The sequence below is a fragment of the Astatotilapia calliptera genome, chromosome 10, assembly GCF_900246225.1.
Source record: "Astatotilapia calliptera chromosome 10, fAstCal1.2, whole genome shotgun sequence".
Taxonomy (NCBI): Eukaryota; Metazoa; Chordata; class Actinopteri; order Cichliformes; family Cichlidae; genus Astatotilapia; species Astatotilapia calliptera.
In genome coordinates this window covers 17,517,499-17,660,851 of record NC_039311.1, presented here as the reverse complement: position 1 = coordinate 17,660,851, position 143,353 = coordinate 17,517,499, and the positions used below count along the sequence as shown (strand labels likewise).

The 143,353-nt window shown below is 40.2% G+C and overlaps 7 protein-coding genes and 1 non-coding gene across 13 annotated transcripts; 3 read left to right on the top strand and 5 right to left on the bottom strand.

The window, feature by feature from the left end:
* Window positions 1-12,416: 12,416 nt before the first annotated feature.
* ubl3a (ubiquitin-like 3a) lies at window positions 12,417-47,930 on the bottom strand. Its single transcript, XM_026181370.1, has 5 exons — window positions 47,187-47,930; window positions 21,225-21,333; window positions 18,313-18,399; window positions 15,923-16,000; window positions 12,417-14,251 (listed from the first exon to the last, which is right to left on the bottom strand). The coding sequence occupies exons 1-5, from the start codon at window positions 47,211-47,213 to the stop codon at window positions 14,199-14,201; spliced, it is 354 nt and encodes a 117-aa protein (XP_026037155.1). The 5' UTR covers window positions 47,214-47,930; the 3' UTR covers window positions 12,417-14,198.
* Window positions 47,931-66,591: 18,661 nt separating this feature from the next.
* hmgb1a (high mobility group box 1a) lies at window positions 66,592-70,599 on the bottom strand. Its single transcript, XM_026182405.1, has 5 exons — window positions 70,515-70,599; window positions 68,098-68,258; window positions 67,673-67,821; window positions 67,414-67,588; window positions 66,592-67,314 (listed from the first exon to the last, which is right to left on the bottom strand). Exons 2-5 carry the CDS (start codon window positions 68,242-68,244, stop codon window positions 67,165-67,167), a joined length of 621 nt encoding a protein of 206 aa, XP_026038190.1. The 5' UTR covers window positions 68,245-68,258; window positions 70,515-70,599; the 3' UTR covers window positions 66,592-67,164.
* A 3,412-nt stretch (window positions 70,600-74,011) lies between these two features.
* uspl1 (ubiquitin specific peptidase like 1) lies at window positions 74,012-92,952 on the top strand. Of its 3 annotated transcripts, none has more exons than XM_026182042.1 (10): window positions 74,012-74,332; window positions 75,301-75,372; window positions 75,749-75,908; window positions 76,524-76,646; window positions 76,731-77,586; window positions 77,976-78,086; window positions 87,586-87,715; window positions 88,175-88,300; window positions 89,626-89,786; window positions 90,885-92,952. In XM_026182042.1, the coding sequence occupies exons 3-10, from the start codon at window positions 75,780-75,782 to the stop codon at window positions 92,645-92,647; spliced, it is 3,399 nt and encodes a 1,132-aa protein (XP_026037827.1). In that variant the 5' UTR covers window positions 74,012-74,332; window positions 75,301-75,372; window positions 75,749-75,779; the 3' UTR covers window positions 92,648-92,952. The 3 variants fall into 3 exon arrangements, with proteins under 3 accessions (XP_026037827.1, XP_026037826.1, XP_026037828.1); XM_026182041.1 differs by having other exon boundaries at window positions 75,298-75,372; XM_026182043.1 differs by lacking the exon at window positions 75,301-75,372.
* A 602-nt stretch (window positions 92,953-93,554) lies between these two features.
* trnae-uuc (transfer RNA glutamic acid (anticodon UUC)) lies at window positions 93,555-93,626 on the bottom strand. The gene has a single exon. It is a non-coding gene; the product is annotated as a tRNA-Glu (tRNA).
* Window positions 93,627-94,401: 775 nt separating this feature from the next.
* Window positions 94,402-98,524, top strand: alox5ap (arachidonate 5-lipoxygenase-activating protein). Of its 2 annotated transcripts, none has more exons than XM_026183083.1 (6): window positions 94,402-94,574; window positions 95,307-95,417; window positions 95,495-95,576; window positions 96,381-96,451; window positions 98,120-98,201; window positions 98,280-98,524. In XM_026183083.1, the coding sequence occupies exons 1-6, from the start codon at window positions 94,532-94,534 to the stop codon at window positions 98,440-98,442; spliced, it is 552 nt and encodes a 183-aa protein (XP_026038868.1). In that variant the 5' UTR covers window positions 94,402-94,531; the 3' UTR covers window positions 98,443-98,524. The 2 variants fall into 2 exon arrangements, with proteins under 2 accessions (XP_026038868.1, XP_026038869.1); XM_026183084.1 differs by lacking the exon at window positions 94,402-94,574 and adding an exon at window positions 95,216-95,238.
* Window positions 98,525-98,574: 50 nt separating this feature from the next.
* Window positions 98,575-100,245, bottom strand: LOC113031150 (mesenteric estrogen-dependent adipogenesis protein-like). Its single transcript, XM_026183082.1, has 5 exons — window positions 99,900-100,245; window positions 99,657-99,793; window positions 99,298-99,413; window positions 99,048-99,215; window positions 98,575-98,942 (listed from the first exon to the last, which is right to left on the bottom strand). The coding sequence occupies exons 1-5, from the start codon at window positions 100,097-100,099 to the stop codon at window positions 98,928-98,930; spliced, it is 636 nt and encodes a 211-aa protein (XP_026038867.1). The 5' UTR covers window positions 100,100-100,245; the 3' UTR covers window positions 98,575-98,927.
* A 5,665-nt stretch (window positions 100,246-105,910) lies between these two features.
* Window positions 105,911-107,625, bottom strand: LOC113031149 (mesenteric estrogen-dependent adipogenesis protein-like). Its single transcript, XM_026183081.1, has 5 exons — window positions 107,288-107,625; window positions 107,045-107,181; window positions 106,686-106,801; window positions 106,436-106,603; window positions 105,911-106,330 (listed from the first exon to the last, which is right to left on the bottom strand). Exons 1-5 carry the CDS (start codon window positions 107,485-107,487, stop codon window positions 106,316-106,318), a joined length of 636 nt encoding a protein of 211 aa, XP_026038866.1. The 5' UTR covers window positions 107,488-107,625; the 3' UTR covers window positions 105,911-106,315.
* Window positions 107,626-113,296: 5,671 nt separating this feature from the next.
* Window positions 113,297-139,260, top strand: b3glctb (beta 3-glucosyltransferase b). Of its 3 annotated transcripts, XM_026182975.1 has the most exons (16): window positions 113,297-113,487; window positions 114,389-114,426; window positions 114,519-114,546; window positions 114,757-114,866; window positions 121,934-122,010; window positions 122,119-122,230; window positions 122,425-122,561; window positions 124,175-124,238; window positions 124,906-125,022; window positions 125,764-125,833; window positions 128,352-128,465; window positions 133,303-133,402; window positions 136,332-136,451; window positions 137,176-137,320; window positions 138,364-138,514; window positions 138,798-139,260. In XM_026182975.1, exons 1-15 carry the CDS (start codon window positions 113,427-113,429, stop codon window positions 138,496-138,498), a joined length of 1,428 nt encoding a protein of 475 aa, XP_026038760.1. In that variant the 5' UTR covers window positions 113,297-113,426; the 3' UTR covers window positions 138,499-138,514; window positions 138,798-139,260. The 3 variants fall into 3 exon arrangements, with proteins under 3 accessions (XP_026038760.1, XP_026038761.1, XP_026038762.1); XM_026182976.1 differs by lacking the exons at window positions 113,297-113,487; window positions 114,389-114,426 and having other exon boundaries at window positions 121,906-122,010; XM_026182977.1 differs by lacking the exons at window positions 113,297-113,487; window positions 114,389-114,426; window positions 114,519-114,546; window positions 114,757-114,866 and having other exon boundaries at window positions 121,951-122,010; window positions 122,103-122,230.
* The last annotated feature ends 4,093 nt before the right edge of the window (window positions 139,261-143,353 follow it).

The window sequence follows — 143,353 nt, the reverse complement described above, 5'->3', positions numbered from 1 at the left end:
TAGTTTAACATTTAAACCTATTTTCTACACATTCCAGCACATAAAATAAAATATTTTTTGTGTTTTCACTCACTCTTTCAAACAGATGCAAGTAAAACACAGCAGAAAATAAATAAAGTCAAAGACTCAGCGGTCCTTTTGCTCTATTTTCACCTGTAAAGCAGGAGCAGGGTAGGCGGAGGGTTACCCTGGTGCAGGTGTGCTGCGGTCAGTTGAAGAATCCGCGCGAGTGTCTCTGTGAGTTTCCCATCACGTCGTAGCTACTCGGTGCTTGCTCGGAAGTTTAGGGGTTTTTTTCGCTGTAAAAAGAAGTTTTCTTCCCACGCACGATGGACGCTAATGTTTTTGTCACTTTTTATGGAATCAAACTCAAAGTAAGGTCAGTACTTCCACACTTTAAACGCTGCACGCTCATACTCTCTCCCGCACTCGATATATTATCCATTGTTGATCTGCACACAGCTGCTGTCACCAACGTCGCACTTGCTTACGTCACTGTCATGAGACATTCTCGCAAAAAAAATCACGGTTTTAGTAACGCAGTAACGCAGCGTTCCTACGGGAAAGTAACGGTAATCTAATTACCGATTTTGCAATAGTAATCCCTTACTTTACTCGTTACTTGAAAAAAGTAATCAGATTACAGTAACGCGTTACAAGTAACGCGTTACTGCCCATCTCTGCTCAGGATATGTCAGCCCATTTCTACTGGAAATGCCTTTTGGTTAAACTTTCAGCAAGAAATTGCATTTGCACTTTTAATATTTTATATAGCTTTAATGCACATGAAAAACAGCTGCTTGTTTAAGTGAAAATAAATGGATGGGTTTTTTGCGCTAGTAAAGTTGTGGAGTTGTATTTTGTCTGGCATTAGTTATATCGTCAGCTATAATGTTATCGCAAATTTTCAAATATATATTGTGAGAAATATTTTTGGCCATATCACCCTGCTCTAATGACCACTGCAGATTGTTGAGCTTAATTATTTATTTAAAAAATGAACAGGGCCCACATTGACTTCTTGTGTACAGTACAGTGTGCATGCAAAATTCAAAACTGGAACAAAGTCGCGGGCTAACGTTAATATTTATTGAAATATATTTATTCCTCCAGATATAAGAATGAATCTTTTCTTATGGACTCAAACACGTTTTGCTGAAAAACTGAATATGGAACAAGCAAAGCTTAGTACTAAACAATATATATATTAGCTGTATAATATAGGGATGGCACGATTCCACTTTTTTATGTCCGATACCGATACCGATATCATAAATTTGGATATCTGCCGATACCGATATAAATCCAATATATCTATTTTTTAAACTGTTTTTGTATAAGTTCAAAGTCAAATTTTAAAAGACAAAACACTAAAGCTATTCTCTTATACTTGCATGCAAGAAAAAGACTGCACCCAAAATATTGCTCACTTCAACAATGCATATCTCTTTATTTAAACTTTAGCACTGTTTAGCTGTCACCACTATCAAAATATCCATCCTGAAAGTGCGCAACATAATGCAGAACTTTAAATGTCGAAGTATTTAAAGTAAAATTCATCAAAATAAAACTGCAACATAATGCAGAACTTTAAATGTCGAAGTATTTAAAGTAAAATTCAAGTAAATAAAAGTGCAACATAATGCAGAACTTTAAATGTCGAAGTATTTAAAGTAACATTCATCAAAATAAAAGTGCAACATTATGCAGAACTTTAAATCTTGAAGTATTTGAAGTAAAATTCAAGTAAATAAAAGTGCAACATTATGCAGAACTTTAAATCTTGAAGTATTTGAAGTAAAATTCAAGTAAATAAAAGTGCAACTTTATGCAAATTTCAAAACCCCTTTGGTACTGAAAAAAGGTGCAATTTTAGCAGAGCAAACAACATTCTTGTAATAATGCAGTTGTAACTTTTTTTTTCACTTTAACATGAGAGGTAGGTTCTTCTTCAGAAAGATCAACATTTCAACCTTCTCAGCTGTCAGCCTGCTTCTCCTTTCATTAATGATAATGGAGGCTGTACTGAAGAGTCTCTCACTCTCAATACTTGTGGTAGGTGCACAGAGAAATTTAGCTGCTGTAGAAACCAGAGTGGGAAATCTAAGTTTGTTGATTTGCCAGTACAGCAGTGGATTATCTGAGCATTGAATGGTCGGCTCACTAAGGTAAGTTTGCACTTCAATGCGTGCACTTGTCGTGGCTAACTGAGGAACAGGATCTTGAGTGTTTTCCTTCAGGATTTCATCAAAAACACTTTCAAGTCTTCTTTGCTGGCTCCAAGACTGCTGATGTCCCCTCTGCTGGCTCTGAGGAGTTTAATGTAGTTCTCAAAAACTCCATCTTCCTCACCTCTGCCATCAAAGCATCTTTAGCTTGTTTTGAGGTTTCTACACTCGTGAAGTACCTGAAATGAAAAAAGTCCAAACTTGAATATTAAACAATCATTAAATTTATCATTAGTATCATTCAGCAGTGTGATTAAACTATCATTCCTCATTCTTGCTATTTATTCCATGCCCATTATAAAGACCTCAACATACTTTGCTGTACTACTCTGAATCAGACAATACATGTTATAATGCGCAATGGTGGTGTCCTGACTGAATGACAAGTCTATCACAAGTAATCTAGAATGTCCTCACCATTTTCTGACACACTCTCTCTAATGCACTGGATCGGATAAAAATTTTAAATTTCTCTCCGATATCCGATCCAGTAATTTACGTCAATATCGGACCGATACCGATACTGAATATCGGATCGGTCCATCTCTAGTATAATACCAGTAGGCCAGCTCTGATAGTAATTTGGTATGGCTTCGCGGGCCAAATGTACACTCAACAAAAATATAAACGCAACACCTTTGTTACTGCTCCCATTCCCCATGGGATGGACGTAGAGACCTAAAATTCATTCCAGATACACAATATAACCATCCCTCCCAAACAGTTGTCACAAATCAGTCCAAATGTGTGGTAGTGGGCACATCTGCCATATTGAGATAATCCATCCCACCTCACAGGTGTGCCACATCAGGATGCAGATCTGACATCATGAGTAGTGCACAGGTGTACCTCAGACTGCCCACAACAAAAGGCCACCCTGGAATGTGCAGTTTTTTGCGCTATTGGGGGTCTGGGGACCCAGAACCGGTCAGTATCTGGTGTGACCACCATTTGCCTCATGCAGTGCAACACATCGTCGCATGGAGTCTATCAGATTGTCAATTGTGGCCTGTGGAATGTTGGTCCACTCCACTTCAATGGCTGTGCGAGGTTGTTGGATATTCGTGGGAACTGGTACACGCTGTCGTATACGCCGGTCAAGCACATCCCGAACATGCTCAATGGGTGACATGTCCGGTGAGTATGCTGGCCATGCAAGAACTGGAACATTCTCAGCTGCCATCTGCCCTGAACAATGTGAACCATGATTCATCCGTGAAGCGCACACCTCTCCAACGTGCCAGACGCCATCGAATGTGAGCATTTGCCCACACAAGTCTGTTACGGCGACGAGCTGGAGTCAGGTCAAGACCCCGATGAGGACGACGGGCATGCAGTTGAGCGTCCCTGAGACGGTTTCTGACAGTTTGTGCAGAAATTGTTTGGTTGTGCAAACCAATTGTTCCAGCAGCTGTCTGGGTGGCTGGTCTCAGACGATCTTGGAGGTGAACCTGCTGGATGTGGAGGTCCTGGGCTGGTGTGGTTACACGAGGTCTGCGGTTGTGAGGCCGGTTGGATGTGCTGCCATATTCCCTGAAACGCCTGTGGAGACGGCTTATGGTTGAGAAATGAACATTCAATGCACGGGCGACAGATCTGGTTGACATTCCTGCTGTCAGCATGCCAATTGCACGCTCCCTCATTGCTTGTGGCATCTGTGGCATTTTGCTGTGAGACAAAACTGCACATTCCAGGGTGGCCTTTTGTTGTGGGCAGTCTGAGGTACACCTGTGCACTACTCATGATGTCAGATCAGCATCCTGATGTGGCACACCTGTGAGGTGGGATGGATTATCTCAATATGGCAGATGTGCCCACTACCACACATTTGGACTGATTTGTGACCACTGTTTGGGAGGGATGGTTATATTGTGTATCTGGAATGAATTTTAGGTCTCTACGTCCATCCCATGGGGAATGGGAGCAGTAACAAAGGTGTTGCGTTTATATTTTTGTTGAGTGTAAGTAGGCTGCGGGCCAAATTTGGCCCGCGGGCCACAGTTTGACACCTATGCTCTAGATGCATTTTGGAGATTGATTGTCAGGACACTGACAAGACGACAGAGGATGGTGGAGACAGGGAAATAGAAACAACTGGCAACAAACCTCAGAGCCACAATAGTGGATTTATTTGATCTAGAAATGTGATCTAATTATCTCTGGCTGTTAAAATATTGGGGGAAAAAATGCCAGGATATGTTTTAAACATTTGTTTTGTTTTCCAGTTTTTTATTTCGTTGATTTTCTCTTAATACAGATACTTTGATATATGAAAAACATGTTTAACTCGAAGATTTACATCAACACAGTGTCCATCATAATAACATCTATAGTATAATATCAACTGTGTCCATAATCTTAAGGTATTATATGTGTTAGTATGTGTCTTAACAAGCCCAGTGCTAACCCAAACTCTATTTTTATGCAGAAGGATAATTCACGTATTCGGATTAATACCTATGATAACCTAAATCTCAGAAGGTCAGGGCCCACATATGAATTGTCTAACTCCATCTTCTCTAGTTACTTTTCTTATTCCATCTCCATTTTCCTCTAGGCCTCATCACATGTTAAAAGTAACGTGTTACTGTAATCCAATTACTTTTTCTAAGTAACAAGTAAAGTAAGGGATTACTATTGCAAAAAAGCAATTACATTACTGTTACTCTCCTGTAAGAAGGCTGCGTTACTGCGTTACTAAACCGTGATTTCGTTTGTGAAAGTGTCTGATGACAATGATGTGTGAGCAGTAACAGATGTTTGTGGATCAACAATGGGTAATATGGAGTGTGCGAGAGTATGACCGTGCAGCGTTTAAATGCGCACAAGACCGCTAAACAAACAAAACTGAACAAAAAATTCTTCAAACTTCATGTAATCGGCTAAAAAGGCTGGTTATCTTCCAGAGCTATTACTGACTCCAAACACCAAGTTTCACCACGCTCTGATCAAAATTCACTGAATGAGCCGCCCTACTTTGGCAAAACGTCTTACCGTAAATAGTTTATGCACATTTCTGCTGTCACAGAGTAATTCTAGCACAAATTTAAGTAGGTATGACGGTTTGCCATTTAATGTTGCCCATCAGAGTATGCTTGTAGCTAGGACTGGGCAATATGACCCAAAATTCTTATCTCGATATTCTTTAGCTGGGTGGCGATATACGATATATATATCTTGATATTTGTTAAAGCCATAAAGTAAGAACAAAAAGAGAGCTGTGTCCCAAGAGCTAATGAGACACAGAAAGCAATGCAGACTAAACTCAAGACACGTAAACTTAACACAGAGACATCAGACATGGCAACAGGGAGGGAACATAGACACAGAACAGAAGGCGGTCAGAACACAAAACAGAAACCAAACCCTAAGAACAAGACAATCTTAAGAATTAATCTGAAACATAAAATAATAGTATTCAGAATCAAAATCACTAAGTCAACAGACTCAGGACCGTGACAAAAGTCGTCAGATATCCAGTTAGAATCATGCCAGAAGCTACCAAAGTGTCTGGTTGTGTCAGGGCTCTGTGTGCGGGCAGGTGGAGATGTGGATCCAAGTGCAGGACTCTCAGACGGAAATATAACTGAAAACCACAGCTTTATTGCTGGCACCAACAAAACAGAAACCAAAACATGAAAACACTAACTGGAACACACAGGCAGGATCTGAGGGTACGACGCAACACCGAGCATGGGAAAACACAGGGCTTAAATACACAGGGTAGTAATGAGGGAATGGGCAACAGAAGGGAGACACAGCTGGGGGAGATCAGGGCTAACGAGACGGGGGAGCTAAGCTGCACACACTAACATAAGACAAAGACTTCCACAATAAAACAGGAAACAAGAATTACTAAACCAGATGCAGACATGACACTGAGAGACAGACTAGACACTGAACAGAAACTGTAATACACATGAGAACCCAAAACCTAAGAACTGATCCCTCACCAAGAATAACAGAAACAGATCTATAATGATAATAATAAACAAAGCACCAGAACATCAGAAAACAATCCATAATGCAAAAATAAACCAAAACATAATAAACTCAAAATACTGGGTCCAACGGACCCAGAACCGTGGCAGGTTGTGTGAGAGGGGGGCAGAGGCCTGTACAAGAACTGGACTCAAGTGCAGGATTGAGGTGCGGAAGCATAACAATTTAACTAAAAAGAAGCTTTTATTTACAATGACATTGGATTGAAAAGGCAAAACAAAACCTAGAACCTTGGCTTTATACCTAATATGATACTAGTAAGGGAATACTAGCATGGTGGCTTGAGGTATGTTACATAATGGGTGACTGGTGGAGTGGTGCTCAGGGGGCACACTGAAGAGTAAGAGAAAGAGTTAGTGGGTGCATGGATTGGGCCAGAGGTACAGTGGATACTGAGATGGAGTGGCTCACTTTAGCAGGTGAAGGCTAAGGCTTGGAGGGGGAGGTCTGAGTGACTGGCAGAGGAGCGTTAGATGTTCTGACCTGAGTTTTTAAGGATCTGCGTGAGTGGTGGTGGCAGGAGGGCAGGCAGGTTAGTGTGATTGGTAATTACTTCCTGGAGTGTGGCTGAAATACTATGAGGGTTGTGATGAGAATCCAAGAGGTGAGTTTTAGTGGTGTTGTCGTGACGTAGCGAGCCAATGGAGCTAGGAGCAAAGGAGATAAGGTAAGCAAATAAGAACTTGGCTCTCGAGCTAAGAGTGTGAGCCTGTTACCAACCTAGGTGGGTTGATGAACTTGCAGTGAAATAATGGTGAAACTGGCCATAAATACCCTCTGCTGATTGCCACAAATTAAGTCCAGGTGAGCTGCCCAGGTGAGAGAATGGCAGGCTCGACCCGAGACAAGTAGAGGAGGCAGGGATCCACACAGGACACTCCCAGCTGCTCATATTGACCAAGACAGGACGATGCAAAAGTTGTTGAAGGACATCAAATATTAGTGAGGGTGCATGTATAATTTTCAGTCTGTTTGTGTACTTTTAGGCCTGCGTAGATTAGCGGAAATCCAAAATCATTTTTAATCATTCCACCCTGGAAAAATAACTGTTCAAAGAAATAATAAAACACCACAAATCAAATCAAATCAAATCACTTTTATTGTCACATCACATGTGCAGGTACATTGGTACAGCACATGTGAGTGAAATTCTTGTGTGCGAGCTTCACAAGCAACAGAGTTGTTCAAAATACAATAATGTAAACAAGCAAAATACAAGAATGGCTACATCTGAAACTAATAAATATATGTACAATATATAATAGTATATGCATTTCTGGATGTGTATACTAAATATTTTCCTACGTGTGTGTGTGTGTGTGTGTGTGTGTGTGTGTGTGTGTGTGTGTACACATATTTTACAAATTAAATAGAGTAAACAATAAATAAAATATATAAATATACAAAATATAAAAAATATACAATTACCATGACATTCAGCTCCATGGTGAGTGGATGTAAACTTTTGACCACAATCGTAACCATGACCTTTGGAGAGCTGAGTTTCACCTAACCTAAGGTGGTCTTTGATATTTACAGCTTGTATATTAGAATATTACAGGCTCTTTGCATTCACGCCTTTTATATTATTCATGAACTTTTAACTATAAAAGTCTTTTCCCCTCTGGGCAGAAAGAAGATCTTTAGCTGCCACAGAAGTGCCATCTGTCGTCGACAACTTTCCTTTCTGCTTTACATTATTCTTCCAAATTTCTTCTTACCTGATAATAACCCTAAATATTGTATAGCCACCAATCTCTTTTCCAGTGTTTCCAAATGAGTCAGATAAATGGATTAATATTTGAGCTAAAAGAGCAACATGTCTATGAAGTATGTCCAGCAATAACCAAATCAAACATCAAAAGCAACATTATTATTGATTGTTCACTTCCATTGAAACACATTGAAACATTAACATGAAAAATGCATGACATGAATGTTACTGTGGCGACCTCTTGTGAGGGAAGGGAGTAACTGAAAATAGCTTTCTCTTTATTGCATGAATTTTACCTTTGTGATATATGGGTATGGAGGGCTTTGAATACCAAAATGAATGAATAAAATAAATAATTATGTCATGGTCCTTAGTCTGACGACTCAGTGTTTTGTGTTTCTTTATATCATCCTTTGTTCTTGTTTATTCTGTTATGTCTTTTGTTTAGGTTTGCTATGTGTTTGGGTTTTGTTTTATGCCTGCCTGTGTCTGTCCACGGTGTCTGCTTGTAAGTCTGTTAAGTTCAGGGTCTTGTCAGGTCCTCTGTGTCTGTTAGTTTCCTGTTTTATTCTGAAGGTCCTTGTCTCATGTGGGTGTGTTCAGTTTACGTTTCCCCTGTCTCGTCAGCTGTGGTTTGTTCCAGGTGTGTTCCCCTCCTGTCTCCCATCCTCTGATCACTGCTGTGTGCATTTAAGCCCTGTGTGTTCTCCTGCCTGTTGCCGGTTCGTCTGCGTCCATGTCCTCCGTCACCCTGAGTGGTTTCCCTGCGTCTCTCTGTCCGGTTATCATTTCAGGTTTGCTTTTTAGTTTTCCCAGTTTAGGTTACTCTGTTCTGTTTCTTGCCTCCCTGGCCTTGTGCATTAGTTCCACCTCCTTCAATAAAGCCTCCTCACTTCTGAAGTGCCTGCGTTTTGGGTCCTTAAATAATTCCACACGACTGCTGCCCCAGCCGTGACAAATTATCTATTAATTAAATGTGTCAATAATTAATGCATTCATTATATAAATAATGAATCAAATATGTCATTATTTCTTGCAATTGTAAATAAATAAATAATTTCTTAAATGTTTTAAATGATTTGACATTTAATTAATTATTTCTATATTTAATTCATGAATTAATTCAATTTTACTTAATTCGTGACCCACTTAATTAATTATTTAATTATGTATTAAATTCATTCATTCTGGCACTCGAGGCCCTCCAAAGACGGTATAGATGCAGTTGAGTTTTATTGTTAAACAACATAAGGTGAGTGTATAAATTTAAAGCAAATGGTAGTGAGAAAAAAAAGAAGTTACCAAAGTGTACCGTACAGCATGTTCATCAGAGCTGATCTTAAAACTCATCCACCAACCTATAGTTATTTATATATATAAACACACACACACACACACACACACATACACACACACACACACACACACACACACACAATAAATAAATACTCAAAACTATCAGACGACATGTGCATTTATAGTGTGGAACGATGAGCTGTCATAGAAGTATTCTGCCAGAAGATGGCATCATCCTCAATCTTTACTGCAAACAGAATTCACCCGCTGAATTCAGGCAACTCCTGCCTTGCAACTCTGTTTGAAAGATCTTTTTCCATAATTTTATTTTTTCCCTTATAATCGATGTAAGCACAATAAAGGAATGCTGAGAGAAGCTTCATGAGAAGATATCACTGCACCAGGGTTTTAACCCTGTTGTTGTGGTCTGAAGTAAGCATGAGAGATATGTTTTATTAATGTTTACAGCCAAGCTCAACACTTAAATGTGGATTTGTATAGATCACAGATATTTAGCTCATACTGCAAATTATAAGGAGTTCTTACGGAGACTCAGATTTCCTTGGGAACACTGATTTGTATAAATACTGTTGGTGTATTGTTTGGAAGCAAAGCAGAAGTGATGCTGGCATGGTTAATGCCTCACACGCACACACAAACACACAGAGAGTGGTGCTTTTCACTACTGTAACCACAGCCCGCTCTGTCTGTACGCAGTCTCTTCGAGAAAGAATAGCTGTATTCATGTTAAATGTGGCCTGCGTTACTGTGACACAGCATGGCTGCAGGGAGGAGAGGAGGGACAAAAACTACACAGGACTCCACTGGTAACACAGAAACAGTCAGCATCTTCAGTTTGAATAGCTCTTTATGCTTCTCTTACACTGCACTGCTTTACACCTAGTGATATTCTCAGACACATATCTTTTATTTCTTTAACCACTGAGCAAATAACACATGTAACATATTTTGTTTGCTCAGTGTGTCGTTAGTAGACGAGTACATGACGTTTAACACGTTTGCAAAACTCTCCCAGGGCAGCAGGCTGGGTTGTTCTCTGTGCTGCTCCTCCTGCTGCACTTTGGTCTACTCGATGTTGAGCAAACTCAACAAGTGACTCAATGCCATCACGTTTTTGTTTTTTTTTTTGTTTTACAAATCAGAGTTTATTCTTTCTCGCTGTGTACGACTGTATCGGTAACTTTGAGTAAACATTCTGACTTACTTGACGTGTTGAACACGAGAAACAACACAAACATTAATCAGGGGTTTTTATCCAGTGAGAAACTGTTGACTGTCACCTCACAGGAAGCATACTCCTGCACACAGACATGCTTAGTTGTTGCATCTGTAGTGTTTTTCTTTCAGTGTACCCATACTCATTTTTGAAGTGTCATAAGATGTACTGCAATACTTAATAATACTTAATATTTTGTACACAAAAAACTGCAGTACCCCTCACATTTTTAAACACCTGAGATTTTTAAACGCAGCAATAATTGCGCATCATTACTGCGTGTATCAACTATAAATATGTTATTATTCATATTTATAGCTGATACTTCATTTAAGCATTTAAGTTCATTTAACTAAAACAAGTAAAGGAGGAAACAACATTTCGATCCTGTGCGTGCGTCCTGAACAAATTGCAGACTTGACAATAATGTTGAATTTGAAAATATTGCTTTATAGAGTGCATCAATAACTTATGCAGCAATCTTACACATCAGTTGAAAAAGTCTTTGGATCATTTACTGAAACAACAACTTTCAGTAAAACAATAAAATTCTAGTGTCAGCGGCACTGCTATTATATTATTAGACTTTTTGCATCATTTTGAATAATCAGCTTTGTTATTACAAGAGTGTTTTTACAAATTTAAGTAAAATCTATTGAGTTTTTTTCTTATTTGTGTAGCACAGCCTTAAACACTTAAAACATCTCTACCACTGCTAAAATTGGTGGATTAACCTCCCACCTGATGTGTTTTTGTATATTTAATGAAGCCGTGCAAATTCTGTGCATCACAGCATACCGCAAGATGTTTCCCACATACTCACTTACTTTTTTTCCCCCAATGTGTACTGTGATAGTGTTGCTTCCTTGTTAGTTTGTACCGCCTGTCTGATTCCACCACCAGATTGTGATGATGTGTAATCTTGGTACACATTCATCTTTTCTACAGAGACATGAAAATAAGGAGCTTTCAGCTTCAGGAGGTCTAAAGTGATATCTTGATATGACTCAGAAAACAGATAAAATCATTCAGGCTCCCGCTACTGGTTTCTACTATTCTACATCATACAGTCATGTGAAAAAGTTTTCATAGCGCTCTATGGAGTCATCTGAAGTACACTCCTACTGCTTCCATAAGGATAAGTAGCAGCCAGCTGCTTCTAATTAAATGGACTTGTTTAATTGATCATCAGCAAGTGTGAGCACACCTATAAAAACAGAGGTTTGGACAGTTTGCAGATCTGGAGCATTCAGCTGTGTCTAAAGGATTCAGTTAGCACGTTAAACACTAAATTTCATGGCAGTACAATTAGAAAAATACTACGGGGCTTGTTTTTTTTGGCCAGTAGAAATGCTTTTCTCTCAAAAAACAAAAAACACAGCAAGATGGTTTAGGTTTGCATAGCTGCATCTGGACAAACCAAAAGACTTTTGGAGCAATGTTCTTCAATGAAAATCAAACAGCATATCAGCACAAACACCTCGTACGAACTTTCAGCATGGTGGTGGAGCAGTCATGATTTGGGCTTGTGCTTATAGCCACAGGACCTGGATACTCTGCAGCTTCTCTGTTAACAGCACCATCATCCCAAATTTTACAGTTTTGTTAAATTATTGTGATATTGATGCTCAAAAGAGACTAAATGTGTTTTACTTGTTCCAAGAAGTTGAAGAATCTAAATTTAAGCCCACCTCTATTTACAACACTAACCTGTGAGTGATAGTTTCAAGGTGAAATTCAACATACCAGAGTCACTGTAACAAGAAAAACTCTTTTTAGAATAATTTGCTGAAGTTGTTAAGATGAAGATTGGAGTCCGGTGTCTTGTTCAGCCCTCTGGTTAAAGTCCCACAGACTGTGAGCTAAGATGCTGTTAGAATGATTAGTCAGTGGCGCTTAAAACATTACAGTTCACGTGCAATAAATCATGACAACGAGGTAGCGCACTTCAATAACTTTTATTTAGTTTACAGATGTATTCCATTTTGAAGTTTGCAGGGGGGGAGGGGAGAGCATTAGTGCTATTTACAATTGGTTTGAAAACGTGTATCTCTGTACAGATTTGAACCCTGATCAATATAAACAATATTTTTTTAAGACCTAGTGCTGTTACAAAGCGATTCTTTAAAGCAAAAACAACAAAACCCCACAAAGAAACAGGATTATATTACTTTATAAACAAATGAAAAAGAAATGAATAATAAAAGAGAAAGAACAAAAGAAAGAAAACAAAAATCCATCAGTCCATAAATGATTAGGGAGGATTTGCTGCTGTTAAGCACAAGACATTGTCAGAGAGTGACTGTGAACTGGCTAGAAGCTAACCGTATACACAATCATAGACTAAACACCAATATAATGTATATCACCAAGATCTAAAGTCGTCATTTTCTATATAAGATTCATATTAAATATATTCTACACATGTTACCTTAGTTTGGAACATTACTTCCACTGGAAAAATATAAAATAAAACAAAGCTTTTTATACATTTGTTTTAATCTAATGAAGGAGCACATGCTTTAGTTGTGCAAACTGGACTTATTAATGCAGATTTAAGAGGCAAATTAAGACAAATAAGGACCCTTTTCCTTCTGAGTTAATGTCCGTGCTTACAAAGCAACTGTCTGAGAGATCCTTCACAATACTGCTATAAAAATAAAGGGAGGGGGGGCACAGTGAGACAGCGACGGCGTGTCACGGAAAGAAAATTGGCATGATGTTTCATTAATCACAACACTAGTCGGTCGATAATATGAGTGGACTGTCAAAACACAGTCACCAAAAAAAAAAAAAAATCATGAACAAACAAATATCGAAAAACAAGACCTTAAAAAAATGGTTGTTTTCTATTTGTTTGCTTGTTAGGCTTCGTTTGGCTAAAATACAGCGGGCTCAAAGGAGTGGGATGTGTCGCTCTCGACATAAAAAAAGGGAATCGTTTCTCTCTTGCGACCTTTAAGGGCACATGCAGAGGAGGGCAGTAAAGAGGGCACAAACGTGTGTGTTATTATGTGTGTGTGTGCGTGTCATGTTTTGAGTTCTCTGATCAGGCACGTCTGCGCTTTGTCTGCCGCACTAAGGGGTATCACGCAAGCACGCGCGGCTCGATGTGAGGACAGGAAGTCGGAGCGTGCGCGTTTGTTGGTATGCTGATGAGCTGTTAGTGGTTAAAATTCTCAGCGGTCTGTATGAGAAAACAAGGCCACACGCACAAATTTGGGCACTGCATTACAATGACAACCGGCCAGAGTAAAGAGCCAGTTAGAAAGGTGACTTGTAAGAGACCGCCTGAGGATGGCTCGACAAGGTGTGTGTGTGTGTTTACTGCAAATGTGTGTGTGCATGCATGTGTATGGCAGAAGGCTTCAAAAGGATTTCATTAAGAAAGAAAGAAAAAAAACATGCAAATCCAGTTCCTTCTCATTTTCAGTTATGACAGCAAATCAAGTACAACAAAGGAATCAACTCTATCTTTAATCAATTTACTGCTCTCCAAGTCTGTCCTGGATCAGCCTGAGCCTGCTGTCCTTCTATGCATGTGTATGAGGGAGAAGGGGAAAAACAGAGAAAGTGCGAGTTTGTTTGTTTCGTTAAATGTCTCTATGAGTATTCGCAGTGTAGACAGGCTACAGGACAAGGTACAAGCTCATTAGGTCCAGGACATGGAGGGCGAGAACGGATGCAAAGGATGAAAGGGGGTGGCGGTGGAGGTGTGTATTTACAGAATGACACAGCAGTTACTCTCCCCGGTCTTCTCTCTGTTCCTCTGACCTGGACACACAGCACACAAACGTCATGATTAAGCAAACACCCACACAGCACTGTCACAGAGTTACTCAGCTCAATAGTCAGACATCACCTCAAAAGGACAGATTTAGAAACATACTGGTAGGCCAAGTTCAGATACAGCAACACTGCATGGAAATACTTTTGATATACTACAACCATATAACATATGTAGCTCATAAATGTTCAAAAGAAGGTCTAAATCTCCATCTCCTACAGCTGAGCAGCATTTTGGGATTTCATGAGACTGGATCTGTTGCTCAAACTCTTTGAGTTTGTTACATTTCCTAGTGGTACCTGAAGCAACATTGCCTCGTTTTTTGTTTTTTGTTTTTTTAAATGTAGACTCTTGAAATCTACACTTACAGTGTTGTGTAAAAGTCTTAACCCATCTCTCATTTCTTTACATTTTGTTAAAATGGGAAATTGGTGCTGCAATTTACTGAAATGTGGAAATGCAGCATAAAAATCTTGAAAATCGAGATTTGGTATGACCACAGGCTTAACTTTCTTAGGCAGGATGATCCAACACTGCTTTAATAAGGTTGGGGAGGCCAATTCATGAGTGATAGTGCTCCTGACTTTGTGTTTTAATGCTTTTCCTGCTTTGGCAGTGTGTTTGGGATCATTGCCATGCTGAAAATGTATTAAATGTAGTAAGTCAGATGCTTTCCAGTTGGTACTTCATAGTGGATCAAAATCTGATGGCACTTTTCTAAGATCTCCAACACCACTGTCTGAAATATAGCCCCAAACCATGACACAGCCTCCACAGTCATCTAATTCTACAGATGCTTGGAGATAGTCACTGTTGTACCTCTCTCCTGACCTCCAACGTACATATTAATACCAATTTGAACTATAAAATGTCACATTTGTATTCATTACTCCATTGCCATTGGTTTTCAGTCAAGATCTTGTGCAGTTTGGCATATTTCAGCCTTTTCTCCCTGTTTCACTTCCTTAAAAACATCTGCCTAACAGCTCTTTGGGAATCAACTTGTTGGTGCAAACATGCTATTTTATGTCTCTCAGACTGTGTTGTCTTTGAGATTTTTCATAGATTCAACTAAAGAAACGCTGGCTCATTCTTTAAGGCTTGATAAACATAAAAAAACATTTCTCTGAAAATGGTCAGGTACAAGGACTGGACTGAAAAAGCAACCAAACTTTAAAAAGCCTAGAGAACTCCTGCTCAAGAGCACTATAAAAAAACATACAAGACCAGAAATTAAAAAAAGAGGGGCGACTCAGGTCTTTTGTACAATTCACATAAAGAGTACTTCAAATCTAACTTTGTAACTGTTTCTCCACATAACAAAAGTTCATTCAGATTCATTCTTCCTCACATGGGCTCACAGATACCCAGTATGAGAACTTGATGTCCATTTGAACTCTATTCGCTTGTCATAGTCATAAAAAAATGAAGCAAATCTTCTGGCATGATTTATATTAGCTATAATATATAATTATACTCTACACAGTGTGTTGTAGCTTGGGGATACACTTCAAGGAGCCAATTATTTGCACTAGTGGCTGCTCCTAAAACAGAAGCCATGTGCAGAAATAAATAATGGCTGGGAGCGGAACATTTAACGTTGTTCAGCGTGTGAAAAGCCTCCTGAAAGGAAAAAGGGGAGACGGGGAGCTGGTTACCTTGGGAATTTGGCTCAGGCAAAGTCTCTCTGGCAACTAAATGCATCACTGTGGTCTTCCCCAAGGGCAGTTTGAGAGCTGAGAGAGGGAGAGAAGGAGGGAGAGGATGAAAAGGTTATTCAGTGCGCTACATTATATTTGCCTGCACAGTGTCACTCAGCAGAAGTATAACATGACTTTTTAACAGCTTTCTGAAACTGAGTGTAAATTATAGATTGGATAATGCTGAGCTACACATAGAGAAAATTAAATTGTCAAATTATGCGATTAAAGTGGGATTGCAGAATAATAATCACTTGAAATTGTTGGCAATCTGAATCCATATGTAACTGAATCATTTAAAACACTGTTCACAAGCGGCTCAAGGAGCGGCTAGTTTCTTGCTCTTGAATAAGACGACCCGGTTCCAAGTTTTATTGTTATTTGCAGATAATATTGCAACATAATTACCAGTAATAAAGGTGCAAATTAAACGATACTTAACACTAAAAAGGATTAATTAAAAAAGAAATGCACAAAATATCTGACACACGTGTAGAGTGTAGTATGTACATGCACATGTATACAGTGGATTCAAGTTCAACGGGATTAGTTAGCAGACAAAAGTGAGAAAACACAAATGTGGAGGTTGCAGAGCACCCTCTGGTAGACATGCTATGTAACATGTTTGAAGGGTGTTTTTCCCCATTTCTTCTTTAGTTTTTAAATTTTAATTTACCAATACTGATATATTAGCTACTATAAGCCAATATATCTGCCCTGCCAACATATCAGTTGAGCTTTATTGTTTTTTGTTTTTTTTTTGTTTTTTTTGTTTTTTGCCTGTCCCTTTATTGGTAGGCATTCATGTTAGTATGAAAAATAATGGAAAGCAATGGCTATGAGGAAGGCAGGTGAAATATCAATAAAAAAAACAACAACTTTGTAATACCGAATAGACCAAAACCAATAGATGAGCTGCTGGATACCCCTTAAAGAGATAATATAATCCAACTTGGCGCCTGCAGCCTGGGTCAAGAAGCCAAAAGGAGTAAAATCAGAGGTCGATCAGTGCGCTTGAAAGTAAATCAGCAACATCAGCAAGGAAAAAGCAGCCAATAAGATTGTAAAATATTATTTTATTATTGTCTCACAGCACTCTAACGAACCTAAAAAACAAAAAAAAACACAACCCACCCACACCCCTTGGAACAACCCTGCAGGAAGGTGAGGCACCACCGGATTTTGTATGAATGCAGCATAAATGCACGCTTCATCCTGTCTACTGACGCCACTCGGCCCTGCATGCGTGTGTGTGTAGCACAGCCTCGCCCTTGGCCACACAAACACACAGACCTGCTGCTCTTTTTAAAATCCATGACACAGACACCAGAGGAGAGAGATGGAAAAGGAGCACATTCAGTCTGAAATGGTGCCTCCAGGTTCATCTAAATGTTTCCATGAGACGCTGTGGTATGCCCTCGCCTTTGGTAGGTGTGTCAGAAGTGCTCGTCAGCAGTAGCAAGTTGAAAAGGTAGCGCTCACAACAGACTGCCATAGGTGCATAACATAACAGGTTGTTCAGTGCAACCCTGCTTCTGTTTAAATAAGAGTTTTGCTACCTCGTTGTTGGAGCTGGGCACAGTCTATTTCAATAGGTTTTTACAAAGTCCTCAGACTACACACACAGCTGTAATTGGCATGGGGTTAAACAACCACTGCCTAAAGGCTGGAGCCCAGAAATGTCGTGAATACACAAAATAAGAAGGAAAATTTGCAGGATCTCTCACCGCTTCGCATAAGTTCATATATAGTTATAACTTTTAAAACTACACACTGCTGTTAACATGTAATAGTTGGCAACTTGTGTGTGTGCTTTAAAATGTGTGTGTCTGTACTCAACAAGGATTCTGTGTTAATGTGCAAACATGCTAAAAGATAAGGGAATTATCAGATGGATGGCAGATAGAAGACTGCAAAAGGGTTAGGGTGCGCTGTAACACCGTTAACCACAAAGCACCAGTCAAGTCTAAATTGGGTTAGGCAGATAAAAAGCCTAAAAGCCAGAGAGAGTGAACTGGCCTTCCACAACAGAAGACGTCCTTTTCTGCCTTTCACTCTCGCTTCCTTTCTCTCTCTCCTTTGTACCACTTGAGGTCTCCTTTAAACGCCAGTCTTCCCTCTTTCCTGACCAGCCTCTTTCCCCTCTTTTTCCTCTATTTCCTCTCTCCTCCCTCTTTCCCTGTCAAAGCAAGCTTGTCCAGAGCACTGAGGTACCTCTGTTCTGTGACTCAGGAAAAGGATGAGAACAGCAAAGAACTTTCCAGCAGCGCACGGCTGTGATTTTGTGTGCATGTCTATGAGCGAATGAGCCATTTTCTCTGGGTGGTGTAGCTTCAGTGTTTTCTCACCTCCTAGTGTTACGTTGCCGTGTAGAAAACGTCCCTGGTAGATGAGCCTCAGGATGTTAGGACTGCTGACCTGCTCTTCCTCCCAGTCTGTAGGAAAGCAGAGAGAAAGGAGGAGACAGTTAAAGAGAAAGGAGCCCTGCTGGTTCATTTTTACCTCTTATTTTACTCGTTTTCCATGAAGTATTAATTTGACATTTCACAAGTACAATTTAATGTACTTCAAAAGCCACAATATACAAGAATCCTAAAGCTGTGTATAAAAAGCTGTCGTGTCGGCGTGATGAAAATGCTGAACACAGTGTAGTGAAAAGAAATCAGTTGCTGCCTGGTAAAGAAAAAAAAAAAAAGAAGAACCACAGACAACCACACTGAAGATATTTTAAGACATTTAGGGCCTTTATTTTAAATCCTTAAAGGCAGAATGTATAATATTTGGGCTTTGCGGGATGCCCTACAGAACGTGAGAAAGAGCCGAGGCAAAAGAAGAAGACGAGGTGTGGCTCGGGAAGAGCTAAGGACAAAAGTGAACGCATTAAATGAGAGAGAAACGAGAGTGCGGAGTTGCGCAGCAACAGAGTCTGGCCACCAGATGTTTGTCTCTAGCTAAGCGCAGGGTGTTGTTGCTGACTGAGAGCCTGCTCCGGGTCTCTCAGGGTTCAGATGGGTTGTCTGGGAGGAACACAGGGTGCTCCCAACACTGACGGGATTGAACGGAAAACTTCTGTTGTCGAGGAGAATTCGAGTCCAACTGTGTAATTTGTAGTTTTTCATGCATCGTGGAGTTCTCTTAAACTGGAGTACATTAGCGGCACCGTGGGAAAAAGCTAGAGTTTTGAAGGTGACGTAAGGTGGGCAGTATCAAATGAATTCTAACCCTGGTGCACAGCAGCAGCGAGGCAAGTGGGTGTATTACAGAAAGGAAGTGGCTGCACTGTGATCCCACATTCCTGTATGCAATGATAATCAGGCTGAAAGGAGTTCATTCTAATTACCCTACACCAAAGATATGCACATTCCCCACACTGCTATATAGACCTGCATGTAAGCAATTAGCAGTTGGTCTGACAGCAATAAGTCTGATCAAGTAGTTTCTAAGCAAATTAACAAATATTTGTTTACAGTTAAATTGTTTAATTAGAGTTTTTACAGAGATTCGGTAGCTGTGCCTGCATAATGATAATATTTATTAAACACCACATATTAAATGCAAAAATGTTAAAGAATATAGAACTGTAAGTAAAACCAAAGCTGATGCTAAAATCTGACATGTATAAAGCAGATGTGAAAACCCAGATCTTTCTCATGTAAATCAAATAAATAATACAACTGTGTTATAAGCACCTTTGTAATGAGGTAAGAAAGAAAGTCAACTCTAATGCTAATTTTGCTGTTAACCTAAACCTTGAACTGTCCGTTAATCTTGTTTGCACATTACAAGCTAGAGCAGCTCCACAATCATCCACCGTCTTCGCTAGCTCGTTGTTGACTGTTTGGTGTCGAGCAGGTATATTTTCCACGTGTTATTTTTTAGTTTTTAAATGTCAAACATGAAAAAAAAAACTTCCAATACTGAAAAAAGTGAACTGAAAAAGTACAACTGCAGGCTGGACAGGTAAACAATGATATTTTTCTTTTGCTACAGATTACTATTATAAGAATATATATTTAACCTGCTTTTTCACTTTTAAAAAAAGTCAATCAGCTTTGAAAATGTGGTTACTATAAAAATAAGTTTGTAGATGTCTGTAAGAATTAATCAAATATATGAAAAGCTATAGCTTAAAGAGGAAAGAGAGAAAAAACAAGTGTGCCCTGACTGCTTCCAGGAGTACCCTTGTACTGCTGTATGGATCATGAGTGCATTGCCACGTCCATAAAAACAAAAGTCTTGGCAGTTTGTTGGTGAGGTGTGTATTAACACAAAGCCACAATCTTCCCAGGAGGAGATGTCCCAGAAGGTTCACCCCAACGTCAGACCATGCAAAAAAAAAAAAAACTGTACAGAACCCGAGAGCTAAATCTCATACTCTACAGGCCTCAGATAGCATTTTAAATGTCAAAGTTCACAATAGTACAGTTTAAAAAGGCCGAACAAGTATGGTTTTGTTTGAAAGGGTAAACAGGAAAAAGCCTCTTCTCACTAAAAAGAACAGGGCAGCACAGACTAGCTTTGCAAAGCTGCCTCTAAATGAGTGGAGATGTTTGTCTACAATAGAATGCTCCGTGTTTGGTGAAAACCAAAAACACTATATCAGCACAACTACCCCATACCCTCTATCAAGCACAGTGGTGGAGGGCTTAAGAGGTAGGCTTATTCTGTAGCCACAGAACCCAGGTATCAGGTCATTGAGTCACTGAGTCAACCATGCACTCGTCTCTATACAAAAGTATTCTAGAGTCAAATGTTAGATCTGTCTGAAAGCTGCACCTTAGCTGAAATTGGGCCATGCAACAGGACGATGATTCCAAGCACAGCAGCCAATCTGTAACAGAATGGCTGAAAAAGGAAATAATCGAGGTGCTGCAATGGCCTAGTCAAAGTCCAGACCTCAAACTAATTAAAATGTTGACAACCTTAAAGAGAGATGTGCACGAATACCTTTAAAGCTCAACGTACTGAAGCAATGCTGTAAAGAAGAATGGGACTACAGTCAAGCAGAAAAATGATTTGTGTTATTGCTGCTAAACGTGGCTCTACAAGCTACTGAATCTTGGGGTGTGCTTAGTACAGTGAAAACCTTTTCACTGTACTGTAAGCGACTGCCTTAGACCACAATGATTTTATTCATAACGTAGGAACTTGTTATTGCTTTCATATTAATATTGCACATACATTTATAGCAGACTCATACCTCTGCATATCGATGCACATGTATCTGATGTGAATAGCAATACATAATTGAGCTACTCACCCATTGGCCAGTTGTCATAAACGTGTTTGGCGATATCTGCTGCAGAGTCGTTGGGAGAGAAGAGGAATTCTTTCGTCTTTCCACTGACCAAAATCAGCCGCAGGTTTATCTGCAACACAGGTAAAAGCAAAAAACAAAAAACAAAAAAAACAGCATTAGTGAATGTGAGAAACAAAAAATGAAGACAGAGAAAAATGCACATTCAAACAAACAGCTGTCCCATATGTCAGATTATAGAGCTGGGTCAGGAAGCACACGGTTTCAAGTTAGTAATTTAATAGGAAACAGAAGAAGGATATGAAGACCCTGAGGAACATCCTTCCGTTGGATGAACTCCCATCAGTCTCTCCAACTTCCTCTTCAGCTTTCTCAATTCCCTCAAACTGTATTTCTTTGTCTTTGGTTCCCAAGTCTGAAATTGAATGGAAGTTTGTCTCTCGCTTACCATTCCTCATTTTTTTGTCCCTGTAGGTGTTTGAGCGAGACATTTTTCAGGCAACTAAAATTAAAGATTTTCTTAAACCTTTACCTGAAATTAGAAATGCTGTATCCATGTTTGTTTTGTACTGTAGTTTATGTAGTTAGTCACCTGTGTTTTTAATTACGTTTCCACAGTCATGTCATGTATGTATTTTTTAGGTTAATTTCCTGGATTTGTGTGTAGAATTTAACCCCTCCAATGTGCAATCACTGAGTAACTTTAGATTGATACTATTTATAAATCAGATTGTGAAGCACCTTAGTAACTTAAACACTACCACAGCACATGTTGACCTAAACATTTTGGTTTTAACAGTCTTAGTTATTGTTGTTGTTGTTTTAGTTGTTTTAATTGACTTATTTTATTTATTTATTTGTTTTTTCTCTATATTTTACTGCATCATTGCGGTGCATTTTATTTATTTTAGTGGCATTTTACATTGTTAAGCACTGCAAGCAGCATGGACTGTTTGGAAATGCACTATCTGAATAAACTTGACCTTGACTACCTAACTTCACTATTACTGAATACAAACTCTCATTATGTGTACTGGATAATTCGGCTGACACATTACAAAAATACATCCACTGAATTCTTCTGTACTGAAAAAAGTACATACTTGCAGTTTAACAGAGAGAGAAAAAAAAAAACCCTCAGTGGTGATCTCTGCCCCGCGTAGAGACAAGGTCATTATTCACCAATGTGATTGTGCATCTAAAAAAAACCACATAAATGAGAGGGACACACGTGTTTTGCTTCCAGCCACATGATTTTGTTTCTCTCACCTTAGATCACCAGCTCCCAGCGAGAAAATATACACAAGTGAACTGAACACACGTGGGGGTGTACATTTAGAACCGTTAATTTGCAGAGCAATTAAACTGCCGAGCACTAGGATGCAGATGAGAGGCCTGATATGTGTTTAGCAGTGGTACAGTGTGCCTTTAAGAGCAGAACTCAGTGGTGTGTGCTTGCCTTTGCTTACTGTATTTGTGTGGCTGGGCCCCTGTGTGCGCATGGCACGAGCACGTGTGTCATTGTTGTCAGTGTGTTTCCATGTGCCAAGTATCTGTTAGCCTTCTACACCACACCCCGTGTCCTACCAAACCCACTCTGCTGAGTGCCACACACACACACACACACACACGGAGCCGGGTGGAGTGATGTAACAGAGCTAACACCAAAGGATTGAAACTGAGATCTCTTTAAGTACGTAACCAAATCAGCTTATAGGTTTAAGCATGGACGAGCCATACAGAAGCATGTGTATATATATATGACATACACAAAACATCACGTACAATAAACATAATGAGCACAAACACAGGTAAATGTGCCTCTAAGAGATTAAATCAACTTAATAATGAGATAAGATAATTTCAAGCTTCAGTTGTGTGTGTGTGTGTTTTTTTTCATCTATTTGCAGGTGCACTGTGTACAAACACATGCATCCAGGCAAACAGACTCACACAAACACACCTTTAACGACTGGGAAACGCTAGAAATAATTCACTGCTGCTTCCGGCTGTGATTCACAAAATATACCTTTAACAACTTTGATGACACAGATCATAAAAGCATGAATTTGCATCAGCTTTTGAGCAGATGCCTGAAGGTAAACATGCACACTGTTCCATCTGTTTGATTGTTATAAACACAAACACCTGAACGTTACAGGCAAATGCAGAAAAGAAGCAGAAATGAGCACAAAGTGAGATTCAAAGGAATCCCCTTTGCATACGAGAGGTTTTGCTTCTTCCTAGTAGAACACCTGGTAGTTACCATGGTGTCACCATGGCGACAGCCAGTGGTGAGCGGCTTAACCTGATAACACCTACAGGATAGCTTCACTTCAACCTCCCACCCCCAACCCCTGCCCATTTTCCATTGCTGTGTCACATCAAACCATCTTCCCATGCTTGCTGCAGTCTCTGCATCACCTCACTCACTCTGTCTCTTTCACTGACTCCATCAATCTCTGGCTCTGTACAGCGTACAGTGGAGAAATGTACAAGGCAGGAATAACAAGAAGAATTGAGCTAGCCTGGGTTAAACAAGGCAAACTAAGCCTTTCTTCTTATATATGTCAGCACAAGGGTGAATTTCTGCCTTTGCCTCTCTTCTCTGTCTCTTTTTCTTTGCTTTCTCTATTCTTACAAGTCTCTTTCTCTCAGTGTACTTCCTGGAAAATGCAAATTATTAGAAAAAATAAATGCATGACAGATGCAGATGTTTCCACTCCAACTGAGAATGTTTGAAATGGTTTGCGTATCAAAATTATGCAAAAATCTCATGCTATGGCCAGTGCAGCCGCCAGATTTCCACAGAACTGAAATTCCTGCAGGACTTGTGAACAATGTGCAAGCCACCTGGAACATCAGAGCATAAAATTAGAAGAAAAAATCTTTACAAAAGACTCGTGTGCACTTCAGGGACATCAATGAAAAGTACCAGTCCTTGTGTTCTGGTGGCTCATGGTGGTGTAAGACCTTACATTGAGCTATGCTGCTACAGATGAATTTCTCCCCTTTTCCCTCTCTGTTCTAATTCTGATTTCACCTGAGTCGAGATCTCAGCTCTCCCTTGCCATTTTTCCCTTCCCTGCCCCCTTTTCCCAGAGGCTCACTTCGCCTTTCTCTCTTCCGTAAAAGGGCAAGGTAATGAGGTTGCACAGCCAGCTCAGGGAAGTATATTCAATTACAGTCTATTCTCTCTAACAAATACAATTGCTCCAGGTAAGGGGAGGAAAACAATTCATGCGTAATCACAGTACAAACACATATCTCCAGGCAGACTGCTAGTTACTCATGCATACAAATACTACATCCTAACCCACTGCCAGACGCACTCTGAAATGCCAGAAATTAGCACTGTGAACATTTCACTAGCTTGCAGAGCTTGTAGAGCTGCGAGAAGAAGAAGAAGTCATTTAGCAAGTGTTTGCAGAGCTTGCAAACACTTTCATGCCCTCCCGTTGGAGACGCGAAAGTGTGCAAGCTCCAGTAACAGAATGCGGAAGCATCCTTGCTCCTATTCCTGGCTGCTTCTGAAAATAACACAATAAAGAAACAGGTTACTTATGTGGAAAATTGGTGACACAGCTTTTTGCCTGTCGAGCCTCTCTGCTCCACTGCAGACCAGACATTCACAAAGTCTAACACTAATGTGACCCGGCTGCCAACAAATGCCATGCCGTAAACATGTGAGCAAGCAAGCCCTCTTAGCTAAACACCGTTTGCACACGGAGGAGAGCAGGAAACTCAATGCCATCTATAATTATTCCTCCCTGAGCGCCGCTCTCAACTCTTTCTCAAGGCACTGTTGTGTGTGCATATGCACGCATGTGTCTGTGTGTATGTTTACAAGTGCATTAAAGAGTATTGCTGCTCTTTAGACCCTCTGCAGCAGTCAACAAATTACAGAGTGGGAAGCCATCCTGTGGGAATATATTAGAGCAGCTTTATATGTAGTCTGCGCAATAAGGTTAGCTGCTGCTGTCAGAGCGGATTCATAACTGCATGAATGAATTTAAGAGAGGACATGGGTGATTAACCCGGCTGTGGTCTGTTTAAAGCGAGGCAGCTGGATCCAGCAGCCAGCTCGCTTTGACTTGCCCGTTAAATCTGGAGAAAATTCGGCTGTAAACCTGAGAAATGTAGCTGCACAGCACTTTAAATACTAATGAATTCTACGTCAGTGATTTCACAGACAATTGCGGAGAGGTCACTTTTCTTTCTGTCACTGCTCTCTGGCTGTAAATATTAAATGCTACAGAATAGGCCATGTTCTGGTAACCTGTAACACATTTGTTGCATTTTTTAAAATGACTTAAAGATGTGTGAAAAAGAAACAGCGTTGCAAGCTCTCAGTAATTTTCCAAAGACACAAAAAAGAACCACAATGTTAGTCTCCATTATCGTATAAATTATGCGCAGGAGCCTTTATTTTCTTTAATTAAAAACACGCTGAAAAGGGATAGCGCTTTTAGAAAATCACTGTGCATATTGGAAGTGCTGGTTAAATGCGTGTATTAAAAGCCGCGAGCTTCATCTGCGCGCATGTGCAAACTGTAAGCGAGCGCATGGGAAAGCAAACTCTTTCGATTTGTCAGAGAGCCTGATTTTGAGTTTGACATAATTCAATATTCTACACAGAGGTATTTTATCGCTTGCACGAGTTCCCTCTGTTACGTTCACACATACACACAAACGCAGTCGTTACGTAACAGTGGCTGACTTATAAATGTGTGATACAAAAAAGCAAAGATTTGTAATCTTTGAGTCTCTGTGAGCATGTGTGCGTCTAGCAGCGTTCGGGGGGGGTAATGCTCTAATCACATTAAACGTTAGCTTTTGCAAGCTTATCTTTCTTTCCTCCCTAAAATGTGCTACCTCTAATCTTTGTTTTCAGACCTGAAACGTTGCAAACTGAAGTTTAGCAGTTTCAAGCAGGATCCTTGAAATTATGCTGAATTTCAAGGATCCTGCCCTCGGTTGTGGGCAAAAGACCTGCAACTGACAAATAAAGGCTATCTCATCTCTCATCAAAGGGTGTGCCAGGCAACAGATTGGTGAACCAGCTTGTTAGGTGCACCAATAGCCAGGCCAACTTTACTTCTTTATCTTTTAATGAATGGGTGACATGCAATGACTTCTCCCCACTAAGGGAGGTGGATAAATTGCGATAAACAAATGTGGCTTTATTAAAAATAAAAACAATATGTGAAACAACAGGAGATGTGGGCGTCTTTTGTGTTTTGCATTAACCAGTGTCAATGAACTTCTTTGCTAGTGATGCGATAAAAACAATAAAAACTGTGGCGTAATCGTGACTGGATATTTAATAGACTAACTGACTGCATTTTAACAAAATGTTTCCCTGGCAAAGCAATGATGATGTGTTTAAGTGAAAAGGTGAAATAATTAGGCTCAGGGACAGAGAAGAAATATGGATTAACATAATTTTTAAGAAATATTTTTAAGAAACAGTGCAACACTCATGCACATTCATACAGACATGACTGTGCAGATGATAAATTTGGATATCAGCATGTTCACTGTAGGAAAAGAGAGCAGAAGGACCTTTACCCAGTTGAAATGTTTATTATTAACTTTGCTATCTTTATAGACCACATATCTACAATTGCTGGTGTGTCATGCTTTGTTTTGACATGGCTTTCCAACAAACACTAGATAGGTATTGTTTCCATGAAACAGAGAGAGGTCAGATGAAAGACAGTGGTGCTAAGGTTAAAGAAAGATAATTTGACAAGAATATACACTTTGAAAATAAATTAAGCCAAGAAGAAGTCATTATCGTTACATGTTTACATCATGCCAACAAGATGCAAACAAACTGGCAGAAAGGGGCCGAGGGAGAATCTTTCAAGCAGTTGCCAGACTGAGAGGAAACCTAATCTTCCTCCAAACTTTTAATGTTAAGAGAAATTGTCGTCTTTGCTCTTGCAACAAGAAAGCTCCAGCAAAGCAGTCTGGCTGGTCAAAATTTATTCCAACACTGCTGATTGTGCCTACAGCCATGCTATGATGGCTGCTATGTCAACACTTGTGGTAAACAGGGGCCTTGTTAGTCATCTGTGCTATTTTGTTCTGTTTTTCTGGATATATGTGAGCTCCTCTCTGTGATCATGTAATCAGTGTACAAAATAATAAAAACACCATCTGACTGAAGTCCTTGCAGACTCGAAGCTGGAAGTTAAATGTGGCACATGCACTTAGTTTTGTGGTGCTCCTCTTCTGTGTTCGAACGACAAAAATACTGACCAGGATGCACGCGAGCTACAAAACGCAGTCAAGTTTGTACCTATTTAATACATAGGAGAGTTGGTTCTCTATGGTTCTTGAAGCTTGCTCTGTTTCTTTTCTCACGTTGTATTGACAAAAGTATATGGACATTACACCTACAGGAGCTGCTCGGCCCATATCCATACCAATAGGCGCTCCTGGTGCGCAATTTCTGTCCTGATGTTAATGCCAGAGGAGGTTTGGGGCTCTGCAGTTAGTCAGGAGCGCATCAGTGACTTTTACAGATGCTCAGCGACCTTGTAACTTTACGTGGTCTGCCACTTTGAAGCCGAGTTGTTGTGGCTTCCTCTTTGCAATAACACCACTTACAGCTGATCGAATATCTGAATATCTAGGACAGAAGAAATTTCACAAACTAACATGCTGCAGCAGCTGCATCCTGTTACAGTATCACAGTACCAGGGAGCGCTTTAGAACGACCCATTCTTTCACAAATGTTTGCAAAGGCACGCTGCATGGACAGGTGCTACCTACCTGAATTCACAGTTTAAGATCAGTGTCCTAAACCTTTCGCCCTTTTAGTGTACTCGAAGCTCATGCTTTATGGTTCTTGAAGCTTGCTCTGTTTCTTTTCTCACATTTGTTTAGGTAATTTGCATATTTGTGGTCTTGAATACTGAATGCAGTAAGAACAGAGAAAGAAACCTTGACAGTGTTCAGCCTTGCTTGCATTTCCTGTTTTAAATGGAATTTTCAGACCTCGCTTTATTTATTTATTTTCCCACTGTAGCACAACCACAGGAAGGAAACAACAGGGCAACAGGTGTTTATTTTTACATAATGACCCTGACGGTGCTGAGTTTTATTTTGCTGTTATTAGTTAGAATAGAATAATTTTGGTTATTTTTTCCTTTTGTGTCCCGATTGCTCCTTTAGCTACATTTTGCAAGAACACATGTTTAGCACTGCTGCTGTGAAATAAATTCATCTTTTGATGAACAGGGGACTTGTGATTTATCCTCTGTTATTTATCCTTTCAGAGACTCTTATCCTCACAGTTTTTCAAACAGCAACTAGCATTTCCCCTCCCCTGTTATATGTCTCCACAGACCAGTCAAGATGCAGTTTACCTCTGTGTTACATTTGACAGTTTAATGTAGCTGTTCCTCATCTCAGTAGAGGAACTATGGGTCGTAGATTTTGTTAGCTGTGCAGCTGTGCTGTAAAGTCCCGTCAGCCACTCTTCTGATTTCTGATATAGATGCAAAATATATTTAAAATATATTTAAAAAATCATTTGACTTGTTCTTGTTTTGCTTTGTGTCTTCTGTGTTTTTGAAAAATTTAATGTGGGAAAATAAAAAAGAACGGTTCCACAACAGCCCTGGTTTCTCATGTGACCCCCAATCCTGATCTGTACTTTCACCATAACTTCAAGGTGTACCCCAAAGATTATTGTGGACCAATCAGTATCCAACCTTGCTTGTTTCAAAAATAAACTCAGTTTCCGAGTTACGTTGTTGAATGTAATAAAAGAGGTGTTTCCACTGAAAATTATGGTGTCTTGGGTATGAAAAGGGAGCTATCTTGTCATAATCCCACCCATTTTGTTTTCCTCAAGACAATGTGGGAAGGGCTGTACCCAGTGACAAGACACCAGCTTATCACAGGACTAGCAGAGGGAGACAGACAACCATTCATACTCACTCGCTTCACTTATGGACAATTTAAAATTACCAGGTAACTTAACCCTGTGCATGTTTTGGACTGTGGGAGTGTGCCCACACAGACACCTGGAGAACATGGAAACTCCCCACAGAAAAAACCCATTTGACTGGATTCAAACCCAGGACCTTCCAGTGCTGCCCTCATCTTTCCATAATTAACATATAGAATCCAAACATATGGACAAGAAATTTCATCATCCTTCACCTCTGAACAACACAATCAAATCTCTTCATCCTTGACTCAAACTGTGTGCCAGATGCACAGAAATACCTGAAATACATTGTGTTAAAAAGAATGAGATTGAAGTGAGGTCTCACAGAGACCTTGACCTTTAACAGTCAAAGTCTAAAGAGTTACTTTATGAATCCAAACACATACATGCACTAAATGTGAAGAATTCCCTTAAGGAAAGCATTTTAGGACATCCGGAGCCATGAACAGCTATGCCATTTTTAAAAAGCATCATATATGTTCTCAAATCTTAACATAAATGAACATGATAACAAGCTGATAATTAAGTGTTTAGAAAATCATACATCTCCCTGCCTCAATATAGGCAGAAGCTTGTTCAGTGACCATAAAACACCGCCCTATTTCCTGTTGGACTCTATTAGGGGACATTAATCATTAAATAGAGTATCTACTGTAAGAGCGATTTTAAAAGCACCACAGACCTTTATCAGATGCCCTTTCTTAGGCTGCTTCCTAACTTCCTGTAGTATAGGCAGCTAATGGCTGCATTACAGTACTAATAGCATTGTAATAGTGTGCTTTCTTTCCTTCGCAGCATCCTCAAACTTTCTACAGCAGTTTGATTGGGCAAAGTAAAGACACCCTCTGCTTAGAGATCATCTGCAAAGGCTAAAAATTCATAAAGGTTATTCCATGATCATTGTATAACACTGAAGGCCTTTCTTCCCTGACTTTAGCGCTGACCTTGTGGTTTGGATTTGCATCTATGGAGCTTCACTACACCTCCAGGTTTTGAATCCAAGGGTAATCCAATCCAAGAGAGATGAAAACTCGCTTTTTCGGCAGCTCCCACTACTACCAGTCACATGTCTGATTACACAGTTGCCCCATCATGCCTCGCATCTCTCTCCAAGCCCTTGTCCCTTTGTAGTGTCATTCAAAAAGACCCATCCTTTGACATGACGACGTCCTCATCATAGCCAGAATCTGCTCTGCTCCTCTTTCTTTTTTTCCTCTGTCCCTCTCCTTCCTGTCACAAGCAAGATCAGCCGTTTCCTGTGCTGTACCTGACAGCCTTTAATCCATCAGCTGCTTCTCTTCTCTCCAGAAACAGGCAGGGCCTTCTTTTCATGCTGTCATCATACTCCTCCCAGCCTTCTTCTCTGAAAACCTGCTTTGCTCGACACACACACACACACACACACACACACACACACACACACACACACACACACACACACACACACAAACGGCTACATTCCTCTCTCTCTTATAGGCACCAGGTAGGTGCCTTTGTTCACACATTCCTTCTATGCTTTCTCTGTGTGTTCGGAGCTGTCACACAAAGGTTTACTTCTTGCGGCTTTCTCCTGCGTCCCGTGTGACTGTTAAAGACTTCAGACTTTAAAAATGGCTGTTCAACACATCAGGAACAAATGAATTAGCATGACAAATGTGCACAACGCTATAACCGAAAGGCAGTGAGTTACCTGCAGATAGCCCACACTCTAACAGGCTACTGTATGCTGAATGTGAAGCAGAGAGGTCAAAGAGATCTTTATCCAACAATGATATAAGAGTCAGAAAATGTTATGGTGATGGTGTAAGAGCTGACAGACAGGACCATGCACCTGATTTATCAGCCAGGGTTCAAAATTTCCCTGTTTATAGTTTACTTTTGGTAAAAAGATTCAAAGAAAACAGCTTCATAACCAGCTGTATCAACTGATTATAAAGACAACATGGTTTCTACTGTAGTGAGGCTGAGGGTACAGGATGGCTGTTATATGCAGGTCAAAGGTCACTTCATGCTCTTTCCACAATGAAATACACCATGTTGATTTTTTTAAAAACAATAATAAAAGTGTTTTAATTAAAAGTGCGCAACACACCTCGGGGTTAAAAAATTGCGTGGAAAAATTTTACGCATTTAATAAACAGAAGAACGGAGGAGACTGTGAAGGGCGGTACGCAGAAACATTAATGAGAGAAAAACGATGACTGTTTCACAGAAATATCCGAACAGTATTTTCAGTGTCACTTCCCAGTGTCTGTGAGCATCTGTAACAGTTTAGGGCTCTGTAACAGCCCTATCCTCACCCTTCATCCAGGGGAGGCTCCACTGTCATCATCTCAACAGGGAAAACAAAACTCCACTAAATACTTTTAGAAAGAAATGTAGGAAAAAAAGACAAAAAACACAAACAAGTTGTCAACTGGAAGAAATTTTAAAGCTACAAGAGAGAAAAAGAGGTTTGCAGAGTCCTGTATCCCACAACATTACCAATATGCAGGTCCGATGCAGTGATGACAATGACAAGTCAGAAGCCACAGCATACATAGGAACCCCTGACACTTATAGTACTGAGGAAATGAGACAGTGTCACAGCAAAGACAGAGAGGCCCAAAGCAGGATCAACAAAGGTGAAATAGAGGCAGTAAGAAGAGGAAGCATGATGGTGAACAATGAGATAAAAGGACTTTCATGTATCCACCACTAAAGCATATGCACACACATGAACATACAAACATTTGTGTGCGCATTCAAAATGACTGCTGTGGGAGCTGGCGACGCTCCGGTTTTAAAAATGTGGGCAGAGATGTCAAATTACTCTTGTACGCTTCAATCGATTCTTCTCTGATCCACCTGTGAACCTCTCGACTATCCATTTCTCACTTTGTGGGTAAATTTGAGGCAAAGTGTGACAGAAAAAAAAGAGATTACAAGGTACAATGTTTGATAAAGTGATAAAAAAATATATATCACTGGTTGCGCAAAGCTGTGATGAAATTATGCTTTGCGTGGCTGAGAAAGAAGTTGAAAATGATGCGTCCGGAACTGATAAAGAGTTCACCAAGACGTTTGTTTGCCCACGTGTACGACTCGCTCCCGCGTGTTGGGTTAATACACATCACCTATTTCTGAAGTGCTTCTGCATGAAAGCAAAAAGAAACTGAGAGCTATTTATAACTTTCCTCCGGAAAAAGGCTATACGGTAGGTGCAATGCATGCTTCATCACGAAACCTCAGAAACCTCTCTTCATAAATCTTGCTCTTATTGGGTTTTTTTAAATACTGTCTCTGTTACTCTCCTTGTATAAAGGATTGCATTTCTAGGAAATCTATATCTATAAAAACATGCATCTTTTTTCTCTCCTACATGAACTGCATTCAATTTGCACAACTTATTTCTTTCTTGAAATGTGGGCTTTTGGAACAACTAACCACCTCTAACTTCAGTCTTATCTTACCCAAAGAAACCACAACCTTAACCCTCTTAACAGGTATACGCACAGTTTCCTATCCTCTGAATGTCAAGTGAATTCCTCTAAAAGTTACAGTGTACTGCCTTATTGTCTTTTTCTTGGAAACCGTTGCTGAAGAGGCTCAAAAAAAAAAAAAGCAACAACAACAACAAAAACTATCAACTTGTTCACCAATTAATGCTGACAGAAAAAAAAATTTCAAGGTTAGTGTTTGTAATAAACACCATGAACAGAAGTATAAAGATTTTAAGGTACAGAATTACAAAAAACAAAACAGCAGTAATAATAATAATATAATAAATGGCTTAGTGAGCAAGAAACTAACTTATCTAGCCTCTATTAACTGTAAATTTTATTGGAAATTGAGATTTCTGTCTTTTTTTATTCCACAGCAGGTTGCAGTGTTATAGCATCACACTCAGTTCACATTGAAATGCACAGAATTCAAGACAAGCAACACATTGCTGCAGAAGTGATGACACAATATCACAACTACACAGTCACATTCAACTACAGCGCAGCCCACCTAGACCCTTATTTGTTTGTTTGTCAGTGCAGCTATGTCACGTCGTAACTGACGGGTAACTGACGACTAAGCTAACGACTCTTGTTTACATCGCAGTCAAAAAATAAAAGGTTGAAGCTAAAACTTTAAGAGCAGTCTCAGATATGAGCTGTGTGTGGGTTACTATTTGCCTTTTGTGCTCTACTGTAACCTAAACTGGTGTAGGTAATGAGTAAATGGTCACAATGCAAGTACATTAGGAAACACTGACACCATAGCACGAAAAACAGCACGGAAAACACTGGGTGTTGTCTCCTTGTTTTGGCTCCCACTAAGGTTTTTCAGGGTTTTGTTATCAGTCAACAACTCTCAAGGTGTGCTTAAAGAACAAAACCAACATTTGTGTGTGTGTGTTTCCTTTTTTTTTTTTTTTGCATTCAGTGTAACTGAAAGCTACAGGTGTTGAAACTGCCTGGAACAACAGACTCTAGGGACATGTATGACTTACATTATCTTTTACATGTATACTATAATGTGTGTGTATACATGGTTGTCTTGTTTTGAATCAGCACTGGATTCTGTTTGGAGTTTTCTCCTTTCTTTCACTCTAATTTTCTACACATGCAGGCGTGTTGCCGGTAAAGTGACCCCACACACACACACACACACACACACACACACACACACACACGCAGACTTGATGATTGCTGGTGATGGCACTAAAGTAGGGACATCCTGTCCTTTACCTCATTCGTCCAACCATTTGCTCAGCCTGCTCACGCCTCCTCCTCTCTTTGTCCTTTGCTTCCATCACACAGTGTCTCACCAATGTGACTTCCTCCCGTGTGCTTTCCCCTGCCTATTGCTATGTAAAAAACCCTGGAGACATGTAAAGCATCCCCATGCTGCTCTTCCCCTCCCTACCTCCCAAGAGAGCTGCATGCTCTGATGTGACCTCTGCCTTCCCCTGTCTCCTCTTCATCCTCCCTACTGTGTCAGCCCCCCTATCTCCCAAGAGGTGTGCAGTCCAGGTAGCCAATTTGTAACTTTCAGGTTTCCCCCGCCCCCAAAGAACAAGCTTTCCCCTGTACTACATCAGTGCCTCTATAATTAATTGATCACATGCATTTTCAGAATCATAGCCAGCAATTAATTAAGAAAAGAGGGCAATCCCTCCCCTGTTAATCGCTTCTAGAGTGTGAAAATTTGGAGGATTAAGTGAACAAAATAAAAGGAAATGGCCATCAACAGATTTATTGGCATTCCTCCTTGCAAAAATCTTTTTGGCGGTATTTGCAGGCAGCAGATTAATGCAAATCAGTCTTGTCTTGAAATTAAAAGTGCATGTTTATGGAGTAAAGGCTTAGCGGGAGTGTTAAAGACCAACTGATATAACATGTGAGGGGGGGACAACAGAGTCGAGAGTAGAAACGGCCCAGAGACAGCAGTTATATCCACGACACTGCATTTTCTTTTCTCCTTCAGAAACAAGCACTGCCCTGTAGTCACGACTCACGTGATGCCGAGTGTGTGTAGAGGAGAAATTGTGTGTCTGTGTGGATGTGTCTGTGTGTATGTCTGTGTATGTGTGTGGGTCTGTGTGTTGGAGGGGAAGAGAGGGAGGCACACACAGAGACATAGCTGGCAAGCTAAAATGCCCTCTGTGCAGGAATTCACCAGATGGTACTGGACAGAAACCAGGGCTATGACACACACACACACACACACACACACACACACACACACACACACACACACACACACACACACACACAGTACATTATCTGAGCCTATTTGAGAATGAGAATTAAAGAAAGTTATTAAATTCTGACACAAGATTATGCAGTAAGAAACCAAAGAATTATTAAAATGAGCCTAAAGCAAAATTTAACTTGAGGTCATCCGGCTGTTTGCAATTAAAAACAGACTATTAGGCAATCACAATATTAACAATGCAACTAGCACTAAGCCTCATAAAGCGAGACAACAGACAGAGGAGTGCAAGATTAGGCACATTAGAGATTTCACCATACCATACAATCCTGTATAACATAATGCAATCTAATGAAATGGCCTTACAACAAATCAATGGCTCTGCGATGAATGTTATCTCCATGATGCTCATTTGCTGTTTGGGGAAATATCTACATTTATGTCTTGTTTCATTTCTTGAGAAGGGCCGTGGTGTTGTTGTGTTAAATAACACTGCATCGGATGTTACAATAGCTCACCGGGTTGAGAAGGGGGGCCCAGAGGCCATAAGGCTATTGCAGAGGCGTCTCTTCCCCGGCTCTGTCTCCCAGCTTTCCTCGCCACTCTCAAATGCCCTGTCATAATAAAGACTAAAAGTCCCCCCCCTTCCCGCCCATTAACATGATGCATTTACTTGCATCACCCACACAATAGCCTAAACGTTCCAAACTTCCAAAAACCTCAACAGAAATCTCCTACAACTTCAATTAAGTGATAATAAAAAATGTATTAGTTATCTGATCAAAACAAACATAAATTTAGCACGTCTTTGTGTCTGCAGAATATAAGACATGCACCGGCAGTTTTCATCATTGTTTATTTATTTTTTCATTGTTCTGGTTAAGGCTTTTAGCCTCCGATTATGCTCGTTTGTACACAACAGGAAAAAGGAAGCCTCTGTGGGGAGACAGTGGAGGCAAGCAGTTACACAAGCAACAACAGGAAGGCACAGGATAGCGACAGAGGGGGGAGGGGATTCATGAGGTTTCATATTGTTCCAATACGATACAGACGCCCGAGTGAGGTTAAGGGATGTTGTGCTGCTTCTGTAATGTAAGCAGAATTGAGATGATGGCACACACGTGTCACAATAAAGGAATCTGCGTCACACATAACCACCTGAGATGACAGAAGTGGCTGAAGATGCAGAAGTTTGGTTAACCATTTCAGAACGAAGCACAGCACGCTTTCACAAACAAGGGTGCTTTTTATACAATGTTGTGACCTTTAGATTAAAAATTAAACAGGATTACTGTGCCTCTCAGCCTTAATGGTTCGTCTGAGCTTTAAACTCCACTGTACCAACATCAGCTGACTGAGGAGTCTGTGCTAAATGAAAGCCAGCTAAACTTAGCTGAAATGTGCCAGCTTTATATATACAGACACACACAAGCATCTGAGCTTCCAAATGCCACTAGCCTCAAACACTAATTTAGGGCCCACTGACTGGTTCTGTAACTGTATATCTGGCACACGGGAGCCACTTCACAGAGATGTGTAATTAGCCTAAATCATGGTTGATATCTGATGTCTTCTATGTAAGTCAAAGTTCTGCCATTTCCCCCCGACATAAACGGTTCTTCCTTATTACCAGAAACTGAGAAAAACAGTTCAAAAGCCTTCAGTCACGTCAGTTCAAGGTCTAATGCTTCATTGCTGCTAGCTAGTTTAGATAAGAACACACACAGACACACAAGTGTGCACACACAAAAGCCCTGCCAGGATCATTAGAGATCTTCATCGAGCGCTCCATAGCATCTAACATGCAATGACAAATTTGTGCAAGACACCATGAAGGCCAAACATACCCTCTCTCTATTCCCCATATCAACCAGCATGCATGCACACAAACACACACGCACTCTCCCTTTTTAACTCTATGACCTCTGCCTCTTGATTCCTCATTGCCCATTTCCACCACCTGTGTCTATGTGAATATATTAAAACCAGAAAGACAGGAGAAAGACTCTGATTATGTTACTCTTTAATTTGACATCATTACAACCCAAAACGAGCCAAAAACACACCCTGCCAATTTTCTGTTACATCCTGTTCGGCATAAGCTTGACATTACTTCAGTATTAAGAACACATCCCGTACACAAACACACAGGAGTTTCTTAGTAGGCTCGGTGCGAGGACTCACACAGCAAACTGAAGTTGCACGGAGGGGATTTTCAGCGGCTGAGGAAAAAAAAAAAAGCCGGAATGCTGGTGTGACCGTTCTCAAAGTGGCAAAACGGAAATAAAGTTGGATTTGATTCTGGCCAAATATTTTCTTCTAGCTACAGCCGCTCAATTTTTTCTTTCCTGTGTTTATAATCACACAAATATCATGTTCTGAAACTCTTCTGAGCTTAGGATTTTCAAATAACATAACAAAGTGACTGTTTAATAAATGAATCAATTATCAAACAATCACAGCAGCAGAAACGCTTACAGAAACAATTATCAGCTGTTGCCTCTTCTAGCTATGATACAATTAAGACAAGTCAAAGCATGGCATGGTGCTCATCATCTGATGATTGCAGACAATAAACATGATATCATCTCCTTTTCAGAGAAAGCCATTACCTTATCATTAACTGTGCTATATGTAACTATCTAACCCTGTTCTCTACCTACCAGCAGACTGACCATGTCACTGTTGTGCCAGATCTCGGTGTTTTTCAGAAGCTGGTGATGGGATGGGTCTGCTCTACAGGGGATACCCTACAACCTGGAGGACCACTCTAACCAGCACCTCTACGACACCGTGAACTAGGTGACTGCCAAACAGCCACTACAGCTGCAGTAAAAGATGATGATGCTGAAGTCCACATCTAAACTCACAGCTAATCATGAGACCTAAATCTGTTGGGTGAATCGTGACTCATATCTTGGATCTTGGTCATACCACATAAAATCATCTTCATCCTCATAATCATGATGTGGCTAAACTGCCCTCCCCAAGCTGCTTCTGAATGACACTAGGCTGGGTTGATTTAAAAAAAAGAACAAGAAGCTGTGTCAGACTTTTTACATTTTGAAAACACAGAGAGGAAAATCTATGACTGACAACCACAACGGAGTACAAGTCTAGTTTCAAAGACATGTGTTTGATGACCTGAGGTCAGCGGATCCTTTTGGAACATCCAGTCAATGAGGCTTAACCTTTGGATGACTGCTCCATGGCTCACACCTCCCCTGTTTGGGGCCCAAAGAGTTTCAACGCTGACCCTCTAATTCTCTCGGTACGTGCTGTCTGTCTGAGTGCTCTGGCACAGGGTGTCTGAATATCAGGACAGATTTAAGCACTGATGTAGAAACGGCAGCCTGTCCAGAAATGTATGAGAAAGAGGGCTATTTGATTCATGCCCGGTTCTATTCAATTCAATTTATTGTCATCACACAAAGCCGAGCCAGTGCAATGAAATTTGCAGCATCAATCAGGGCAGCACAACGACACGACAAGTGCACAGATTGAGACCTTCGCTGGCTCAAATAGAAGGAAGATCAATACAATGTTCTCCATAGAATTACCATACGATAACATGCATGCGAGTATAGGGTAAGATAAACAGCAGATTAACGAGTTTATTAGTAACCTGTTATTACTGATAAAGTGGCAGAGCATGGCAGTCTCTGATCCAGTCATTGTGTTGTTCCATAACATGAACAGCGCAGACACACACATATACATAGAGCCTGTCCTGGCACAGCGAAGCTTTAATATAAATGTCCCCTCAGCTGGAAATTGTTTCCAGCGTAGCTGAAAGACCGCTTTTATTGAGCTAGTTAAACACCCCCACCCCATCCCCCTTTTCTCCTACACACAACCAGCACACACGCTCCTTTTTTATACTCGACATAATACTTCTAAAGAAACACAAGGTATTTTTCTGCATTTGTAAGCCTTTTTTTAGATTTACTTAAATTATACACCGAAAAAACAACAGTGTCACAGTTTTAAGTAAAGTCCTCATCGTGTAATGTCGTTTGAATGACATTAAATATAAAGCATGACATTATAAGAGGACCCAAAAGTCTGCAAATGTAGTTAATGCCTGGTGTAAACCTGAAATAAATGCATTACTCATTTAGAATGAACATGTTTGTGCAGAATTTTCATCAGCGGGGGGGGGGGATGGAAAAATACAAAAGCGTCCAGTTTGCATTAATGATTCACATTAGTTCACATTGCCGGTTGGGGAAAAAAATGACAATGAGCAGCATATTTAATGACGCTATCATACCCCCTTTGCACAAGTGCCTCGGGTGGTTGAGAAAACGATATAAATGAACAAAAGGTTTTCACTCGGTCTCCTTTTGGAAAACAAGACTTTCTATGTAAAGGACATTATAATGAGCTTTTGTTAGACTGCTCATCTTCCTTTTCACGTCTAACTCTGTGGCCCTTTCTCAACTCGTGTTTCTCTTCCTCTTTTCATCTTCTTAATTCAGCCGGCTGAAGCATGAATTTAATTCCTTTAGTATTAGGTGGCAGCTCATCTTCTCCTTATCTCTCTTTTACAGTTAAGCTGCTGTTTTCTTAGACGTTAACTTAAAATACATTGTGGTCCTGTCTTTGATTATATTTCTGGGTTTATGGCGATTTAAAACAGATGAAGAACAGTGTTGGGATTGTGCATTTGGGTGTTTTTCTGCCAGAGATATATTTGCGCCATCATGGGATGGGCCTTTAGCTACGTCAAGTTGGGAGATTTACAATTTACAGGAAACATAATTGAATGTATTGGTGACATTTGCGTGATTATAGACTCACAGTGTCTTTTTGTATGGCTAGCCAGTGACATAAGGCGTTAAATGATACAGTGCCAGCAGCACAGGAACAGCATCATCACATGCAAACAGCGGCTTTTTGAAGCCAGTCCAGTTTGTCCTGGGATCTGGAGCAAAGGTGAGCTGGTGTGGGTGTTACTCCACCGGCAACACCAACAGCAAATACGTCACATTTAACAGCAAGAAGAGGTTGTGCGTTCGCTGCTTCCTTCATGCAAATATGCACATGCTCACATTTGTCAAAAAATAAACATGCACGTCGACATTAAAAGCAGCTGCAAGCGCACGGGGATTCATTTGTTGAGTGTGCGAGCGCTTGTGTACGACTTACATTCATACCCCCTTATTTAAGTCATGCTTGGACTGAACCATTTGGCACAAAAGCCTAAGAGTGTCCTCGGGTTACTTTTGTCCTGAGGTGTTTTGTGTCCAGCATCTACTACTAAGAACATTTCTGTTTTGGAAGAGCTCAATGCCAAGAAATCACAGTTGTCACATCACTATTATTGCTCCAAGGACACAAACATTTACAACTACAACCTGAATTTTAAACAGTTTTGTATTTTCAACTGAGTGTAGTTATAGCCGTTTAAATTCACTTTAGCTTTTGTCATTTAAAAATGTTCTGTTTTAGTTTCAGTGTTAGTTAGTAACTGCATGCAACAGCTGCCTGTCTACTATTAAGACTATTAAGAGGATCAGAATCAGACGAGTAGACCAGTTTCATCTTGAATTACCAGCCCCCACTCGCCCCCAAAATGATGAAGCAGTTCAACGCATTCCTCAGCCTGTGCAAAGCCATACCTGCCAACACCAACTGCTGAAAAGGGGAGGGTTTTCTAACGTAATACGTGCTTATCCCAACACAAGCACAATCTGTCTTTTTCCTTGTAATTCCTTGGGGTGACTTAAACAACTATTCCCTCTTTTAATAAAATCTGTGCCAATCCTGAATTCAAAAATAGGAAAAAAAACTTTAACTTTATTATAAGGATCCAAACGAGGAAGTAACACTTTATTTATACTCCACAGTATTTGATTGTGGAGTTAATGTTTAAAAGCACCTGTAACAGCACAGAGGCTGAAGGGAAACCTAAATTCTGCAGAAAACAAATTGATCATCATTATTGATGTTTACTGTTTTTGCTTTGGGGAACTTAAATATCAATGAGATTGCTTTTTTATAAGTGGAGTTTTTTTATTCCTCCACAGCTGCTCCATATGTTACTCATTCTTCAACCATAATGTTTTACTTTGGTTTGGAGCAGCCAAGAAAAAAGAAACAAAAAAGCAGGTTAATCATCAACTGTATATAAAAGATGGCCCCCAGCTTCCAGGTCAGAAAAGTCTGCATTCTTTCCAAAGGCCAGTCCTTTTTTATGTTCAGTTTGTCAATTATTTTCCCACAGGGAGAATAACAGTTTATAAAGGATGGCATGGAAAAGGATGGGTGGGCAATGTCCAACAACTGCAGGTCCTCTAGGTGTCACTTGAGGCTGGCTCCAAAAGACACCCAATCCCCAAAATGAATAACTTAACAGCATTAGAAAGCATGGTTATGGCCTGGTCCAAAAACAGTTTGAACCTTTATGGACAGTCTATGGACAAGTCAACTCCCTGGATAAATTCAGGGCATGGCTAAATTGTTTTGACAGGTATCCCAATAATGGCACCGGATTAGTGTCTGCTAGGCTTCATCCACATCCTTCCAGTAACTAAACTGGACCTGTTCACTCTGTGTGTGTGCTGTTGGAGCATTTTTAAAGTATTATCCGTCTAATTTTCTTCCTTGTTTTCTACTACAGACCAGCCTATACGTTTGTGCTTTAATTTTGGTGACTGATATTCAGTATTTATTAGTCTGTCCCTTACCACTAATTAGCTGATATGTGCATATCTGCACTGGACAGTTACAGTTTATCAATGCAGCTTGCTAACCAAAGCTTGTCACCTTTATCACTCCACCCATAAGACAACGTCCGGCGTCAACCCCCCCCCCCCCCCCCCCCAAAAAAAACAAAAAAGAACAAGGCGTCCCCCAAAGCACTAAAGGTTAGATTTCAAAATGCAGAGTTAGAAGTCAGTGATCATGTTATCGATGCTACATCCATCTTTTATACTGCATACTACATGCAAGTCCATCAGTGCATCATTTACGTACAGTCTATGGTTGAGCTGAATGTAAACACGGTGTTCACTTACAGCACTACACTAACTCTCCAAGCACGATACCATACATGTATAGAAGAAAACTTGCAGCTTCTTAAAAGGTTATGTTCATGAGGTTCTAAAAATTCCTATTTTTTACATTAACAAGGACAACACTGCTTAATAGAACAACACGTCAAAGGAAACAGACAAGCTGGGAGAAAGAGATCAGGGAGAACTAACAAGTACGTAGCACTACATATTTGCAGCACATTCACAGGATGCACATGCCCAGACACAGGCCACAATGAAGAACATGCAGACAAACGTAAGCAAAAAACAGTTACATAACCAATCGATAGATGACAGCTTCTCAGTTGGACTTCCTGTTGGTGTTGTTGACATGCATCAATGCAATAAAATTACCTCTATACAGAGGACTGCTGGGGATATACATTGACAAGAGCTTTTCTAATATCATTAACTGTAAATACAGCTTTGAAGAGCGATACAGTCCATTTTGCAGCGACAAAGCATCCCCTCACAAATTAACTATAAATACAGCCACACAGTCCACAAACAGATCATAAAAAACTTGACAACTCTTTTTCTTTTCCAATCCCATCAATCAAAATATCGGCTAAATGTATTTGGTTCATTTATGTTTGTTAAAATATTTATATATATATTTTAGCTGCTGTATCTATTCGAATCTCCTGACTGGCTTGAAATTAATAGGAATCAGGCACACAGCTCCTGCACCTTCAGAACTACCATTAGAACTTTCCATGGCTCTGCGAGGCCTGCATGTGACGATGCCAGAGTCAATATGTCAACTGCTGCACGGGGGCAAGATGACGTAATCCTGATCTGTGACTCAAGACCGGCAGTACATGGCATTGGTAGCACACACATATCCAACGACATGCTTTCTCCAACTGGCGCTGTCAGGCTTCAGTCATGTTCTCGCTCCCTCTGAAAGTGTCAATCAAAGCCTTGTTAGCATCTCCAGCCTGAAGCTGACAACGCCTGCGGATCTGTCACTGTGGCATACGTGCTGAGCTAAGCTCTAGCTGGAATCAGAACATCAGAACCGGTAGTGTTGTTTTCTGCAGCAAGGATTCCCCACCCATTGTTTCTTTCATTCCTCATCTGCCACCGACACACAGTGGCCTCTGACCCTGACCTTTGACTTCTTTTGTGTGTGTGCGTGCGTGTGTGTGTGTGTGTGTGTGTGTGTACCCAAACAAGTCACTGCGCTGTTTTCGAAACCACACACAGAGTAGATTTATCCAGTCCTAATACCACTAAACAAATCTGATATACAGCATTTCTTTTGCTTTAAATATAGTCACAGTGGCGCAATCAAAACAACTGGATCGACAATAAGGATTTAGCCATGAATCAATTAATCAAGTCATCATAAGTCAATAGACAGAACAAAGAAAAAAATTAACAATAAGTGGAAAAAAAAGTCTGTTTTAAGTTGAGATTTGCTCAATGACATCCACACACTGCTGTACCAACTTCAATGTCTCCATCAAACCACATCAGCAGCATTTCCAGGCAAAAGACAGAAGACTTCATTGACTTAATAACAGTAATTATTGACTAGGAGCTCACACTGATGTTGTTGTTTTTTTTGTTTGTTTGTTTCAATGATTAAGTTGTAATGAAGCTAGGTCCTCCACGCCAAAACGAGCCAGTTTGGGTGGTTTGGCATTTAATAAGAATGCCTCCCGGGTGGGCGGCTTCCTCAGAATGCTTTCTGGGAACGCCCAGCTGGGAGGAAGCCCAGGGGAAGACTCAGGAGGAACCGGAAAATGCTGCTTAGCCTACTGCCACCTCAGTCCAACTCCCGAGAGTTAGAACTGTACTGTACCACATGGTTTGTTTTGAGTCAGAGCTGCGATCACCTCCTCCAACACAAATTAACATGTTCTCGCCAGTCCACAAATGACGGGGTGTCTGAATACTACACTCGTTGTGTGTGAGTGAGTATGTGTGATCACAGTCTTTATTTCTTCATATCATCTCATAGCAGGATCGCATGTGTTCCTGTAGTAGTAACCTCGTCCAACCGGGAAGAAGGACCAAACAGTTAAATTCATTTAAAATTTGCAGGAGCAGTTGATACAAAACTGTGTCGATCAAACAGCTAATTCCTAAATGACTGCTTATTTGATAAAATAGCTGGAAAATGTCCGCAAGTTCTTAAGGACCAAGTGGATGATTTCAAAAAGCTGCATTTTTGCTTTAAAATAGCAGCTAGCTAAATGGCTAATTCGCTGACTTGTGGAAGCACCCTTTACTGACCCAGTCACCAAAACTCCTCTGTATCACTGACAAAAATCTGAGATGTGTCGATATGATTAAGAGGTCTGCAAACAGGTTAAACCAAAACTTGCTGTTGTTAATGGTTTAAAACAAGCATTAGCATACAAATGCTGCTGTTTCATGGTCTGTTACAAGTCTATGTAAGCTGAAGCTCCCCGTCTTGCCTGTTAAGCTGGGACATATCGAAAGCAGCGATGTCTGAAATTCACTCTGCTCTGTGGGCCTTTCACTCTCATCTGTGGTGTATTCATTCAGCTGGGCTTATCTGAAAAAGGGCACTGCTATCTTCTCCTCTTCCCGCTACTCTCTCCGTCTCTCGTCTCGTCTTGTTGCCACAACACATACCTGCAGTGCACAAAGACCTATCCTTCTACATACTTTCACGCAGACACACACCCAGACTCAGATTCAAGCGTCTCACTGTTGCCATGGGGACTATTTCAACCCTGTCAGCACTTCTAAGATCTGCCCGGAGAGAGGCAATTTGCCCCTCTTCCCATGCTTCGCAGTCTTTCTATCTACCCATCCTCCCCTCCTCCTGCTCCTGCTCCTCCTCCTCTTCTTCTTCTTCTTCTCCCATTCGAAGATGGAAAAAAAATCCCATCCTCCATTCTCGAGAGGCATGACTATTGCTTCTCCTATTCTTTCTGTCAGATTCATTCACCCTCAGTGTTTGGCACCAGCAATCTCCTCTCCTCCTACTCTCACTCCCACTCTATACAGCCTTTATGAGGCTGTGTGTATACACTTGCTTCTTCCTCAGGCTGAGGGAACATTGAGGTGGGGGGCTTGGGGAGAATGTGCATCTGCTGCTGATTTCAGCCACACAGGATCAGCTAAGTGCTGAGAGCTGAGATTTTCCCCCCAAATTTCCGTGGGGAACCCAAGGGGCCAGTTTGATGTATCGACTGAGCCACACCACAAAAGGGAAGATTAGAAAACCTGAAGTGTCTTACTCATGTGGCGAATCTGACCTTTATGTTTCTTCTGCAGGCATTTTAATAGCGTAAGCCTGGAGCAGGTATAAAAAAAAACGATTTAAAAAAGGGGGAAAGGATTACTACTTTGGAGAAGTGAAAAGAATATTATTACTCTACCTCTTAAGAAATGAACTTTATGGCCGGCACTGCCGATAAATGATGTAATAATAATGTGATACTTCCCCAACGGGGGAAATTCTCAGAGAACAAATCAGGCAGAGCCATAAACCAGCTGGCAGGGATTCACTGAGTTGCTTGAAGACAATTTAGCAGGAGGCTTGTGGCTCAAAACCAAAGTTCACTGGCTGAACGATGCTCTTGTGCTACCATAAAAAAATTAAAATAATAATATCCACACCCACAGCCAAGGTGACATAATATTTTAGTATTCAGCTTCCAGTACTTCACAGGTCAAAAGATGAAAGATCCGGCTCATAATTATGTCTGTAATCTGTGAGAATATCTCGCCATTAGCTACACTTTGAGATGCTCTAACACACATATACACAGTGGACGTCTCATTTACTTCCTCAGAGCATTATCCAAATATCCCGACAACATTATGGACCCGCAGCTAAGGGGATCAGCTGAACTTGGACAGGCCGGAGCAGGGCCACAGCTGGGATAGCTGATCTCCCGGAGGGGCCATATTACACGGTTTATCCTTTCTATACATAGACCTGTAAGTATTCTTAGTGCCACCACACGCTGGCAGCAAAGATAACAGCCATAAAACTGTCATGCCCACGGGAAGGGAAGCATTACGTCAAAGACCCAAACCCAGCTAAATGCACTTTGTGATGCTTTTAATTTTTGACAGTGGGGAGACAGGAAGCTGACGTAAATCCTTATGAGGAGAGCTCATAATACACATGACAGCCAGTAAGCTAGTGTAAAACAAGTTAAGATGTCATAGTGACTGAAAGAGTTGCCTGCTGATGACCACTTTTTACTGCCTTTGTTTTAAGGTCTACATCAGTAGGTGTGACATGTCGCTGTATGACGCTGATTTTATAAACTCCAGGGTGCTTTCAGGCTTTCTGCGATGGCTCCAATCTGATAAAGGCATGAGGAACAGATCTGAGCGGGAAGTATCATCAAACTGGGAAATGCAGAGTAATCGCAATACGATAAATCACAGCAACATAATTAAAAGTATGTGTTCCCACAGGATCGTGCTGCTGGTTATTGCAGTTTCTGCTCATGTTTTACAAATGTTTGTGCATGCACTGCCTTCTTTTTTCATGCGTTTGTGTGTGTTTTAAAATGTACTGATCTTTTTAAACTTCATCTAACGTTTCCAGGATGCCATTGTCTTCCACGGCTCCCTCTGCAGCGTGAAGATGAATTTCTAAACCCTTGTAACTTTCTTGAGTAATGCATGTGCAATTAACTCAACTTTTCTTTAGCCTCAGGATTTACGAAAGGGTGCCGACCAGAGCTCAAGTGGAGCAAATGATCGGTCCAGCAGTTTGCAATCTAAATATGTTCAATTCAGGTCTGAGGTTCTGATTTCTTCCAAAAGCTGGACCCAGGTAATGTTAAGCTTTGTGTCATGATCAAAACTGCCTGTTAACCTCCACAATCAACTTCTTTCTTCACATTTCCTAACTTTTTAAGTTCTCTCTGGATGCAACTGCCTCACCACAGCAAGATAATATGATGCATAAAAATGAAGGTACACTTGATGATGGATTGTAAATGGAGTATAAAGCTTCCAGAGCTTGCTAAAGGAGCTTCACACTTAGTCAATGGCAGCCTAAAACTTTTTACAACATGTACTTTTAAACAGTCAGCAAGAAGAAAAGAAAAAAGTTAAACTTCCACATTTTATTTCCAGAGAACCTCTGGAGACCCAAATTTGATCAGCCATAAAGGGTCACACATACAGCTGAATTAATAAAAGCAGAAGTAGCGGTCGTGGGCAGGACACACTCAGACGCGTCTGCTTTCAAGTCCAAAGCCTGAGGAAATGAATGGGTGTGAATGTTAAAACAGCGGAGGAGCTGACAGGCATTTCTCTTACCATGTCTGCTGGGGTGCTGCCCGTCATCGTGAAGCTTCTCCCGGTACTCGGAGGTGTTCAAACGCACATACACACACTCACAATCTCCCTCGCAGGGCAGATGCCAATATTCCTTCTCTTTTTTTTCTTCCTTTTTCTCGCACTTGTAAAAAAGCTCCCCGCAGCTCTGACAAACGCGTCCTTGTGGTGTTTTAAAAGCAGGAATTTATTTTTTTTTATTCCCGGCGACTCGCTCTTTCTATCTCTGTCTGTCTTTCTTTTTTTTCCCACAGTCACAACACTGAGGTAGCCGAGACGTGTGAAAATGCCTCTTCCTCTCTATTGCACAATCATTTCGTTAATGTCTCTCCCTCACAAATCACTGATTTGGGGAAATATACTTAAGATTAGAGGGGCAAACTGTCGACCCGAGGGCCTCCTTTGACCCTCAAACATCAACAATATCCCGATTCAGAAAAAACAGAGGTGCCTGCGACATGCGAAAAAACCAATACTGCTGGCACATCCGGACGCGGACCTTGTTCTCTCGGGGTGGAAAAAGAACAAAAAAACATCCGCAAGGTTAACGTCTGCCGTCCTCTGATAAACTCGGACACGTCCGCCGGTCGGCGTGAAAAGGCGAAACGGTGATATGAGCCGGTCCTGCTCTTTAAAATGCGGGTATGACCGCTGTTAGCGTTTCAGACTGCACTGCTGCACCTTTAGGACCCGTTCAGCTGTCATTCCGCTGCCTCGAGTCAGAGTAAAGCTAGCCAACGATTCAGAACTTCCGGTGTGGGTTTTCAAAATAAAAGAATGTAACCGCTTAAAGGCTTTTTGTGTGAAAGTTTTTCTTTGAAAAAATTGGGGAAAAAAATAATGTACAAATCATGACATTAGTCTAGCATGCTGGGGTTTCTATCTGTCTATCTATCTATTTATCTAGCTATCATTTCATTTTTTTTTTCATATCATAGAACTTCCCACTTAAATTATGATTCTCAAACATTATGTGGTTGTCTCCTCCCACTAAAGTAAGTAATAATATTAATAAATATAAAACACATTAATTCATGAACAATAATAAAAAAATAAATAAAAGTATCTTATCTATCCATCACTACTAATCCTATTTTCTATTATTATAGTATATTATACTATTGTTTTAGTTGTTCACTGGTAATTTGTCTGATTACTCAGGAAAACTACTCATGTAAGCTGCACAGCTATTTTATTGAAGAACATCTATACAACAGCCTATTAAACATTCATCAAATATTTCATTATCCTTAATGAGCTGTGACAGTGCACCGTGACCTGAAAATCCCAAATGAAAAATTATCTTACTTGTAGGGCACAAGTGGCCTCATGTTATCATTCGTAGTTATTCTATTCATCTGATTTCTTTGACCAGTCTATTGCTGGGCCAACGCAAAGACACAGTCACACTCACCTGTGGCCAATTTACCTGACCCATGCATGTCTTTGGACTGTGGGAAAAAACAGTTTTCCACATGCATGTGCAACCTCCTCACGGACTGGTGGATTTGAACCCAGACCTTATTATTATTATTATTATTATTATTACTATTATTACTATTATTATTATTATTATTATTATTATTATTATTATTATTATTATTGCTCTATTACCTATCTATAAGTAATAGACAGAGCAATAATAATGGAAGAGTGGGCTGCTACAGGGTTAACATTTTGGTTGAACTAATTGGCAATAAAAAATATATATATTATGAAAACCACAAATTCTTCAGAAATTTTCAACCAATATCTCAGGGTTCATTTTTGTTTTATTTTGAAGTAAGAATTAGCTTATATCCGGATGTCGGCGCCGTTTTTTTTTTTAATTTAACATGGCGTCAGTAGCTAGATTTGGAGGGTGGATCAGGAAAGGGAGTGTTGAACATATTTAATAAAAGTAGTGGGACCGTGGATTGGAAGACAGCGCAGTGCAGTTTGGTGGAAGAATAACCAATTACACTTCCACAGCAGCAAGAAGGGCAGAGAACACACAGGAGGGACAAAGGTGGAAATCTAATAGGGCATATCCAATCTTGCACAGATTGCTGTAATCTTATTCTTCTTTTGTCTTTATTTACAAAATCTCAGTTAATAAAGCCTTTCTTAATCATTTGTCACTAAATGAAATTAATATATCGTGTTGATTGATACCCTTCTTTGCAAGTGCCCCCTCTGGAAAGGTTAAAGGTAGGGGATTCAAAGTTGTACAGTTGCACTTGCAGACAGGACTGTGTGACATCACTTCCATTAGTGAGCTGTGACTTAGACGATGAGACAAGGCAACAAGGATCCTCCTGTAATCCTCCTTAATCAATAAATCAGACATTCAGTACACAGGGAAGAGTAAAGAGCAGCAATAAAACAGTACTGTATATTTTACATTTAACATCGTTAGTACTGTATACAATAAATGGACTACTTAACAAGTAATCTGATTAAGAAGTGAAAAAACATGACAGCTTTATAATATGAATTCAATATAGCTGTCAGGTTATTTATAGCATACATCTAATACATGTAATATAATATCCTGTCCTTCATGGAGTGCTCTGCCTTGTGTGGGTGCATGTGCATGTGTGTGCGCACTTGTGTGGCCTTGTTTCCGTCAGGGGTCGAGATATGCATCGGCAGCAGGTCTGTCATCTCTCTGGTGGAGTGAATGAAATCCATTGTGGCATCAGGAGAGGCTTTTTCTCAGAGATCTACTGGATTAACTACCTAATCTCCCCACTATAAAGGGAGAGTGAAGAGGGCAAGTGAGTTACGCACACTCAGACACACACACACACACACAACCATCAGCATGCCTGTACAAGCATAGTAAAGTGTGGAAGTGGTTTTGTTGGCTTTGTTTTCCAAATTACGGTCAGTGTGTGATTTTCGCCAAGCAAAGGAGGGCATCGATTGAATAGTACTGCCATTACCAAGTCATCTCTTAATTATTTTCTACCTGCTTGATAATTATCCAATATATAAAATGATAAAATGTTAGAAGAACTGATTGCAAACTCAAGACGATTGCTTCTAATTGCTGTGTCATTTTAATGTTGAATATATGTTAGATACATGGCACACGTACACTCACAGCCACCTTATTAAGTACACGTTAGGTATACCTGACACAAGTATCTAATCAGCCAATCATATGGCAGCAACTCATCATGATATGGTCAGGACAGCCTGCTAAAGGTCAAACTGAGCATGAGAACGGGGAAGAAAGGTGACTGTGAATGTGGCGTGATTGTCGGTGCCACAAATGCTGGTCTGAGTATTTCAGATTTCAGATATTCCCACACAACCATCTCTAGGGTTTCCAGAGACAGGCCAGAAAAGCCAAAATATCCCATGAGCAGCACCTCTGGGTGAAAATGCTTTGTTGATGCCAGAGATCATAGGAGAATGGCCAGACTGCCTTCAGCTGATAGGAAGCCAACAGTAACGCAAAAGAAAACACTTGTTACATCAAAGACATGCAGAAAAGCATTTATGAAAGGACAACATGTTGAACCTTGAAGCGGATGGCCTATACCAGCAGAAGACCACACCGAGTGCCACCTGTGTCAACTCTGAAAAGGAAACTGTCACAATAATTTCACAACAGAAGATTGGAAGAATGTTGCCTGCTCTATATTTTCTTGGCACACTTAGGGCTTCTTAGCACCAGCAGAATATCACTGAAACACCACAGCCTAGTATTGTTCTAAAAGGCCATGTCACAAAGCTCAAATAATCTCAAACTGGTTTCTTGAACATGACAATGAGTTCAGTGTACTCAAATGGCCTCCCAAGACACCAGATCTCAATCCAGTCGAGCACCTTTGGGATGTACGGGAGATGCACATCATGGATGTACAGCTGACTTTTCTACTGCAGCTCTTAGATGCTATCATGTCACTATGGACAAAGATCTCTGAGGGATGTGTCCAGCACCTTCTTGATTCTATGCCACAAAGAATTAAGAGTGATCTGAAGGGAAAGATGTCCATCCTGGTACTAGCAAGCTTATTAAGTGAAGCTGAAATGCAGATATTTTCCATTATGATCCATAAAAGAAACATCTGGTTGTAAAAGGTCCACATACTTGGCTTGCGTGCAGCCAAGTTCAAGGTTCAAGGTTCTTTATTTGTCAGATGCATAGTTATACAAGCATAACACACAGTGAAATGTAACCTGACACTCTCCTCGACATGTGCAAAAAAATGGGGGGGGGGGGGGTAGAGAAAGAACATTATATTTATAGTATATTAGGTGAATGTGCAGTAGTAGCAGCAAGCAGGTGAATTCTGCACAAGTTATCAGTTCACTGATTATGTTATTATATCACTGTATGTAGGACTTTCATGGGGTGACATTTTATTATTGTTGCATTGTGGTTAGAGGTTGAGGTTATTTGCATTATATTAAAGCTGTACATAAGCCTAATGTCACATGGTATTTGATCTATGCCTTCTGTATCCAAGCCTGGATGCAAGACTTTCTTCTGCAGATGTGCTCCAACCAAAATGTCTTATATCTGGCCACGGGCGATTGTGGCTCAAGAGTTGGGAGTTCGTCTTGTGATCGGAAGGTTGCTGATTCGAGCCCCGGCTTGGACAGTCTTGGTTGTTGTGTCCTTGGGCAAGACACTTCACCCGTTGCCTACTGGTGGTGGTCAGAGAGCCTGGTGGCGCCAGTGTCCGGCAGCCTCGCCTCTGTCAGTGCGCCCCAGGGTGGCTGTGGCTACGATGTAGCTTGCCATCACCAGTGTGTGAATGGGTGGATGACTGGACGTGTAAAGCGCTTTGGAGTCCTTAGAGACTAGTAAAGCGCTATACAAATACAGGCCATTTACCATAAATAAATCCAAGCATTGGCGAGCGTTCAGAGTCTCAGTGTGCCTGTGCAGCATGTGTTTCCCTGCTCAGCACTTGTCTTTGCTTGTTTGACAGTGCAGGTCTGTGTAATATAAACTGCCCGGTCACCTCTGCAGTCCTTTACTTCCTCTATTCAAAGTCTGCTGATCAAATAGAAATGTTACATTCAGTTTAAAGACAGTACACCTCTGTAAGCCTCTGCCCGGGCTCTAGACTGTTCTGCTGTCTCACTCAGGCCACACACATACAACGACACATTTATGGAACTACAATGCTTGGCCACGACAAGGAAACAAATCCTTGGTTGCTTCATAGGTCAAAGGGCTTGATTAGAGATTAAGCAGCACAGTGTATCCACTTTCAGAGAAGATCTCTTTCCACTTCCAGTGACGCTACAAAACAGTTGTCGCATTTCAGCTTTGAAGGGCAGCACTCAGCGGTTAACACTGCTCCATATATAAACGCTGACTGTCAGCCTAGCAGCGCTGGGATAGTCCTCTACCAGTGCCCTCTGCCTCTCCATGTTTCCCGCAGAATATTAACATGCGCCGTGTGTCATCAGCTATTCTTAGATCCTGAAGTAGATTTTGAGCTTAGACTGTGGCTCAAAGATTGGGGGGGGGGGTTTGTTTTTTTTCCTCTGGAAACTACCAACACAACACACCCTCACATGTAACACCCTCAGACTGAGAGGACAATCCAGTTTGTCTCTCCCAATGGAGGTATGAGCAATTATTTCCCTACCACGGGCACGGAGTAACATCTCCTTCCTGCTAATATGCTTTCATGCTCATCAGTCCCTCACTGAGAGAGATCAACAACCTAAACAATTGTGTGTTTTTTCCAAAAAAACATGTGTTTATCCAAATAATGAGCAAAACCAACAACCAGCCAGTACAAGGAGCGTTTTATAAGAACAAAAAGCCACTGAATTCAACAAGTTCTTTCATTTTAAATAATCCCCCTGTCATTTTTGTTGTTGTTGTTTTTTGTGTGTGAAAATCTCCAGAGAATCTTTTCCCAGACTGACAACTCTGCTACAAATATCACCAATCCCAAAAGAGCTGCCATTATTATGCAGGATCAGGTCCCCCTCAAAAGCCATAGTCTAAACCTGAGTTGGATTAGGCTCAGACTTACCAGGAGACACCCTAAGCCTGAGCTTATCTACAGCGAACTATTGTTGTGCAGATCAAGCGGAGGTGGGTACACCTCTAATCTGTCCACCTGTCTAACACACTTAGTGTTAAATCAGCACAGGCATCTGGCCTGACATCCCCCTGACAGACCTTTGCTGAAGGCTAAATCTAGTCGTGTCTGTGATTTCAAGTTACTTCATTTATCTGTTTGTTTTGAATCGCTGTCGAGTGCAGTTGGTGGTTTCTCTGGAGTTAAGCGGTACATGCTCGTCACAGTTAAAACCTCCCCCCTCCATGGCTATGAAAACATTTGTCATCACCGCACATTTTTGCCATCTGTCTACCACAGAAGGGGAGTAAAATAAACACTTGGCACTTGTATTTTGTATCGACGTGCACCTGCTGCAGGGAGTGTGGAGCCTTATTTCCACACTCTCTGTTTACCTGTGAATGTGAGTTATTCAGCATTTATTCTCTGTGTTTGTAAGAAACGTCCCATAGAGGCACTGTTCAGTCCATCGGCTGGCTTTGTGCTCTTCCCTTTCTTCACTGCCTGTTCAGCTTGTTCAACACAGTAAGTCTGTAGTGCTGCATGAAAGTAGGCATGTCAGGCACTGCCTGCCGGAATTAGGCGTAACAGGTTTACTCATCAAGCAAAAAAAAAACGTCCTTGATGTTGGATGTGTTTTGCATTACTCACGCTATGAGGACGTAAATCTGCCATCCTTTGGGGGAAAAATGGACAGGTATTTCCACATACAGTGTTTTTCATTCAACCTGATCACGCAATGCACTTTACCCTAGAAGCCACATTCACAGTGCTTGATTGGCAACAAACACATTCACACATTTGGTTTCACCTGGACTTTAGTATCTCACCTGAAGACACTTAACATGTGTCCTGGAAGATTTGAATTAGACCTGAGTTCAGCCTTGGTCTGAGTAGGATCGGAGTAAGGTTTTGGCTAGGACAATTAAAACAAGGCAGTGTTAAATAAGAGCCAGTGGCATGTTTGCCTAACAGGTTTGAGCTCAGGCAGAGGCACAGATACCCTAGAGGTTGTAAAAGGAAGAGCACCTGATCTAAAACTGCCACAGCTACCTGCTGTGGTGAAATCTTGTGAATAGGTGAGAAAGAATGTGATGTCCTCTGATGCTGCTGCATGTTGTCATGGTACATGCTCGATAATCCAGGGTAAGGAAGGTTGGTTCTGTTGTGTTTTTAGTGGGGGAAACTTTTCATCATTTATCCAAGTATCTTGTTTACTCTAAACTGACTGCATGTTTCCCAGCCTTATAAACAGTTGCATAAAGACCGAAACTAGCCCCACTGCCTAACAATGAGCCATGAGCTCAGTTTCATCATCGTTGTTACGCAAACTGCCAGCATGGTTACCTTGGTTACCCCAGCACGGTATTCACCAAACCTGCAAAACCCTTAAAACATGCTCCAGGCAGTCCAGGGAAGAAAAACGACAGCAAACAAAAAATACACTGATGGTACCTTAGGTGTCAGGCGTATAGGAACAGCTGAGACATATTTTTTCAAAACATTGCACCTGTGTGGCTCTAAAACCCCAAAACATGCTACGCCAAAGATTGGCCGACCAAAACTGCAGAATATAGTTTTCTGAATATTTGGACAAAAACTGTTAATATATGATGAAAATATAATACACGAGCTCTAATCAGAACAAGTTAAAATGTGTAGAAAAGCAGGACAAATTTGGAAGTCATCCAATCAGAAGAAACCTCGTGTAGTAACATTAGATGCACACACATGATCTTCCAATACAACAATACAACTAGCTGTCATGCTCTTTGTTTCTCATTGACAAAATGTCAAAGCTCAGGACCAAGAGAAAAGAAGACATAAGGACACATTTCACATTCAATATTAAAAAGCTTTATAAACTGTGGCGCAACTGTCACTGGTAAACACCGGTAAAACTTGCTGTTGACATTGACACTGATATAGTGTACACAGTTAAATGCCACAATGGTGCCATTGGGAAAACCAAACAACCTGGCTAAGCGGTTGGCTCAACATAGAAAAGCTGTCTGGTCAGGACAGGATTTCACAGTGTAGTTACACCTGAGGCCATGGGACACTCTTTCTGAGGATGCACACTTGTTTGAGGGGGGAGTCAAGGGAGGCCATTTATGTGGAAATGAAATAGCCAATGCTGACCCGAAGAGAGAGCCTAAAGGTACATACCGTCAGCTGAGACTGAAAACGCTAGGTCAAATGAACAGAATCAGCTTTCTGGGGAGTATATGCAACACCACGTAGATTAAACATTCATGATAGAGGAGATTTATACTGATGAGTTAAATCTACGTCATATGTACATCACCAACCAAAAGTTTTACTTATCGTTATGATGATTTTTATGATCATCTGACGTCTCAATTTTCCCCAAATGTGACACCCAAAATTTCAACTCTGAGGACAAATGTCACAAATTGTTGCACAAAAAACTTTCACAAATTCACGTCATTTGCAAACTGTTTAAGTATGTTACAAAATCTCTCTTCTGACACCACCGTCTGGCCAGTTTATACATTCATCCTATTTACAATGAGTGTTTGTGCGGCCCCACGGGGTTGTCACTGTGACTCATCAATCTGTAACTATCATTACCTGTCTGCTATTTCTGGAGATACATTCATACACACACACACACGCATATATATATATATATATATATATATATATATATATATATATATATATATATATATATATATATATATATATATATATAGAGAGAGAGAGAGAGAGAGAGAGAGAGAGAGAGAGAGAGAGAGAGAGATATGCAGAAACACACACACTTTAATGTCTAACATTGGCATGAGTCCCCGTGGGTCAGTCCCCTCTGGGATCATGAAACACCGGCACAGCAATGTTTCACCAAGGTGTGGCCGCACCGCTTTTAGAGCAAACCACAGGCAGTACCAGCCTCCACCTAAACCTCCACCCTCTCCAGTTTTTCCACGTTTCACTCTGCTCTCTCTCACGGTGACTAAAGTAGAAAGGTGAGGTGCTGTTATCAGTATCACTTGAATAACGTTATGGCCACTGTGCGATAAAATTGCTACGGAACAAAACAGCAGCGATCAGATGAGCTGTGGCCCTCCACAGAGAACAAAAGCAGCTGGAAGACAAGTCCAGGGAGGATTCTTTGGTCACATAACAGAAAAGTAGCTTATGTCACACAAAAAAAGGGATCATGTCATCTGCTTTATTCAGTCTTCATCCAACAAACACATGTAACAACAAGCAAATAATAGGATTATGTGTTATTTTTACTGAGCTCAGTCTGCAAGTAGCCGCTGTTTTTCAGGTGTTCACTTGTTTATTTGCTCTGTGAGTCAGCTGGTGGGAGTGCTGTGCTGATGCAGGGTTTATTTTTTGACAGAGACAGGATAACAGATTAATCAACGCTGAGTGTTTGCAGAGCTTAAAAGAAGAAGAAGAAAAAAACAAACAGACAAAGACAGCCTGACTCGCCAAGAACATAATCTGATGGGTTTGTTTGAGGATACAGGAGGGAGGGGGCTACAGTAGTTCTGCAAACTTCTGGCTCCATTCAGTATTTCACACGCTGAAATAGTACAGACAACATCAAGACAACAAGCCAGCTTTTAACGTGTGCCACATTTATTTTTAACGCTTTCTTTCTGGCCGAGTTTTCTCAATAGTGTGTCTTATAGACCATGAAACAGCAGCTACCGTAAATACAACACTATATCTACAACGATCAGGCAGACCGTTATGACCACTGACAGGTGGAGTGAATAACACTGATTATCTCTTCATCATAGCACCTGTTAGTGGGCGGGATATATTAGGGGGCAAGTGAGCAATAAAAGAAGGTGGCCTGGTCTGATGAATTTTTTTCTTCTGCATAACATGATGGTTGGGTGGGTGTACATTGGTTACCTGGTGAACACCTGGCACCAGGAATCACATGGAGGCAGTGTGATGCTTTGGGTAATGTTCTGCTGGGAATGGTTTGAGGAGCACAGACTTAAATGAGTTTGAATATTGACTTGGCCTCCAAATTCCCCAGATCTAAATCCAATCTAGCATCGGTGGGATGTGCTGGACAAACAAGTCTTTGGAGCCCCCACCTCACAACTTACAGGACTTAAAGGATCTCTTGTTAACAGCTTGGTACCAGAAACAACAGCACAGCTTCAGGGGGCTATTGGAACCAATGCCTCTGGGGGTCAGGGCTGTTTTAGTAGCAAAAAGGGGACCAACACAATATTAGGCAGGTGATGCCTAATAAATCCCATTCAGTAAGACAGTTTCTTCATGGAGAGAGGCAACTTCCTGCTTTGGTTTCCATCAGCTTACTTTTATTGACATAAAGCTATAAAGGCACACAATAAAACACAAGGCTGATTAGGCAACAATGTCTAAAAGTAACTGAGTTATTTAGCTCGGTATTAAATGGAATAATATTGCATTTCCCCGTGATTAAACAAAGAATAAAGCAGCTTTTAATTAGTTGAAGAAACAACACCACATGCCAAGCAAAGAAAAGCCAGCATATCTTTGATTTAATACTATGTTTGTGATAGACGAATTTCATTATTCAGGCCTGTAGTGAAATTGCATCATTGCTCCGTCCTTAATATGAGTGCACTGTAATCATCTTGGCTTTTCCCTAACATCCAATCAAGTTCTAAAATGTAATCAGTGTGATGATTTAAGCTGATAACCATTCTGTTAATGAATGCGCTAAATCTGCATCCCAATTCTACAGTGAAGACCTTCATTTAAGAGATTTCGACGCTGTAAACCGCTGGCAAACGCTTTGAAAAAGCGCACTTATTGGGTTTCTGATAGCGTCCTACTTCTCAATCTCTGCTCCCAGGTCACTAGGTCTTCAGCAAGAGAGGATAGGCAGATGTTACATTGACACTGAGGCCTTTAAAGTTATCTTACGAATCTTTGCACAAATGCATCATCACAAAAGCCATGATTTGGACACGCACCACAGTGTCTCATTACAAACGTCATCACTTCATGCTTGATAAGCGCTCAGTGTTTTTTTTTTTAACGGGTTTTACATGTGGACAAAGTCTAACCAAAAGAATCCATAGAGGTTTACAGTACAGCAGGACAGGGGTGTTTAATGTTTAACGCTCTAAATGTTATTGTGGAAACAATGCCTGCACATAATTAAAGAGGAAATGCAGCACCTTGACTAGTGATACAGGTGATACAGGTTTAACTTCTGCTGGCTGCCTTGCGCGCGTGTCTGTGAATGTGTGTGCGGTTTTCTTCCATCACTGAAGACAGATGGAGGACAGTTGGCAAATCAGGAAGTGCAGAGGATTAATAAGGAGGAAGTGAGGGCAGCTATGTAGAGACTGAAGAGTGGAAAGGCCAGGTGGCATACCTGGTATGGAGATATCTAAGGGAGAGGGCAGTGAAGTTTTGAATCAGACTGTTTAACACAGGGTGATGTGTAGGAGCTGCACTGTCTTTGCAAATGAGAGGGAAACAGGTGTAAGGTGGATGAGTTTAAATACCAACAATTCAAAGAAAGACAGCACAAGAGAGCTAAAGAAGAGAGTGCAGGGGGGATGGAGCAGGTGGAGATGAGTGATGGGTCATTTGTGACAGAAGGGTAGCAGAAACTCATTGTCAGTGTTTACATTTGGACAAGGATATGAACGATTTTGTCTTGGAACATCAAAGGTGTGCACCTTTAACCCCTATTTTGACATCAGACTGTGCTCCATGTCACTGTTTGTTGTTGTTACAACAACGCTTGTGATTGGTCAGCGGGGTTATATCTGCACTTTCTATTTTTAGCATGCTCTTGACATAATTTTATGCCGTTTTCATGTGGACAGAGATATTTTTAAAAACATTGCTTTGCATATGGGACCTTTTTATGAATGTGGAAAATCCCGCTTTTAAGAAATACTCAATTTCTATCGTAGTGAAAAACATCAACTTTCTCTCATTTAACCGTTTATCTGTTACTTAATTTCTCCACTTTAGAATGATTGGCCACAGGGGAGGTTTTCAGGAAAAGCTGTAAAACGTATGACAATACAGTTAAAAGTCAAAAATCTTTGCTCTCCACATTTTACAAAGCAGTCTAGTGGGCCAGATTGAAGTCTTTGGCGGAATGATTCGAGATATTTGACATTCCTGCTCTACACCATAACCTGACAGATGATAAACAATTCAAATGTTGTTAAGACATCTCACTGAAAACCACAAATTTTAATCGGTAACTGGTGCTCATGCCATGAGTTCATAATTTTTCCCATAATGACTGGCGTGTTAGATCAGTTTTCGTAAATCTACATGACGTAACACCGCCATCAGATTTTGGAGTTCCTGGAGGTGTTACGTCTTCAACGGGACTTTAAAGGAAATCAGTGGGAAAAATTGTGTTTTCATTACAAATCTGTTTATAAATTCTGTTTTCTCTGTATTTCACCTCTTCCATCTTCTCCTGTGCACTGGCTACAGGTAAACATTGCTTGTGCACATTGTTCACATAAACACAAAGAAATGCATTTCTTCACTCGTGTTCTCACGGCCAAAATGCCAATATTGTTCCACACAAAAGACTTGGGCGCACACACACAGGGAGAAAAGACATGTGAGATGATTCACTCGATACAACCACGAGTGCAGGATGACAAATTCTGTTTTACAAGAACTCAACATTTGTGTCACCGCCTACTTGATCGTTGGCAACACTTTCCACGCTTAAAAACAAAAGGACATGCCAACACACATGTAACTGCTGTCACCAAGACAATTTAATACACACATACATGTGTGTTTTAGAGCAGTACCGATAGATTCGTCTCCCACTGTGAAAAGCCTTCACATACTCACATAGTTCTTTTCTTTGGGCTTCAGTGGAATGACGCACATTTTAAGCAGTTTTATCTCAGTCTGAACTGTAGAAATAAAGAAAATAAAACATTTAACACAAAATTAATGGCTGATCTTTTATTTTTCTGGAAACCCTTTCTCAAAAAAAGGGGGAAAAATCAGATAAGAATAACGTTTTGGTTTTTTTTCAATAGGGTTCTAAAATGAAAACATTTGCTACCAAACGTTAGTTTCTTTGTTTAGATGTTTGTGTGCTTCTAATGCTTGCTGTAACCGCCACATTTATTCATCGCCCAGTTGTAATTTCCTGCCATTGTGCTTTCAGCATGTATCAGATCATTTCAGGAAAAAAAACTATAGAGCAAAGACGTGTCTGGGGAGTGCTTTGATGATAACTTTGGTTTTCTCACTTTGTGGAGGCAGTGCAGGGATGTATCGCAAGTGATTTCGTGGGATAGATGTGAAACTGGCAGCGCTGTAGCCTACAGTGACAAAGGATTCAGAGGGGAAAGAAGACTAAAAAGAAAACCATAGAGTGAGAAATTACACTGAGATCTTTTATTCTTCTGATGTGTTATTCATACAGAAAACAGGAAGGCTGGGACGAAAGGAAATTCAACAATTACACACCTTTGCAATAGCTCCACCAAGTGGAGATAGAGTTTATAACTAGACACTGTTTGAGTGAGAAGATCGTGACAGAATCAAAGTTAGTTCCTTTTAAGCAGTTCACTACAAATATACTGGAATATACCACAATATCCAAATTCTTCAGCCCTCCTTTGCTTATATTTTGCTTTCAAGGAGCCACACTTGAAATGTTTTAACATGCTCTTGAGCAATAGTTCTCCAGGCCTTCTGAAGGTGTTTGGACATTCGCTGCTTTCTCACTCACTTTTCAGTCCAGTCCAGTGTGCCTGACTATTTTCAGAGGAATGGGCTTTTTTGTTTACTTTTATTTTGTTTATTTGTTAAGTCACTTAACACTGACCTATGACTCATTCAAGCATAAAAAGGCACCTAATTCTAAACATTAATCACACATAACAGTAAACTTAGCAAAGAAACAATTTGACAGACATAAAATAGCATTTTGGTGCCAACAAGGTGATTCCAAACAAGCCATTTACTGAAGACTTTCTATAAATCAGCATGGTAAATGGACTGGTTTTTATATAGCACTTTTCTACTCTGAGTACTCAAAGCATTTTATACAACTTGGCTCATTCACTCATTTATACAAGCCTAAGTGTTTTTTTTTAATCTATCTATCTTGCCCTACCTCCTGAGCTACAGCCACTCCAGCACGCAGATTAACTACATGGTGTCCAGTGTGTCCTTAGAAATCTGACAAAACTGGACAAGTGGAGTACACAAGAAGAAGTGACAGGCCAGAAAATATCTATTAAAAATCTGCTCTTTATGGAATAGTAAAAAAAAAGTCAAGAAAACATCTGACACAGGACCTAAGAGATGCATCTGGCTCTTCAGATGATCCATCTACTGTTCACTGGAGCCTCATCAAGAATGTTCAGTTGAAGGGTGGCCGTCAAGAAGCCATTCATAAGGAAAAGAAATCAAAAGAAAAGGCTTAGGTATTCAAAATGGCACAAGAACAGAAGTGAAAATCAGTGGCAACGAGTCTGATTGATTGATGAATCCCAATCTGAAATATGGAGGAGGTCAGGAGAGAGGTGCAAGAGTGAGTTTCTACAAAACAAGGTGGAGGTTCTGTCATATTTTTGGAGACGCATGTTAGCCATCCTTTTAATCCTTTTGCACAACAACTCATCTAAGCATGTAGACATGGTCAAGACAGCCTGCTGAAGTTCAAACCGAGCATCAGAATGGGAAAAAGGTGACAGTGAATTTGGCATGGTTATTAGTGCCAGACAGGGTGGTGAGTATTTCACAAACTGCAGATCTACTGGGATTTCCCCCCAGAGAATGGTCCAGCAGTTATCTGAGTGAACAATGTCTTGTTTTTGTCAGCGATCAGAGGAGAACGGCCTGACTATTTTGAGTTGGATAAGAAGTAACTCAAATAACCACTTGTTACAACCGAGGTATGCAGAAGAACGTCACCTTAAAGCAGTGCTATAGCAGCAGAAGACTACACTCCTGTCAGCAAAGATTAGGAAACTGAATACCACAATGAGCATCATTTACAGTCAACACACAAAAACAAACCATGTCACAAATTTCGAATGATCTCAAGCTGGTTTCATGAACATGACAATGAGTTCACTGTAGACAAACAACCTCTACAGTCACCAGACCAGGGCAGCTTTTGGATATGAAGGAATTAAGGTAGTTCTGAAGGCAAAAGGGTTCAACCTGATACTTGCAAAGCGTACCTAATAAAGCAACCGGTGTGTGCGTGTGTGTGTACATAACACGCAAACTAAACTAATAAGTACAGCTGGTTTCTAAGGAAACATCAATGAATGCATGCGTGCTGAATCCTACCATGGCAATGTCCTTCTATAAAGTTTCCCTCAGTTACATTCTGAACTTTACACATTTATAATATCAATAATTCTAATAACACACAAATTCACTGTTTTAATTTGCTCTTACAACACAGCACCTAATCTAACAACCATGGTATTCTGTGATAAAAAAAAAAAAAAAAAGTACACAGTGTTATGAGACCGTCCCAGTAATGGAAAAATAAAAATGATTTTTTAAGAAAGCAAGAAAAAGTAGCCTGATCATAATATTTAGGTGGTCTCTTCTTTTACCCAGAGGTAGAAACAGTTTTTGAAACTGTTGTGCTAATCTTCTGCAGAGCCCCATAAGTAAACTTCAGGTTTCTGGCTGTGCAGAGTGACTGTAGAGAACAGTGTTACTAAAACCATTATTAGGACCAGATCTTACATCAGCGGATGACTGCTACTTCCTACTTAAAAGTGATGATTTTGTGCTTTTTGTTGCAACATTCCTCATCGCTGGGAGCCTGATTGATGTCTGATTGAAGTCTGATTCGGATGTAAAGGTCTGAAATGAGGCAATCAAAGTCTTCTAAATACACACACGAGGGATCAAAACAGAAGCAATGCAAAATAAGTAATGGTAGTAATAAATACTTTTATTTATAGGATAGGTTCAATAAGTGAAAAGGAAAGGTGGTTCACACATACAGACTGGAAAATAAACAGCTTTGAAATCCAACAGCTTCATCTGCAGTGACGAATGATGGCTATGCTTCAGTTTTTATAATACTGCCACAAAATACAGGATTGAGGATCCAAACGAGCACAAGCTGAGGAAGGAAACACAAAACACACATTTAACAGAATACACATAAGGACATAAATCTGTTACACTGAGAGTATAACAAATGTTGTGCCAAAGGAAAGACAGCAATACACACACTGGTGTCACTCTGTAAAAATCCCCAATGCTCTTCTGTGCATCTTCAAATTGGAGTGACCAGGCAGCCAGCTGCAGGCCTTTTCATGTGATAGTATATCTGTACTGTACTGTGGCAAAGTACCAATATATAATATGTGCAAACATACATGCTAATGCAGTACACAAATGAACAACGGGAATTCTAGGAAGCTTGAATGTCATGATTTGGTACGACCACCTTTGTTCTTCACCATAGCCTAAAACTCTCTTAGGCAAGCTTTCTTGTAATGTCTTTAAGTAATCTTTAGGAATAGTTCTCCAGGCTTCTTGAAGGACATTCAAAGCTCTTCTTGTTGGTTGTTGTTGGATGGCGGCTGCCTTTTGTCCCGTTTTCATCTTGATGACCCCACACTGCTTCAATAATGTTGAGGTACGGACTCTGGGGATGCCAGTCCATGAATGGACTGAAAATCACCACCACTCTTGCTGCTATCCTCCTGTCACTCATCTTGACACTCCTCTTGTCACTCATACACCCTGCCTGCACTCGCTTCATCACCTCTCTTGTGAGCTGTCTGTTGCTTTGGATGATTGAGCCCAAGTGCTTAAACTCATCTACCTCTACTACCTCTGCTCCTTACATCTTCACTGTTGCCTCTAATTACTGTATAATGAAAAGCATTTGCGAGCTGTGCCATAGATGTGGTGCTGGCAGCACGGTGGCATGGTGGTTATCACTCACTGAGAAGGTCGTGAGTTCAATTCCACTACAGTGGCTTGCAAAAGTATTCCCCTAGAATTTTGTCACATTACAGCCACAAACATGAATCGATTTTATTGGAATTCCAAGTGAAAGACCAATACAAAGTGGTGTACACGTGAGAAGTGAAACGAAAATCATACGTGATTCCAAACATTTTTTACAAATAAATAACTGAAAAGTTGGGTGTGCGTTCAGCCCCCTTTGGTGCACCTGTGTGTAATCTAATGTCAGTACAAATACAGCTGCTCTGTGACGGCCTCAGAGGTTGTCTAAGAGAATATTGGGAGCAACAACACCATGAAGTCCAAAGAACACACCAGACATGTCAGGGAGAAAGTTATTGAGAAGTTTAAAGCAGGCTTAGGCTACAAAAAGATTTCCCAAGCCTTGAACATCCCACAGAGCACTTTTCAAGTGATCATTCAGAAATGGAAGAAGTATCGCACAACTGTAAACCTGGCGACCTGTCCAGGGTGTACCCCGTTTTTTCAGGGTACACCTGACCTGGGTCAGGTGTACCCTGACCTGGGTCAGGCTCCAGCCCTACCGCGACCCTGAAAAAGGATAAGCGGAAGCGAATGGATGGATGGATGCCAACCCAGCTTCATAATCTGTCACGATCAAGCTCATTAGAGGACATACGGAAGGCGTGAGCTGTTTTAGATTTCTTCCAGCTAAGGCTTTAAGCTTCTACACAAGTTCATATCCGATAATAAAGTCCACATTAGCATTGAACCAGCGGCTTTCAGCTTTAAATCAATATGTAATCCAAGGACTTTTAATGTTTACCCCAAAGTTAAGTATTTATTGACTGGTTTAAACTATAATCGTGAGATTTCATCACCAGTTTGGATGCAAGCGCACAACGTGACCACTAGGTGTCGCCCGGAGCCCGCTGATGGAGCCCAGAGCGTGCCCAGAGAACACCAGGTGGCTGGGATTAGCGGGCTTTTAAGATCCAGCAGTGGCGCTGTGTGGCTAAAGCCTGCAGTACTGTATGCGCACTTCAGGCCTGGAAAAAACAGAAAAGAAAGAAACGAAAAAGAGGCCCACACAGAAACTGATCAACAGCTGAGTGCAACTGCAACTGTTTCTGCATAGTTTCCTTCTTCCTGCCACTCACCACCACACAATCCGCTCCAGTTGGCCCGTTCAGTGGATGTTGAGTGTAAACATTCACGTTTTAACCGCTTCCCACAGTCTGCTGTACACTGAGAGCAGACCATAGTGGCACAGTGAGCACAGAGACAGTGGGGAAATACCCAACAGCGCGAGGAGTGTGCAGCTGTCAAATATTTGGTAAGTGGGTTTGCCTCGAGTCAGCTTTGTGCAGTTTTGAGGAACAATGGGAGATAAAAACAAAACAGGAAAGTTGTTTTTTTTTAGCAGCTGGATTCAGAATTAAGGCAGTCATATCTAGGCTTCAGAGTAGAGAGGTGACTGGGCTTTATCAAAGCAGTGCAGAGGTCAGCTGCTGCTCTGTGTCTGCCTGTCTTCTGGCCCACTTCATACCAAAGCTCATACAGTAGGCCAAGGCTGACCTTAGTGCATAGACTGAGGACTGATATAGCCCAGTGGAAGACATATCCTAGTAATTTACACCACAGCCCTGCTCCTGCTCTGTGCAGACTTGTGTATACTCTCAGACTGGGAGTTGGTAAGCCCCTTCTTCCTCAATGAGCACTCTCCCAAGGGGAAAGGGAGTGCTGCTGAGGCCTCGATGCACAGCCCAAGTGTGGCTTTTAGGTTCGACTGCACCAGCCATATTCTTATGTCACTGGGTTTTTCAAAGCACATAATCCTTCTTATATAAATGCCCCTCTTTTTTATACCCTAGATGAGACCAAGAGAGTACAGGAGATGAAGCAGCTGGATCTAAATAAAACAGGAAGAGTCAGTGATGCATGTTGGCATGAAGAGAAGGCAGTAAAGCTACAACTTTCAGTGGACCTCCTAGTGTGGCAAGGAGCCTAGCAGCTTTTTTGCACGCAGCCACAGTAGACTTAAAAACAGAGGATACAAACAGTTGTGGTGATGAGTCATACTTCATAGGAACAGCTTATCAAACCTGCGTCGTTAGACGCTTTCCCGCTCTCTTTAATTGTGTCGGGGTCTCATAATGTGGAGTCACTTTAACTTAACCAAGGCAGCAGTGCGAGTTAATATACGTCTCACCTTCCAGAAAGATAACTATTGATCCTCAGGTCTCGAAAGAGAATGATCTGTTATGGTGTTAGTTTTAATTAAATTTGTTTTGATTGATTCTTCCCCCCCACATAGAGCTGCCATATAATCCAACTCATCTTACTCCTGCTCTACCAGCTTAAATCTCACACGTTTTTTTTTTGTTGTTTTTTAAACACATAACCTGTACACAATACAAAACCAATTTATTTAAAAAAAAATGTTTATTGACATCAGAAGCAATTTAATTTTCAACAATAAACAAGGTTTTTTTGTCTTATTTTGCTATTACAGTGGTACATAAAGATCAGTAAAACAACTGTGATACGTCAATTTTGATAACATGTAATTTAAAATAAAAACACACAGGTGAAGGAGGAAAAAAAAAAAAGAAGCACTCAGATCTAACTCAGAACATTTTTATGTGCTGTGCACCTCTAGCTAAGGTAAATACTGTAAAGCCCACCCCTTTACACTGTACCAGGCAGGATAGTGGTCTAGTAACTACCACTGGGGAAAAAAAAAAAAAAAAAAAGTAAGACTGGCAGAAAGATACAGACACGATACTTGTGTAGTGTTAACTATACAAAAAGGAGAAAAAAAACTGTACAGCATAAAAACAACTGATATACACAGCCTTTTTTGTCGTTTTATTTATTTTTTTTTATTTTTTACCCCTTGGATACTAATGAATTTTCTTTCAGTAAGTGAAGTGTGTACAAGGGGGTTAAATGCTTTATAAACAAGAAAATGACCACTTTATGTCACCTGCCACCTACTAATCATCATCCTCATCGTCATCATCCTCTTCCTCCTCCTCATCTTCATCGTCGTCGTCATCATCATCGTCTTTCTTCTCTGCCTTGGCCGGGGCTTTCGCTGGCGCACCGCTGCCTGGTTTGCCCTTTGCGCGATACGCAGCGATGTCCTGCGAGGGAGGAGCGAAAACGCGGTGAACCAGTGTCGAGACACAAAAATAGACAGCTGTCACCGAAGAGCTCAGTCGGCGTTCACATTTTACTCTTACCTTCTCATACTTCTCCTTCAGTTTGGCCGCCTTCTTCTCGAAGGGCTGCTTGTCCTCGGCTGCGGTGCTGTTCCACATCTCGCCCAGCCTCTTGGCAACATCCCCAATTGACAGGCCGGGGCTCTCGCCTTTCACCTTAGGGCGGAACTCTGAGCAGAAGATGAAGAAGGCAGATCTGGGGGGGGGGACAGAAAAACATTTACACAACTCACTCGCCATACATCTCAAAAATCCTTAAATGTGGTTTTGCAGTACTTACGGAGGTCTCTTGGGGGCATTAGGGTCCTTGTACTTCTTCTTCTTCTTTCCCCCCCTCGCCGGAACGTAGTTCATCATCTCCCTTTCATAGCGCGCCTTGTCCTGCCTGGCCATGTCCTCAAATTTGCCCTTCTCCTTGGCCGACATTGTCTGAGAGCAAAAACAGGCATCTCACCAACTGCACCTTCTGAGGCGTCGCCCTCTGTACCCAAGCTTGCTTATTTCTTGTTTTGTGTTATCTCATTACACAACACCTGCACCTTTTCAGCTAAAGTCAAGAGGTGTAACCAACAACATCCTGCTTGTCATATATCCTTGACCCCTCAGCAGGACTACAAATTTCACTTTCAAAAAAAAAAACAAAAAACAAAAAAAAAAAAAACCCTAACCCAACCCAAAACAAAACCTCAAGCTAAACTCTACTACCTTCCATCGCTCGGAGCACTTCTTGGAAAACTCGGCAAAGTTAACCGAAGCCTCAGGGTGTTTCTTCTTGTGCTCCTCCCGACAGGTCTGCACAAAATATGCATAGGAGGACATCTTCCCCCTCGGCTTGGTTGGATCCTTCCCCATCCTGGTGACAGTATCTAAAAACAATTAGAAAAAATAAAAATAAAATAAAGAATATCAACAATTTAATGATGCAGTATTCATCTGCAATATAATATTAAAATTTAATAAATAATGCTATGTGTCATTTAAATTATTAACTATAATAAGAAAATCATAAATAAAAGTGACCTACAATGTTTGTCCAACCCACACAATCATGTCTCTACTGACCGCACGCACTATATAAGTCACCCGCCCTCCCCGCTGTCAAACTGCACTAAGTTAATATCACTTAAAGCAGTCCTGTGAAATAACACCGCCCAAAACGGACGGAGCTGATGTAAAAATAAATAAATAAATAAAAAACGTTATATTGATACCATTTATTTATTTATTACAGTGGCCTTAACATAAAATCCGCGGTCAGCTCCTCATTATGGTGTTTCACCAAATGACAAAACACCGCTGCGTATTAAAGAAGGAAATCCCATCATCGCAGCCAGCAGAGATCATTAATGTGCGTTTGGTTTGCAGCAATAAATGTCCCGGAATCGCTCTCAAACACCGAACTGCAAAAGTTCAACTGCATGGTATAAACCTGAACCATCCGTGGTGCTATATGAGTGGATTGGGCGTTAAAAAACAAACAAACATTATTTTTCTTGCCCCCCGTCTTTTTTTTCCTCTTTTGCAACATAAATATCCTCAAATGTAACCTGCAGCAGTAATAAATCACCTGAAAACCCATAGTTTTACTCGTGTTCGTGTTTTTAATCGAAAGAAATAACTTTGACACAAAGAGACACAAATTGGAGAAAAAACACGTATTTATTGCAAATAAAACACTCCAAACTGCGCTTCCGTGACATAAACAATCATCTCTCATAACTCTTCTTTGTCTCTTATTCGGGAAATAATGTGAAAAGCTTTCGAAAAATGTTTTAAAAACTGTTATTTTTCTCCCCCTCCCCTTTACATTTTCCTATTAAATGCTACTGTAAGTCCCAAGTAAGCTGCGTCGAGCGAAGTAGTAATGGCGCAAAGGCTCTCGTTGAGGAAAAGGAGGTCAACAACGACAGCAATATTTCTTCTTCCATTTTGTGAGAATGCCTTCTTCATGAAAGAAAGTCCCCCTCAAATGTCTCCTCCCGCCTCCCAGTTCGCTTTGCTACGCGACAAATATGTCTAGAAAGCCGGCGATCTTGACTAAATATTTCCCCGATTGATTCCTATTGCACTAGCCGCCTTGTATAGTAATACATTGGGTCTGTACTGTGTCTATGAGCGGGCTGTGCTACTGACTTGGTTTCTATGAGCTCCTAATGGCCGCTCGTCTTCATCCACTAACATGGAGAATATGGCTCCTTCTCTTTGTGTCAACGCTCAGCCATTGCACTGCACGCAATAGAGGGCAGAGCGACCGCGGCCACCACTTCATTTCAAGCCCCGATTTAAACCTTTTCCGAGCATCGGAAAAATCTCCCCTTGGTCTCATTCGAATCACGAAAGATTGAATTTTCTTTTGCCGTCGTCACATCTCATAGTTACGAGTTTGTTTCTCGAGAAAACACGGTTAGAAAAAGTTGAACTGAACTGCGCCTCTGTCACTGGCTTCCCATTGCCTCGCTGCCTTGTTTCCTATGCGAATACAGTCAGCCATTACAGTAAAGCGCAGATCGTGAGGTATTTTTTTTCGCTGTCTTCTCGGGTGAAGTGTGGCAAACAAACATTTGCCCGGGTGTATTTTTAGATGCTCTCTCTTTTTCTTAGGTTTTTATAAATTTTGATGCTCGTCTCCAGACTCCGCACGCTCCTCCGGTCTTCGCATGACAGCCGTTCAGCTTTGCAATGCACTGCAATGCCAATGGCTAGCTAACGGTGAGTCTTCTACCATTGTCGCTAACCGTGTTGTCCGCTAGACATTCCTGATTTTTTTCGCGATAACTACCATTTGATTCGACTCCATTTTGCGAAAACGACACGATTGTATTATACAAAATTATTCTTATTTAACGAAATCGACGCTTTGCGTCGAATTTCGTCAAGGTTAATTTTCAATTCTTCTTTTTTACTGAGCGTCTGGTCCTCACTCCCAGGCAGAGTAATGTAACGATACCTGCTTAGCGCCGGCAATTTTGTTGTTTTTTTAAGGTTCCCCGCAATAAAATTATTTGCAAACAGTAAAAGGTTTCGCGTGTAACCGTGGCAGACATATAAGTAAGATATTTTTAAATGTTACCGTCATTTTCATCCTTACGGACACTTAAAATGTTCGTGTGTGTGATACTTACCCAGTGACTATCGCTGGATCTCAATGGTCTGCAATGGCTGTGTATGAGGGAGCACAGGCGATACGCAGTGTCTTCAGTCTTCAGCTCTCTAACATTACTCTCGGCGGGGCTCGCACGCCATTGGACAGCGCCCAGTCTGGCGTCCCTGCGATTGGTCGAAGGCTTTTCATTGTCCTAATAGAAGACGAGGTTCCATTGGTTGTCTTTTGTGAAACGTCACCGAAGTTTTGTGAGGCGCGTGGATACAAAAATATTTCTGTCCGAGCATGCTGGAGCTGGTAGTAGTGTAGTGTGTTTCCCATAGTATTGAATTCACTACGTTGAGCTCAGTGTACAGTAGGCAAGCTAAATGAATGAGACATCGAGGAGCGCTTGTAGCCAGCGAACGAGGCGGCCGTAAAATGTTGTCAGATTGTGTTGGATGGGTTGTACGTCTCCTTATCAACAGGCTCCTTTGTGCATTCTGCACAATACACGTGAGCTTATTTGCAAATTATGTCTTTAAAAATGTATAGGGAGGACATCGCAAATTCCCGTGTAAAGGGCATAAAGAGCGATTACCCGTCCCATGCGTGATAGTTACGTCCAGATATGAAATTTTTAAAAAAGGATTTAGCTCTTAGTATGAATGAAAACCATAGGAATTCAATGATTGGCCTCCCTTGTGATCAGTGTATTAACCATTATTATCATTTATGCCCATGATCGACAGAAAGTCCCTGCATTGACACTACTAAACCGTGTTTTCTTATTCTCTCTGACAAGTATCCATAATTATTCGTTTTTTAAGCACTCATTCTGTGCTTTTGACTATGTTTACTTACGACCCAATATTAATAGTAGGATAAAATGGAGCTGGAGATAATAAATTATGGTAAATATATTTAATGGGAAATTAATATTAAGATCTGTCAGTTAATGTTTTTCTACACAGTATGTTTTTTATCCTGATATTTCGAGGTCTCATATACATTGCCTGATTAGGAGATGGTCATGTGCTTATTGTTAATTAAGACTTATGAAGATCAAAGGGCGGCTGCTCAGTTTAAAGCAAAAGCAGTAAATGAGCATTTTGACTGATTTTATTCATTCATTCAATTATTTATTTATTTTTGCCCTAAAAGATAGTGAGCTTTTACTTGGAATTTTAGATATAGTCCAACAGGTCTGCATGATAGCCTCATAGCAGAGGGCTTCTTACTCCCAACACCTGGCACGTTGTTATAATAAACATAATACAATTGTCATAGACTCAAATTCCAATACATCCAAAATGGGGGAAAACAAACAAACCCAGGAGTCTGTTTGTTTTGTCTATTCATAAGTGCTTTTCAATCTAACCCACTCTACACAGCAGGTATAGTACATATAGTGCATATGCATGTACAGTGTATATATATTTTCTATATTAATTTTGCAAGCTGTTTTGTTCAAGATTATCCAATATTGTATTAACAGTACATTCCTAATTAATCATTTATTACTGATTGCCTTACAAAATATAGCATATAACTTATTTTATATGAGGTTTTAAAGGTTTTTGTCACTTTTCCCTGTACAATATGCATCTGTTACACATTTTCTTTGTATTACTCTTATGCAGCTGAATAATGTGTCTGGTTAGTACAGCCAAGAGGTGACACAAATACATTTTCTTGTATGTCTGATTAACAGACTGGGAAATATTAGATTCTGAACGCAGTGTGCATGGGGTAACCCAATGAGCTTTAGTGCCAAGTGGTGTTGCTCTACCACTACCATCAGATAAGGAGTAGATTAATTTATTGAGTGTGCCTGTTTAGCATGGCCTACCTTATAACATATACAGACATGAAAATTGCTATTATCCTTGATAATACAGCATAATATGCAGTTATACTGCATTATATTCAGTATAACAGTGTGTAACGTAGAGTTATAAATAATTACCCATTACACTACCAGCACAGAATAACTGCACAGAAGAATGAGCTGTATAGATTCAGATCATCAGTCTATAAAATGCACATTTTGTCACTTTGGGACCTCAGCTCTAGCGCCACCATTAGACAGAGTTATATGGAAAGTTATATGGAAATAAAGGCAAAAAGAGCCTCCACAGAGTAGAAAAGACATTCCAGGAGTGTGATTTTAGTCTGTGACAGAGGCCCTTCCTAAAACGACTTGTTTTGCACTGAGTGGATTCAAGCCAGTAATGTAATTTGACTTGAAAGGTTTGTCTGTGTGTTTGAATATGGCTGGTGAAGGGGGGTAGGGGGGTGGGGTGCTTAAATAAAGAAGGTGCCCACAGTCTCTCATGATTTCAAATATAACCACATCCCTACAGTAAATATTCCTTTAATTGCGCATGTTTAAAAATGAATGAATTGTTTCTTTATATGTTTAAAGAGAATAAATAAACGGCTCTTCTTCTTAGCAGCTAACATAGAAACAAAGAAAAATGGCTGACAGAGTTTATTCTTATCCTTGAATTAAGAACGGGAAGGGTGAAGTGATTCCAAATGCCAATCACAACCCAGACTCAGGCCACATGTCTGCCAGTGATGCTGCCTGTCTGTGTCTCATTTTGCATCAGGAGATGCCACGGCGGAAAGCTATAGCCTGCTCGTGAGGCTAGGAGGCGGCCGGTTTATGCATTCTAATGAACGCTCCCTGGGAAAAATATGCAAATTCATTTTGTCATCAAGAGGAAAATAGAGGACAGGAGAGCAGCAGATACAGGAGGGGCTTAAAGGGGGGGGCACATGCCATGCAAGAGGCGGGATTGGGTGGAGGGAGGTGTGTGTGCATATGTGTGTGTGGGTGGGTTGAGCATGTGTGTGTATGGGGGGTACAGGAGCCTGCAAGGGCTGGTATTATGAACTGAAATGGGGGACATATGTAAAATCCATCCCACCCCCACCCAATCATCAAAATTAAGCATACAGTGGGCTGGCAAAAAACCAAATCACCAGAGAAATAGTCGCCCTTATCGTTCATTTACAAAATATGCTATGTGAAAAAAGATGGGTAAATAAAGACTGTTTTTTCAAATCAGCAGATTTTTTAACACGTTCGTTAAAATATCTGCCTAAAATATTCAGTTCTGTTGGTTATGGTTAATTCAGACAAGAAAAACTCACTTTGTGTGTGTGTGAAGGGGAATGACAGAATAAAATAATAAAAATAACAAAACTGCTGTTTAAGAGCAACTAAAACAACAGCACACATTCTTCCCTTCCTTGATGATAGCTAGGCAACTTTTTTTGGAGGTGAGCAAACGGGGCTCTCGGTGTGTCTACTGAGGCCTGGTTACTCGCTCAGTAAGTATTTCAGTATTTTGGGGGGTAACAATTGAAAACAAATGTATAAATAATAGTAACATAATAATAGAAAAGAAAGAGAAGATATCACTGTTATCATTGTATTGATTACTGTGATAATAATAATAATTACAATGAACAGTAATAACAGTAAATAAATAAATAAACAAACTGTGCAACAGACATACCCTATCTCATCCTACAAAAATAATATACATAAATAAAATATTATTAGTATCCTTAGTCGCACAGTGTTGGTGATAGTATTGTGTCAATATAACTTCAGCCCACGTTATTGCAGTTCACTTGAACAGCCGAGTGGCGGCCAGCGGAAGCATCAGTGATAGAGGGGGGGAAGACAAAGGCCGCTGCACAAACCCGCGGTTGGGAAAACGTTTGTGACACGAATCGATAGAAAGCTGCACATGGACCCATTACACCGGCGGGACTTAAAAACTATAGCTTAATGTGCACCGACTTCAGTGTAACAGGAAATATAATTTAACATTTGTTTGGGTACGTATGATTTATTTATTTATTTTTACTAAGAATAATTTTTAGCCGCGAGTTAAACGGTTGCCCGGCCTTAGGCTAAGCGTTTAGCATGCTACCTTCCAGGCTCAAGCTGTCTGATAGTTCAGTCAGGGCATGCAGACTGGTTAACAGACTGATTTTAACGTATTTTTTTAATTTCCCAAATAAAATCACTATATCCTTACAGCATTAACAGGGTAATGGTAACTAAGCATTTTATTACAAAAGTGTGTTTTAAGTGAGGTTTCTTTTTTTTTGCTTGCTTATGTTAGTGTTAAATAGCTATCAAAGCTAGTTTTGCTGGGAAACTAATTGGTTCCTGGTTTGTGTCGTGTACTATTATTGATCTAAATACCTTTGGAGAAAAATGCGGAGAAAACATGTGGGCAATATGGTTAAAGCCTTGCCAATTAAAGTGTATACTTTATATACTGTACCCTGTGAATGTTCTAGAAAGATGAATGAGACGCTCATAATAAATGAATTTAACTAATTTGGAAACTAATAGATTGACTTTAGGGGTAAACACAAGCATGCTGCAGTCATGCCGGGACCATCCTAGAAAAGTAGAGTCCTTTATTGTAGTTAGAACCTTGTGAGGGTTCTTTTATAAATTTCAGAGAAGATCAATCTCTATACACTGTTGTTTTGGTCAATTAAATGTGACTTATATATTTAAAAATGTATCCAAACCATCTGTAAGAACTTATAGGAAAGAAGGGCAGCTTTCTTATCTGTTTGAAAGATAAGTTCTGAATCAATTTAAATTCCACTCAGTGATCATCACCCGTCTATTGTTCTGCCTTCAGGCTGGCTGTAGATTGACAAAGATTAAGCATAAACATTACGCCAGTGAAAAGATTAAAGAGGTCACCTTTGAGCATTTGCAAGATTTTTCTTTTTTGGGGGTGTTTTAATGTATTTATTGTGTACATTTATTCCTTTAGTAGGGATGGTGCAGTATCTTGCCTGAACATCGTTATCTGCTAATATCATCCTTGTTGACTGCCGTCTTCCTACTGGTAAATACAGATGGCAATAGTTGATGTTTTTCTTTTGTCAAATCATTTCGTTTCAGCTAAATGTTTAAATATGGTTGAAATAACGTAAAATAGTTGAACTATATTTTTTATGAGTGCGCTATTTCCCTGCATAAGAAAAAATAAATAGCATAGTATTGTACTGATGAGGCGCAAATTCCTGATTAAAAACAGATTAATGTACCTCTAATGTTATGCATTACCATCACTGTTTCAAGCCTATGAGATATAAAGTGATCTTTTTTTTTTCTTTTTTTTTTGCAACACAACCAAATTTATTAAAAGGAACAAAACTACTTTCAAAGCAACTTGTACCTTGATAACTTCATAACATACCTGTTTTCTTTTTCTTCCTTAGTGTGCTCGGAGGTGAGAGAGTTTGTGGTGACATGGTTATATATTGTGGATGGCACCGGACAGCCATGGACCCGAATAGCCGCAGCAGCTGTTTGCCAATAACTGGTGAAGACACTGGTTTGGAGGCTTTGGCCTCACCACTGGCGGGGTATTTGGGAAAAGTCAGTAGAGCTCTTGTTCTCCTCTCATTGTCACTTGCGCAAAGCTGAATTGTATTTGAAACTGGACTGTGACTGGACAGTACCAAAGCAAATTCAAAAAACAAACAAAAACGGAAATCTTTGGTTGTAAAAGGCGAAAGTTGGTACGTTACTTGTCTTGACAGGCTTGCAATTGTCAAATCTGTCATACTGTAACATGGGAAACTGTGTACTACTTATGATTTTATTACAAATATGCATCTGCTTTCAAGTACTTGACTCCCCCTGTCCTGCCTCACTTGAACTGCTCCTCACTACAAGCATTTAAAACATAAATCTTGATCGGTCTTGTAAGGTAAATCAAGTAAAGTATTTCAAGTTTCGATTCATGTGTACATAATGTGTAAATATATAAAAGTAAGGCTGCTGACAGATAAAAGAAATGGTTGATTTAAAAAAAAAAAGTAATCAGTTGAAAATATATGCAGTCTAAAATCTAAAATGTTAATGAATCTCATCAGTTAGATCTTTTTCTAGATTTGTGTTTTCTTTTAAGCTGTTGTCTTCAGTTCACCTGTGAACTTGGTAAACTTGGTAGACGTCTGGGGCTTTAACATACAACATGTTGTTCCCCAGGTGCAGGGAAGAGCTGCTTCACTGGACTATTGCCCTTGGTGTACATCGAAGGGGCTGAGCTATGCTCTACGCTCGTACCGAATCAGCCTCCAGGATTCGATCACTGTCTGCACAAACCCACAGGTAAGTCCAACCACTCAAGTCACAGTTTGATATATTTGTTTTGCCGTCATCTTCGGTAACCTCTTTGTATCCATTCTCTCACAGTGCCTCTTCCCACTGGTCAGCCGCTCCTTGGAGGATGTTTTGGCTAGCTTGGATGCCGTGGAGCCAGTTGTTGGGAACAAAAGAAAAAATGCCTCCACACAGGAAAAGGAAGAGTTGATTAAACCTTCATTCAAACATCTTCGATCAAATGAACTTGGCGGTCTCGAGCCACAAGGTGTAACTGCCATACCTGTTAGCTCAGCAGAGGATGGTGCTGGAAATGCTGTCAGAAATGACCAATATGCAGAACCCACGACAGATGAGGAAAAGCTGAATGGATACCACAGGGATTATCGAGTTGCAGAAGTGACAAATAGGGAATCTGTGAAAGAAAATAATCCAGACTGTGCTGCTTATGCAGATGGTCTTGCCCCCTCTATACTCTCAGCTGAAAGCTCCCTGCAACTTTCTTTGACTACTGATGAAAATGAGGCTGTGCTCAGTTCACATTGCAGTGCCCATGGTATATCAGGGATTGAGTTAAACCACGAGAGGAGTCTTCCTGGAATCCAAAACGGCTTTGAACAGGACATTCATTTAAATGAAATCGATATTTCACAGAGTCCTCAAAGTGAGCTGACAATGTGTACAGAAATATCACGGACTGAAATCTGTAAGAATACAGAGAATACATTAAAGGAGTCAGAAGATCTTGTACCTATTCCAGATCAGCTTCTCTGGAGGAACAGTGACAACCTGTGTTGGCTGGACTCGCTGCTTGCTGCTCTGTTCAACTGTAAGAGTTTGCAAAGGTGTAAACCTAAAGATGAACCTCAGCAGTCATCTCTGTGGCAGCTCCTAAAAGGATATGAAGACATATGTGCGGCCATTCAAGTCCACCAACAGACTGGCAGTGGTAAGTTGAAGTGAATTTCAATCTATGCACGAGTGTAATGTCTAACTTTTATTCGTTAATGTCTGTTTTAGAATAGAATAGAATAATCCTTTAATTGTCCCACAAGGGGAAATTTGGTTGTAACAGCAGCCAAAAAGACACATATATACAAACAAACAGTACGCAGGACACAGAACAGAAACATACACAGATGTTTTCATCTGTTGATTGTTACAGTGAACAGCAGGCTAATAAGATGCATTAGTAGTTATAGCTGTTGTCTAAGGAAAACAAAGTTCTTAACAGAAAGTGGCTGTGACTTTAGCCCCATAGCCCTCCATGAATAGACTTGTGGAAACCCAGCATTTGTTGTATTTGTTTTGCTCATGTGGAAAATTTTTTCTGACTAGATGGCATTGTGCGGGTTCCACGTCATGTGCTGCAAAAGGCCACTGCAGACCTTCAGAGTCTAAGAATGTCAGTCTTCAGACTACTGCAACCCAAACTGCACTGCAAACTCGGTAAGCTCAAGAGTTTTACACTTAATGAAGGTTCATGACAGGTTGGTAAGTGTTTTCAGGCAGTCTTAAGTCATGTCTTTAAGAGACAAGTTTTTCAGGGAATGCTATTTAAAAGCGTAAGCAGAGTGGTGTTCTCCTGTTGAAGCATTTATCAGCATGTCTATGTTCAATGAGAACATTGAAAATAAAGGTGTAGCTGTGCTGAGATCCCCATGAGGAATTTCTGTCTCTAAAGAATGTTGTCCTGTTTCTGTGTATTACTGCTACTGGTTTAATCCACACACATCCGGTTGTTCAGTCTGACGTCACTAGCCGTGTCTGGACCTAAACTCCGCTGCAGGTCCATATATCAAACGATCACTATGGCATTACTGAGAGTCGAAAAACTGTCTAAAGTCTTTCATCTTTAATAAAATGATCAGCGTTCTGCTCTACCAGGTGTAACAATTGAGTTTAACATCCAGGCATCCATGAAAACGGAATTTATGACATTTAACGGAGTTAGAAGGTTAGCAGGAAGTTAGCTCGCTAGCTTCTATCTAAATACAATATAGCATGTCCTGACTGCGGGGTTTTGGAAACAAATTAAAACGTACAGCTCTGTTATCACTTCCAGCATAAATGAAGACAGAAAACTAAACAGCAGTGACGTTTGTAGGGTTACTGAAGTTGGGCTAGCTGGTATATAATGATGTGCTACGTGACTGCTAGCGACACAGCTATGTTAGCATAATATAAACAAGCTAACTTTTTTTCCACTCGATAAAAGTTAGCGTGAGTGTTCTCGGTGGTCAGGAACAAATGTAATCGCATGGCAGGATGCTGTAAAAGGACCAAACTTCAGCCAGGAGAACAACTGAGATAATCCATCCACAATACGAGGTTAGTCATTCATATACTGCTGCATGGGCTGGGCTGTAGTTTCATCCTAAGGTTTTAAAAACTGAGCTTAAATAAATGATTAGTGGTAATAAAAGCCGAGGGAGGTCAACAGTGATCACTGACTGTTTTAGGAGCTTTTTGAGATCAAATAGAAGAAAATACATAACATTAAACATGTTAACAACACAAAAGCCATATTAAACGCAGACTACTTTAGGCCCGGAAGTAGGATTCGTTGCGTCATCACTGAACAACCGGATTATCAGCTCAGTCACACTAAAACCACTCAAAGCCTTAATTATAAGGCAACTAGTGCTGGAGGGGTTGCGTTTGCCCAAACAATACAGGAAGTAGGGTGGGGCAACTACCGTAATTGTCGGGCTATAAGCCGCTACTTTTTGCACAAGCTTTGAACCCTGCGGCTTTTAGTCAGGTGCGGCTTTTCTATGGATTGTCCATGATTTTTGTGATATCGTAAGACGATTTGTTTTGTTTGTTCCGCTGTTGTACGGCACTACGTTGCCTGGCGGAAGGATCGGGGTTCAAGAGTGGTATGTTGGTCACATGTCCATCCGCCAGGCAACATAGTGCCGTACAAGTAGCGCGAAAAACAAACTTCAAAGTAGCGCTACGCGTTCAGCGGGAGTCGTGGATGACCAGCGGCGATAAACTTGCGAAAAGCAAGTTATGCTCAACACCACCAGTGGATTCTGACAGCGTGGGAAAGTGTGAAAACATCCACGATCACCAACGGATTTCGAAGGGCTGGACTGCTGCATGATGAAGAGGAGGACACCGCCACGGCCCTTCTGAGGGTGTTCGACTCTGACACTGACAATGAGGATTTCTTTGGTTTTGAAAGTGACAACGAAGGAAAGAAGCTGAGAGTGGATGACGAAGCCATCCTGAGCCTGTTCGTTTCCGACATTGGAGAAGAGGACTTTGGTGGTTTTAGTGCGCAGGAAGATGGTGGTGAATGACTGACTTGTCTTCTTGTTAAAGCCGTGTCACTGCACCTGAGCCTAAAAGGTAGTCCGAATCTATTTTTCTGGTGTGCTGTAGGTTACTGTTATGTACTACATGTGCAAATATGTACCCATAACTTTTTTTTCAAAATATTAATAAAAGGGGTGTGTCTCCAAACAGCCATCTCTTTCCTGACAATTCGCTTTGTGCACATTCTCTTACATATGATAAGTCAACATTGAAACACCTGCGGCTTTTGGTCAGGTGCGGCTAATGTATGTACAAAACAGGATTTTCCCCTGATTTTAGCTTGTGCGGCTAATATTCAGGTGCGCTTCGTAGTCCGGGAAATACGGTAACCAGATTTTATTTTCATTTATGAGTTTGACATTCAGAGATTATGTAAACAAGATAATAGAGATAAAGCAATTATTGTATTTGTTTCACTTTCACTGCTTCTTTTTGTCTGGTGTTATGAAATCCAACATTCATTAACAATGCCAGATTTTCCTGGTTAGTGCTGTTGCCTTACAACAAGAAGGTCCTGGGACTGAATCTACCAACTGGCCAAGCATTTCTGTGCAGAGTTCTCCCTGTTTCCGTGTGGCTTCTCTCCGGCTTTCTCCCACAGTCCAATGATATGCATTTAGTTGGATTAGGTTAATTGGCGATTCTAAATTACACCATAGGTTAGGGCTGCTCGATTATGGCAAAAATGATAATCACGATTATTTTCACTGAAATTGAGATCTCGATTATTTGACGATATTTATTTAACCCTTTAAGACCTACTATAGAACCAAGTCCGCCAGAGCTTATATTAAATTTTTACATGTTGTAGTGCCATTTGTGGGAGCATTTCAATTTGCTATGCAACTGTTATAGCCCATATTTTAATAATATGTATGCATTAAGTCCATAGTAACTACATTAATTGCAAAAAAGTGCAATAAACTACAAAAAAAATTCAAAATCATTTTTGTTTTTTTTTTACATATTTCTACTTGGAGAAATTTAAGAGGCTTATCCTTCAAAACTTTAAATACAAAAAAGTTGCAAAAAATAGTTTACAACAACAGGAAATTTATTTTGAGTGTCTTCATAGTTTTATTTTGGAGATACACCAATTTTTATATACTGCAGGAAAAACGAAAAAACAATCCTATGATGCAAATTTGCAAAGAAAACAGCATGTGCATCAAAATAAACTATTTCCAGCAGTGCAATTTGAGTTCTAAGCATCCCAGCAACTATTCAGAAAAGTCAAACATGACCAGTATAGGTTTTTAAGGCCTACAAGTAAAAAAAACTACAATTTCCGCGAAAATGACGTCACTTCCGGTTTCGGGCAGGAAATGGCGGACATGTGACAGTTCGCGCTGACATCTGTTTAACTGTGGGAAGTGTAACGAACAGCTGATCAGATCGGCAAAGCGTGTTTCTGGAATATTATGTTTTTGTTCCTGCAAGCGCTTTTTATGCAATTTTTGCAAAGCTTTATGTGGAAGGAAACCGTGACCGAGGACAAGCTGATGGCATCAGATGTAAGTACAACTCCTCCGGTTTCATATGCAAAACAAATTATTGCGCTAGCTTACACGGTTCCGGTTCTACAGGGATTTAAAAATAGTTACACAAAACGGAGCGTGCTGCTCTGACCGGCTTTAAAGGGTTAACAATGACTTTAAAAAATAATATAAAATAGTGTGCAACACCACTGAAGTTTTTTTTAACCTCTCTTTTCAACCAACAGCAGTCACTCTCCTCTCCAAATAACTTCTGCTTAGCTTTCCGAGCTTCCCTCGGGTCCTCTTAATCAGCGGTCTCCAACCCTTTTTGCGCCACGGACCGGTTTATGCCCGTCAATATTTTCACGGACCGGCCTTTAAGGTGTCGCGGATAAATGAAGGAGGGGCTAATAATCGGCTCAGTCATTTTTAATGATCGTTGAAAGCCCAGATCGTAATCGTGATTAAAATTCGATTAATTGAGCAGCCCTACCATAGGTGTGAAAGTGAGTATGAATGTCTGTTAATCCTTCGACAGACTGGCAACCTGTCCAGTATGTACCCTGTCTCACACCTTATGGCAGCTGGGATGTGCTTCCTGCCCCTGAATTGGATAAGTGGAAGAGATGACAGATTTTTCTCTTTCCTTAATAAGACCACCCTCTGCCACTGTGTGTTATATTTTGTTCAGTTCAACCAAGAAAAAGTTCAGTAAATGGCCAGGTCTCCCTTGAAAAAGAGGTTTTTAATCTCAATGGGATCTTCCTGGTTAAATAAAGGTTAATAAATAAATAAATAAATAAATGTGTCTTGTCTCTGATGTCAGACTTGTGTTCTTAATATTGACCAAAATAGTCATTGTAATAGTTTTTGTCATAATTGAGCAGCCTGGTGAGAAGGTCATTCCATAAAAATCTGCATTGTTTTCAGTGAATGCATGCAAAACTTTGCCTTCATAATATGAAAACTGCTATTTGCAGAATTTTTAAATGCACAGGTGTTGCTTGATATTTAGCATTTATAATTTACATTGTTCCTGGGCTGATAAACGCATTGAAACGCAATCTATAATTAAAATAATGTCTCTGTAAAGCACTTTGAATCATCTTGTTGTTGAATTGTGCTATACAAATAAACTTGCCTTGCCTAAAACGTAATCTATTTTACGCCCAGTCCAAGCGTCACAATCTACAGCCAAAATATTTTGTTCAGCACAATTTGTGATCAATTTTGAGCACAAATATCAAGGTAAACGTATCATTGCTTCACTGGCCCAATTTAATGTCTGTTATGTAGAGTAAACGAAACAGTCAGTGGTATCCTGTGTGTGTGTGTGTGTGTGTGTGTGTTTGTTTTTGAGAACAGATAAGAGTGTATTTTGGGTAAACTTAGAAGGTTCATATCACCATTTGGGAAGAGGGCCTGTAAGAGCCACAGTCTTAAGAAGATTTAGTTTAAATTTTGCACAGACTGCAAAGTTAGTTTCTAATTTTTGCATAAGAAAAGCGTAATGTATAAAGATAAGTGCATGTGCATTTGATTGTTAATGTTGCTGTCTTTATAATAATGAGTGACAGCGTACATTGGAGTCAGACAGGGAGCTTCATTAGGTATCGGTGGGTGTAGTTTTTATACCGTGTGACACTATTTTAATAATATAAAGTAAACCTCTTAACAGTGTTGGGAAGGTTACTTTTAAAATGTATTCCAATACAGAATACATGCCCCAAAATGTATTCTGTAACGTATTCCGTTACGTTACTCAATGACAGTAACGTATTCTGAATACTTTGGATTACTTAATATTAGAGCTGGGCGATAGAACGATAACGATATGTATCGCGATATAACTTTTACTCGATAGAGAAATTAAGCTATCGCGATAGACTTCGCCGCTCTTGTCCTCTTAAAAAAAATAAAAATAAAAAAAATAAATAAAAAAGGTCAGCCAATCCAAACTAAGTAGCGCAGAGCCGAACCAATCACAGCCGCAGCGTCACGTCGCGTGACTTGTTACGTACAGCACAAGTGCCAAGCCGCACGTGTGTTTGTTTGGGAAGCAGCCAGCGGGTAATGGAGCCAGCGCATAATGGGGGAAATGAGTGTGCCGACTAGAAAAATCAACCGAGCGTGACCGAAGAGAAAACAGATGATGGTTCCAATGCCGGAGAGATTGTCAAACGGAAGAGCCATAGAAGTTCCGTAGGGTGAAGGTATTTCGGCTATTTCAAGTCTGACAAAAAACAGAGTAGCGTGCACTGTAAATTGTGCCGAAAGCAAGTCTGGAAATACAATGAACTGGTGCATGCGTCACACTGTGCGCCACGTTATTGTTTCGGTGAAATGAATTTCTACAATACTGTTACTGTTAATTCTACTCTCTGCAGTGTTTAAATGCTTACATATACACACAGTTACTGTCCGTCCACACATACGACTCGGTTCTGCTTCTATGCCCCAGCTTTGTTTACTTTTTCCCACCGAGGCTTCTAGACTTCTGATTGGCCAACATTTCTGCACGGTTAGGAATCTAGCGCCACCTGCTGCTTTGGCATGTTCATAGCAGCGTTTTCCTTCATTTCTGCCTTTATGTGTGGACGGGATTATTTTTTAAAACGAAAACGGAAAATCTCCGTTTTCAAAAATACCCGTGTACGTGTGGACGTAGCCTCAGTCTCTGACTGGAAGCGCTAATTCGTCATTCGGCTTTTGTCAGACTAAAGTAACTGTTAAAACTGTTTGAAAAGCTCAGCTATACAACAAGGAGAGATTGAGAATTTCCTTTTAGTTCTCAGTTTATTTGATATTGACAAAAGTTAGTCAGTTTTGTCTGTTCTTCTGTAAAACAAACTAAGATTTATTTTTAGAATTAATATTTTGTTTCTAAGTGGAATTGACAATTTAGTCTGTTTCATTTGTTCTATTTTGAAACTTAAACGCTTTAGCGGCTGCCTTTTGTGTAGTTTGCAATATTTGCCTTTATTTATCTGAAAAAGTCTCATGTTCCTTAAGTACATCTACCCTGTTGAACTTATTATGGGAAATAAATATTTAAATAAAAACAAGCTGCTGATTATTTCACATTTTACTTGTGAGCAACGGCACATTTAAATCTTACAAATATAGTTATTTGGCTGATATCGTGATAGATATCGTTATCGCCTGAAATGAAAAAAACATATCGTGATATGAAAAAACTCATATCGCCCAGCCCTACTTAATATATTATCATGCTTTTTACAACAACGTGAATGTACTACTGCTGTGTGATTTATTACTGTTACTGAAAGGTCCGCGACTCCGAACTGTAGTAAAGGGACCTCTGACTAGTACGGCGGGGTCCCTGTCGGCTCGTAGCCGAAAAATAGCTTTACTTTGTTGTGTGGGTCAACTTTTATTGCGAGAGACAGAGAGAGGCGTTGAAAGTCTGCTCCAACGGAACTTGTTGTTTTCGGAGGAAAACACGAACACAGTGTACAGTCGAGTCTTAATAGCTTACTTACAACTGGGCTCATCAGGCACTCTTCTTGGCTGCAGTGGTTATTATTATATTTACATGCTTCCAGCTCCCGTTTTTCCTCGATGACAACTCGCACCTTTCCACTCCCCTTTTTCTCCCTCCTCGCGCTCACAGACCCATAACGTGTATGGCAGTCCATTCTCCCTGCAGCACAGACTACACTGCCCATGATGCTACATTCTTTAGAGCTATGCTTGTAGCATTCTGCCTGTTAGCTTAGCACAACAACAACAACGAAAAGGCGCTCTCTCACCCAGGAAACACACAGTCGCAGAGAGAGAGAGAGAGCGTCGCCCTGTAACCATGGCAACCGTAACGCTGCCCCCTGGAACAACAGAACATAGCTGTCAAACAAAACCCAAACAGTCCTGACCCGCGACAATATGAAACAGGAAAGTACCGCAGTGTAATCCATTTATTTCAACAAAGTAACTGTATTCTGAATACCACCTTTTTAAATGGTAACTGTAACGGAATACAGTTACTCATATTTTGTATTTTAAATACGTAACGGCGGTACATGTATTCCGTTACTCCCCAACATTGCCTCTTAAATCAGAATTACATGTCCTGTCGCTCGCCTCAGACCTAAGTTACAGCTCATTAGTGTCTTGTTTAGATACTCTGAAGCAATACCCTTACATCGGCCGTTCAAAACAACTTGTAGCATCTGAAAGGTCTTTTTACTAGAGGTGGGAATCACTGGATATCCTACCATATGTTATTATTACAGTACTTCACCCACAATACAGTATTATTGGAATGTGTTTATTTATTGTCAGATTTTGCAATATGCTTTTATTGTTGTTGTAATAGTTATTAGTTTAGAATTATTGCATTAAATGTGAGTTCTCAGCGCCAAATTATTTCCTTAATAATTTGCTTCAAGTTTCCAGCCAAACTTGAAGCACAGCTGGATCTTGGGTCCCTGAAGGTTTTTATCTATATCAGATAAAATGATGTTGTTATTTTGCCTAGCAACGGGCTAAAATTACCCATTTATAGCATATAAACATCAGCTGCCATGGTTGGGGTTGTTTTTTTTTTTTTCTCCTCCTCTCCACAAGGTTTCATGATCTTGCTAACAGACATGACACTGAACATGAAGTGTGGCAGAAGAAAAGCTGCATGTTTGTTTATAAATACATGTATTTTATGACCTGGGGTGTTTTATTTAAGTGTAGTTTTAAATATATACATTGAGCTCAAAGCATGCATTAGGTAATGGAGAAGGGCTCCAACTACCAACGTGTCCAGGAAATGTTGCCTTTACATTATTATTTAAGAAAATGCTGATCATTAAAGCATTTTTCAGTCTCTTTGCTGCAACAAGTAAAGTCCTCAGTGTGACTCAGCCTTTAGTCTTCAGCCATTCAAGTTATAATAGGTCATATACCAGACAGGTCTTGCTGCCCAGTTCTGCATGTCTGGTTCTTGTTTGTTCAGGATTTAGCTTGTTGCAGCGCATTTTAGCTGACAAAGACTAAACGTTTGCATTAGGAGATGATAGAATTGCCCAAATATATATGTTTAAAGAAAAAAAACGGGGAAAAATCTCTAAAGATCTTTGGGGGAAAAAGATCTTTAGAGATTTTTAGAAAAAAGGGAGGGGGAGCAGTTGATAAACACTTTTTCCTTGGCTTTTTGGGTTTCTTTTGCTAGCCATATTTGCCATAGCTTTTCCTGTACATTTGCTGAGTAATTTCTTCCCACATACTCCCCTAATTCAGAAAGTTTAGTTGGACCACAAAAAACAAGATTCCTAGCGTTGACAACTGATATAATCTTAACTTGTTTATTTTAAAGTATTAATAAAAAAGTCTCTTTTCTGGACTGCATTTCTGAATCCACCAGCAGTTATAGTAAACCAGTGTTAGGTCAGAAACGATATGCAAATCTCGCCACGCTACTGTGAGCAAGAAAGAGATGTCTGAGCGAATGCAAACTCGACCGCATAAGGCTCGTGGGGCCCCTCAAACCCTCTGTTCTTGAATATTAATTTTCAACATAGCCTAGTGCTACAGTTTTTTCCAGCAGATCAGTGACAAAAGAAGTATTTTAAGAAGCAGTTGGTCCTGTTCTGGCAAGTTCTTTCTGTAAAATGTAAACACGTACAGTAGTTTACACACTATGTGAAACGCCCCATCTGAGAACTTCAAAAAATAAAATACTTGCCTTAAAATTGTTTTTATTTTTACTTTGTTATGTGTAAAATCCTTTTATATATTTGGCGTTTCACAAGAAAATACCACATACCACAATGCTGTATTGAGTACCAGTCACTCTTTTGTGTAGACTTAATCTTAAACCCTTCAAAACAGTCATTATCACCTGATGGTATCAGAAAGACACAGGTCCGGGCAGGCAAACCTTGGATTTTGCTCAGCTTGTTGGAGCCAAATTATTACAATGTATAAAATCTGGAAAATGCATGATGTAAGTGCAAAGGGATGGATGGGAATAATGAAGATGAAAGCCAAGCAGGCGATGGCTATCCTGTTGTGATATCTAAAGTTTATCTTAATCCCCATCCAAAGATTATGTTTTTAAAAATCACCTGGAATAGGAGCGTGCATCTGAGCGTGTAACAGTGTTCGAACTCTGACATGTTTTTACTTTTCAGGTCAGAGGGAAACTCCGGTATTTGCTATGCCGCTGCTGCTTGTGATGGATTCTTGGGTAGAGTGTCTCTTCCAGGCAACCTTTTACTGGGAGATGAAGTGCAGCAAATGTAAAACACCTGTGAGAAAAAGGTAGGTTCATTTATTTTTAACCAGCTGAGGTGTACAAAATACTGCATTACACTTTATTCCATAAAACTTGATCTTTGTGTAACTACAGCACAGAATAACTATACTGCTGGGAGCAGATGCATTGTTTATTATACGAATTGGAAGAGGCCCAACTCTGCTTTGGGCATCTCTCAAGAGGGCAAAGGGAAAATATGAAATATTAAGTAATTGAAGGCAAATTTGTACAAATTCCTCAGCTGCATTTCTGCCAGAAATGTTATCAGATACATAAGAGTTGAAAGCTTAGCTGATGAAAATCAGCATGTCAAATAAATGTGATGCCAGCAATACATTACAAAAAACGTGGTAGTGGCATGTTTTTTTTGTTTTGTTTTTTTAACTAGTTAGTTGCACTTCTCATCATCACTGTAATTGTTTTGTGTCTGAATCCTAAATACATTTTATGCTGTAATTTTTCAGGGATATGAAGACTCTTCCTACTTTAACAAATATTGTACCTGATTGGCACCCACTAAAAGCAGCACACTTAGGCCCCTGCAATGTGTGTTGTAAGAAGAATGAGATGAGAACTATGGTGTGGGAAAGGTAGGAATCAAAAGAATCAAAGTGTTGTGGGTTGGTTTTTTGTTTTGTTTTGTTTTGTTTTGTTTGTTTGTTTTTGGGGGGTTTTTGTTGGGTTTTATTTTTGGACTTTGGGTTTATGAACATAAATTAGCATCTTGTTGAATTGTTTTAGTCCACTGTCTTCAAACCACAGAGGTTGGTGGAAATTACTGTATTCAGTTATGGAAGGGGTTAATAACTACTTAATGAACACATTAATAGAAGTAAAAGATCAATAAATCTAATCATCGCTTTTACCAATAAACTCACTGGACACCTTATTAACTACCTCGCTAGCATAAATTCCCCACACCATTACCCCATCATCAGTCTGAACTGTTGACACACCACAGATTGTAGATCTGTGCTGCCATGTTTTTTACACCAAATTCTGACCCTTCAGTCTGAATTTTACTGAAGATATTAAAACTCATCAGTCTATCCAATCATCTGTTACTCAATTTTGTTAAGCTCGTGTGAATTGTAGGACCCGTTTGTTTTGCTTGGCTGACAGGAGCATGAGCCAGTGAAGTCTTAGGCATCAAGGTTCAAACTGCTCTTCATTCAGAGTTGTTTTTCTTCATACCTTGTTTCTAACAAGTAGTTATTTGAGCTACAGTTGCCCTCCTATAAGCTTAAAGCAGTCTGGCTATTCCTCTGTGACCCCTGCCGTCAAAAAGACATTTTAACCCAGAAAACTGCTGCTCGCTGGATATTTTCTCTCTTTCAGACCATTCTCTCTGAAACATAGAGAGTAAATGAGCAGGTTTTGAAAAACAGACCAACCTGTCTGACGCTGACAGTCATGCCAGTTGAATGTCACTTAAGTCTGCTTTCTTCCTCATTCTGATGCTTACTTTGAACTTCAACAGATGCTCAGTTCGTACCAGCATCTGCACCACCTGATATCATGGTCTTAAATGCAGTGACTTTTTGCCATGTGATTGGCTGATTGGATATTTCCTTTAACGAGCAGTTAATTGTCCAGTGAGTGTATATGTTATGCAGATTTTTTTTTCTGCTTAAATATAAATGGAAATACAATTTGACAAAAAAAATTGAAGTGGGTCATCTGTAGCAGTGGTGTCCTTATGAATATACTGTGAGAGTAATAAAGAGAGTGCAGCTCAGACTTGAGTTATTGCAGGGTATGTTTTTCTTTGCAAAACTAATGCACGGAGTGGTTAAAATAAATAAGATTCTTTTAAAAACACAAAACAAATGCATTGTTAAAGTCTGTCTGGATTTTCACTTTTTTATACCTATCACCACTTTTTGCTTTTTTTGCCTTGCTTTGTGTTTTATAGTCTGCCTCCAGTGTTTGCACTGCACTTTGTGGAGGGGCTCCCTAACAACGATGTCAGTACGTACACCTTCAACTTCAAGGGCAGAAACTACTCCGTCACCACTGTCATACAGTACAAGAGTCACCTGAAGCACTTTGTCACCTGGACTTGCAGCGCTGATGGTACGTATTTGTGTGTGAAATGTGAACAGACGACAGAATTATTTAATGTTGTGCAAATGAGAGAGAATCGAATGTTGAAACTGAGAAATATTTATTTATTTAAAAATATGCCAATTTCAAATGAATCAGAAGCATTTCAAAAGCGGTAGGACGGGGCATGTTTACCACTTGTTGCATCAGCTCTCCTTTTAACGACAGCACGTTGCTGTAGATCAAAAATAAAGTTGTTTTTCCATTCTCGCTTGATTTTAGATGTTCAGTAGATGCTGTGTACAGACTTGTAGTCTTCTTCTAAGAGTGCTCAACATCATCTCTCTTTGTGTCTGAAACAGTTTCTGTGGGATAAATGGTTTCTTTATTGTTACGCAACTTTTTCAGCCTTTTGTTGCCCCTGTCCCAGCTCTTTGATGCATACTTTATTTTTTTTATAAAATCATAAATAAGCATTTCAAAACTAAAGCAATTCTCACTTTAAACATTTGTCATATGTCATCTTTGTAATGCATTTTTCCTTATACAAGTTGAATTTGATTAAGTAGATATTTTGAAGTTGTTAGTGCAGTATTTTTACACAAATAAATGAGGTCAAATTAGGTTTTTTGGTTTTTATTAAACTGGAAGTTATATTTAAGTGCTTTTCTTTGTGGTTGAAACACTTAATGGTTGAGTCTGATTTGACTCTGCCGTAGTTTGCCAACAGCACATTCTGCTGGACAGTTCATGCAAGAGAAGAACCCTATTTGCTGTCTATTTCACTGTCATTTAATAATTAGATTTATTGAATAATTAGATTTTATTTTGTATCTAGCTTACCGATTTTGCAAATGTAACGTTATTGTGATGTGTAGCCATTTCTTTCACAAGTTAGATAATTAACTAGTCTGCAGTATGCTTTGAATAGATTAGACATATGGCAGACTGTGTTGCGCAGAGTTGCTCTTGGAAGAGACCGTAATTCTGCATTATTTATTTTGTTTTATGTTATTTCAGTTTTTCTTATTCATTGGTCAAATAAAACAAACCCTTGACATAGACGACCAAGTTGAACCTGCAGCATTTTGCTGTAACCATTTGTTGTGCTTTTTTTTAAATTTGCAGGCTCGTGGCTGGAATATGATGATTTAAAATACCCTGACTGTAAGACCCACCAAAAGCTTCAGGTCCCTGCTAATGAGATGCATATCGTCTTCTGGGAGGTGGAAGACGACAAAGAGCTTCACATCTGTTCTTCCTCCTCCACATCTGCACTCTCTGACAATGAGAGAAACAACAGTTTAAATGAAGGTTCGGTAGCGGATGGGGTGTTGGTTCACAGTCCAGATCAGTCTCTTCTTATTCCTCATAACGACACCGACATCATCTGCGCTCTCACTGAAGACACCAGCAGTAGCATGGACACAACAGTCACGGCAGGCTTTGATACTTCCATAGGTGCCACCACTTTGCTCGACACCTTTGAGGGCCTAACCCACAGTGAAATCATTACGCTCACACTGGTTGAAGTAAAACCCGATGTAGAAATGCAGTCTTTAAACAACAACCACAAAACTCTAGATCTGAGCACCGCTGGTAAGAATGAAATTCTTGACAGCTCTTCTGCTGCCGAAGGTAATAAACTGCATCACTGTCCCAGTGTTGACCTTCCCTCCACCTCAAGTGATCCCGACTCAGGGGACGGCTCGTCCAGCGATCCGACATTTGTGCCCGGTGCCAGGAGAGGACGAGGGAAAGGAATCAGCAGGGGGAAAACCGTCAGCAGAGCAAAAGGTAAAAAGGTAGCTTCATCAAAAGTAGCTTTGCATACTTCATCATCGACATCTTCAGAGCCCTGTGGAGTAAACTGTGAACAGCCTGTGGTCCCTGATACTGAGGATAAGAGTCCATCTACTGAAATTACACAACAGGGTTCCCTCATGTCTTCTACTGATAACCCACCCCTCTCTGCCAATGAGAGCGATCCCACATCAGCATCACTACTAGATCAGAATTCTCGCTGGTCCTTCCTGCTTAGCAAACATCCACTAAACCAAGTTCAGAAGTCCACTGCTAAGTTTGCCCCTGCATCAGACACACAATTAAAGCCCCCCCCTCCTCCTCCTTTTCACTCTACCCCCAACCCTGTGAAGAGACCGCATCTTCCAATGGCGCTCTACCCAAAACCACAACTCCGGACAGAGGACAGCGAAGATCTGCCAGTGAAAGCTGCAGACATGTACGGGGCATTTCGTGCTAAGAGCTTAAACAACCAGAGACCCCTCCTATCACCTACTGTGCAGTCACAACCAGTCACTTCTAACCACCTAACCACCCCTACAGTGATGTCTAGTACGTCCCTGATTACACCTGGAGCAAAGGCACTCCTTAAAGCCTCTCTAAAGAGACATGGCAGCCATTCCTCAGAGGTTCCTGTAGGCCTCGGCAGCACAGAAGCCCTCAGATACAAACTGCTTAAGCAACTCAAATCAAGGAAGAAGCAGCTTGCTAGAATCAATAAGATGTTGGATAAACATGAGGGACTACAGCTTCGACCGGACAGCACTGACTTGGACTCTCCCAGCACCGTCACCTCAAGCACCTACGATGGAGCCACCAGTGACGACTTCCTGTCGGACTTGCTTTCGCCGGCAACAACAGCCAGCAACCTTTCGCCAGACAGCACGGGCTTCTTCGAGATGTTCGCCAATGGGCCTGACGGAGCAGAGCGTGTGGTCGAAGCTGCTGGGAGACCATCAGAGATGAATGGCGGAACGAACGGGCAACACGACGAAAACTTCCTTGACGAGTTCCTCTCTCAGGCTGCGAGTCATACCCCGACCGACATGGAAACCGAAGCACTCAGCGCACTTGAACTTTTCATTTAAGCTGTGATGTTTACCATTATCTGGAGTTGTTTAACAGCTATACCTTGTCTTTTTTTTTAGTTCAGATTAAAGAAGGGAGAACTCCTCAATGTCTATTTATGTTTCTGTTAATGAAGGTTTGTAGGTGTGTCATGTTAAATAACAGATGAAATTTGGGGGGGTTGTTGCTTTTTTGCATTTTTGGCACTTTGAACTAAGGAACTGGCCATTTGAAGCCAATTAAATTTTGTTTCTGTTTGTGTTGATGTATTACTTAGTTATAACTGTCTTTTAGTCTAAATAATAAATTCTTTATATGATTCTTGTACTTGTCAAAATGTCAGTTATTATGAAAAGGAAGGGGCAGGACATAACCATAACCTCCAACTAGCTTCCTGTTTGATAAATAAAATATTTATGTTCAGATTTTTCAACTTTAGTTACTTAAAACTTTAGTATTAAATGTCAAATGGGCTGGTTTCAGGTCATTCAAGTACCCAGTTATTGGTTGAGTACCATACTGCACACTTGTTGTTTTTAACAATAAACAATTTAATGATATACCATATTCGCAAGAGAATCTCAGGAAATGCTGGTTGGTAGCGGGTAAATTTACTACCAGCCACAAATAATTTGCATTTGGTGGCTGCAGCTTTGTTTCAGAACTGTTTATTGGGTGCATGTTTTACACAGCCAGGTGATAAGCTTTAAATAAGATACAGCATTAGCATTGGCAACCCTTTGGTTGTGTCATTTATTGGTGAGGAAATTTAAAATTAAGCACTTATTAAAGGAAAGCTGTCTGCGTGTGTGGTCCTGTCGTTTTGTAGGGTGAAGTTTTTATATAAAGCACCCTGCGTCTGCTTACGTGACGCTTATGTAAAAAAAAAAAAAAAAAAAAAAAGAATAAACTCGAGGAAAAAGGGCGTTCCCATACCGGGAGTCGAACCCGGGCCGCCTGGGTGAAAACCAGGAATCCTAACCGCTAGACCATATGGGATTTGCGGCCAAAAATCATCATCATATGTATATGACAAATGGATAGCAAACGAATCAGGAGATGATAATGGTACTTTTGTTCCTGGCGACATGACGTTCCTAAAATAACTTTAACGTTAGCGATTCGTTCCCCGACAGCTGACACCGAACAGCATGTTTTAAGCTAGCTCCTTAGTCCAGCTCATCTTCACTGGTGTTTGTAAACCAAAGGCATTATAAACATGTTCGGTGTTACACTGTAGGTGTTAGGAAGAGGTGTGCAAAAACATTTTTTAATTAAGAACGACATTAGTCTCTGGATATCTTCGGGTTTGGGGTTTTGTAGGGCGGAGGACGTCTTTATTTGGATTTAGTCGATACGAGAATGCATCAAAGTCATTCAGTATAAAGTTTTGAAAAGAGATTTAAAAAAATCAGCGAGGACGTTGCATTTCCTTTGAAAGGCGCACGCAGGTGCTATTTGACTGTAAGTGGGTCAAATCAGAATAAGAATAAGCCAGCTCTATTTTTACTCTACTTTTACTCTTGTAGGATAAAAAATGATTACATTGTTTCTGGGGGTGGTACCTTCATTTTAAATGGATGTTGTGTTATACAGTATGCTGTAATTGACGTTTTTCTAGGAAACTAGAAAATAGGTCGGCAATTAATTGAAACATCTGCAAACATACTCGGAATTACTATATATAAGGCAAAAAAGAGTTTGTACAATTCCAACAAACTTTATTCTTCAACACATCCTGAACTCTTTTCGACAAACTTTCGTAAAGTAGCCTTCAGGAATAACTCAGAAGTCTTCCCGAAGGACATTCAAAGCTCTTGTGTGTTGTTATTGCCATGTCTTGACAGCCTCCCTTCCACTGAAACCATTTCTGATGAAACTTCATTGAAGACAATGGGTCGTGAATGGATCATGAAGGGCTAAATGCATCTCTCGGTGCTGTGTCAGGTGGATTTTTCTTCTTTTTTTTGACAGTTTCACATACTGTTCACCTGTTGTAAATTTGTCCTCTACTTGCACACTGTGCTGTAAAATGCTAAGTTTTCAGCTAACAGCTCCTTGGGAATCACCTTCTTGGTACAAAAATAAAATGTTATGTATGCCAAACTGTGTCATCTTTGACATGTTTCATACATTTAACTAAAGAAACTGGAACAAATGACAAAGTACCAAAATATACTATTTTAAAATAATATAAATAACAACAAATGTATATAGAAAGTCTGTCTCTTTTGAGGCAAAATATAAAGAAACGAGGGTTAAATCAAACCTTTTGCACTGTGTTGTATATGTTGACACATTCTCCATACATGGTCTTGATTATTTATTGCCAGAAATACTTTAAGTGTCTGTTCATAACACTACTCATGTATATAATTACTGGGAGTAATGAGAGGTGACACATAGCGTAATAGTGATGCAAATAATTTTGCAAAACATCAAGCCAGGCCTTTACATGAAATCCGGTCTTACACAAGCACACAGAGGAAGTAGCAGCAAAGTTGTTTGCAGCCCTCTGTATTAAACCAGAGCATCATTTACATAAAGGGGAAGCCACAAACAAGTGTGTATGTGGGATGGGACAACGTGATGTCATGAAGGGAGAGATCAGGTTTATGATTTGCTACTGACTTTAAATACGCCTGTTTGGATGTGAAAGACAATCTTTGTCTCTTTCAGCCCAGCAAACACCTGCTCCTAAAGCTCACAGGATAATCATGGACTCCAACAAAGTGGTGGAAAACATCTACCTCCTGGTCATCGTCACTCTTGTCAGCGTGCTTCAGAATGGTGAGAAACTCTAACCCAGTGACTGGAAATGTATCGCTCACATCACAAATGCTTAATCTTGACTCTCTGTTTTTAAGCTTTTTTCGCACAGAAGGTGGAGAGGGAATGCAAGAACCATAATACCCGCACATCAGCTTTTGAGCGAGTGTCTTGTGCCAAGTGAGTGCTCTTTCTTCAACAATTAGTTCTCTATTGCAACATCAATACCAGCGAACTGAAACAATATCACATTTGTTTCCTAATAGGCTTTCCATTCGGCCTCATAATCCACCAAATGTTAACTCTATCCAGAGGCAGTCCTCATTTGCTTGAACCCTCCCCGGTTGGGGAAAGAGCTGGCTGGCGCTGACCTTATTTGAATACTTGATGGTGAAATAACAATGATGTGTTGAACTCCAGGCCTCGAGGGCCGGTGCCCTGCAGGTTTTAGATGTTTCCTTGATCCAACACAGCTGATTTAAATGGATAAATTACCTCCTCAACATGTCCTGAAGTTCTCCAGAGGCCTGGTAATGAACTGATCACTTGATTCAGGTGTGTTGACCCAGGGTGAGATCTAAAACCTGCAGGACCTCGAGGCCTGGAGTTCGACACCCCTGATTTAAGGCCAACCTCTCATATATCTGTTCCATCTATACAGTTGCAATGACATGTCAAGAAGTTTGTTCGATTGATCTTCAACATGCTAATTCATTCCTTTACAAAGAAGCAGAAAAATAGTAAAGCAAATTGTTGTTTTTAATAAACTATGCTTCAACCTTTGTGAAGTACTTGGTAATTTGGAAACTATCATTTCAAAGTGTCTTCCACAACAATTACAACAAAAACCTCACAAAATGCTAGATTTTGGGACTCAGGCGTTCCAGTTCTTCTGCCTTTAACTAATCTGCCATTGCTTCATAGTTTCTTCACACTTGCCTTGAAATGTGCTAATAACAGCTTTTGTTTAAACTTCTTCTCTAGTCGCAACTGCATGGATGCTTACCCCACTTTCTTGGCAGTAATGTGGTGTGCTGGTCTGTGTCTCAGTCAAGGTAATCATTCATGAATGTAAAGGAGGCTGTAAACAGTGCACACCCACACAGGAAACAAAAGCAAACATTTAGAAAAGTGTTTGTTCTCTCCTTGTACAATACAACACAACACAATCCAATATGCCTGTAACGCTGCTGTTTTTCAAAGGTAGAAAGTCAGATCTGCACATGACTTTACTGACATTAACCTTCTGTGGATCATGCTGCTACAATTTAAGGATAAGCTTTAGGCCAAACCGATAAAATAAAATAAAGCGCAAGCACAAGTGCTGACATAAAATGCAGTTCCTCTAGTGGCTACTTGAGGCTGGATCCAACAGCAAGTTAGTCTCCATAATATGGAGTCCAGTCTGCTGACATGGGAATATATGGACTCCATATATTCCCATGTCAGCAGACTGGGAGCTTAAAATACCAACCTGTGGTTCAAGCCAGAGTTGTGGTCCAGAGTTTACATCAACTCATCATGGGAATGAATGTCATGCTAATTTGGAGCTTTTAATGATTTCTTTCAATTGTTCTTTTTTTCTGTGTGTAGTGATTTGTTTGAATTTATTTTGGATTCTTTGTAATCCACACATGGTCAAAAGTTTAGATACAAGCTCCAATATATACCCCACTAAAATTTAACTAAATGTTAATGTTAGTAATTTGGACCTCAACCAGATGCTTTTGGTAGCCATCAAGAACCTTCTGGAATAACTCTGGTTGGATATTTGACAAGTCTTGTTGGAAGGATTGGTAGATTGCATTTAAATTGGCTGATTTCCTGGCACCGTCCTGGCTTAGGGTATAGGGTTGAGGTCAGGGCTGTTAGCCTGTTCAATGTTAGCCATTTAGCAAACACACATCGAAATCAGTTTCGATGTGTGTTTGTTATCGTTGTCCTGTTCAAACACCTAACAGTTTTTCAACAACTGTGTTTCAACAAGTTTTAACCGTCTTGCTGCTGATTTAAGATGACGTTCAAGAATTTGGATGTAATCCTTCTTTTTCATTATTCCATCCACTTTGTGAAATATACCAGTACTGCTGGAGGCAAAACACCCTCAGAGCGTGATGCTACCACCACCATGTTTGACCTTTTGCCATTGCGAGCAAATAGCTTATTTTATCTCTCGTCTGACCACTAAACTTTTCTCTTTACTTGTTGGCCTGTTTCTCTGTATTGCCTGACCTTACCTAAAATACCTTATCATTAGTGCTGTCAGCATTAATCTCGTTAAAATGACGTTAACGCCATAACCGCATTAACACGGGAAATCTCCGTTAGCGAGTTACTGCGGATCGCCCTGTGCAAGCGCTGCACAACGTCAACGCGTTAGCACGATCGTTAACGCATTAGCGCCATGCAGCCCCTCGCACGGGGCGATCCGCAACATTCAATAGTATAGGATTGGATAACTGGATTTTTCCTCGAAAACAGTGCGTGCAGTGTGAGTTGGTCAGGGTGTTTTGTACTTATGAGCTCTCTCCAGTAAAATGCAAAATGGGCCTACGCTCTGTTTGGGTGCAGATGTCACAAGAATGAAGCACACTATTAGCTGAAATATTACTGTTTGTGCCACAGAGTCGAGATTGACTAAGTGGAAAAAGACCTAAACCATATAAGACCCACAGCGTATTATGAAACCAGATACAGAATCTTTTTCTGTCCTCTGTTTGAAGCTCCCGCTGCTTTCGCTGGGATCATCTATCTCGTCGTCAGGCAGAAGTACTTTGTTGGATACTTGGGACAAACCTCTCAAAGGTAAATTCCTACAGACCCAGTAGCATGTATTCTATGTGTTTAGAAGCAGTATCGCATTAATTTTTCACATCTGTACAGCACCCCAGGTTACCTGTTTGGAAAACGGGTCATCACCTTCCTTTCCCTGATGTGTGTCATTGGCATTGCCAACTACCTGCTGGTGCGCTTCTACGGCAGCGACTATAAAGAATATGTGGAAACCATCACTAACGCTGCAACTGCTCTTCTGCTTATCCCTTAAATGAGTTTGTGTCATGTAACCTTTCCACATGAATAATTTAGCTCCTGGATCTCTGTTGCATTAAAAAACACTGTTTAATAGATTCATTGCATTTTTTTTGAAAAATAATAAAATAATTCTCACAAACAAATATTGATTTGACATTACAAAATCTGTAAACATTTTATTGTGCAGCAGCACAAATTTGATCACTATAAAACCTCTCAAACAAAACAACAATTAAAAATCATGTAAAAACAAATATTTGCACACACAAAACGACCTTTATGACATTCAGAAAGTCTTTTTCAGTCCTTGTCAGTAGTTTCCACCCACTGAACAGACAGAAATTCTGGACTCAGATCCTAAAATCTCCAGAGGAAAGGCGTCAGTCTGGCAGGATGATATTTCAACCATTCATCTATTTTACTGAAGATGCAAAAACAAGCTCCAGTTAAAGTGAACAGTTAAACTCAAGTTTGCATCGTTCTTCATCCTCAGCTGGCTCATGTCATTCTCAACTGTAATAAGAACAGATGCAAGAAAAGCAAAGTTAGACAAAAACCTAAAGAGACTCAAAAACATGGATTTAGTTTAAGATCTGATAAGAACAATTAGAGACACACCTTAAATATTCTTTTGCTGAAGCCAAGCCAGTGTGGAAAGTCAAACAGAGCATCAGAATAATATTTGAGGGTGAAGGAGGCGTCTCTCCACACGGGCTTGACCTTCATGAGGTCGTCAGATATGAGGTTTTTTGCTGCCCAGCTCTCCATTTCTTCAGTCAGGTCAATCTGAAATGAAGGGAAAGGTAACATATAGTGATTCTGAATAAAAGAGGCTCGTGCAACAGAAGCACCATGAAGTCCTGCTCACATCCACTCTGTAGCTTTCTCCAGCAACAGAAGAGATGGTCCCATCCATGCCTCTCTCCAGCTGCCACTTGGTGAACGGCTCGTTGCCATCGATGCACACCACATACTGCTTCACCACTGAAAGTTCATGAGGAAAGAGTAAAAAAGTCAGAAAAGGAGAGAGTTTGCGCAGAAACATGGTGTAAGAAGCAAGCTTTCACTGTAATGTGAACTCCACCCAAATCTGGAGGCCTGCATGAGTCAGCTGTGCCAGCGAGCAGCCCACAGCTGTAACATACGGAGTTGTTTTCACCACTGTCAGCTCTTTGTACTGTGTGTAATTACTGTTAGATGACAGCTTGTGTGTAGGGAAACACTTACCGCTGAGTCCTCTGGCTGCCTTTTTGTTGCTCACTGAGGATTGTTCTTCGCAGGCTGAAATCAGCAGATAGATCTCCTTGGACAGCAGACTCTTCCTCGTGCTGCTGTATTCCCACAAGTTGTGCATTTTCACTTTTCTGTGGCCAAAAGCAAAACAGAAAGAGTTTCATATTCATTGCTTGTGCATATGAACGCATAAATAAATGAATATACATTTGGGTGTGCATTTCTGTCTTTTCTCACCTTCCCAGCGAGTTGTGGAAAACAAACTTCTTCCCGCAGGACTGGAAGTCGTCGATGAGCACCAGGCTCTTCTCCTCGTTGCAGCGAACTCGGTAACCCGATCCGAGAGTCTCCACAGAGAAACCTGGCGGTGGATTTCTCACAAACTCCTCCACTTCTGTCACTCTCATCCTGCTGCCCGACTGCTTGTTTACCGGCATGCTGTCACGTTTTCTTCTCTCACCTCCTGCCGACGTTTATGTGGTCTAGTTCTTCTTCTGTATAGGGTTGGCAAACAGCAAAATGGTGTAATGTGGTCTAGTTGATGGACTTCTGAGCCTTTAGTAACGCCCACCGACCACCAAGTCTAAAGAGATGAACTGATATGATTTCCGTTCCCTTTGAGCCAAAATAAAAGCCTTTAGTTACCGCGCTATGGAGGTGATCCATAGCTGCTTGATCAGGTGATTCAACCTTTTAACTCATCCTGTTCAAAGACGCCAGCGGCCGATTCCAGCTTCTCAGAAGGAAAGATTGAAGAAGAAGGAAGATTTTGCATAATCCATCCATCCATCCTCATCCACTTTGTCCGGGGCCGGGTCGCGGGGGCGGCAGCCTAAGCAAAGAGGCCCAGACCTCCCTCTCCCCAGCCACCTCCTCCAGCTTATCCGGGGGAATACCAAGGCGTTCCCAGGCCAGCCGAGAGATATAATCTCTCCAGCGTGTCCTGGGTCTGCCCCGGGGCCTCCTCCCGGTGGGACATGCCTGGAACACCTCACCCAGGAGGCGCCCAGGGGGCATCCTTGTCAGGTGCCCGAACCACCTCAGCTGGCTCCTTTCGATGTGGAGCAGCAGCTGCTCTACTCTGAGCACCTCCCGGATGGCCGAACTTCTCACCCTATCTCTAAGGGAGAGGCCAGCCACCCTTCGGAGGAAGCTCATTTCTGCCGCTTGTATCCGCGATCTCGTTCTTTCGGTCACTACCCACAGCTCGTGGCCATAGGTGAGGGTAGGGACGTAGATCGACCGGTAAATTGAGAGCTTCGCTTTTACACTCAGCTCCCTCTTCACCACGACGGACCGGTGCAGCGTCCGCATTACTGCAGCTGCAGCCCCAATCGGTCTGTCGATCTCCGGCTCCCTTCTCCCATCACTCGCGAACAAGACCCCGAGATACTTGAACTCCTCCACTTGGGGCAGGAACTCATCCCCGACCCGGAGTGGGCACTCCACCCTTTTCCGGCTGAGAACCATGGCCTCAGATTTGGAGGTGCTGATCCTCATTCCCGCTGCTTCACACTCAGCTGCGAACCGCTCCAGTGCGAGCTGGAGGCCCTCACCCGATGAAGCCAACAGAACCACATCATCTACAAAAATCAGAGATGAGATTCTGAGGCCACCAAAGCGAAAGCCCTCCGCCACTTGGCTGCGCCTAGAAATCCTGTCCATAAAAATTATGAACAGAACCGGAGACAAAGGGCAGCCCTGGCGGAGCCCATCACCCACCGGGAACGAGTCCGACTTATTGCAGGTGTTGTGCCAAAAAGTGATTGTCTGCTAGAAACTGATTGCCGTCCGCGGGAGCGCGCGCAGCTGCTTAAAGCTTAAAGCGCCCGGATTACTTGCGTTGCCAGCTACTTTCGTGCAACTGATATAACGTGGGGGGAAAAAACCCCAAACACATTTATGCCTTTGTTATTAGGCAAAGGTATGCATTTATGGAGCTTTAACGTTTCTTGTAACCGAATTATGACGCTTATCAGAAGGTTGCTTTCAGTGTGTAGCGCAGTCACGAATGACTACACGCATCACGATGGAATAATTAATGCCCACAGGTTTAGTATGTCTACTCTCGTTGTTCATATTTGTTATAAGACTGTCGAATAGTAGTTAAAACAATAAAGACCTATTGTGCCAGTATCACCATGACTCTTTCTTGTTTGTTCAGAATAACGACTGAGAACATGGCATTTTAGCGCTACCAAAAAGTGATTGTGGCCTATAACTTGTCACTGAAACAATATTTCGGCTTCAAACTTGTTGGATATATTCCAGAAGGGTTACATGTGATATATTATATCCCAAACACTCTCCAAGAACTGCTGAATAACTTGTACAGGAACAATAAAACTGATAATATGCCATTTTCAAGCTGCCAAAAAGTGATTGTGGCCTATAACTTGTCACTGAAACAATATTTCTGCTTCAAACTTGGCGGATGTCATTTAGAAGGGTCATATGTCAAATATTACATCTCAAACAGTCCCTTAGAACTGCTGGATAACCTGTAAAGGAACATTAACATTGATAATAAGCCATTTTCAGCCTGCCAAAAAGTGATTGTGGCCTATATCTTGTTAATGAAATACTATTTCTGCTTCAAACTTGCTGCATGTCATTCTGAAGGGTCCTATGTGACACATTATATCTCAAACAGTCCCTTAGAACTGCTGTTATATTGTTGCTTTATTTAACTTCAGATCACATTTACAAATCACATATCGCTCATGTTTTGCCATTCCTGCACAGGCTCCAGTCTCTGTTCAAACTTGAGCCACTTTAGAAATAACTAGTTACGCTAACATGCATTGAGAGAGTCACAGTGCTAACCACCTCACCGCTATGCTGCCAATATCGATTTTGATTTACCTGGTAAGGTGGGGAGGCGAACTCTGAGCGGGCTCTCACTGCTGGGGTCAAATGCACCCACTGGGGGACAGTGTGAGGCAGACTGGATCAAAGCACTCACTTGATCTTGATAAATTCAGGAGTTTAAAGCAATTTTGGCAAGTGATTTTTTTGTCTCTGTTTGAAAGGAAGCAGACATTGGTTCATCTCTTTTTATTGCTGTTAACTGATTATTTGTATTAAACTGTTCATTAAAAAAAATCAGAATATCTGACAGCAGTGTTTTGGAAATAGGTTTTCATTATTTTTTATGTTTTCCATTGCATTCTGTAGACAAAACATTTACCCAGCAAAGTGAGAGCTCAGTTAGTTCAGTGCATTAAATGATCAAATGTTGTTCTGTAGGAGAGACTTTAACACTCCAGAGGCTTATACACTTATGTCAGTGCGCCCCAGGGCAGCTGTGGCTACAATGTAGCTTGCCATCGCCAGTGTGTGAATGTGTGTGTGAATGGGTGAATGACTGAATGTAGTGTAAAGCGCTTTGGGGTCCTATGGACTAGAAAAGTGCTATACAAATGCAGGCCATTTACCATTTATAAATGAAATCTAATAAAAGAGGAAATGGAAAAAGAAACACCAAAATCAAAGTAAAAATATATGATCAGAGACAAGAAACACACAAAAATGTTATAATTCTTCATAAAAGCAAAAAATAAACACATACAGTGCTGGTAGAAGAAATAAGGACTCTCCATCATCATGCAGAAAATGTGAAGTCTCTGAGACAGCAGGCATAGTTATCAAATTCATCTGTAACGAACAGTGAATAGTTACAGTATGACAATAATACCTGATGTTCCACACATCATCCATTACATGAGTTTTCACAGGTACACTGCAGCAGACACAAAGTTATCTCTAATATTTCTAACTCACCTAATGGCTCATGTCTGCTTTCTGCGTCACAGAGGCAGACATGAGAGTAACACCTGTCCAGTATTGCCCTGTAGTAGCTGGGGATAGGCTCCAGCCCCGTCCCCTGCAAGCCTAATGAGGATAAATAGAGGGAATGGATGGATAATGGCTCAATCTTGAATGAAAAGACAAAAAATAGGGGAAAAAATCAGCCTGTCATCTACACTTTATTTCATTTGCCCGAACATTTTCTATCATGTAGACAGAAAAGCCAACAGATCTCATGTTTCACAAGCAAGAAATGTATATTTTGTTAAATGATTGCAACTAATTGCATCTAAATAATCACTGATAAGACCCCTAAATGGTGCTACTCCCTTCATAACCTCTTTTTAAAGGCTATGGATCAAGTGACCTGGTGACCAATTGGTTTGAGTACATATCACAGGCTACAGTGCACGTATTGTTGGGGATAAGCGAACAACATTTGCACTACTTTAGCTAAATTCATACTTTTACACACTTCCATCATTAATCATTTTCCAACTACTGCCAGTCACCGTTCCTCCTTGGCCGTCCTTTTACTGAATGCCATTTCCTGCTCTGTTCCCACGGTTCCTGTGTGTCTCTGAGTAGCAAAGGCAAACACGGAAAAAGGTTTGTGAAATTCTCTGAAGTACAGCGTCAACCATACAGAGATATGCTCATCTCTGATGGTATAATATCCCTGCTGTCTTTTTGTTTTTGTTTTATTTAAAATAAATAAATAAATGAGTGTACTGAAGGAAACTATAAGACAAAAAACATAAATAACGCGTCTTGTGAAGTATGTGTTTATTACACGAGACCGACTTTGTCAAACGTGCTTTATTGTTTACTGCACTGTATTAAGAGAGTGTTGTCAGCATTTCCTGACTTTCCTTCTCATCTTTGTTCCTCAAACACTTAAAAAGTTTCAGGCACTCAGAAATCTGCGTGCTTTGTTGCTGTCACAGCCATTTCAGCTCTGCTGTCTGTAAATGATCTGTGATTGTTTCCTAGGCTCTTGTCGCAGGTGACCTCAAAATGTGCTAATAACAGCTTGTGTTTACGCTTGTTCTGGTCGCATTTGCATGGATGCTTATCACACTTTCTTAGTATTAATGTCATGTCTGATTCATAAATGAATGTAAAGGACAGTGTAAACATTGCACACCCACACAGAGAATTAAATTTATGATGTAAAGGCAAACAGATGAGAGCAGCGTTTGCTCTCTGCTTGTAGATCATAGTATGTTTCTGAGAAGAACAAAATCACACCTGCTTCTGAATTTAGTGGTGCTTACATTATATGTCCAAAGGTGTGTGGACACACAATATATTCATATGTAAAAAGGTTAGAGAAGTTATTTCAAAACGATAGACAAGACAACTATGTTACTACAATCTGTTGCTGAAAAGCAAAGCCAGCAAAGAAGTGCAAAAACCTGTAGTTCCTGGAGTGGAGTCAATACCCATAGGCTCCCATCTCAAAAGCCTCAATTGTCTATTTTTGGCTGCTCCTTTATTTACCAGGGGTCACCACATTGTTTAGATCTACATCTTTAATCTGGCAATATGTAAACCAATATATCTACGACTGTTGTTGTGATTTAGTGACATAATTAAAATTGCATTGAACTAAACAACCTTATCGCACATGTTTACAACCTGATACAAAGAGTTTTATCTCTAAGGGTAGTTTTCCCCTATTCAGGAATGATGGGTGGAGATCAATTGAAGCCTTAATCGTAGCTTTGTTTCATAAGCTGCTGTAGCTGATCGGTGCCTCCTGGGCCTCACTTTCACAAACTAGCCCCTCTGACCTGGACCTCTCACTCATCCTGTTGCTACCTTATCATGCTTTAGGTGAAATTAGTTGTACAACTTTTTTACAGTCTTCAGCAAAAACCTGAGCCCCTCCTATAATGTTGATATCGCAGGTCCAACATGGCAGAACAATAAGTTCAGGTGGATGTCGGAAGAATTTACTAATGTAAAGCTGCAACACTTACGATCGCGTTGGAGTCAGGTCAAAATAGATGCAGTCTAAATTTTTTTAGACATGTTGTACTGATATTAGAGGGGGTGATTAGAAAATGCTTTCCCGCTAGAGAGAGAATTTGTGTTTTTAGAGATCAAAATGCTACTTTTGCAGTGGAAAAAGCAACTGACTGTCGCCAGAGAGCTTTAGAGACAAAGCAATAACTCTGAGTCTTACAACATTAAAATAACACATCAAACACATTCCTGTTTACGTCAACTCTCTGCCAAAAAAATGTAAAATACAACTACATTTCGTTTGGGTCCCATTGTCACAAGAAGCACACCATTACCTGGAATATCATTGTTCATAGACCCGAACCATAAAATACAGACCCAAAGGGAATTCTTCATTATGCACTGAAATACGAGATTTTTTGCTATTAAAGCATTTATTGCTTTTTTAAAGAAAAACAAACAAGCAATTGTCATGAACAAATATCTTTTTTTAGTGCAAAAGTACGAGCATTTCATTTTGCAGCAGCACAGATTTGACTACTTTAAACCCTTCTTCCAGTACATACAGTAGTTAAAAATCGTGTAAAAAATTAATATTTACAGGCACACAAAAGAAGTTTTATACACATATTGTGTTAAAACAATCTTTATGACATTCAGAAAGTCTTTTTCAGTCCTTGTCAGTAGTTTCCACCCACTGAACAGACAGAAAATCTGGACTCAGATCCTAAAAAATCTAGAGGTAGGAAAGCCGTCGGTCTGGCAGGATGATATTTCGACCATTCATCTATTTTACTGAAGATGCAAAAACAAGCTCCGGTTAAAGTGAACAGTTAAACTCAACTTCGTATCGTTCTTCATCCTCAGCTGGCTCATGTCATTCTCAACTGTAATAAGAACAGATGCAAGAAAAGCAAAGTTAGACAAAAACCTAAAGAGACTCAAAAACATGGATTTAGTTTAAGATCTGATAAGAACAATTAGAGACGCACCTTAAATGTTCTTTTGCTGAAGCCAAGCCAGTGTGGAAAGTCAAACAGAGCATCAGAATAATATTTGAGGGTGAAGGAGGCGTCTCTCCACACAGGCTTGACCTTCATGAGGTCGTCAGATATGAGGTTTTTTGCTGCCCAGCTCTCCATTTCTTCAGTCAGGTCAATCTGAAATGAAGGGAAAGGTAACATATAGTGATTCTGAATAAAAGAGGCTCGTGCAACAGAAGCACCATGAAGTCCTGCTCACATCCACTCTGTAGCTTTCTCCAGTAACAGAAGAGATGGTCCCATCCATGCCTCTCTCCAGCTGCCACTTGGTGAACGGCTCGTTGCCATCGATGCACACCACATACTGCTTCACCACTGAAAGTTCATGAGGAAAGAGTAAAAAAGTCAGAAAAGGAGAGAGTTTGCGCAGAAACATGGTGTAAGAAGCAAGCTTTCACTGTAATGTGAACTCCACCCAAATCTGGAGGCCTGCATGAGTCAGCTGTGCCAGCGAGCAGCCCACAGCTGTAACATACGGAGTTGTTTTCACCACTGTCAGCTCTTTGTACTGTGTGTAATTACTGTTAGATGACAGCTTGTGTGTAGGGAAACACTTACCGCTGAGTTCTCTGGCTGCCTTTTTGTTGCTCACTGAGGATTGTTCTTCGCAGGCTGAAATCAGCAGATAGATCTCCTTGGACAGCAGACTCTTCCTCGTGCTGCTGTATTCCCACAAGTTGTGCATTTTCACTTTTCTGTGGCCAAAAGCAAAACAGAAAGAGTTTCATATTCATTGCTTGTGCATATGAACGCATAAATAAATGAATATACATTTGGGTGTGCATTTCTGTCTTTTCTCACCTTCCCAGCGAGTTGTGGAAAACGATCTTCTTCCCGCAGGACTGGAAGTCGTCGATGAGCACCAGGCTCTTCTCCTCGTTGCAGCGGACTCGGTAACCCGATCCGAGAGTCTCCACAGAGAAACCTGGCGGTGGATTTCTCACAAACTCCTCCACTTCTGTCACTCTCATCCTGCTGCCCGACTGCTTGTTTACCGGCATGCTGTCACGTTTTCTTCTCTCACCTCCTGCCGACGTTTATATGGTCTAGTTCTTCTTCTTCTTCTGTATAGGGTTGGCAAACAGCAAAATGGTGTAATGTGGTCTAGTTGATGGACTTCTGAGCCTTTAGTAACGCCCACCGACCGCCAAGTTTGAAGAGACAAACTAATATGATTTCCGCTCCCTTTGAGCCAGAATAAAAGCCTTTAGTTACCACGTTTTGGTGGTGATCCATAGCTGCAGTTGTTAGTTGATGAAATGGAGAAATAAGAAACGTTTTTTTTGTTTTTTAAAAAAAACCTCAAACTGTGCTACCTTTTCAAAAGGAAAGAACCGCTTTTTCCTCATTTATATCGATGTAATAATCCATTTGAGCACACACAAGTCAATATATTAAAACCTAAATTAAATAAAAATGTAATGTTATGCAAATGTCATTAATTTATACATTAAATCACATTACATTTATGTAAATAAATACATAAAGAACAAGAAAACAGCAGAAACTTCCCTCTTCCACAAATGCTATTATTTTGAAGGAACGCCTCTTCTCTTTAATTTTGCTTGATATGAGATCATTTCAAAGCCAAACTTTATCAGCTGACCTGCTCACACACATAAAAGAGACTAAGCCTCTGACAATGTGAGTCACAAGCAGAAATTAGATATAAGCTCGTCTTCCCAGAAAAGGTGGCGTTGACCAACTGACGGTGACACAAATCTAACCCTCCTATCTAAGGTACTGTGCAACAGTCTGGAGCCACGCATCATTTGCTTTTAATTTGCTTCCAAGGAGCCAGACGTTCGTTAATTTATTTTATTTTAACTCTTTATTTCTTAATGTCATTTTTTAAAGAGTCCTCTCGAGCAGTCCTCCTCTGGGCTTTATGGTTATAAGGAGATTGTTAAAGCACAAAAAATGGCAACTTTTAATTGGTATCTTTTGACACTTTGTCTCAGGTGTCTATTCCCGATGTATTGAGTTGAATGTATGAAAAATTCTAAACATAACATAGTTTGACAATGTGACTGCTTAAGAGCTATTAGCTGCAAACTTGGCATATCTCAGTTTGGTGTCCTGTCAAAAAGCCATTCTTAAGGAAGTGAAACAGTGAGAAAGGTGTGCCAAATTACACAAGAACTAGACTGCAAACCAGAGGCAAAAGGTCTTATGAAGTGATTAAACTTGACATTTAACATTTTTGGATCAAACCGTCATCAACACGTATTGAAGAGATCTAAACTGAAGAGAGGTAAACTGTAAGACTCTACAATCATCTGTAAAACACAGAGGAGGCTCTATCATGGTTTTGGGCTGACCTGGGCCCTTTGCTCTATGTCATCAGATTTTGATCTACCAGGTAGTACCAGCTGGGAAGCATCTGAATGGCAACAAGGTCATTTTTTCACCATGACAATGATCCCAAACACACTGCCAATGCAGTAAAAGCATACCGGGATAGAGAAACTTTAACAGTGCCAGTCATGGATTGGCCTCCCCAGAGCCTGGACCTCAACATTATTGAAGCAGTGTGGGATCATCTGGACAGATAACACAACAAAAGGCATCCAACATTCGTAGTAGAGTTTTGAATGTACTTTAAGAAACCTGCAGAACTATTCCTGAAGGCTAATTAAAGAAATTACAAGAAAGCTTGGCTAAGACAGTTCAGCCTGTGCTGAAGAATAAAGGTGATTATACAAAATGTTGTGTTTCAAGGCCCGTTTTTTTTTCATATAGTATCTTATTTCCATGTATGCTGGCACATGTTTCGATAAACCACTGCGCTATTTTCCCATTTTCTTTGCAAAATATAAAGCGACAGTGGCCCAAAACCTTTGCACAATACTGTACATAACTAATACAGGTGAGAATGAGGGATGTCACAGAGCTGTTACTTATGTTGACCTCTATAAATGCACGAAGGCATGTAAAACAGCATTTGTTCTGTTTGAAATTAACCTCAGGTGGACTATTGAACTGAGAAAGAAGCTATAAACACTTGAAGCTAGTCACATACAAGCCTTTGCTGCACACTAACACCCAGTGGCGGTCCTAGCCTGTTTGGCGCCCTGGGCGAAGGATTGTACATTAACATAAAACACACACACAGCCACCAGACAGCCATCATAATTTATCATACAACAGGACAAATCAACAATTGACAACGACTAATTAATATTAAAATCTGTAACATAATGTATTGTTTGGAGTTTAGTCTGTTAGTATTTTTACTATTTCTTCTTGGAGCAACTGTAACCTACATTATTTCCTTAGGGATTAATAAAGTATTCTGATTCTGATTGTTTCAGGATGACCTGCCATTATCCAATGACACATCTGCTCGCCTGTATCTTTTGCTCGTTTCTCCTCCTCTTCTTTTCTCTTTTTTCTAAACTGAAGACATGATGGCTTTGAACTTTTCTTGTCCATCTTCCATTGGTTTTAATTTTACACTCCAGTATGAACACCCACCCCCCAACTCAGGGATCACCACAACATAACCTAATAAACCTACAACTTAGTTCACTTTGTCTAGGGTTTATTTCGAGGATTTCACACAATCCAGGATTCAAATCATGAATACATAATGGGCTTGGATTTACAACATTATGAATGAAATGTGGTCTACTTGGAAGCAGCAGGACTCTCCTCCCCTTTCGACGGGTTGTGTGTGAGACTTCAAATCATCAAACTGTAAATTATAAATTTTAAATTGTTATTGATCCCTTTACCCCGAGTCCTAAAGTGTATATTTATTTGCTTACTCTTCTTATATATATTGTTTGTTTACTTGCACTGCTGTAACTGGAGCCTCGTCGTCTCGTCTCTCTATATACTGGACTGTATGTAGCGGAGATGACAATAAAGTTTACTTTGACTTCAGCAGCGAGCAGGCGCACCGAGGGCTCTCGCGCTCACTTTTCACGTATAGAATTACTGTGCAGCATTTTTGTTCCTCTTACAGGAATTTCTGATCACGTTGCCATGTTTTCTCATCAACAGGCCTAATGTGTGCTGTGGTGTACTTTGTGAACAAAAGGGCTTAGTATTACTTTACCTAACTTCAAACACATTCATGCGTTATTGCTGTCTGTGAGTAACAATGTGACACATTATACAGCCTATCCCTGTGAATAAACAATACTTAGGCCTGCAGTTCTTGGATTCTTTAAAGCTTTCTCCAATTTTGGATTTCTTTCTTTTTCTTTTTCTTTTTTTACAGTTCACTCCATCTGCAAAACAATGTGAGAACTCTGAAGTGCTGTTTCACAACAGAACCAGCCTACTTTAATGTTTGTAGCTCAGCAGTTCACTTTTAGCCTCTGTGGTCAGGAGCCTGTTGACTCATTTGTTCTGGATGTCTCCACCAGTCTGCGTGTGCTTCCACAGAAAAAGTACGTTCAGCCTGTTTTCTCCACACGTACTCAGACGAGACTTTAAACAAGCCTATCATACTCTGGAAAATAAAAGTGGTTTGACCTAGATTCCAGTTGTATTTCTCACTGAACCTTCCTTTTGTTTTAGATTGTATCTATTTATTATCTAGGTGCAGCTAAACTTTGTCTTCCCTGTGTAGGACAGGTAGAGGCATTGCCCATTCCAAGTGTGAGAAGCTTCAGTCTTATTTATTCATACTTCATTCTTATAATGGCAGATATCTAATCAGCCAATCACGTGAGCTTATAAGAAGGCAACATTAACTCAAATGACCACTCATTACAACCAAGGTATGCAGATAAGCATCTGTGAATGCACAACATGTGGAACCTTGAAAAAGATGTGAGCTACACCAGAAGACCACACCGGTGTCACTCCTGTCAGCTAAGAATAGGAAACAAAGGCAAAGTCACACAGGATCACCCAAAACAAGTGATTAGTCTCAATTTCTGCCTCGAGAAATCAAATCATGGATCCATCCTACCTTGCATTAACAGTTCAGGCCAGTGGTGGTGCTGTATTTAACAAAATGGTCAGTGAGTGAATATAAAACGTGAATTTTTACTATATTTTATAACATGTGGTGGTTCTCACATTAGCTGAGAAATATCAGTACGGTATATCAATGTGCAGCAGGTACAACTCTGATCTCTGAAAACAGAAGGTATGACTTCCTCTATGAGCATTTTTTTTTAAATTATTGATTTTGAGTGCATAATTTTGTGGCATACAGCAAGTAATAGAAATATTGTGGTGTAATCTTTTATATAATTTAATCATGCAGCTCATATGTCTCGCTCGTCTACTGTTGATGAGACATAGAAACTCAATTCAAGCAAAACTACACTGGCGTTATTAAATGTGGCAGGATTTACAGTCCCAGTGCAGAAACTGTTCATAATTGCCCATCATAAATGCCTTGAAGCGTATCACTTTTTAGCATCAATGCTGGCATGTTTTTTTGACAGTTGGTGGTTGCAAAATAATGTCAACAAACTCAGTGCAGAGGCATTTGTTGTGCACCTTATCCTATTTTATGTTCCTCTGACTCAGAGTAATAAAAAAAAAACTTTGCTAATGCTAAAAAAAAACCCAAACAGGATCGATCTACTTATTTACAAACACGAGAAGCCATAATGGCAATGGTATTAATTAAGATTAAAACTAAACTCATTCGATACACTTTTTCAGTCATTCGGTTTTAGATTTGCTGCTGTGTTTGGGATCATTGTCCTGCCATAAGAAGCAGTTTTAGCCAACCTTGCACTCTCAGGCAGACAGGCTCACATTTAGCTCAAGGATTCTTTGGTATACAAAGGAGTGCATGGTCGACCGCAGCTGCAAAACAAGCCAAAATCATCACCCCTCCACCACTGTGCTCACAGCTGGTATGCGATTTGTGCTATATGCTGTGTTTGTTTTTCCAAACAACGTGCTGTCTATTTTGGCCACACATCTCCACTTTGGCTTGTGTAACATTATTCCAGAGATCCTGTGAATTTTTCAGATGCATCTTTGCAAATCTAAGCTGTGCTGCCATGTTCTTTTTTTTAGAGAGACATAAGAGACTTTTTCCTGGTAGCACTTCCATACCTGTTCAGTCCTTTTCTTAACTGTACTGTCATGACCTTTATTATTTAACATGCTAACTGAGGCCTGTGAAGTCAGAGGTGTATATCGTGGTTTCCTTGCAGTTCCCTTTCCTTTCATTCACCTTGGGGGAAACTGGCTGGGTTGTCCACTCCTGAGAAGACTGCCAAATTTCTTGAATATTTTCCACGTGAATAATAATAATATTAACCTCCTAGGACCTGAACTCTTCCACAGCATGCATTTTTAATTTCTATTTGATGTTTGGGCATATTGGGGCCCGATGAATGTAAAAACAAAGAATTACCAGATTTTTTTTTTTTACCTGATTTTTGTTTTTAAAAAAAATAAGAGCCACAAATGAGGATATTCATTTAAAATTTTGATAGAACAGTAGCAGTATAATGTCCTCGTAAGTGGATATCAGGCCCTTGTAGAGCAAAATTTAGTATTTTGGTCTAAATACCCCAAAATGTGATGTCCTAGGATGATAATGATAATGATAATGGTAATAATAAAAATAATAATACAGTGTAATATACCATCTGTTGTTGTTAATCTGAATGTGTATTTACCTAATTTTAAAACCTGCTGATTTTTTTTAAGTTAATCTTAGATTTTAGGAGGGCATACCTTTATTGGCATGAATAGTACAAAAATTTAGGTTGAATTCCTATTTACTGTGACCAGAGACAATTATTTATATTATATCCCGTTTCTGTAACAATCCGATCCAATACCAGACATCGAAAACCAAACTACTCATTTGTTGTCCGCTAGAGGTCGCTACAGCTCCGCACTAACTGCCACTACATGAAAGCTCACGCCTCCGGTACAGAGATGTAGCAAACCGATTTCTTCAGTTCGCCATGGAAACACGGTGATTGAACCAGTAGCACTAGGAGTCATGTCACACCGTGATATGTTTTACGGATGCAGACTGGTCGCTGTGCTTCTCATTTGTCTCGGTAAGTGAAGTGAAACGTCTGCAGATCCGAGGCAGGGGTGCAGTTAGCTTACCCGCCACACAAAGCTGGACACACTGTGTCAGCAGCCGGAAGTGGCTTTGAGTTGTTCTTTGAAAGTAGTGAAATATAACGTTGTTTAACTCTGCATTAAAAATTATGAACCAAGGTCATTTTTAACCTTGTCAAATTTTAACGTAAAGTCATAATGACATTTGTTCTGTTTTTCTGTCTTTCTAAAGAAAGTGAGAGATATAGCGCATGGTTTTATTTTTAAAATCAAAAGAGGAAATGGTATTAATGCGCAGGTATCGTTATCATCCGCTGTGGTTGCTGACAGGTCTGCCGAAGCGTGGGGGGCTGCAAATGAAGCTGAAGGTGTCTTAAAAAACATGCTGATAATTTCTACACTTTATAATTGTTCTCTTTTATTACCAGAAAAAGTCGTTTTAGTTTAGTTGTATACAACTACCATCCAAATGTCATAGTAAAAATCAAGACCCGTCAAACTAGGCAACAGTTTTCTAATCTTCTCTTGTCTGAGCCCGTGTTTAATTGGAGCCTCAGTTTCTTGTTCTTAGCTGACAACAGTGTTACTCGGTGCGGTCTCTGCTGCTGCCGCCCATCTGCTTCAAGGTTGTGTGTTCAGAAAAGCTCTTGTGCATACCTCGATAGTAACAGGTTACGTAAGTTACCGTTACCTTTCTATCAGCTCAAAGCAGTCTGGCCATTCTCCTCTGACCTCTGACATGACTTGCTGACTGGATAAACAGTTAAACAGGTGCACCTAATGAAGTGGCCATTGAGTGTAGGTACTGGTTTGATTTAAACTGAAAAATCAAAAAAAGATATTTTTTGTCTCCTCACAAATAATTGTTCAGTTGTCTTTTCTTTCCATACCAAGACGTCTTTGCTGGAGACAAACACACAGGGCCTGATCATGTAAGTGCTGCTTTTTAGTTTCTTGTTGTAAATTAATGCTTTGCCACGTGCCTCAGCAATGTGTTTTTGTCAATCTCTCTGACTGTCCACAGGCAGCAGAGCGCAGGAAACACTCTGTCGGTGAGTGAGAGGGCGATCTAACATTTTGTACAACTATTTGGGAAATAAACAAGTTCTATAGCGCATCTTATAATAATGTGTCTAAGAGCGTACTTTGAAATATTGTAGATGAGTTTAAATTCGAACATGAAAGGATGAAAGGATTAGCGCTTCCTCTTTGTTTTCTTAACCAGTCATCAGGATACATATTCCATGCATGTCTTTTCACAGAGCTGGAGGACGTAATGATAGTGATCCAGAGCCAGAGGAACTCCTACCATGCCCGTCGCAGTGGTCAAAGGAAAGTGGAGATTCTGCAGCAGGCAGCCCGACTTGGGCAGGTAACATCTGCCATGCTTTGTTATAATCTTCCTATTTTCCTGTACACGCTCATACATGTATTGTACAGAAGGCACGCTGAGTATAGTCTCCATAAGAAAATATCAACATTCTTCTTATGTTATAAAAATCTGCTATAATCGTTTATGTGAATTCATTTACAGTGATAATGAATAAAGGAAGTTAACCATTTGAAGTCATTTGCAATCATAAGGTGAAGTAATGAGGCGCTACAAGCAGGCTCTACTCATGACAGTGTCATGGTCAGTGATGGTCAGAGTGCTCGCTTTGATTGGAACCTCTTAGAAGATTAAAAAGAAGACGACTGGACTTCTTTAAGCTTGTGAAGATGTCACTGCTCATCCAAGAGGTTTCTGCAGGTGTTAGAACTACAGAAGAAGCCTCTTGGATGAGTGTCTGAGAGAGGCAGTGAAGACAAAGGCTATCTCCCGTTACAAAAGCTCTCATCAACCATCAGCCATCTTGAGCAGATGTTGTGGCTTTCTTCAGTTTTTTGGGCTCTTGGCTCGTATTCTAAAGGAACTAACTTCCTGATGTTACTGAAAATCAGCAGCAGCAGCCGACTTCAGAGGGAAATGAATCTCCGTGCCATCATCCTGTATCAACCATCTTCCCAGTGCAGAATGAGATTGACAGCCAAGATGGGGTTTTTTCTTATGCTTACATTTCTCTACAAGTGATTTATTGAAACATGTGCGAGCATACATGGAGATACAGTAGATAAGTCAAAAACAGAGATTGCATGATTCTAATGAGCTTGAAAGTCAATATTTGATACGACCATTTTTATTCTTTAACACAGCCCGATTGGTTCGGGGTCACATCTGTTCACAGGGGGGTTGATAGTGATGGTTGTGTGTCCTTGTGTGTGTGTGTGTGAGTGGTCTGTGTGTGTCTGTATATGTGTAGGTGTGTTTATGTATGGCTCAGCCTGGGTGATCCTTGGCCCCTGTGGGACATGGTTGAGGAGGGTGGCCTTGCCCCTCCCCCGGGATGTAAGTACTTTTGGTTCCAGGGTGCATGGCTTGATGTTTTGCCGTACTTGTTGGCCCACTCCTTTGGAGGTTGTGGTCCAGGGTGGCCTCTTCAGTGCAGTTGGGGGCTCTGCTGAGAGTTGGGCGGTTCTCAGGCATCTGAGGCCCTGTTTTTGTCTTTGGTGGCATGGGCTGCCTGCCGTCTCTGGGTCTCTGGGGGCCTTGCTCTTTGGCTCTAAGGGCTCCATCTGGGGCCCACTTCCTTCCTCTGCTGCTATGTGCACACAGTTGTCATCGAGATGTGGTCTCGGCTCTTCAGTACTCTGTGGGAGCAGCAGATGCCTGGGTCTCCTGGGTCTTTCTCTGTCTGATGGGGCCGTTATTACCAAAATTGTTAGTTTGTGTATCCATCCATCCAGGTGCTACTTTTTTGCATGTTTATTCTTACAGGTGCAGCACTTGGAGGCCCATCATGCTTTTTCACTTGTGCTCTGTCCTCTTGTCCTTTTCATTTCATCTATTTCCCCTCCCTTTTTTTCTTGCTCTTTTTCTTGTGCTTGTCAACTCTGGCAATGCTGTATTAGACATGCACTCATGTGAGTAATAGTAGAAATGAATAAAGAAAGAAAGAAAACACAAACACAAACAAAAGGGGGCCTAAAGACTCCAGAGCTCGTCTTGGAAAAGCAAATATGTTTGGCACAACAGTTCATTTAGATCCTGATTCTGATTGCAAAAGCTGCCAGACATGAAGACAGGCTAAAAAAAACTCCAGCCTGAACTCTCTTAGCCAAGCTTTCTTGTAATTTCTTTAAGTAGTCTACAGGAATAGTTCTCCAGGCTTCTTAAAGGACATAGAAAGCTGTTCTTTGGATGTTTGGTGACTCATTAAATCATTAACCTAATTAATTAATTAATTAATTAATTAAGTGATTTTAAAATTTGGATTCATCACGCCATCAGATCTGTCGCCACTGATTTTCAGGTCAGGTTTGCATAATTTGGCACATCTCAGCCTTTTCTCCCTGTTTCCTTTCTTTGAAAATGGCTTCTTGGCAGCCACCCTTCCACTCAGACCATTTCTGTAGAGGCTTCAGTGAACAGTGGATGGATCAAATGTCAAAATTTGTTTGTTATGTATAGACACAAAACTGTTACATCCCTTCACTTGGGTGCTTATATGCTTGTGTGCAGTATTGAATGACTCAACAAGAAGAAACAAACATTCCTGTGAAAATGGTCAGGTACAAGGTCTGCATTGAAAATGTGTGAAAAAGCAGCCAATGTCCAAAGAAAGAAAAGCTGGAGAACTATTACTCAAGTCAGTTTAAAAGATTACAAGAGTTTTCTCCTAATTAGATGCTTGTTTTGACATTTGGGGGCAGGTTCTTACATAAACTTGTCTTGAAAATCTCCAGGTCAACCTCTAATTAAAAATTGCAATAGTGTATTTTATTTTATTTTATTTTTTCATTTTTTGTGTCCCGTTTGGATCTTTAGCCATCAGAATTGTTGTCTTAAGGCCAAGAAAGATGCCAAGCGGATTTATTTTACCAAGTGGATCATCATGGCCTTGCCATATTGGTCCATTTGATTGACCTTTATTATAATTATGAATTTATTTTATTTTCGGTTGCTACAAACGGGACAGATATAGTGTATTTTAACTAAAAAGGCAAACAAGGTGGAAAAAACACATTACTGCGTATGGCATAAAGAGACGCCAGCATCCCAGCATGAAAACACCGTCACGTTGATGCAGTACAGCAGAGAGAGCATCATCATTTAGGGCTGCTTTGCTGTTTCTGGGCCTTGGTGATTCAGGTGGACGATTACTCCAAACAAAGTAAACCTAAACACACACACAGACCGCATTCAACTGCAGATGCTGATGTATTGACTCCATTATGGGTGAGCTTAAGCAGTTGTGTAAAACGCAACAGTCCTCCTGAGCATCGTGCAGGTCTAATCCGCAGATAATTGAAACACAATTTGGAGGTTATTGCTGCCATAGGCGTTCATTAAATCCAATGGTTCATTTACACTTTACACCATAATTTTAAAGCTTTAATGGGTGAATTTTGTCTAATTAGAATACAATTTATTTCTCAGGGTTTTTTTGTATCGATAAGCATCACTGGTGTTAATGGACAAAACATAAAGCCACCTCCACGCTTGCTTAGTTTAAAGCTCATAAGTGAGCTACTTTAGTTTCTATGGTGGATTTTTATGGCTGATTCTTATGCCTGTTTTATGATTGCACTTTACTGTGCCAGCAGGACAGGACAGCAATCCTTTAAGTACTTTAGCTTTTATTAGGTGTCAAAAAATGTTAAAACTGATTTATGCTTTGTTGCGGTATTAACATGGCACCAATAGATGTCCTCCTTTCCACAGAGCCTCTGAAGGAAGCCAGGCTCACTGTTTTCATGCAGTAAGCGTTTAATGGTACCTGCCTGCAGGGTATCTCTCAAAAGTATTTTGTTACCAGTGAAATGAGATGACAGGTTTATGGATGTGATGGGGTGCAGTAGATGTAGATGTTTATTTTCCTTTGAGATGAATTGGTACTGTGAAATATGAGTCTGATGTTTTCTCTTTACCTGCAGTTTAAATTGAGGAAAAACTGCCTGATTGCAAGAAATGGTAAAAAATTCAAGCAGCAGGGGCTCTGTGAAAAGATTTCCAAAGCTAAATCGTAAAATCTTCACTTTCACCCTTTTTTTAAAGAGCAGGTGGTGATCGAAAACTGTAGTGAAGGCGTAAAATAGAAAAGGGCGATGAATGTTGGTGAGTTACTAATGAAATCAATGTTTAAAAAACAACCCAGAAAAATATGCTTTACTTTTAGTTTTTGGCAAAAACTAAAAGAGTTCCAGCATTGTGATTGGCTGGAGCCATTCTATGTAACATTTAAACATGTTATCCTTTCCCTCGCTCCTGGTACTCTGGCTTCCTCCCAGGTTGATTGGTGATTCTAAATTGGCTGTAAGACATTTGGCCTTTGTGCTGCTTTAACAAGTGAATTTCCTCAGTGCGGCATTAGTAAAGTCTCTATCTCTGGCCTCCTTCACTGCATCAATGAATCTTCTTTGTGGCCTTCCTCTTTTCTTACTGCTTGGCACCTCTATCTTTAATGTCTTTGTCCAGTATATATGCGCTATCCCTCAGCTGCACAGGTCCAAAATAGCTCTACCTATTCTTTGTCTCCATGTGCTGTCTACAAAAACCATCTGCCTTTTGTAGACAGTTTCGTTTCGTAGGTGGGAGAACACACAGGTCCTTAGAAAGGCTTTTCAAGCTTTGTGCATCTCTATAATGTTTCGTCTAAGGTTCAGTGAAAGTAGTTGGAAATGAGACTGTTTGACGGATATGGGTGCAGCACCATGCTTGTAGGAATCTTGTTAATCTGATGACTTTTCATGGATATAATGTCATTTCTTCACAAAAGCTGGAAGGGTGTGATTGGAACTGAAAGCTTTTGATTTGATGCTTATTGCAGCATAAAGACCTTAAAGCGGTTGCGTAATCCTTGTTTAAGGTGACTTTTCTGCTGATGTTGATTTTCACTGACGGCACGGTTTAAATGCTGACTCTGATGTCCTGCCAGCTTGTTGTTTAACTCTCTTGCAGGCTTTTTTCCTTCAGCAATTAATGGTGGTGGTCAAAATGTGACTAAAATATCATCAATAGCATCTCAGGTTTTAATTCACCAGAAAACAGCGCTTCAACTTACAAGTGAGAAAGTTCTTTACTAAAACACACAGCCCACTTGTACGTAGAGCAACATGTCTGAGTGACCTTTATAACAGTTTTGGAAAAGTGTTGTGTCCTTTTTTAAATGAGGAGGTGGTTAGCGCTGTCATATGCTCTTTCAGTCTGAAGCCAGCATTGTATGATTGTACAAAATGAAGGAGAGGGGGAATCATCAAACCAAGCTTTGTAAATGGAACATCAGATAATTGCTTTATTCAATATACTGGCAAAGAACATCCGTGTGGTCGGACATAAATTTACAACAGAGTGGAGCATTTTATTTTGGTCATAGGTCATGTTTTGTAGCAGCCGTTCATCTTGCATAAATCAATTTGCACACTTGACATAACTTAATAGCTTGCACACCTCTCTTGCTGCCAGACAGTTAAAGGCCTTTTAGTCTCCTGGTTCTGTAACAACATATGTAACGAGGGGCTTAATCTCTGCACCAGCTTTCACTTCAGTTGACCCATACATCAGTTATTCCTCCCAATTGCTTCTTTACAACCAATTTAAATAGCTACATGGAAAAGACTTATGACTGTACGAATCCTCTATTTTCTAGTCTCATTCTGAGCTTGTAATCGCCGAGACTATAGGCTCTATATGAAGTAGCACAAATCCCACTATACTGAAACCTGCTGCAGAGGGTGTCTGCAAGATTGTTTCCTGAACTCTTCTTCACTGAGAACTAAGTTACTGAAGTAATGATTTTAGGGAGAAAAAAAAGCATTTTTTTGTCTAAAAATTTTTTAATTATCAGAAATAAAGTGTTGATTATATGTTTGATTTTAATTGAAACCATACTAACTTTTTTTAATTTGAAAAATGGACGCAGATTAAATACTTAAGGATTTACTACATAATGTAGTCTTGATGGCACTCTACCAAAGCTGCAACAGATGTTAGGAGTTCAGTAAAATCAAAACCAGAACCAGTTTATGAATTTGAATAAGAAGCAGCTTCTTCTGGTTATTGAAATTGACTGACATCACATGGTAGCTCCCCCAAATTCTCTACTATGACTCTTTTGAAGTATGGAATAAAACTGGCAAATCCCATAAAGTGACTGGGATGTCCCAAACACTTTTGGAAAGCCATTTTATTGCACTCAAAATCCTGTCAAAACCTATAAATGGAACTTGCTGTTACCTCTCTTCAGGTCAAGTTGTGCCTCTTGTCATATTTCAGATGTCTGTGTTCCCAGATGGTGGAATTTGAGTTACATTTTAATGTCATGAAACATTTTGGCAGGCAGGACTCGGGAATGAGGGATAAAATAAAAGGCAGCTTTATTACTGAGCTTATGAAAACTGTGCGCAAAATGCAAAAAACTCAAAATTAGCAAGATACACACAGGATAACGAGAGGCGAGGGAACAGGCGAGAGCCCAGCTGGGACTCATTTCAGATGACAAGACAGAGGAAGTAGAATTAGGCACAAGATACAAGAAGAAGAATAGACACCAGAATAAAAGAAGAAGAAACAGAACGTGGGAACAGAAACACCAGCTTGACACAAATACAGACGCAGGATGCAGAGACCAGACCGACACAAGGACACAGCTCTGGAAACAGAAACAGAAAGGGAAAACAAAAGATAAAAATAAGACTCAACCAGAGAAGAAGAACGTAGAATACAAACAGACTGCTGGAGGATATGATGATGACAAAGGAAAAATAGGAATCTTACAAACATTACAAAAGAGCCAAAGTAAGAAACAATTGAGACACAAAACAAAACCAAATCTTGAACTCAGAAAAAAACTCAAAAAATAACATTTAAGGTAAATATATCAGAGAAACATCCAAAAACGACTCCAACAGAGCTGCAGGGTAGGTCACTAGAACTTTTCCAGTAAATAAATAAAAAGTTTAAATATCCATCCTGTAACATAAGTTTGAAGTTGACATACAGTACTGATGAATCACTATGTTTTAAAGAAAAATGCTAGCTAATATAACAAAGCAATGGGCTTCAACGTATTGTTTTTGATTGATTTAAATCTGCATTCATTAAAGTTTAGGTGTTTGAAATAGAAATTTAGTCCACATTTGCATTTATTTACACCTTTGTAGTTCTGGTGTTTTGTGCGTTTGTCTGTTGTAAGACTACGGTCATCATATGTATGCGAAATATGTTATTTGATGTATTGGTACTACCCGTACTAGTAAACTATGGGACATAGTGGGGACATAAGATGCTTATGCAGAGAAACTGAAATCATCATAAATGAATCATTAAAATGCTTCTGTAGGGGTTCAGCTCAGTGTTTTTCATGTGACTGCAGGATGATTCAGCTCTTATGTGCCATGCAGGGAGTTCCAGTGATTGTTCTTCTCCATGAGCTGTCACAGTATGAAGGGGACTGGAGTATCCTCCCTGCACTTCCTCGGTGAGTGTTGAGCACTCAAATGAAGATGAGTAACTTATTAAAATTACGTTGCATGACAGCTTATTTAACCTTGATGGTTTGGCATTGTTAAGTTGTCAATCTTCTCAGGCTCTTTGTCAAATATGGACATTCAGCTTCCTGGTTGTTCTTCATAGAGGAGGAAACCAAAGTCACACTGTCTGCTCTGCTGGAGGTCCTCAACAGATATCCAGCTCAAGAGGTGGGATACACACACACACACACACACACACACACACACACACACACACACACACACACACACACACACACACACACACACACACACACACACACACACACACACACACACACAAGCACCTCAATAACAGTAGTGACTGTGCACTCAATTGCTATGCATAAAATGATGATCATGGTGATCTTTTTGCAATACAGGAGTGGTTTTTGGGTAAGCGTCTCCATGACAACGAGGCCTCCATCATTCACCACTATGCCTTCTCTGAGGACCCCAGTTCCTTCAGTTACCCTGACACCACAGCAGGCTGGGCTCTCAGTGCGCCGCTGCTCAAGAGGTGAGCGTAAAGATTAAAGTGAGTCCCTGTGTTGCTCTCCTCTCTTCTTTTACACATTTAGCAGACCTTTATAAGCTTTCTAATAAGACATCTGTTAATTGTAAAGACTAAGCTAAATTCAGCCAATAAAAATAAGGACCTACAAGAGTGAGGGAGACAGTTTGCAGTAACAAAAACAAAAAAGAAAAGATGAGAAAGAAAAGGCACGGCTAAAAATAAATCTTTTAAAAAAGAAATGTTCCCAGAATGACTTTTAATGCAGCACTTATTTTTTGTCCCACTAAGAAAAAAGTTATCAGCTGCAATCTTAACTAGGGATGGGTATCGTTTAGGTTTTATCCGATACCGGTGCCAAATCGGTACTTTTGAAACGGTGCCAGTGCTCAAACCGGTGCTTAAAGAATGGAGAACACAAAATTGGTCCAAAAACCTCTCATGTTCAGCTGGTTTTTTGTAAAAAGATAACAATGTTAGCCTTTTCTGCAGCTATGGGGCATATATGGCATCACTCTTGGCTGGAAGCAGTGCTTAAACAATGGAAAAAACACAAACTTTGTCCTAAACCTCTCATGTTTAGCTGTTTTCCACTTTTTCTTTGGTCATTTTAGCCTTTTTGGCCAGGGTGAAGGGAGTATCTGCCATCAAACAAGAAGACAGCCGCATGTAGCTATGATGATGTTTGCTAGTTCACTTTACATGCATTAATGTAATAACGTGGTTAGCCTACTCAACGTAAATTACACACGAACATTAAGCTACTCACGCAGAGAAGAACGGCTGCTGCTGCATCATCATCCGTCATCATTTCTGCTACACTGGCAGGGCTAGGGGCCAGGACTCTCCTCTTCGGGGTTTTTGGGGGATATTGCTAACTCCGGGTCAGATAACAGGCAACCCACGCACAGTAGATGCGCTCGGTGTGAGGTCTCGCAGCAAGCTATCATACGGCGCATTTCTGGGCTTTTAAAAAAAACGCTATGCGTCGCCAGGTGTTTCATCGGATTCGAGGTGTTACCTCCTTTGACAGTATCACAGTATCAGCTTAAAGCACTTGTTGCAGGCTGCTGAGTTTGCATATTTTGCTGTGAAGTACAGCCAGACTTTTGACCGCTTCGCCTTGGACATTTTAATCTGTAGCTCTGCTCTAAAAGAACGTACGTACCTGGACCCGCCTACTATCCTCGGAAACGTAAAATTATTGGCTAGAAGTGTATCACAGCTCAGGAAAAAAAAAAGCACCGAAATAAAGCACCGAAATGTGCGCTGCTTTTCGGTCTGGTTACTACCGTTTATGTCAGAACCGGTGCCATCATGGCACCGGACACCGGTACCCATCCCTAATCTTAACCATTACCTGTTGCTTCACTCACAGTGTAAAATACATCTTATATATTTTATATTAGGATTTGTTGCAGGCCCTTACTTTGTCCACCGTCTCTTTCTACCTTTAAAATCGCCTACCCTTCAAGCTTGACTTCTGATTGGTTGCTTTCCTGCAAAATAATAACTGAGTAACTTTCAGTCATTGTTGTTAATTTCATTATATAATATGGGAACCTGCTCATTTCATCTGTGCTTTGTTACCTTCTTTCTTCAACCTTCATGTGTTTCAGACTCACAGAGCGGATACGGTCTGAGAATCTCAAGTCAGATTTTACAATCGACCTGAAGCATGAGGTACTTTGTCACTTTCTTGGAGCGTTTAAATCAATTATAACCAAACAAAAACTGGTTCAGTTCAACTTTGTGCTTCTTCTTCTGTGAAAATTGAAATCAGTGTCTTTCAGTCTACGAGCTGAGCTAAAGTACATTATAACAGCATTTCCTCCCCGTAGCTTTTGATCTGCAGCTTTGGTAGATCGTTTATTATTTTTCAACACATCACTGGAGCAGTTAGCATTTACAGTCCTGTGAAAAACTTAAGTACACCCCTACTGCTTCCATAAGAATTAAGAGGGTAAGTAGCAACCAGGTGCAGCTGAAATGCACTTTAATTTATAATCATCAGCAAGTTTGAGCACCTTTAAAAAAGCAGAAGTTTTGGTGGTTTGCTGCTCTGAGCATTCAGGTGTGTGTTAACACAATGTCACAGTCTTCCAGGTCAGACCAAATGCTGACAGAGAAAGTAGTGGAAGTAAAAACACGTTTAAAGTTTAAAGGACCTGGATTAGCTGTTGTTAATATCTGAGACCAGACTGGAATTTATCTTTACTGTTTCCTTATTTGACTTTTTTTTTTTTTGTGCCTTTTTACTTATTTGTCAAGTTTACCATCACTAATTTGAATATAGTGACAAAACACTTTAACCTTTGAATTTGTCTTCATGCATGTTCTGTTTTTCTAGATTGCTTTGTTTATTTGGGAGGAAGGACATGGCCCAAAGCTGACAGCAGTTCCAGAGTTTTGCACACAGCCGAGAGACGGCTGTGCTACCGCGTTTACAACCTACCTGCCCGACTGCGTATGTAACAGCTTCACTCTGTCTGGTTATTCTAGATATAACTTTCATTTCAGTTCTTCTCATTTTGTGTGAACTTTGGTGTAAAACCAAATCTGTTATGACAGCTACCTGTAGATTTTTTTTTCTAAGTCAACAATAGTTATTTTTGACTCACGTATGCGGCAAGACTGTTTTATTATCGCTAACATCTTGGCAATAATACGTAACGTTCATTGTTTACTCAACAAACTCAATGAAATCTTAAGATATTCCTCTTATTTAGTTTAAATTGTCAAATATGAGCACAGGAAAAACTGGCTAAACGCGTTGGACCTTTTTCCAGTGTGCAGTAATCCATCACTTTAAGTCACAACAAATTACAGCTGAGCTGTCCATATTAGTTAGACTGAAGTCAGCCCTTTATGCCACTGCCAAAGTCTGCTGTATGGGAATGCAAACAGAAATTTCTGTGAGCAAGTGAGCTGATTTAATCTGAAGGGTTAATGGAAATCAAGTGCACAGCTACCTGCACTGAATGCTTTAAAAACTATTTGAACAGATCGAGTATAAATCTCTGCTACATGATTTTTATGCATCTGAAACATAAGACGAGTTGAGCATATGCGATATTATGTAGACATTACATGTATTGCTGATATGAAACACATATTCTGAAGCACATTTTTTTTACCCATTGATGGCTACAGTGCTTTTTTTCCCCCAATGAAGGCAGACACTTTTTCTCTTTCTCTCTTATTTTAGGGGCATCCAGTGTCGAAGAATGATGTATTTGTTGCTGTGAAAACTTGCCAAAAGTTCCACTCAGATCGAGGTGTGTGTACAACTTCGGACAAATTAACAATACTTTGTTCTGCAGAGGTGTAAGTAGGTAACAAGATCCATCATGTCAGTAAGCACACATATACTAATTCAAAATTTGTTAATCTAAATTAATTATTTAACATTCAATACATTTGGTTATCTAAAATATATCTTCTAGCTACAGCTCTAGCTATCTCAAATAATAGAAAGAACCTTAAAGTACAAGTATACTTTAGATTAGATTAGATTAGATTAGATAGAACTTTATTAATCCCTCGGGTGGGTTCCTCTGGGAAATTCGATTTCCAAAAAAGCACAGCACCGACAGAAGTTACAGAGTTACAGAATTATATATATATATATATATATATATATATATATATATATATATATATATATATATATATATATATATATATACATATATATATATTAGGGGTGCAACGATACACAAAATTCACGGTTCGGTTCGATACTTTGGTGTCACGGTTCGATATTTTTTCGATACAAAAAAATGTTCATGCATTTTTAATTTGTCATTTATTAAAATTATAAATATATATTTTAACTCAAAAGTACAGTTTTTAAATTTAACCCTAACCCTTGTGCGTGTTTTTTATTTTGACAGCGAATGCGCACCTGCGGACCACTTATGTGCAGCCCTGGTTATTTAGCTCGTCATATCGCAGCCACAGAAATTCTTTTGTCCATGAAACCATAAAGCTGCACTTTCTTTTTGCCTTATAGTCTGATTTGTCATAACTTCTCCGTTTTGTGGTAAGCTTTTCTTTGGCTGTCACTTCTTCACCCTGACCTGTCTTATTTGGCTCAGCAGAACTGAAATGCTTTTACACACTCACTCACATAAGCTCAGCGATTCTCTGCGCGATCAACCTCTCACATGTGTAAGCTGCGGGAGATTTCACTTGTCATGTTTGCATAGTAAGCTAACGATTAATAAGACGATGTCAGAGGAATTGGTGCACAAATTATCATCACTCACAGATCAGTGCTGTCGCTCTCTATACACAGTTCGCACGATTGCAAAGTGAAAGCAAAAAAACGAGCGCAAATTCAAACGCGACTTCAATATGTCACATATTGACAGTGGCTCACCGATGCCAATGACATAATTACCCAGCTACATTTCTGAAAGAATGCAAAAGCATTGACATATATTTTTCCTACAATAGCCCGACGGGCAGGGCAGAGATAGATTTTGGTAGCCCGACTGAAAAAATCGCTAGCTCCGGGACGTCGGGCTAGCGATATTGCAAGCCCTGTATCTGATTGAGGAATCACTCATCTTTGGAAAAGAGAGTTTATTACAGAGAAATGGCTCTTTCCAAAATAAAAGCTATACTATCCGCTTCTTCTGGGCTATATTCTCAGCAGCATAAGGAGAATCATGTGCTAACAGCTGTCTAAATGACTCGGCTAAAGTTAGTAGCATGCTTGCTTTTTTTTGTCTGCTTCCACTTGTCTTTGCACTAGGATGATGTCGGCGTAAATGTGCAGTCATATTCGTTGTGTTCCCACTAGTGCTTTCAGGTTAATCTCGTTGAAATGACCTTAACGCCACAACACGGCAAATCTCCGTTAACGAGCTACCGCCGATCGCTCTGTGCATGGGGCTAGATGGCCAACACGTTAACGAGCTAACTGCGCTAGCACACTAGTTCACACCCATGTAATTGAGCATTGCATGGCACATCCAACATACTGTTTTACTTTAGTCCATGACTCGCTTACCTTCAGGGTCATACGTCACATGAAAACCAAAATAATTCCAAACGCCAGATCTGAATGAGGGTGGGGGAGGTGCCCTGCGCTCTTCCTTCTGACTATGCTGTCTGTGTTGAGCGCTCAGTGGATCTGCGCTGGACAGTGCAGCCTAGGCGGAGTAGTCGAACACAGATTCACTGAGCGCTCAACACAGACAGCATCGTCAGAAGGAAAATTGATAAAATAAATTACAAATGTTGTATTGTTCGATACATATGCGTACCGAACCGAAAGCACTGTATCGAACGGTTCAATATCGATACGAATATCGTTGCACCCCTAATATATAAATATATATATATATATATATATACACACACACACAGGTAATTGAGAGTGATTGAGACACACAGGAATAATAACAATGCAACTCAGATATAATAATATATTTCAGTATATTAAAGTTTTTGTATTTGTAATAATTTGTGCAATTATTCAAAGCACTGATGCTCTGTACAAGTGAATAATTAGTGGATGTGTTTCAGAATAAATTAAGGTAAGATGAGTCCCCCTTATCATGGATCACTTTTAAGTTATTACTTTGTAGGTTTTTTGTGTCATGTCTAAAGACTAAAGACTATAAATTATAGTCTATTAATTAAATAGAAGCTTTGCCTGCCATCAATCAGTGCTTCACTAGTCATAGCTACTGTATATATATCTGTTTGTATGTGTCTACAGCTCAGTGGTGAAGGCTTAATGTTGTTGCAGGTTCGGTTATCTTTCCCCATTCATTTCCACAGTACCAGTGGTGAAGGCGACCTGGGAGAAAGAGTCTGGGTTTTTAGAGTATTATAGCGATGTTACTGATGCCTCCATACCAACAGTCAGTTTGGGAGTGTCCAATACTGAGAGGGGTAAGTTCATTAGCAGCAACAATTTTTACTGATAACTGCTGGATACAGATCAGAATATTCAATTACATTTTATTCATACAGCATCAATTCACAACAGTCACCTCAAGGAGGTTTATATTGTAAAGTAAAGAGTCTACAATATTAGAATGAAACCCCAACAATCATGTGATGCACCGTATTGTGTGTGTATAACCTCTTTTTAGGTTTTGTGGATATTATACATGGTTATGCTGAGAATATGTCAGCCAGTTTCCACTGGAAATGCCTTTTGGTTAAACTGTCAGCAAGGAATTTGCATTTGCACTGTTAAATTTTTATGTAACCTTAATGCACATAAAAAACTATGGAAGCCCGTTTCCGCCACAAAAAAAAGGAAAAAGGATCCATAACTCAAAATTTCGAGTTATTTTCTCGAAATTTCGAGTTATTTTCTCGAAATTTCGACATATTAACTCAAAAATTTGAGAAAAGCAACTCGAAATTTCGAGTTAGCGCTGCCAATCAGTAATCTACGTGAATGACGTCATTTCCATGTTACCCGGAAGCTGAAGCCCTCAGCTACAAATGCTACAGCTAAGCTACCGGTATTACATCCAGTCGTGAATGCACAGATTGCTGAGTGTTTTCAGCCTGGCTTCACAAATGATGAAATCCCTGTGTTATTAGCTGAATCACATGGTGTTACTATCAGCAAACATACTTTAATTTGTTGGGATCCGTTTTTGAGTGCGCGGTCCTGCGCCATATGCTTCCGGGTAACAAGAAAGCGACCTCATTCACGTATATTTTTGATTGGCAGAGCTAACTCGAAATTTCGAGAAAATAACTCGAAATTTCGAGTTATGGATACTAGCTTTTTTTTTTTTTCTAGTGGCGGAAACGGGCTTCCATAAAAAACAGCTGCTTGTTTAAGTGAAAATACATTAATGGGTTTTTTGCACTAGTAAAGTTGTGGAGTTGTAAAGTATTTTGTCTAATGTCAATTATATCGTCAGTTATATCATTATCGCAAATTTTCAAATGTTTATCGTGATAAATATTTTTGGTCGTATCGCCCTGCTCTACTCTGATCTTCCTGGAGCTGATCATTGACTGAGTCTTTGCCCTCCTGGCTATTGTTCATTCCTTTCAGATGGTAGTCTTCAGTTTTCTTCCACGTCTCTCTGGTTTGGCTTTGCATTTTAAAGCATTGGAGATCGTTTTAGCTGAGCAGCCTATCATTTTCTGCACTTCTTTACATGTTTTCCCCTCTACAATCAATGTTTTGATTAAAGCATGGTGTTCTGAACAATGTCGGGCACGACCCATCTTTCTCAGGTTTTCAGAGAGAATTGCATGTAAAACACGTGCTGGCTTCATGCTTAAATAAGTTCCATGTGAATGACACCTGTTTCTTCACATAATGAATGACCTTACTGATTGGACTCCATACTGCTATTATTTTGAACATGCCCCTTTCACTTAATTATTTAATTACACAGACTCAGGTGCATCCATATCATGAATGTTGGGTCTGTTGGTCTCTCTGACTCTACTACACCTACTGGTAAATTATTTGCCATGTAATAATACGATTTCTACCAAAAAGATCGTGGCTCGGCTCGAACTGACAGTCTTGGTCGTTGTGTCCTTGGGCAAAACGCTTCACCAGTTGCCTACTGGTGGTGGTCAAAGGGCCCGGTGGCGCCAGTGTCCGGCAGCCTCGCCTCTGTCAGTGCGCCCCAGGGTGGCTGTGGCTACAATGTAGCTTGCCATCACCAGTGTGTGAATGTGTGTGTGAATGGGTGGATGAATGAATGTGTAAAGCGCTTTGGAGTCCTTAGGGACTTGTAAAGCGCTATACAGGGAGTGCAGAATTATTAGGAAAGTTGTATTTTTGAGGAATAATTTTATTATTGAACAACAACCATGTTCTCAATGAACCCAAAAAACTCATTAAAATCAAAGCTGAATGTTTTTGGAAGTAGTTTTTAGTTTGTTTTTAGTTTTAGCTATTTTAGGGGGATATCTGTGTGTGCAGGTGACTATTACTGTGCATAATTATTAGGCAACTTAACAAAAAACAAATATATACCCATTTCAATTATTTATTTTTACCAGTGAAACCAATATAACATCTCCACATTCACAAATATACGTTTCTGACATTCAAAAACAAAACAAAAACAAATCAGCGACCAATATAGCCACCTTTCTTTGCAAGGACACTCAAAAGCCTGCCATCCCTGGATTCTGTCAGTGTTTTGATCTGTTCACCATCAACATTGCGTGCAGCAGCAACCACAGCCTCCCAGACACTGTTCAGAGAGGTGTACTGTTTTCCCTCCTTGTAAATCTCACATTTGATGATGGACCACAGGTTCTCAATGGGGTTCAGATCAGGTGAACAAGGAGGCCATGTCATTAGTTTTTCTTGCCAGCCACACTGTGGAGTACTTGGACGCGTGTGATGGAGCATTGTCCTGCATGAAAATCATGTTTTTCTTGAAGGATGCAGACTTCTTCCTGTACCACTGCTTGAACAAGGTGTCTTCCAGAAACTGGCAGTAGGACTGGGAGTTGAGCTTGACTCCATCCTCAACCCAAAAAGGCCCCACAAGCTCATCTTTGATGATACCAGCCCAAACCAGTACTCCACCTCCACCTTGCTGGCGTCTGAGTCGGACTGGAGCTCTCTGCCCTTTACCAATCCAGCCACGGGCCCATCCATCTGGCCCATCAAGACTCACTCTCATTTCATCAGTCCATAAAACCTTAGAAAAATCAGTCTTGAGATATTTCTTGGCCCAGTCTTGACGTTTCAGCTTGTGTGTCTTGTTCAGTGGTGGTTGTCTTTCAGCCTTTCTTACCTTGGCCATGTCTCTGAGTATTGCACACCTTGTGCTTTTGGGCACTCCAGTGATGTTGCAGCTCTGAAATATGGCCAAACTGGTGGCAAGTGGCATCTTGGCAGCTGCACGCTTGACTTTTCTCAGTTCATGGGCAGTTATTTTGTGCCTTGGTTTTTCCACACGCTTCTTGCGACCCTGTTGACTATTTTGAATGAAACGCTTGATTGTTCGATGATCACGCTTCAGAAGCAATTTTGAGACTGCTGCATCCCTCTGCAAGATATCTCACTATTTTTGACTTTTCTGAGTCTGTCAAGTCCTTCTTTTGACCCATTTTGCCAAAGGAAAGGACGTTGCCTAATAATTATGCACACCTGATATAGGGTGTTGATGTCATTAGACCACACCCCTTCTCATTACAGAGATGCACATCACCTAATATGCTTAATTGGTAGTAGGCTTTCGAGCCTATACAGCTTGGAGTAAGACAACATGCATGAAGAGGATGATGTGGACAAAATACTCATTTGCCTAATAATTCTGCACTCCCTGTACAAATACAGGCCATTTACCACAACTCTGGTTAGTCACATTGGACTGCTATTATTTTGAACACAACTGTACATCACTTAAAGTCCAATAACCAAACTTTTAAACTTTGTGAAAAGCCTTCCCAGAAGTGTTAAAGCTATTATATCTCCAAAGGGTGGGCCGGCATCATAGTAAACCCTATGGATTAAGAATGGGTTGTCAAGTTCATATGCATGTGACAGCAGACAAATATATAATAGCAATATAGTGTACGGATCCGGCTTTTAGGAAAACTCCCCGTTTACATGAACAAATTGGAATCTATCAGATAGCTATGAATCTATGTTGTGTTCTAATCTCTGTGGTCACATATTGGGGTCATTGGTATTGAATGCTGCGCTGAGGTCTAACGGAACAAGCACAGAGATGTGTCCCCTGTCAGAGGTCAGATGAAGATCATTTGTAGCTTAAAATTGTTGGGAAGACTAGTCAGATTGTGTAGACACTCCAGAATATGCATTAATAAAGTCATCACGAAACTACCTACATGACAATAAGAAAGGCAGAGTTGGTCATAAGCCAAAAATGCACTTTATGTTTCGTACTATTTAGGAGATGCTGGTATGCTGAGAAATATGGCAAACATTGTGCCTGATTTGTATCAGCATTTATGCAAGTGTCGTCTGATCATGCTCAGTGAAACATGGAACACATTTGGGGATACTGGAGCACAATGTTGCCCTGAGCTGCAGGCATAAAAGCTGCAAGTGTTAAAGTTAATGAAGGAAAATTTAAAGCTCCTGGTCCCTGGCTCACCTCTGCACAGCTGGCTAATCACAGGATGTAATAGCTCCTTTCCTGAGGACTGAAGTATCGAGCTCCATATTTCCTTACACATTTGAAGTGCACCACAGTCAGTCTATGAGCAGACAAATCAAAAGACAGTCTGATTTAATCAGTTAACTGGCTGTTAGCGGTGAAAAGAAGTGTGTATGTCACCTAATCTTTGTCATAATAGGCGCTCGAGCAAAAAATACTAAACAGAGCTTCTGTGAAAAAGACACGGACACCAGTTTTATCTCTCTAATGATATCACTCTTGTCTGAGATGCACCTTTGTGCTTTACTTGAAGTCCATTCACATGGAAGGGAGTTGCACATCCATCTATTCCTCATATCTATGCTTTCTCCTCTTGCACTTTGTCCACAACCTTTTCTTGGCTCTACTTTGTCATTTCACACACATGCAGGTGCTTTTGCTCATTCTTCCAATTCTCCCCATTTTTTATCATTTTGTAAACATTTTCTTCCATTTTATTGAAACACAACATTAACAAGTGCACTAAGAGAGGACAGCTCATCCAAAGGTCATGACCTTGACATGATTATCAACCAAAATAAATCAGCTCGAGCTGTTATTGAATGTGATGTTGAATCTTTTTCACATTTTCTTCTGTATATTTTATTCCCCTAAAGGACACTGTGGGAAGACGTTTGCAATCTTGAGGCGGTTTTTAGGCAAAGCTGTGCCGAAAGCCGATTGGCTGCTCATCGTTGATGATGATACTCTCATCAGGTAAGCTGGAAAATATTTTTTCTCTTTATTTAACACACACAGAAATTAATACATTGATATATCTATGGGCTCAAAATGTGACAGTCTTCATTACAAAGCTTTCTTCGTTATGAATTAGCATACATGTTTTTATTGAACATTTGAAGAACCAGCAAAAAAAACAAACTCTTGTAGAGGACATAAAGTCAGAGATAGAAAAGACAAGGAGCAGGTGCATCTAGTACAGGTAGAGCTGCTGCAAAAACCCACAGAGCCCAGCAGCCAGCGTAACAAATTCTGGATCCTTTGCTTTTAGTTAGCATTAGCAGCACATCCTGCGTCCGATGTGAAAGGACTTTTATGCTGCGCACTGTGACTCACAGCAATGGTCCTGGGTCAGCCCTGACTTTGTGTTAAACTAATCCTAAAGTAATAATGGTATTTCTAGCCACTGATATACCACAACTTTTTCCTTTCAACAGCTACTGAAAGTTAGGGGACCTAGCTGCTATCGGATATTTATATAGCGATCCTCCAGCTTCAAACTGTATCACCCTTCAAGGACCTGCAGTTCAAAAAAGCGCCCCCCCGACAGCCAAACCCATCTGTTCTCTGATTGGATTGTTACATTTGTGATTGACATGACATTGACCAATCAGATGAAAGGAAGAAAAATAGGGTCAAAATCCGTACTTGTAACTTGCAGGGGTTTTTTTTCTAAGTCCACACACAAATCTTTTTTACGCACGCACAAATCTTTTTTACACATACAAATCTTTTTTACGCACACACAAATCTTTTTTACACATACAAATCTTTTTTACGCACACACAAATCTTTTTTACACATACAAATCTTTTTTACGCACACACAAATCTTTTTTACACATACAAATCTTTTTTACAAGTACAAAATATTTATGACCACATTTTGAGCCCATATATATCACAATACAATGTTATGAATAAAATAAAAAGCTACAGCCAGTCAGCCAGTAACTATAATCATGAAAGTTGTTTATAAAAAGGTTTATGATGTACTTTTTCCATTCTAATCTGCATATTTAATATGAAATGCAAAAAAAAAGAAGTATTGTAGTGAAGTTTGCAAAAAAGTCCCCAATGTTAATCTTGTGTATCCTCCTATCCTGAATATGGCCACAATGTCTAATGTCTAATGTTTCAATTCAACTGTTTTTAGTATCATTTACACTGTTGTATAAAATCAAACATGTAGCCCTGCACACTGGATTTGAGCGTCACGCCTTAAAATAGGATGCCACAGTTGAAAAAAGTCAGTGTGGGGCATTTCTTGCCTCTTAGGTAATCCACAATCAACTGTAAATACTATTATTGCAAAATGCAAGTAATCAGGAACCACAGCAGCTCAGCCGTAGCAGAAACCACGTAAAGTTACAGTGCAGACTCATCGAACGCTGTGGTCTCCGACACTCAATAACTGCAGGGCTCCAAACATCCTCTGGCATGAGCAAAAAACTGGCCCAGTACTTTTTTCTATTTATAGTGTATATGTATACTAGGAGTGGGGGGAAAAATCGATTCTGTGTAGTATCGTGATATTTTGTTTGCTAATAATGTATCGATAAAAGGACAGCAGAAATCGATATTTTGTTACAAAAAAGGTTTTTGTGCTCTGACTTCAGAGACTTTTTCTGAGCAAGAATCCTGACATTCCTTCACTGTCCAAATGTGTTTAACTTTTTTTATGGCAGCAATAAACATAAGAGTTTACTTATTTTAATTTAAGACATGTTTTATTTTAATTAAGTTTAAAACTTTTTTATTTAATGTAAAATTATATTTTGTTTTAATTTACTTTCAAATTCTTCAATTGCTGAATGGGCTGCAGTTTTCATAAATTGCATAGTTCAGAATAGCTATAATTGTACCAGATGGTTACATTCAGTTAAGTTGGACTAGACTGTAATACAAACCGTTCAGTTTGTCAACAATAAAACTGACTGAAATGAGAGAAAGACTGAGTGTGAGACTTTGATATTAGATAAAATGAATATTGATAAAGTTTACCTTTATGTACAGAATCTGAATATCGCAAAATATTTTAAAAAATTGCAATAATATCGTATCGTGCGTTAAGTATTGTGAGAATATCGTATCGTGGGATGTATAGTGATTCCCACCTCTAATGTATACTGTAGCATAGAAAACATGTCTGTTTGGGTTGCTGCCTTTCAATTGATCCTTATATCATAATGTTGTTACTTGTTGTTACTAAGATTAACTTCCACAATGTCACAATCTGGCTGAAGCACACTGCGTGGCCTTTGAATAGTGGACCCAAACGCACACACAATGGAACATGGAACGTAATTTGATTTAACAAAAGGCGAGCTGTTTTATAAGGCTGATGAAAAGGTACAGACAAAGGGCAAGGCAAACCGATGCAAAACTAAGCATTAACCTAAACTGGGTAAACTAAAATAGAACATGAAAAACTTTGACATGAACAAACCAGGACATGGATACATGAAACCCGGAAACATGGCTTGAAACAACAGACGACCTGACAATGAATGCATGACAGCAGACTACATAAATACATACGAGGCAGACGAGGAGAAAGGAAACACACGTGGAACACAGCTAATTGGAATGAACATAATGACGCGACAGGGAGAGGGAAACTAAACTCAATGAACATGGGACAGACCTCTTCAAAATAAAACAGGAAACATAACGAGACGCAGACATGGCAATGCGAGCCTGACGACATAGACATAGACGTGAAACACACGACAGACGTAGATGTGGACTTAACGTGACGGACGGACGAGGAACACGGACACTGTAAAAACATACAGAGGGAAAAGGGGACTGGAGATGAGACATGGACATAACTAATATTTTATTGTAGGCATGTAGGTACTACGTATGCTATGCAAACTTTCTCTCTCTTGGTCCACCAACAGTTTACCCCGGTTGAGACAGTTGCTGCGTTGCTATGACCCAAAGGAAGCAGTGAGCCTGGGGGAAAGATATGGCTATGGCTTGACCCAGAAGGGATACAGCTACACCACCGGAGGAGGAGGGTGAGGCTGGGTCAGATGATATTTTTGGGTTGTCGGTGTTAATGATTGTTGAGCCAAAACATGCAAAACCTTGTGTGAAAATTTGAACATTACTGATTTTTCTTTATTTAACATTAGAGGCAATAGTTGTACCTTAGCTATTACATAGCTACAATCAGATACAAGCAAGGCATGGCATCAAGGCCCATATTAGCTGGAACCAGTAATTTTTTTTCTGTTACATTGTACTTCTCCGTTGGCTTTGGTCTCAATTTGCATTAAAAGAGCCAGACCATAGTAAAAGGGAGTTAAAGCTGTTAGGCTGTGTGAGGATTTACCAGTGTTGCAATAAAGCAAAAATAAATGTTGCAATACAAACTCTATGCTTCTTACACGGGGTTTGTCCCAAAACCTTTGGCTTTCCTTGCAGTTTTCATGTCAGCTTTGAATTAAATACTGATAATAATATAACCACATTCTTCTGTGCATTATGTAATCCAGTCAAATGTTTTTTGCACATTTGTTCTTGTTGAAAATCTTTAACTGATGACTAAAATAAAAATAGTTTTTGGAGGGGTTAATGTATACATACCTAATATGCCTACATAGTAAGAACATAACAGAGGGAGCACTACACACTGAACACTGTGTGTGTGTGTGTGTGTGTGTGTGTGTGTGTGTGTGTGTGTGTGTGTGTGTGTGTGTGTGTGTGTGTGTGTGTGTGTGTGTGTGTGTGTGTGTGAAGGATGGTGCTCAGCAGGACGGCGGTGTCCAGGCTACTTTCCAGTAGTTGTGGTTGCTACAGCGATGATGCTCCTGATGACATGGTGCTGGGCAGGTGCTTCACTACGCTCGGTGTTCCCATTACACACAGTCCACTATTCCACCAGGTAGAGAGCAACACGCACGTGTTCTTGTCATGGTGAACAGCTCTCTTGATGACGTTGTTTTTATTTTTATGAGAGTTGTAAAATAGAATAGAATAGAATTCAACTTTATTGTCATTGCACATGCACAGGTACAGGGCAACGAAATGCAGTTTGCATCCATCCAGAAGTGCTTTAGTGATATAGATATATTACAATATATATTAGCAATAATATAGATATGTAAGTATATTACAGAAATGGGTCTAAAACTTCCTGGGAAAGCAATGCGTAAATTAATTTGGTCTGTTTAAGCAGGTCAGCTGAACACAGAAAATGTGTGACAGATGTAAAGCATGAAGTTTTAATTAAACAGTAAATATCTGCTTGACTTAAATAGGAATCGTTTTTTTAAGAGCAGCTGCTTATGAACTTAAAATCTATTGTAATGTTTTCATTTACTGGAGCACCAATTTAATATGAGGCTGTTTAGTAAAAATAAATCCAAAGTGCTAAAGTTTAAGATGTGTGGGTAGGAGAATAGAAGAAGAGCCTTTCAAACCATTTCTGTCTTTGTTTTCTTGCTTTTGCGAAGTGACTCACACCTTGATTAAATGCACAGAGACGCCACTTAAATGAGCCCAAATTGCCCCAAGTGTTAATGAAGACATTAACCTTTACTTAGGACCAGATGATGCAGAGTGTGATACTCTCTTCCTGTTTGCCTTGTTTAAATGAAGGTTAATTAGAGAGAGACCCAGAGAATGCCATGTGGTTCTGCTTTCCTAACAGAGTGCTGAACCTCGCAACCCGAGAGAAACAATGTTTGCCACGTAGAAAAATAATTGAGACATTAATCATTTTGTCCCAGAAGCTTGCAGCTTTGTAATTAAACTGGTGGGGCTTTTTGAATTTTATTCATGTGTTTTCTGCCTGTTAATTATAGTTTAACTTATGATTATGCGTTTACTGCTGGCTCTTTGAGATAATACAGATATCCTTGTTCTGTGGATAGGCGTGCGGGGCACACGCACAGACAGACAAACCGCTTGTCCTTGATATTTCAGGCCCGACCAGATGACTACTCCGAGGAAATGATCTCCACGCAGCACGCCATCTCCTTCCACAAGCACTGGAATGTAGATCCCGTGGCTGTCTACAGATACTGGCTGCAGGACACGCGACCACGAGATGAACTGTAGAAACTGTGTTTATGCAGTAAGTATGTCGTAGACAAGAATCAGTAACCACTGTTAAGGCTGCTGTAACATCCAGATAATGTGGGGAATTTGCCACATTTGTTTTGACATTGGTGTGTAGACTTTTGAGATCCCAATAAACAGATCTGACGAATCCCACCGCTGCATTTGGCAACAAATGCTCCGTAGCTCAGTACACACACTGGTCCAAGGAGTAAAATAATACTATTTTACCTCAGACACAAAGCTCGTCGCTGCTGTGGGTCATTCAGCTCATTGATATTATTTCTCTACCTCCACAGTTTCAACTCTGCCAACAAGAGCTCGAAATGTACGAAAGTGGTGGTGATACAGCTTCAACTCCTGGATCAAAGCATGAAATTCTCCCTGCTGCTGCCTTCTTGTAAGACGTGGATTGAACCAAATTCTTAGTCTCTTCCTTTTCTTCTTTAGAAAAGGGTCGGCTCATCATTGCTTGATGTTGACTTCTGTTTTTCACTGTACGTTTTTTTTTGTAGGACAAATTTTCAGCAAAAACGCAACGCATTCGACATGCTATATACATTACGCGACACGTTTGAATCTGGACATTTAACCATTGTTTATTTGCAACGCACTCTGTGAGTAATGGACTTCAGACTAAAAGTTTGATGAATGCACTTTGTGATGATGGTAAAGTGAGGAGGAATTTGCCCAACATGTGATATTTTGCAGAATTAGGATCCAGAGTCGGACAAAGTAAACAAACAAAATATTAATAGGTCACAAGCAGTGTTGGTCAAGTTACTTAAAAATAGTAATTAGTTGAAAAAAAAACTTCTCCAAGAATGTAATCCTGTTACTTTACTGATTACTTATTTTCAAAAGTAATGAGTTACTTTATTATTTAGTTACTTTAAAAAAAACAAAAACATAATAAAGCACTAGACCTTTCTGCCCAATTCTATTTATTTCTGCATAATCCATCATATAAAATGTAATCAAATGAAAAAGTCTGTTTTTAAAACTTTTTATTAGTTTTAATCTTTTGACTTTATGCACATTGCATCAGACAAAAATTAAATTATATGCAACAGTCTTTGACTTGAAGAAATTTGTTTAACATTTAAACCTATTTTCTGCATATTCCAGCATATAAAATAAAAATAATGTTTTGTGTTTACACTCGCTTTTTCAGATAGATGCAAGTAAAACAGCAAAAAATGAATAAAATCAAAGATTCCGCAGCACTAAGTCCCGTCACTCTCAACTCTATTGTCACCTCTTTACTCGTTACTTTACTTTACTTACTTTACTCGTTAATATGTTACTGCCCATCTCTGGTCACAAGCAAAAGTCCAAAACACACTCGGCATCTGAAAACTCCAGGTAACAAACAGAAGGGTATCAACAGAGGAAGTTCAACAAAGCCAAAGAATGCCTGACGACTGCAGTCATCAGCTTTTTCTGCTTAAGGACCAAGAAGTCAAACTAATATACTTGGAATAATAAAGCAAAGAAAAACTGGAATCAAACACAGAACAGCTGAAAACCTGTCCAAAAGGGCAAAATTAAAGCCCCAAACCCCACAGACTATTACACAAAATCGGACAGCGATTTGTGTGAATTTGTCCAGTTTTGACGTATTTTCTGGTCAGCATAGACAAAAGTTGGAGGACATGATAATTTTTTCCTATTTCTTGGTTAAAGACTAGCTGTTGCCTGGATTGTGAAAACTTGTTAACTTTGTGTTGTAAAATTAGATTATTTATTTATTTTGGGGGGGGGGTTCGGTCTTAAACCTGAAAAAAGACGATTTGAGATCAGTCTCATAAAGTACACTAATTACCATTTCATATGTCATCACTATACAGAAAGATTCTGAAATGCACACTGTGAAGACTATTTATCTGTACAGTAAATTCCACGTGTGCATATTTTTGTCTATTTTCTTTGAATAAATCTGAAAATCTGAGGTTCAGTTGAAGTAAGCAGAACTTTATTTTTGATGTGTGAACGGCAGCACTGTGCGAATGTGGGTCAGTTAAAGAGTTGCCATCAGAGGTGACGAGATGAATTAAAATGTAATGTTTCATCCATTGTGTGGAAATGTTGGCGTGTTAACTGAAAATCTGCCATGTCTTTAAATTAACTTTTGAGGTTTTTTCGTAATGTTGAAATAAATATTCAGGAACATTTAACAAAGCCTTTTTATTTTTTGTTGAGTTACTGACATTAAGAATTGTTGTATTATGTGTGGCGGCGGATCCAGATGTAGACTCGTGAAATAAACAGATCTTTATTTTTGAAATCTAGTAAAAAAATCCAAACATGAAGACACACGAGAGGAGAAGAACCGAGTACCAACAATACAACACGACAAAGAGCACAACAGAGGGAGGATTTAAAAACACAAGACTAATCGGAGATGCGAAAAAAAAGGAAAACACAAGTGAAACTCACAAAAGGAGAGACTATCAAAATAAAAAGGTAACTAACATCTAACAGAGAAACACAGACACTGGAAACACAAGAGGGCAGGAAATCTGAAACTCAGGGAATTAACATCAGCTGCGATGACAAATTATCAATAAAACAACCAAACCAGAGAGGAAAATCATGGAAAACAAAATATAAAACAAAACATATAAAACAACAATAAACAAAATATAAACCAGAATATGAAACTAACCAGCAAGAAGGTGTTACGACCCGTCTAGGGCCAGGCCATAACATGAGCGAGGCACTCGCTTCCCTCCCCAAGACCCAAGCAGTCACACGCAACAAATCCGTTAGATGTGAAGTGATTTATTTACAAGGTGAATAAAGAGAACCAAAACGGGAGTGTCAACACTTCAGGGTGAGCCAAGGCCAAAACAATAAACAAAACAAACCTACACAAATCCCGCACCCCTGACCTCACCAAAATAAAGTCAAAATAAAGACAGAGTCTGACCTCCTTAACCAACTCAAAAACAGGGGAAAACGGGTGATCAAAATAAACGGCAGCTCACCCCTACCCACTCCACTTCCACAATTTTCGCACGTATACTGCAGCCAGCGGCTACCACAGGACTACTGCTGGGTGATGAGGAGAAATGCGAGGACCTCTCCCACTGTAGCGCTCCAGCCTCCTTTTATTGGGCGGGTCCTCCAGCTGGATCCAATCACGCCGGGGCAGTAAGTCCACGCACCAATCGGAACAGGGACCTGGCACAGCTAAATTAACATAGACAAAAACACAGCACCTGCACAAACAAACACACGGACATACAAGTTCGTAACAAAGGAAAAACAACACATAACAATAAACAGAAATAAAATGTTGAACTCAAACCAGAGTCCAAACCTGGCATTATGATAAGTGCAGAATTGAACAGTTCTTTTTTCTGCTGGTAAGATTTGCTGGAAAACTAGATTTGGTTTTAAGATTCGAAGAAATTATTCCTCACAAGGTCATATAATGAAACTAAAGGGGTAAATAATACATGAATGAATGAATAAATAATGCAGTCGCCCAAACAAAGCTATTATTCATAGTGTGGACGTGGATTCAGTAGCCTGAGGGGGAAATTCCTTCAAAGCTTGTTGGTAAGGCACTAATAAAATATCCGACTGACACGCTGGCTTTTTGTGACTTTTGTTTTGTGTCGAATTCGCATCTCGTCTGAAATTCTTCTTTCTTTTGTCTGTCTCGCCATATATAAGTATATATGGATGATATTACAGCAAACTCATCATTTTCTCTGCCTGGGGCTGTGTGCCGTTTATTTTTTCCTGGCTCATCACATCCTTGAGGCCAAAATCCCCCGAGAGGCAGCTTGGCGCCATGTCACTGTGACAGTAATTTTTTGGAACAGGGGCCACAGTGGGGGCTGTGTATCATGGTAGACCCTTATATTCAGCATGAATTCTTGCAGAAGTAATGAATTCATCACATTGACGTTATTCATCCGAGGAAAATTGGTTGATTTAGACACTGTTTCGGAGTCCTTTGCTCTCCTTGACTCCCAGAAGTTCCATTTCCAGCGTTAATATCCGGATTCGGCTGCGACAATGTCACACATCTCATTTCCTATCATTATGTTTGTCTTTGACTTCTAGGTGTCACGTGGCAAACTTCACAAATGGATCATTGTGTTCCCGTTGCACTTTCACACATGCAGACACTGATGTAGATTTCATAAACCTTTGGGTACGTTCAGTGGTGCAGATGAGACACGGCCTGCTCGGCAGGTCCAGTGCTTCACTATTTTTTTTTTTGGAATTTCCATCAATAAACAGTAAATTACTTTCATTAAGCAAGCACTGATTATCATTGTTTTAAGTGGTAATAAATCAGGTTTGTCCACAATTACTGAGTATGTTCTACCACACTGCAAGCACAAACAGATTATTTACCAAGTAACTGAAGCACTGAGGCAGTTACTCCCATGTCAATTTTATGACCCCAGGAAACAGTGTTAGCGTTGACCTTGACCTTTGCCCAAGTTGACCCTTGGACAAAGGTCAAGAAACCATATTGAGTAATATAGCATATGAAGGGTTCTACAGGGGGGCAACTGCCCCCTTGCTGTAGAGGCTTGTCCTCTAGCTGCCCCCAACTTTTATGTCCTTAAAACACATCCAAAATCCTTTTATAGCCTTCAAATTAAATATTAACTTACCATATAAAATTAATAATAATCTTAGGGTCCCCCTATATCAAACGTCATCTACCAACAACAGACACATTTAGGTGTAAATTATACCTAAAAATTGGCTTTGTTTTCTTAGAAGATATAATAGTACAATAAATAGTTTTAAAGTGTTTTTTCTGGATATTTTGTTGACTCCAATTACATGAAGGGGATTGTCACCTATTTCACTGAAGAGGTGT

What these genes read in the sequence shown, in the direction of transcription:
- ubl3a (XM_026181370.1), bottom strand. Translation starts at nt 47,213, where the DNA reads ATGACGGGCAGCACCCCAGCAGACATG. An exon ending in GCAGCACCCCAGCAGACATG is followed by an intron (nt 21,334 to 47,186) that starts GTAAGAGAAATG and finishes CCTGTGTTGCAG; the next exon opens with ATAAACCTGCGGCTGATTTT. An exon ending in GCCTGAGCCAAATTCCCAAG is followed by an intron (nt 14,252 to 15,922) that starts GTAACCAGCTCC and finishes CTGTGTGTCCAG; the next exon opens with GTCAGAGGAACAGAGAGAAG.
- hmgb1a (XM_026182405.1), bottom strand. Translation starts at nt 68,244, where the DNA reads ATGGGGAAGGATCCAACCAAGCCGAGGGGGAAGATGTCCTCCTATGCA. An exon ending in AATGCCCCCAAGAGACCTCC is followed by an intron (nt 67,589 to 67,672) that starts GTAAGTACTGCA and finishes CCCCCCCCCCAG; the next exon opens with ATCTGCCTTCTTCATCTTCT. An exon ending in TGAAGGAGAAGTATGAGAAG is followed by an intron (nt 67,315 to 67,413) that starts GTAAGAGTAAAA and finishes CCTCCCTCGCAG; the next exon opens with GACATCGCTGCGTATCGCGC.
- uspl1 (XM_026182043.1), top strand. Translation starts at nt 75,780, where the DNA reads ATGGTTATATATTGTGGATGGCACCGGACAGCCATGGACCCGAATAGC. An exon ending in CTGTCTGCACAAACCCACAG is followed by an intron (nt 76,647 to 76,730) that starts GTAAGTCCAACC and finishes ATTCTCTCACAG; the next exon opens with TGCCTCTTCCCACTGGTCAG. An exon ending in CTGGACTTGCAGCGCTGATG is followed by an intron (nt 89,787 to 90,884) that starts GTACGTATTTGT and finishes TTAAATTTGCAG; the next exon opens with GCTCGTGGCTGGAATATGAT.
- alox5ap (XM_026183083.1), top strand. Translation starts at nt 94,532, where the DNA reads ATGGATCATGAAGGGCTAAATGCATCTCTCGGTGCTGTGTCAG. An exon ending in ATCTCTCGGTGCTGTGTCAG is followed by an intron (nt 94,575 to 95,306) that starts GTGGATTTTTCT and finishes TGTCTCTTTCAG; the next exon opens with CCCAGCAAACACCTGCTCCT. An exon ending in GAGCGAGTGTCTTGTGCCAA is followed by an intron (nt 95,577 to 96,380) that starts GTGAGTGCTCTT and finishes CTTCTTCTCTAG; the next exon opens with TCGCAACTGCATGGATGCTT.
- LOC113031150 (XM_026183082.1), bottom strand. Translation starts at nt 100,099, where the DNA reads ATGCCGGTAAACAAGCAGTCGGGCAGCAGGATGAGAGTGACAGAAGTG. An exon ending in TTCCACAACTCGCTGGGAAG is followed by an intron (nt 99,794 to 99,899) that starts GTGAGAAAAGAC and finishes TTTTGGCCACAG; the next exon opens with AAAAGTGAAAATGCACAACT. An exon ending in GGCAGCCAGAGGACTCAGCG is followed by an intron (nt 99,414 to 99,656) that starts GTAAGTGTTTCC and finishes ATGAACTTTCAG; the next exon opens with TGGTGAAGCAGTATGTGGTG.
- LOC113031149 (XM_026183081.1), bottom strand. Translation starts at nt 107,487, where the DNA reads ATGCCGGTAAACAAGCAGTCGGGCAGCAGGATGAGAGTGACAGAAGTG. An exon ending in TTCCACAACTCGCTGGGAAG is followed by an intron (nt 107,182 to 107,287) that starts GTGAGAAAAGAC and finishes TTTTGGCCACAG; the next exon opens with AAAAGTGAAAATGCACAACT. An exon ending in GGCAGCCAGAGAACTCAGCG is followed by an intron (nt 106,802 to 107,044) that starts GTAAGTGTTTCC and finishes ATGAACTTTCAG; the next exon opens with TGGTGAAGCAGTATGTGGTG.
- b3glctb (XM_026182975.1), top strand. Translation starts at nt 113,427, where the DNA reads ATGTCACACCGTGATATGTTTTACGGATGCAGACTGGTCGCTGTGCTT. An exon ending in AACACACAGGGCCTGATCAT is followed by an intron (nt 114,427 to 114,518) that starts GTAAGTGCTGCT and finishes GACTGTCCACAG; the next exon opens with GCAGCAGAGCGCAGGAAACA. An exon ending in AGTGTCCAATACTGAGAGGG is followed by an intron (nt 128,466 to 133,302) that starts GTAAGTTCATTA and finishes ATTCCCCTAAAG; the next exon opens with GACACTGTGGGAAGACGTTT.